The sequence below is a fragment of the Lissotriton helveticus genome, chromosome 1_1 (genome assembly GCF_964261635.1).
Source record: "Lissotriton helveticus chromosome 1_1, aLisHel1.1, whole genome shotgun sequence".
Taxonomy (NCBI): Eukaryota; Metazoa; Chordata; class Amphibia; order Caudata; family Salamandridae; genus Lissotriton; species Lissotriton helveticus.
The window spans coordinates 492,387,598-492,531,776 of NC_136057.1; positions in this window are offsets into that span (position 1 = coordinate 492,387,598).

A 144,179-nucleotide genomic window follows, 5' to 3' on the forward strand; every position below is an offset into this window, starting at 1 on the left:
ATCATTAACTTGACAGGGATCAGGGTGAGGCCTCTCCATTCACAATTAGCTGATAAATGAGACCTAAGAATTAGGGGTTCATTGATTAGAGGGTACACTACAGCTATCACTACAGCTATCTTACTCCATTCACATCGAGAGGGAAGCTGGTCTCAGAACCACTTTGGTGAGGCTAGGTAGGAGGGAACGTGCTTTACTGAGAAGACTCCCTTGGCTAGGTCACCAGCTACCTCCAGGGGCAGAACAGGTATGCCATGTTACATTTCACTGAGAATGGTGCACTCTGTAATACTTTTCCGTAAGCCAAAAACACATTGTACTGAAAAAAGGTAAAAATGTTTGCCCTTAAGAACCTTTTAATCATTGATCAGGGAGTGCCAGGAGTGATCACACCCACTGTACAAAAGTAGCACCATCAGCTCCTCATAGTGCACCTGGATCTACAGAAGGAAAGAGGAGGAAGACTCCTGCTGTTTGTGACCTGTATGGCGATCTTAAAGGCTGAACTTGCTCCCACGTTTACTCAAACCTAGGATGTGGACTTCAAGGAACAGGTGCTGATCTCTTGTGTGGTTTCAGGAGTGGCAGAAAATACAAGAGGCATTGTCCTAGAGTGACCAATTGACGAGTGGCAAGTAGAACCTGCCTGGACTGTGCTGGTGACCTCTGCTGGAGGGGGTCCTGGAGTCTAAGTGCTGTCCCTGAGGTTATGGGAGCTCTAAAAGTGACCAAGAGAAACTTCTCTTAACAGAAGCTAAAGTTCGGACTTGGATTTGGGACCTCCAGAGGATGAGGACTAACCACTGAATTCTACTTAGTTCAATTTAGCACAAGTTGTACTGAGTGGCACTAGTGCCTCACAATACAACTTATTGAGCTGTATTGATCCTTTTTGTCATAGACAACATTGTTTTATTTGATTGTTTCATGTTTAAAGCTGTATAGTGTGACGCGTTTTTATAATATCTTCTCTTTTGTGAGAATGGCAAATTTCATGAAGACACTGGATACACTAACAGATGACCTTTATAACAAAAAAGTTGGTGAGGTCAGAACTATTGGTTCCACCATACAAAGGGGATTACGAAATCTATTCCCTGAACCAGAAAGAATTACCAAGAAAAAGTCCCAATAATGGTGGAAATTGATACATTAAAATGCTATCTAGAATTTGGCAGAATCCCAAGAGTGTTGTGAATTAATATATTTCCAGTCATAGTAGAAATAGATGCTGAACAGGCAGTTAAGTGGGAGGAAAAGTTAATGGCTACTTCCAATGATCTTATGATGATGTTCATAGTGCAAGCTGAAATCAAGATGGATGTTTTAATAAAAGAGGCTTGAAGAGACCATGATAGTTATTGCAGAACAAAATGAATAGGAAGGGAACGAAAACGACAAAATATTAGTTGGCTTATTAGAACAATATCAAGAACAGATTAAATACAAGAAGAAAGTATCGTTTTTGTGTGATGAAATGTATTTATTCATATGACAGAAAATCTGATTCTGGATTCAAAAGAGGGGTTACAACCTAAACTATGTCACAAGATAGTGTTTCCGTTTCGTACTCCTCTAGTGTTGATCATAGAAATTCTAATATTGAGTCTAATCCAAATCTGGATCATAGAGCAAATCGTTTTTTTGACTAACAGAAAATCCTTGGAATACTGAAAGAAAACAGTATCAGGAGAAAGCTCTAAGGTAAGTGGCAGTGGTGGACGGAAACGTACAAGGAGAAGGGCTTCCTAATATATTGGTACAAACCTGATCAATGACTGAGGAAAGTATGAGAACCTCAAACTCTCCCTAGCTGTCAATTTAGCATCTGGGTTGCTTAGCCAAGAAGATATAAGTATTCTAGATAAAGGTCTGTCTTTTCCCCCCACGTGTCATTATTATACTTTTGAATTGAAAACTGACCTCTGCAAATTTGTTAGTTTTGAATTTGAAAAAAGTCTTCAACAATAAGCCCGTGTGACATACATCTGTAGATTGGAACCTAATATGTTCACACTCACGATACAAGAACTTTGTGATACACATCTGCTTATGGGCCTTGATGACTCTGGAACACTAGACATTCAAGATCTAGAGGATGATCTTTTCATTGAGGATCATATCATTCAGGACAGTGGGTTGGCCAGGAAAACCACCTTTACACCTCTATTCCCAAAAGAGAATGTGAATGACATCTTTCATGATTTGGTTGTCAGATACTTTGATTTGATGCAGAAAATGGCCTGTAATAATAAATTGTTAATAAAGAGTTTCTGGCAATGCAAAACGTATGTAATGACTGAAAAAGTCATAATACTTGAAGCTGACAAAGGGGAAAATGTTGTAGTGATGAATTTTGAGAACTATGAAAAGGAAGCTCTCAGACAACTAAATGTAATTACTGATTACATGACATATTCATGTTACTAGTTTACGAGAGCCATACAGAGATGTCATATGCTATTATCCCAATGGCTTGAAGAGGTTTTTTTTTTTTAAGAAGAATAGAGCTATCTGGTGGTGAATAATCCCATCATATCCATCATCTATTTTTTGCCTAAAATGCTCAAAGGGGGAACTAATCTACCATGCATGCCTATAATATCAGAGATTTTTTGTGGAGAACTAAAACATCTTTAAAATTCTATCTAAACATTGGGAGGTTTTAAAACTGGATCAAAAATTTAGCAGGTTGTTGCCTACTATACCATTGATTACATTTAGGAAGGCAGACGCTCTTAAGACTATTTTTAGTCCAAGTGACACTACGTGATACTTAGAAAATACCACTAAAACATGGCTTGATATGAAGCCTACAGGAAGTTTCAAATGTGGGGGCTGCATTTGCTGTAAACTTGTCAATGATAAAGTTGTGGAGTTTTTCAACTACAATAAATCTAAACAGTTTAAGATTAGGGCTTTCGTGAACTGTAATATGAGCTATTGTGTTTATTTGATTACTTGCATATGTGAACGACATTATTTTGGTTTAATTAAGAGAGCTCTGAAAGAAAGTTGGAAAGAACATTTTGGGGCTATTATACACGCAGACCCAAAATCTCCCTTAGCTGTTCTTTTCACAAATACACATCAATCAGGTCAGATCAGTCAGATTTCCTTGATGGGTAATGATCACACACACACAGAGGGGATGATATGGAACATTACAACGCGGGTATTACAACGTGATGACAATGACATCGCATGCCATTACATCGCATACTTTTACCACGAGTATGCTTTTACCACGCATGCCATTACAACGCAAAGGCATGCGTGGTAAAGCTATACTTATGGTAAAAGTATGCAAGGTAAGTTACATCTCTATCCCTACACCTACACAACAAACTACTCCTACCCTTACACTACCCCAACCCAAAAACACTACCACACTACTACACTACCCACACTACTCCCATCCTTACACTACCCTAAACCCTAAAACACTACTACGTTACCCACACTACTCCCACCCCTACAATACCCTAAACACTACTACTACGCTACCCACACTACTCCCACCCTTACACTACCCTAAACCCTAAAACACTACTACGCTACCACACTACTCCCACCCTTACACTACCCTAAACCCTAAAACACTACTACGCTACCCACACTACTCCCACCCCTACACTACCCTAAACCCTAAAACACTACTACGCTATCCACACTACTCCCACCCTTACACTACCCTAAACCCTAAAACACTACTACGTTACCCACACTACTCCCACCCCTACACTACCCTAAACCTTAAAACACTACTACGCTACCCACACTACTCCCACCCTTACACTACCCTAAACCCTAAAACACTACTACGCTACCCACACTACTCCCACCCCTACACTACCCTAAAACACTACTACGCTACCCACACTACTCCCACCCTTACACTACCCTAAACCCTAAAACACTACTACGTTACCCACACTACTCCCACCCCTACACTACCCTAAACCCTAAAACACTACTACGCTACCCACACTACTCCCACCCCTACACTACCCTAAACCCTAAAACACTACTACGCTACCCACGCTACTCCCACCCTTACACTACCCTAAACCCTAAAACACTACTACGCTACCCACACTACTCCCACCCTTACACTACCCTAAACCCTAAAACACTACCACGCTACCCACACTACTCCCACCCCTACACTACCCTAAACCCTAAAACACTACTACGCTACCCACACTACTCCCACCCCTACACTAGCCTAAACCCTAAAACACTACTACGCTACCCACACTACTCCCACCCCTACACTACCCTTAACCCTAATACACTACAATAAACATACACTACACTACCCTAAAACCTAAATCACTACACTACATAAACACTACACTACCCTCCCTAATACACTACACTAAATAAACACAACACCACAACACACACTAAAACGTTTTAAAAAAACACAAACATTACCACACTACTTTAAAACTGCCCTAAACCCTACATAAGTAACCCCCACCCCATGCGCAAAACCCCTTACCTGTCTCCTCTCCAACGTCGCCTACGGATCCTGCTTCCTCCTTCCTGCTGAGTTCACGTCGTTGTGAATAGCCGCCCCCGCCGCCGCCGCCATTACACATTACATCGCATGCGTTGTAAAAGCGCATGCGATGTAATGGTATATATAATATGCGATGTAATGGTATGCGTGGTTTTACCACGCGTTGTAACATCACATGCGTTGTAATACATGCGATGTAAAAGCAACGCGTGGTAAAATCCGCGTTGTAATGGTTGTTCCCCTGCTGTATAGTCTGTCGACATGCTGAAAAGTGTTTTGCATTTACAAAGGACTGTAATCCACTTCGACGTTGTGGCAGTGTAGCCCAATACCACCATTTAGAGGTTATCTTGAGGTTGTACGCGCTGTAGGTGTTATTGTGATCATCTAGTGAGTTTAGCATAACGTCTGAGAGTCTGAGAACGATATGGGGATTCTGTAAAGTGTTCGATACCCGGTTTAGGATGATAGTTCCTTAACTGTGTGTTTATTTTGTGTGGTTCTTTTCTTTTTTTGCTCCTCCCTTAAGCTGTATATGCGATTGCAAGTGTAATTAGTAGCTAGGTTCTCAGACACTGAATTTAATCAGTGGCAGCAGCCACCTACCGAAAGTGATAGGGCGGCCGTGGGTGGAGATGGCGGCAGGTTGAGGAAGGGGGGAAATAAAATATATGTTAAAAAATAAAAAAGACAGCCGCTGCTCCACTCCACTCTCCCCGACGACTGAAAGGGGATGAGCCCTCAGCACAAAGGCTCCACACACAATCCAGACACTGCAGCAGCGCCAGTATTGGTGTGAGCTGGCTCGTCTGCCACTCAGATAGTGAATTGGAGCCTGTGGCTTTTCTCTCACCGACAGTGTAAAACAGCTGGTTGGAGAAACATAAGTGCGCATATGTGTTTGGCCGGCCTAGGACGGCAGGCCAAACACACATGCGCACTTATGAGTGCACACTACTCATCCTCCCTGCCGTGCTGGTCCCCCTGCCATTTACCTATTAAATTAGGGGGCTCAGACAGCATTAATAAAATGATAATAACATTGTGTTATTTTCATTTTATTCATTGTTGCTGGCATGGCCTGTGGGGCGACGCTTCTCCACCATTATGGAGGAGCTCCATAGGGCCGGCCAAGAACGGCCGGCGAAACACACATTTGCACTTTTGAGTGCACACTACTCCTGCTCTCTACAATTCCCGGTTAAAAAAGGGGGTGGTGATGGACAGAGAATCTGAATTAAGCAGAACACTCCTACCCAGTCAAAAGATCAGGGCTTGATCCATCACCGTTTTTTAGCTCACTGCACCATCCCAGTTCAGAACCCGGCTACATGCAAATTAGTCTGACCCTGGCCCAGTGAATCATGGGAGCAGGGCAGACCAAACTACCAAGCCAATTCTCCCCGGTAGCTTGTCTCCTTTCTGGTGAAGAATTGGCTTGGTATGGGGCAGTGAGCTAAATAACGGTGATGGATCAAGCCCTGATCTTTGGACTGGGTAAGAGTGGTCTGCTTAATTCAGACACTCTGTTCATCACCACCCCCTTTTCTGAATCGTTTTTGGCCACTATAGGTGTGGCAGGGTATATTCAGACATGAGTCCCTTGCTCACTGCTTAATTCAGACACTCTGTTCATCACCACCCCCTTTTCTGGATCCATCAGGATTCAAGCAAGCCGGGCCGACGAGGCTGAAATGCCAGAAACCGGTCCCCGGTAGCTTGTCTCCTTTCTGGTGAAGAATTGGCTTGGTAGTTTGGTCTGCCCTGTTCCCATGATGCACTGGGCCAGGGACAGACTAATTTGCATATAGCCGGGTTCTGAGCTGGGATGGGGCAGTGAGCTAAATAACGGTGATGGATCAAGCCCTGATCTTTGGACTGGGTAAGAGTGGTCTGCTTAATTCAGACACTCTGTTCATCACCACCCCCTTTTCTGAATCGTTTTTGGCCACTATAGGTGTGGCAGGGTATACTCAGACATGAGTCCCTTGCTCACTGCTCCATCAGGATTCAAGCAAGCCGGGCCGACGAGGCTGAAATGCCAGAAACCGGTCCCCGGTAGCTTGTCTCCTTTCTGGTGAAGAATTGGCTTGGTAGTTTGGTCTGCCCTGTTCCCATGATGCACTGGGCCAGGGGCAGACTAATTTGCATATAGCCGGGTTTTGAGCTGGGATGGGGCAGTGAGCTAAATAACGGTGATGGATCAAGCCCTGATTTTTGGACTGGGTAAGAGTGGTCTGCTTAATTCAAACACTCTGTTCATCACCACCCCCTTTTCTGAATCGTTTTTGGCCACTATAGGTGTGGCAGGGTATACTCAGACATGAGTCCCTTGCTCATTGCTCCATCAGGATTCAAGCAAGCCGGGCCGACGAGGCTGAAATGCCAGAAACCGGTCCCCGGTAGCTTGTCTCCTTTCTGGTGAAGGATTGGCTTGGTAGTTTGGTCTGCCCTGTTCCCATGATGCACTGGGCCAGGGACAGACTAATTTGCATATAGCCGGGTTCTGAGCTGGGATGGGGCAGTGAGCTAAATAACGGTGATGGATCAAGCCCTGATCTTTGGACTGGGTAAGAGTGGTCTGCTTAATTCAGACACTCTGTTCATCACCACCCCCTTTTCTGAATCATTTTTGGCCACTATAGGTGTGGCAGGGTATACTCAGACATGAGTCCCTTGCTCACTGCTCCATCAGGATTCAAGCAAGCCGGGCCGATGAGGCTGAAATGCCAGAAACCGGTCCCCGGTAGCTTGTCTCCTTTCTGGTGAAGAATTGGCTTGGTAGTTTGGTCTGCCCTGTTCCCATGATGCACTGGGCCAGGGACAGACTAATTTGCATATAGCCGGGTTCTGAGCTGGGATGGGGCAGTGAGCTAGATAACGGTGATGGATCAAGCCCTGATCTTTGGACTGGGTAAGAGTGGTCTGCTTAATTCAGACACTCTGTTCATCACCACCCCCTTTTCTGAATCGTTTTTGGCCACTATAGGTGTGGCAGGGTATACTCAGACATGAGTCCCTTGCTCACTGCTCCATCAGGATTCAAGCAAGCCGGGCCGACGAGGCTGAAATGCCAGAAACCGGTCCCCGGTAGCTTGGCTCCTTTCTGGTGAAGAATTGGCTTGGTAGTTTGGTCTGCCCTGTTCCCATGATGCACTGGGCCAGGGACAGACTAATTTGCATATAGCCGGGTTCTGAGCTGGGATGGGGCAGTGAGCTAAATAACGGTGATGGATCAAGCCCTGATCTTTGGACTGGGTAAGAGTGGTCTGCTTAATTCAGACACTCTGTTCATCACCACCCCCTTTTCTGAATCATTTTTGGCCACTATAGGTGTGGCAGGGTATACTCAGACATGAGTCCCTTGCTCACTGCTCCATCAGGATTCAAGCAAGCCGGGCCGACGAGGCTGAAATGCCAGAAACCGGTCCCCGGTAGCTTGTCTCCTTTCTGGTGAAGAATTGGCTTGGTAGTTTGGTCTGCCCTGTTCCCATGATGCACTGGGCCAGGGACAGACTAATTTGCATATAGCCGGGTTCTGAGCTGGGATGGGGCAGTGAGCTAGATAACGGTGATGGATCAAGCCCTGATCTTTGGACTGGGTAAGAGTGGTCTGCTTAATTCAGACACTCTGTTCATCACCACCCCCTTTTCTGAATCGTTTTTGGCCACTATAGGTGTGGCAGGGTATACTCAGACATGAGTCCCTTGCTCACTGCTCCATCAGGATTCAAGCAAGCCGGGCCGACGAGGCTGAAATGCCAGAAACCGGTCCCCGGTAGCTTGTCTCCTTTCTGGTGAAGAATTGGCTTGGTAGTTTGGTCTGCCCTGTTCCCATGATGCACTGGGCCAGGGACAGACTAATTTGCATATAGCCGGGTTCTGAGCTGGGATGGGGCAGTGAGCTAAATAACGGTGATGGATCAAGCCCTGATCTTTGGACTGGGTAAGAGTGGTCTGCTTAATTCAGACACTCTGTTCATCACCACCCCCTTTTCTGAATCGTTTTTGGCCACTATAGGTGTGGCAGGGTATACTCAGACATGAGTCCCTTGCTCACTGCTCCATCAGGATTCAAGCAAGCCGGGCCGACGAGGCTGAAATGCCAGAAACCGGTCCCCGGTAGCTTGTCTCCTTTCTGGTGAAGAATTGGCTTGGTAGTTTGGTCTGCCCTGTTCCCATGATGCACTGGGCCAGGGACAGACTAATTTGCATATAGCCGGGTTCTGAGCTGGGATGGGGCAGTGAGCTAAATAACGGTGATGGATCAAGCCCTGATCTTTGGACTGGGTAAGAGTGGTCTGCTTAATTCAGACACTCTGTTCATCACCACCCCCTTTTCTGAATCGTTTTTGGCGACTATAGGTGTGGCAGGGTATACTCAGACATGAGTCCCTTGCTCACTGCTCCATCAGGAATCAAGCAAGCCGGGCCGACGAGGCTGAAATGCCAGAAACCGGTCCCCGGTAGCTTGTCTCCTTTCTGGTGAAGAATTGGCTTGGTAGTTTGGTCTGCCCTGTTCCCATGATGCACTGGGCCAGGGACAGACTAATTTGCATATAGCCGGGTTCTGAGCTGGGATGGGGTAGTGAGCTAAATAATGGTGATGGATCAAGCCCTGATCTTTGGACTGGGTAAGAGTGGTCTGCTTAATTCAGACACTCTGTTCATCACCTCCCCCTTTTCTGAATCGTTTTTGGCCACTATAGGTGTGGCAGGGTATACTCAGACATGAGTCCCTTGCTCACTGCTCCATCAGGATTCAAGCAAGCCGGGCCGACGAGGCTGAAATGCCAGAAACCGGTCCCCGGTAGCTTGTCTCCTTTCTGGTGAAGAATTGGCTTGGTAGTTTGGTCTGCCCTGTTCCCATGATGCACTGGGCCAGGGACAGACTAATTTGCATATAGCCGGGTTCTGAGCTGGGATGGGGCAGTGAGCTAAATAACGGTGATGGATCAAGCCCTGATCTTTGGACTGGGTAAGAGTGGTCTGCTTAATTCAGACACTCTGTTCATCACCACCCCCTTTTCTGAATCGTTTTTGGCCACTATAGGTGTGGCAGGATATACTCAGACATGAGTCCCTTGCTCACTGCTCCATCAGGATTCAAGCAAGCCGGGCCGACGAGGCTGAAATGCCAGAAACCGGTCCCCGGTAGCTTGTCTCCTTTCTGGTGAAGAATTGGCTTGGTAGTTTGGTCTGCCCTGTTCCCATGATGCACTGGGCCAGGGACAGACTAATTTGCATATAGCCGGGTACTGAGCTGGGATGGGGCAGTGAGCTAAATAACGGTGATGGATCAAGCCCTGATCTTTGGACTGGGTAAGAGTGGTCTGCTTAATTCAGACACTCTGTTCATCACCACCCCCTTTTCTGAATCCTCTACAATTCCCGGCCCGCCCTATACCTATTATATTGTTGGGCTCGAACAGCAAAAATAAAATGATAAATAATATTGAGTTATTGTCATTTTATTTAATGTCTGCTGGCACGGACTGTGGGGCGACGCTCCTCCGCCATTGCGGAGGAGCCACCCCTGATTTTAATAATATGACAGTGCAGTATAATTTTACCACTTTAACTACCCTTCCGGGTATGTACGATATTGGTACAGTTGTAATCGCAGGTTAGTGCATTGGCTTGGATTGGAAGTGTGATATGTAGGTATGTCCTCGTGCAGATTCAATACCCAACTACGGATTAAAAGCCCTCCAATGGTTTTCCTTTTTCTTTTCTCCTTCCAGCTTGCTCTTGCACTTTCATTTATTTATTCACTGTACATCTTGGTGGAATATTCCCCTTTTTATTTTTAGCTAGATTGGTTCTTTGACATTATGTGCCTTGACTTCTTTTAAAAAGACGTATGTGGGCTCTGTATTTAGTTTGTTTTTTACCTCTAGTCCGGGTTTAATTGCGTGTTTTAGGTCCTGTGCAGATTGGTCCATTTAAATTCATGCTGACGTATACCATGCTGTGCCTTCAGCTGTGAGTACGGAGGAGCATATCATCAAGGCGCCGCGATAAAATAATCGCCGCTTTAGCATCCGTTTTTGGGAGAAAAGCAGCAATAATTTTATCGCACTAAAAGCAAGGACACGCTATCGCGTGTTCCTAGGCCTCTGCGCCAGTTTCCCTAACACTCATCTTTGCAACGCCGATGATATGCAAAGTGGGCCTACCCTGCTGAACTAACGTGGAGAATGTCACTAACAGACAGTTCTCCAATTATCAAGCCAATCGCTAACCTGTGTAGTGACGAGAAAAGTAGCACTAACCGTGCTTATCGCAGGTTTGCTTACACCTGCTTGTAAACTAACTAAGCCATTATAGTCTATGGGTGGTGGATCAAAATGATGAGACCACCCTGCCCTATTATGAAACGTATCGCCTATCGCTGTGCGATTATCACTGGATTTCAAGCGATAATCGCACATTTTGCAGCTATCGCTGGATTTATTATCGCATTGTAGATAAGCGTTGCCGATAGCGCACTATCTCTGCGATAAATCCAGCGATAGCCGGCGATACTTATCCTCGTGCTAAGCGCCCTCATCCATAATTATCGCTGGGTGTTGCTGATATGCCCCTGAATTACAACTGATGGAGCTATATATTAACGCATATTTGGTCTGCCCAATGGGAAGATTGTAGGTGCTAACGTGTCTTTTCAATTGTAAGTTTGCATGTGTGAGATGGAACTTTTTTAGGAACTGTCGTTTTTTAAATGGATTTAAGCAAGATGTAGTCTTTTTTTCTTCTCTCTCTTGTAGCTGGTCAATTGAGTCTGCATAATGACTTGCTGATCCTAGCTGATGTTTCTGGATGTATATAACAAGGAGTTTTGACAAAATACTGGGTGAGAAAGGAGAGTTTGGAACTACGGCTTTGACAGATAGCTTGTGCCTTTTATAATCAGAGATTTCCTTCCCTGCCTGGTAGCACACCTTCACAGGCCTGTACATTATGATTTGTAGCAACATCACCTGTCATTATTGCAGCATAAGTGACGGGACATTTATAAAAGGTTGACATTTCTTGTGTATCAGACCGGCGGAAACACTTGGGAGTATTAGTGGACAGCAAGGGAATGTTTCCCTAGTGTGATTTTCTCTGATGCCACTATGCCTGGCATGTATCTCTTTGTCCTTCACTCCCATTCCATCTACCCCTTTTTTCCTTTTTTTCTTTTAGTTGATTGTATGATTCTTTGCCATTTTACTGTTAGATTTATAGCCACAAGTTTCTTCGATGGAGCCGATGCCGATACTGTAACTCTATGCCCGACAAGTAAGGATCTGTCATTTTAATTGGATAAATGGCTGGTCATGGCTCTCGCTCGAGGCATTTAATAGCACAAAATGTTATGTCTTTGCAGACTTGTAATTCTGTTCCTGAACTGCGATATTTCTACACTGACGCGTGCCCTTGGAGGTGATTTACTTAACGTTGACTCTGTTACTCTAGGTAACCCATGTGGGGATGTGCGTTTCTCACGGATGAACAGTCTAATATGGTTTCGGTTTGAGGTACTAAATTGCGCCCATTATTATGTATTTTTCAGCATTGGATATTTGTGTATACTTTGAAAGAATTCTGTTGCTGTTACAAATTACTTCTAAATCTGTCCTTTATATTTTTCATTGGTGACCGTGATTGCGATCTTTTTTTGTGTGTTTGCTGTATGAGTCAAAGGTACACATGAGACTCTCAACTTGTCTTCAGCTGGGTCTTTTTCTTTATTCTTATCTCTTTCTTAATTCATGTTTTAGAGCGTAGCACCATGCTGCTCATGTTTTTTTTAAATCTTTGTTTACGTTAACCCTATATAATTTTTTTGTTTTTTGGTGCTAATCGCTTTTAGGTTTTTAAGTGATCTTATCCATTTTAAAGTTTCTCAAGAAAATGTACAGCCATCTTCTCCATAGTTCTGCAGGAGGAGCTGCAGTAACTAGCAATACGCTCTCCTCCTCCGTCATATCTTACAGTGTGTGCTAGATCTTAAACGTGCTCTTAAATGTGCCCATGTAAACTTATTTTTTACACTTTTTTGTCGATGTTTAACAGTTCTTCAATAATTTTTTATAAGTCTCCCGATACGCTCTTTATTCTCTTCGTGTGGCTTCTAAGCCATCATTTGTTTTTTATCTTTCCATTTTGTTTTTTTCTTCTTTTCCTCACAGCCCTGAAGAAGCGGGTAGACTATTCCGCAAAACATGTGTTGGCAATTTCAGTGCTCTATATTTGTGTAACCTTGCAGGTTCAATGATTAAATTTGTGAGACCGTGCTGTTAATTTCAGTGTCCGATTCTGTACAATTTTGTTGGCGATTGTGACTATACATACTGTTTTGCACAAATATATGGATTCTTTTCCTTCGTTCTTCTAGATCTTAAAATAAGAGATACATTATATACTTGTGGCCTAATGTCTATTAAAATTATGACTTTTACTCCCCACTATCACCAGTATATTTAGATATACATTTTTTCAGCAGTATAAACTGACACAAGTGGGTGATCGTGCAGGCCCTTTGCTTAGTGTATCCAGTTTAGCACACTTCGGCAAGTTGGTATGTCCCACTCAAAGTTTTTTGATACCCAAAAGAAGATGTCAGTGGGCAGAGGTGGTGAAGGATGGAGCTTCAGTGCATCCTACCTGTATCAAGCTTCTAGGCCTGTCTTCTTGGAGTTTTTTGATCTGAGCTCCAAAAAAAAGACTAAGTCCCAATACAGAAATCTTACCAGGGAATGTTGTGGAAATATCTGGCTGACAAGAAAACTTCAGGGGGGCAAAATTAGTATTTTTATCACTCTGAGTCTGTCCCCCAAACATTCAGTGAGACCTTGGCCAATGGATATCAATTTCGACAGGTCTTTCTTGTATACTCAATGCAATAATAGGTGTCACTGTTTCTAGAGAGGAAGGAAAGGAGGAGTATCTAAGAACTGGGCAGACTGTGAGGGACAGTCAATGAGACAGTTTCATGTTGCCCTCACACATCCCGAAAGATGTCATGCTTCATCATAGGGCAATTGCTTCTCATTGGGACGGGGCTGCACTGCCCTACCGGTCCCCAAAAGAGTCACTTTAGCAGAGATCTTTTGTTTATGCCGTTTGATGAGTACAAGGGAATTCTGGTGGGGTGGTATAACGTGTTGGTGTGGAATGAGCTAAAACTGATTAGAGGATATTGCTTAAACTTTTAAAATATGGATCCCCTGTCAGGTTAAAAAAAAGCTTATAGGTTAGTGCTACTTGACGCATTATGATGTGCCATCCTAGTCTAGTTTGTTACCCTTGTTAGGGTCAAACTTTGGTCACCATGTTTCACGCCCCTGGTGGTCAAAAATGATCCGTGGAGCTTCTTCAAGACCTTAAATATGGGTAACTTTCCTACCCCACACTTGTGTCAAAAGTAGTACCCTAATAGTGGTACCTACTTGTTTTATCATTGAATATCCAACCTAAATTGAGATGCTATAGTGCCCCATAGATTGCGGCAGAGGTGCCTCGTAATGGCATGCTCAAGAGTGTGAGCTGCTTGCCACACCTACCCTGCTCCTTCGCTCGCCAAAGATGGATACTGCCTTCAGCTTTACAGCACTGAAGGATTTCTACAGCCTTAAAAAAGAATAAATGCCTGATTTAGAGTTACCCTGACCTAGTTTAGTCTGATCAGATGGCGGAGGACATTCGCTCTGCTATCCCGAGAGACCTCTGCCTGCCAAATTTAGAGTTTTCCACTGGTCCTTCGGACAACTCTCTACATCAACCGGAACCACCGTCATTGTGGTTCCTATCAATTTAGAGAGAGAGGAGTTTGAAGTCAACAAACCATTAGTAAGAGCACATTTGGTCTTGTCCTCTTCCCCCTCAATGGAACCTTACCTGCAATTTGTTACTAAACCCTTGCATAGATTTTTATTAACCAGATTTAGAATGAACCTGATCCACTACTCACTAGGCTGTTTCCCTGTGTGGGGAAAACCAGAGCATGCACCACCCTGTGAGTGTGACCAGTTTTCTAATCAGGATACTCTCCATTTTATGTTTTTCTGTGGGCTTTACAATTTGGAGAGGGGAAAATATCTAATACCTCTCCTGAAAACTATGGGCTTTATACAAGTGAGACCAGCCTTGTTTTTTCTTCAACGGTTACCAGATGCACATGTCACTTTCTGTGTTGCAAGTTTTCTAACAGCCGCTTATAGAGGAAGAAACAAAAGAATCCCTAGAACTGTATTATTTTAAACTAAAAGTGAATCAATATATCAATTTTAATTCTCTTTTTATACAATATGGTGTTTATTTAAGTGACTTTTTTAAGGACGCTGTGCAAAATAAGTGTATTGTGGGTATTTTTAAAATGTTTTAAATGTATGTATTATTCTTGCCTTTTATGATTTTAACAAAAGTCGAATAAAGTGTATTTTGACTGACTGACTGAATTTAGGAGAAGTTTAATTTATGGTAGCACCAGCCTTGATGGAAAGCAACCAACCTGTTCAAAAGATTGATGTTTTTCTAAAAACAAAATGGGCTTTTTTCTTTTGAAAAACAAACCAATAATGGGCTAGAGGGTTGGTGTCATTTTTGTTTTTTTCCTATTCCATCCCGCCATGTTTCTTCTGGCAGTGACAGACATGAAAAACAACTTTATGTTATCCGCCCTAAGGAGGCCAGATGATATAAAGTCCTTCGTCAGACAGCCCTCACTCTTTCGGGCTGTCGGAGTAAATATTCCGTTGATGGAGCCAACAGGGCATAGGTCAACAGAATGCTGACAGTCTGCCCAGCTCTAAATGAGGAGGGCAAGCCCATGGTTTGGCAGACTCTGTTCAGTTTGTGACAAAATGCCTTTTGTTCCAAGTCAGAATCAGACCCTTAATCAGAAGGTACAAATGCTTAACTGGGTCAACCCACTAGGCTAGCTGCTCGCAAGTGCAGATGTGCAATTTAACCACACCCCCGGTTCCATCGCACCATACGCAATTGCCGGGGACACACAAATCCTTTTTGCCTGTGAGCGCCGGTTCACAATGCGGCCCCCAGGCATTCCCAAATGGGACGCCGGAAAGAACGCACCTGTGGCTGCCCACAATCAATTACGCTTCTCACCTGGCGGCTTCACTTCACACAACCGCCAGGCTGTCCAATTAGCACCATCTCAAGACATACCCCCAGATGCATCAGGCATCCGTTTTGCGATTCCTTATTAGCGAAAAATAAGGATTCGCTAATAAGGAATAGCAAAATGCTATGCATGAAGAAATCGCTAAAACAATTGTGATTTCTTAATATTCCTGAATTGCGACAAGCAAATTGCGACTCGCAATTAAGGAATACCTCCCCATTCATTCCTAAAGGAATGAATGGGAAGACATTCTCAATTTGCGATTAGCAATTAGCGAATCGCAAATTGAGAATGCAATTTCAAGCATGCAGGGGTGTCCAAAGGACACCCTGTTGAACCCCTGAAAGTAATCTGTGCACATATGTTGCACACATACATGCATTTTTCAAAGTTTTTGCAAATTACCATGAAGTTCAACTTCATGGTAATTTGCTACTCCTATTAGCGAAATCGCTAATTTTTTTACTTAGTTGAATTGCATTTAAGGAATCTCAATTTGGGATTCCTTAAATGCAATCGCAATTTCAGGAATCTCAATTTAGAGATTCCTTAAATTGCGATTTTTGCATTTGGAATGATGCATCCCAAATGCAAAAATACTGGTCGCAAAGGGGCCGATTCTGAGAATCTGCCCCTTTGCGACCAAATTTTCCTTTTTATGAATCTGGGCCATAGTCTCCAGGCAGCAGTGCGGACACAGGATCTGAAAAACAATTGAGCACATAAGTGCAAGTAAACTTCTAATGGGCCAATCAAGCAGATGACAATGGCCTATAAAACAAGATGGTCTCAATCCACTCTGCCATCATCAGGGCAGAGGAGTAGACACATCTACGCAGACGGTGAGGGATGCAGATGGTGAGGGACGCACCTTGAGGCAGTAAGGGTGTGACTGGAAGTGTGAATATGAACTTGTGAATAATTCACTTTGGAGTTTGTGCCTTGCTATTAAATGGTTTGCATATGTGATTATTTACCTTCCTTAAATATCATCCTTTTTAGAGTGTGACTACAGGGGTCCCTCATACTCCCTTTCCATGGGTCACGGTGGACCCTCCCTTGGGGTAAGATTTTGAGCTGGTCTTACTAAACCTTTGAAATGCATTGTATTATGTGTTTCACGTTTGGAGTGACACGTGTTTCACATTCACATGCAGCATTTTTTTTTGGAGATATGCATAGTGTGTATGTTTCTTCTCTTATGTGACAGGACATCACTCAGACATCATTCTGACAGAGTCTTACTTTTGTTTAACAGGTTTAAGGAATACCGTTTAGTTGGAGGATGACACAGGTCACCCTACACAGTGCTAACATCTGAGCAGATTTGGCAGGATAGGAGCCCTAGTTTTTTCATACTGATGAATGACACAGACCCTCTGGGCCAACTTGGCAGAAACGTGTTGACAACGTTGACTACGGTGGTGATGGGGTACTAGCTCCCCCAATCCCCACACTTAACTTTTAATACCGAGTAAATACCAAGCGAATAAATGTATTTTGGTTTTTATATTGGTTTTTAAGAATCACTTCTCTCACGGGCCCCCACAAAGATCTTAGAAGTGACTCCCTGACTCCAGGTGTAGGCCCGCTCTCTACCAAACACAGTTTCTAGAGAGCGAGACGGCCAGTGATGAAGCATGTCACATGGTGGTGTGTGAGGACAGTCTTTTACATTGTTTGAGATGCCCAGCACCCCACTAATTGTCTTCAATGTTTGGTCACTTGTCCCAAACGACTATTTCATTCAGGGCAGCTTCTTTATGTGCACTCACAGATGAACCGCACCCATAGACACCATGCTGTTTCCTGGCACATTTTCACCTAAATCAACATTTCTCCTGTTCCCCTTACAGGATGTTAATCTTTTTCTGTGCCATTGTTCTAGTTTCTTTTTTTTCAATTATCTGTATGATTTTTATTGCGTTGTGTATTGACTTTAATTGATTTTGTACTGCTGGATACTTTTCATTTTTCATAAGATAAGCCTGTCTGCTCTGTGCCATAGCTACTAGGGGTTGAGCCAAGGTTTATGTATTGAAACCGTATGTTTGTCCTGACAAGATTATGGACTTATTACTTGGGTATTACGTCCTCTGCAACTAATAACCAATGTGTTTGCCGTATACAATTTTAAATGTCAAACTCATTTTCTTTATTTAACATTAGTTCTGATTCCTAGCTTGAAATGTTTTCTATGCAAGTGTGTTGCAGTATTGGTGGCTGTCTGATGGTATGTGTATTTATAAAGCGCAATATTACCCACAAGAGTATCCTAGTGCTTATTAAACATCGCTGCTCACATCAGAGCATTACAACGAGTGCAGTTCATTGTTTTCTTTTAGACAGTGATGCAATAAGAAGTCTGGGATATTAGATATAGAATTATAAACTTAACCCAGGACACAAGCTCCAGGTGCCAAACAAATGATGTTCATTTATTTAACTTAACAAAAATAATACAAACTAACAAAGACAGAAGGGACATAATAATTAAAGAATAAAAGCAGATTTTGCATATTCTTCCATTCTCTGAAATTGTTTTCATGAACATTTATTGTATTTGAGGACTGTCTGTGGTTTGTAAGGTGTGCAGTTTGCATTTGATCATATTGCTCTAACATTACATATAAAAATCTGTTAAAATAGGACACAGTAATGTTTGTGCACTGCAGTCGACCTTTATATGCATTATAAGTCTATGCTTTGTATTATGCCGCTATCTTACAAATATCAGAAGCCACCCTCCACTGTTCTCTCTCCGGGGACTGAAAGTTTAAGAGAAGGGCTAAGTGACCCGAGTTCAGGAGCTGAGAGCAGATGGGTGAAGCGATAGTGACTCTAGCAGAGGTAGGCATTACAAAGCCCTACGTTTTGGCAGGGGTCTAAAGTGAGAATTTCTTGTTGACCACAAATCATCCTGAGTGAAATGGGTTGATACAATTGGACTGATGTCTGTGAAGGAGATCTGAAAGAGTAATGACCAACTCTGAACCTCATACTAGGACAGAGATAAAGTAAAATAACACAATTGATAATTAATAATCTCCTGCACAACTAAAACATTCCTAGTCCTCAAATCTGTCTCTGAATCAGGATTCCAAGTTGGACTCTAGTTACCCATGCACTCATTACACATTTGCTATTTTTCTGTGTTCAAACCACATGCCCTATTATACTTCCCTATTAGTTTATGGCTTGTGAGAAATCAGGAACTGTTTGCAGTGTTCTTCTACTTTATGCCCCCATTTTGACTACTTGGTGCTGGTTTTCTGACTCCGAATGTGCCATGTAAGTCCCTATTATATAATAAGGCAAGAGGGGTTAAAACTACCAATAGGTTCCTAGTATATACTAAGGCAGGGAGGTTTAAAGACCCAGTAGATTTCCTGCACTGGTGGGTGCACTGATGGATTGCCTGCTGTCGTTTTAAAAGCCAGCTCTGCCTTGCAGGTTATTAAACTTCCTTTTCTGTGAGCCAAAATCCAGCCTTTCAGCTGCTCTTTCCTGACTGGCCAACCTCTGCCAAGGCTGCTCTAATGAGGTGTGAAAAGACCTGCCAGAGAGACAGTGGGCTTCCTGTGTGCAGAGAAGTACAAGCTGCAGACCGACCCTCACATCCTGCCACGCCAGCCACACAGGAGCCCCTGTAATTAGATTAGAAAGAGGGTTGGAAAGGAAGTGTTTAGGAAAATTAGCCACACCAGTAGGTTGGGCTAGTCTGATACAGCTCCATTTATGATTTTGAGAGACTAGTGTTTTCTGGGAATAGAATATGCCACACTTTAGAGAAAGTGGCCATACACCTGTGTGGGAACCTGCATCCCATTATTCAGGGGTGTCCCCCTGCTTAACACCCAGAAACACTGGATACATATGAGCTGCATAGTTCCTCAGAGCTGCTGCTTAAAACTACAAGGAGAAGAAGGACTGCCCTGCTGGAATCTGGATTTGCACCCACAAGACTGCACTCTGAAAGGTCTGCATCTGCTGCACAATCTGGTACTATAGCCCTAAGCACTTTTCCTTGCCTCAGAAGGATTAAGGAGTGGACTCCCTGCAAGGTATTGGTTAAAAAAGCCAACTTTCTTCATCCCCACCAAGAGTTCCCATCCTGGAGTGTGTGCAGTGAACTTTTAAGGATTGGCCATGTGCATTGTGGGAGTTGTAGCTCATACATCCAAAGGACCATCTAGGAGATTCCATACCCTTGGATTTGTGTTTTGGACACTTTGAACCATCAAGAGGAACTTCAGGAAGAAGTTCAAGAAGTTTGAAGCAACTTTTGGAAAAAGCTCCATAAGATGACTGACTGGACGCCAAGAGTCAAGCAGGCTACCTTCAACTGTGATCCGACCTGGATTTCAGGCTTGTCTGGCTAAAAGCTACGGAGCTCCAGACTTCCAGGATTTCGCAGAGAAGCAATCCAAATATAAAGCATTAAAATCGGCCTCTTGGAGGGGACCCCTCGATGTCGAGAGAAAAATCCTCTAGAAATGTTTCCAATTCCAAAGGTAATTGTATGACCCAGTCCTCCCTATAAGTGTATCCAACCGGGGCTCCATTGGAATCGACCTCAAACTATGACTTTGTCTCCGTAAATCACGACCAGATGTCCCAAAGTTGCTCTGTATGTTTCTAAGCACTAGAAAGTGTTTCTTCTATAAAAATTATTATCTACGGTTCCTAACTTTGAATTTTTGTCATTTGGTGTATATTTTTTCATAAAAACATCATCTATTTTTATAAATTGGAGTTGGATTTATATTGTGTGTTGTGTCTTACTTATTTACTGTATTGCTGATTGTTTAAATCTTTTATTAATTTTCAAACATAGTAGAGAAAAACAGGACCTCCTGCTCCTGAAAGACAATGAGATACAGACATCAAATGTCAGCAATGGTAGCATTACTGAGAAACTGCTGGGAGTGGGTCAACAGGGGGAAACTCACAGAGAAAAAAGAAAGGGGGAATCTAACAACAAGCACTTCCCAAAATCCACCCCCTACCCCCTGTTCACAAACCATAAAGATAGGAAGGAAAAGAAAGGGAATAATGCCAGCTGTGCACGAGTTACCGTGGCCTCCGGGGAACGTGCTTCTCAGGTATCTGCGTGTCCGCTAGGCGGAGGAGCCTTAGGTACCGGGGGCAGGTCAGTTCCCTGAACTCCGCTGTAAACAAAGTCAAGAAGGGGCACCACAGCTCCGGAAATTCGGCCCCTCTAACCGCCAGTGTAAGGGATAATTTCTCCATACGAAGCACCATCCATAGACTCTGTAGCCAGCCCGAATGTGGGGGAGCCTGGGGAGAGCGCCAATGTGTGAGTATGATCTAGGTGGCTGCCCCAAGGGCAATGGCGATGGGACAGCCTCTCCGGGATTTCAAAGTGTATTTCAGCGGATTGGCAGCCCTAGGAGGATGTAAGCTGGAACGCGTGGGAGTTGTGTGTCAAGATGAGAGTCTATGTCGTTGAGAATTGTAGCCCAGTAGGGTTGGATTCGACCACAGCTCCACAACAGGTGCTTTAAAGTGCCCACCACCCCACACTCCCTCCAGCACCGGTCGCTAATGTGAGGGTCGAAGCGGTGGAGGCGTTCTGGTGTATAATACCAATAGGTGGCGACTTTGGTCAGTGTCTCCATGAGCCCTGCATGGTATGCTAAATTCCGGGCCCTGTAGTATATGCCACTCCATTCTTTGTGGGATAGAGTCCTACCCAGCTCCCGCTCCCAACGTACCCTACCAGCATTATATGTGTGGGTGGAGGTCGCAAGAAGGTGTTTACACAGATCTGAAATTAGTTTTTTATCCGAAGATTGGGTAATCAGCCACTTCTCATAAGGGTTTACGAGGCGCTGAGCTCTGGGTTTAATTTGTGGTTGAACAGCCCAGTGTCTAAGTTGTAGGTAGTGCATTTTGCCCGTCTCTGGGATGCCATAGTCTGCTCTAATTTGTGGTAACGGGATGATACCCTCCAAGTCAAATAGGTGTCCCAGGGACCAGAAAGGGAGGGGCACCAGTTCATAAAATCTTTAGGGTCCAGTCCTGGAGTAAAGTCAGGGTTATTAAACAATGGAGTCATAGGGGATGGAAACATCGTCAGCTTGTGCGTGATAGCAGTTCGGTCCCAGGACTCCAGTATTGTACTCATGATATGAGATGCGTAGAGGTTGGGCGATCTGTGTTTCTTCAGAAGAAAAGGGACACTCTGTAGGTGTCAAAGCCCAGCCCACCTGAGGTTCTGTTCAGTTCTGATGGAGGTTGAAGACAGTCCGACCCCACCCTGAAACTGCTTGTTCCAGCACACTAGTTATAAACAGTGCACTAAGAACCAGAAGCTTAAGGGAAGGTGGCAAGTGGATAAAATAAAAAAAGAGAGACAACACCGTTCTTGCATTTCCACTGTTGAAGTGCTGCTAAAATCTGCGGCCCTCTCTGACTTCTGTAGAAACTGGTGCCTAATGAAACATAAACAAAGAACAGATAAGTGCAACCTATTCCTAAATGTGTTCCTGACTAACTCTTAATCTATTAGGAAATTCTCTTCTAAAAGTACCTCTTGGATCCTGGTCTCTAGCTTCCAGGTTTGGAATGTGTTACTGTTCTGGGATGTGCTTTCTATTACTGTAAAACTTCTGTAAAATCATACGAATATCATTATCAGAATTACCAACATCTAACATTCACCTTAATATAACTAAAGCCTAAATTCTTATAGCAAACTCACTTTTCACACATTTCCAGACTTTTTATAAAATAAATACTGTACTTTTACATCAAAATACAGCAGGTAATTTGTGCAAGTCCTTGATTTACTGTTTGCCTTGCTGTCAATGGTTTCCTCTGTTCGATTCTTAAAAGTTCCAAGTAAAACAATGTTTATTTCACAAAGTTCCACAAAGTATTCTTGTAACAAAGGGTTTGAATCACAAAGTTCGTGGGAGATATCTTGTTCCAAATTGTCTTTACATGAATCCAGAAATCGCCGTCAAAGTTCTTTCAGGTAATAAAAAGTTTTACACTTACTTGTTGCTGAAAAGGGATACTGATCAGTCTAACCTTGTCCTCTTTCTCTTTTGCAGGTTGATTGCAGTGGACAGAAGAGGGCTGAGGCAAGAAGAAGCCGGAAACCGGAAGAAGGAAGAGCCAGCAGCCGTGCCCGTTGAAGCCAATGAAGGTCTGGAGAGAGCAGGAGTGCCAGCGCCGAAGGATCTGTTCTCAGGTAAGTGGGAGGTAGACGAGCACAAGCACTGGGTGAGGCTCAGGGGCTGCCTTTTATAGACAGGGCTGGGTGTGGTTTGAAGAGCTGGGTGTGGTTTGAAGAACTGGGTGTGGTTCTCACAAGCAGGTGTGCAGAGCTTCAGTTATTATGCTAATGAGTTGAAGTAACACATGGCCTAGGGAGGAGTGCTCTAAATAAGCCTTGGTAAAAGTAAGGTCCAATGTGCAAACAAGACAGCAATGTCCAAACTTGTGAATACATTGAGCAACATACACAGAAGTCTTAGGGAGGGGCTGAGATAACAAGAAATACTTCAATAGTATGTTTAAAGAGAGCTATTACAGAGACCACTAGTGCAATGAGAGGGTATATGCTCTTTGCTGTGCACAAACCCTAACAGTCGCCCCCCTCAAAGGCCCTCCTACTGGACGGGGTTTCCCTGGATTTTTTAGATAAAACTGTCTAATCAACCGTGGGGCATGTACATAGGACGCTGGTTCCCATGAATTCTCAGTTTCTTCATATCCTTTCCATTCTACTAAATAAAACAGACGTCCATGAATTCTTTTTGCGTCTTTTATGCTTTTCACTTCATATTCTACATTTCCCTTAATTGGTATGGGTGGAGGTGGTAGTTCGGGTCGGGTTTTTGGGTTGGATGGCTTAAGCAAGAACACATGGAATGTAGCATGTACTGGGTATTCTTTTGGTAAGTCCAATTTTACTGTTACCGGGTTTACTATGGCAGTTATACTAAAGGGTCCAATGAAACGTGGTTGCAGCTTTCGGGATCCCTCTATATTTAGGTTCTTTGTGGAGAGCCATACTTTGTCACTGATTTTATACATTGGGTCCTCAGATCTGTGTTTGTCTGCTTGTCTTTTCATGCTTTCTTTGTACTTTAATAAATGTTTCCTGGCCTTGTCTTGTATGTCACCTAATCTCGTTAGTCTATCTGTTACTGTAGGCAACAGGGAATCTTCTAACAAAATAGGCATAGCTCTCGGATGATACCCCTGCATGAAAAAGAATGGGGAGCAAAGTAGAGCTGCATGCTCAGTATTATTATAAACAAGCTCCGCTACAGGGAGAGTTTCCAACCATTCACTAGAATAATCAGCCAATAAACAACGTAGCGTTTGAAGTAAGGTTTGGTTCAGTCGTTCAGTTTGTCCATCTGTTTCTGATGGAAAGCAGTGGATAATGCCACATCTATTTTCAGTTTTTCGCATAATTTTTTCCAAAATCTAGAGTTGAACTGGCTACCTCGGTCTGACACTACTTTACTTGGCAAACCATGTAAACGCACAATTTCTCTTATAAAAATATCATCAAATTCTGCCGCAGTTGGCAATTTCCGCAATGGTACAAAATGTGGCATTTTAGACAAAAAATCCACTATCACTAACACTGTTGTGAAGGATTTTATTGGTGGTAAACCTACAATAAAGTCTACACTCACAGTGTGCCAAGGTTGTTTGGGTGATGGCATTGGTATTAACAAACCGTCAGGGGCCTTATGAGAAGATTTATGTCTTGCACAAACTGGACAGGTAGTGACAAATTGCTTAATGTCCTTACTCATATTATCCCACCAAAAGTGTTTTCGCACATTTTCCAGGGTTTTTACCCAGCCAGGATGACCTGCCAACGGTGAGGCGTGATGCCAAATTATCACCTGTGTTTGTAATTCTGTGGTGGGCACTAACAGCATGTTGTCGTGATACAATAAACCTTGTTGTATTGTGTTATGGGAATCCTTTAACCATTCTTGAGGTGCTATTTGCATGTGTGCATTATATAGATCTGTGATGAAATCCTTCTGTTATACTGGTGCCAAATGTTTTTGGGGAGGAATAATGGGTTCTCCTATTTTGTCTTGTTTCATGTCTGAGGTATGTCCATATCTAGATAACACATCAGATTGAATTTGTTGTGCACCTGGTCTATAGGTTATAACGAAGTCAAATGTACTAAAAAAATTTAACCAGCGCATCTGACGTGGAGTTAGTGCTTTTAGTGATTCAAAAAACTGTAGGTTCTTATGGTCAGAAAAGATGATAACAGGGTACTTGGCTCCCATTAAATGGTGCCTCCATTCAGAAAAGGCTACTTTGATAGCTAATAGTTCTCTTTCAGCCACAGTGTAATTTTGTTCAGCTGGTAATAACTTTTTGGAATAGAAGGCTACTGGATGTAATTGGCCATCTACTGCATCCCGTTGAGAGAGAACTCCTCCTAAAGCTACTTGTGAAGCATCTGCTTCAACAAAAAATGGCAAGTCAGGATCAGGATGTTTCAGAATTGGGGCTGAAGTGAACTTTTGTTTCAGGAGTTGAAAGGTGTGTGCCGCCTCATCAGACCAAAGAAATCGTTTCCCTTTCCGCAACAAGGTGGTTATTGGGGCCGCAATGTCTGCAAAATGAGAAATAAACCTCCTATAAAAATTGGCGAAACCCAGAAATTTCTGAACATCCTTCACAGATGATGGTTCTGGCCAATCAGTAATAGCACAAATTTTCTTTTCATCCATAATTATTCCTTGAGGTGACAGGCAGTATCCTAAAAAGTCCACTTTGTTGACATTAAAAGTACATTTTTCTAATTTAGCAAAGAGATGATTTTCTTTTAACTTTGATAATACTGCACGAACATGTTGGGTATGTTCTTCCGGGTTCTTAGAGTAAATGAGGATGTCATCTATGTATACTATGACACAAACGTCCAGGAATTTGTGTAGGACCTCATTTATAAAGAATTGAAAGGCCGCAGGGGCATTACACAACCCAAAGGGCATTACTGTGTACTCAAATAGACCAAACTTTGTCTTGAAAGCTGTCTTCCACTCATCCTCCTCTTTTATTCGAACCAGGTGGTAAGCTCCCCGCAGATCTAGCTTAGTGTATACAGTAGAATGTCTTAATTGATCCAACAACACAGGTATTAGAGGAAGAGGATATTTATTTTTTATTGTAGCCTTATTTAGTCCTCTATAGTCGATACACGCACACAGAGATTTATCCGGCTTCGGGACAAAAAAAAGTGGACATGACACCGGAGATGTGGAATGTCGGATGAACCCAGACTGTAGTAGGTCGTCTAGGTAGGTTCTTAAATATTTGGTCTCTTCGTCAGTCAAAGCATATACTCTGTTATTAGGGATAAGATCTATACGGCAGTCATATGACCGTTGTGGGGGCAACACACTAGCCTTCACTGAATCAAAAACGTCTTTAGACTCAGAATATTCAGGAGGGAGACTTGGTTCGTCTTCTGTAACACTAGCACAGAGTATTACTGTGCTCTGTTCTGTACCTGCTTCTTGATAGCAATTGGTTCTACAGAATGAGGAATCCAAAGTAACTGTTCTGTTCACCCAATCAATTTTTGGGTTATGAGTTGTTAACCAGGGTACCCCGAGAATCAAGCCAAAATTAGGGGTATCTATCAGATCAAAGCTAATCATCTCTGTGTGCCCGTTTTGACAGACCATGACAAGGGGACTTGTTTGTTTTGTGATTAATCCAGAGGTCAATTCTGACCCATCCACTGCACATACTGCTTCTGGACAAGGCTTTAGGCAAATAGGAAGACCTAATGTGTTAGCTAACTTATTATCCACAAAATTTCCTGTTGCTCATGAGTCCAGTAGGACATTAAAAAGATCTGAATTATGAAATGTCTAGGTATGTGCGGTACCATGAAGGCTGCAGAATTAGAGGTTTGATTAAGATGTTTTCTCGAACAAGTAACCTCCCCCCTTGTCGAGCTTAATCGTTTCCCGACTCAGTTGAGGAGATAGAGGAAACAGTACCCTTTTGTGAAGTTTTAGGTTTTACTGGACATTCTCTGGCAAAATGTCCTGCCTTGCCACAATATAAACATAATTGAAGTTTTCTCCTTCTTTCTTTTTCCTCTGACGTGAGTGGACCTCTGAGTGTCCCTATTTGCATAGGCTCAGGTTCAGGGAGTTTATTATCTGTGTCTTTCTTCTCATGTCTAATAAAAGTTAACCGGGATTCCAGTTTGAAATTATCTCCCTTTCTTTCTCCTAGTCTGTGTTCCAATTTCACGACTAAATCTACAAAGTCAGAATAGTCTTCTGGCAAATCAACGATATGAGCCAGCGCGTCTTTTAACTCGTCTCTCAAACCTTTATAAAAAAGGGAGATACGCTTTTCTTCTGGCCAACGTGTCTCTGTGAGTAAACAATTAAAACTAGTGAGATAGGTCAATAAATCCTTGTTACCTTGTTTAAGATTTAAAAGCTCATTATCACTTGCCTGCATAAAAGTGTGCTTTGCAAAAAGGCTGGTCATAGTACGTTTAAATTGATTCCAATAATGGAGGATGGGATCGTCTCTATCTATGAAAGGAATTGACCAATTGGCTGCTGTACCGCCCAAATAAGACAAGACGAATGCCACTTTCGTAGCATCAGTGGGGAACTGTTGTGGTTTACAAACGTAGTGTAATTGACATTGATTGATAAAAACATGGAATTTGTTACTATCTCCATGAAAACGTTCAGGTGCTGCTAAAGGCACAGCATTAGGAACATTAACAGTAACCTCAACTGGGGGAGGGAAAGTTGTATGTTTTGCTCGCGCCCCTGTCTCCGAGGAGGTTTTAAACAAAGGCGTAAAAGCTGTGTTCCACTGAGATTCCCTAGGTTTATACCTACTTAAATCCTGTTTTAAAAAGGTGTTTTCCAACTTTAATTTCTCTATTTCCTCTTGCATATGTTTCAAGATGCCAGACACTGATTCATTATGGGCCAAGCCCTCGTTTAGGGCCTGCGCCATATCCGTGGCGTCAATGCCCTCTATTTCTTCCCCGGCATTCATCGTCCAACAGAACTGAATATTTTAAAGGCTTGTGCTTCTGTCAAAGCCCAGCTCACCTGAGTTTCTGTTCAGTTCTGATGGAGGTTGAAGACAGTCCGACCCCACCCTGAAACTGCTTGTTCCAGCACACTAGTTTTAAACAGTGCACTAATGCCCACATGCATCAAACTGAATTGCATTCGCAAACGGTGCGAATCGCAAATTTCGGCCGTTTGCGAATGCAATTCATTGTTTTGGGATGCATGAACCTTTTTGGCTTTTTCGCAATTTAAGAAATCGCAATTTATTTGCGATTTCTTAAATGCAATGCATCATCTTAAAAAAAGTTGCGAATTCGCACATTAGAAGCGTTAAATTAACATGAAGTCAACCTTCATGCTAATTTTAGAAAAGTTTCACAAATGCACAAAAGTGACTTTTTAACACTTTCATTTTACACTCCCACATGCCATTGGGCATGTATGTGTGAAAAATGGACTGTATATTACATTTCAGGCGTGCAGGGGGGGTCCTTTGGACCCCCCCTGCACCCTAGAAATTGCATTCTCATTTTGCGATTCCTGATTTGCGAATCGCAAAATGAGAATGCCTTCCCATTTTTTCCTATGGGCCTCTACCCATAGGAATCAATGTAAAGTGATTCCTTATTTGCGATTCGCAAAATTGGGATTCGCAAATAAGGAAAAAAAAAGAAATCGCAAAAAAAAAGCGAACTTTTAATGCATAGGTATTTGTGATTTCTAAATTGCGATTCCTTAATTTTCGCAATTTAGGAATCGCAAATACCAACAATGATGCATGTGGCCACAAGAACCAGAAGCTCAAGGGAAGGGGGGAAGTGGATAAAATAAAAAAAAAGAGACAACACCGTTCTTGCGTTTCCACTGTTGAAGTGCTGCTAAAATCTGCGGCCCTCTCTGACTTCTGTAGAAACTGGTGCCTAATGAAACATAAACAAAGAACAGGTAAGTGCAACCTATCCCTAAATGTGTTCCTGACTAACCCTTAATCTATTAGAAATTCTCTTCTAAAAGTACCTCTTGGATCCTGGTCTCTAGCTTCCAGGTTTGGAATGTGTTACTGTTCTGGGATGTGCTTTCTATTACTGTAAAACTTCTGTAAAATCAAACGAATATCATTATCAGAATTAACAACATCTATCATTCACCTTAATATAACTAAAGCCTAAATTCTTAATAGCAAACTCACATTTCACACATTTCCAGACTTTTTATAAAACAAAAACTGTACTTTTACATCAAAATACAGCAGGTAATTTGTGCAAGTCCTTGATTTACTGTTTGCCTTGCTGTCAATGGTTTTCTCTGTTCGATTCTTAAAAGTTCCAAGTAAAACAATGTTTATTTCACAAAGTTCCACAAAGTATTCTTGTAACAAATGGTTTGAACCACAAAGTTAGTGGGAGATATCTTGTTCCAAATTGTCTTTACATGAATCCAGAAATCACCGTCAAAGTTCTTTCAGGTAATAAAAAGTTTTGCACTTACTTGTTGCTGAAAAGGGATACTGATCAGTCTAACCTTGTCCTCTTTCTCTTTTGCAGGTCGATTTCAGTGGACAGAAGAGGGGCTGAGGCAAGAAGGAGCCGGAAACCGGAAGAAGGAAGAGCCAGCAGCCGCGCCCGTTGAAGCCAATGAAGGTCTGGAGAGAGCAGGAGTGCCAGCGCCGAAGGATCTGTTCTCATGTAAGTGGGAGGTAGACGTGCACAAGCACTGGGTGAGGCTCAGGGGCTGCCTTTTATAGACAGGGCTGGGTGTGGTTCGAAGAGCTGGGTGTGGTTCGAAGAACTGGGTGTGGTTCTCACAAGCAGGTGTGCAGAGCTTCAGTTATTATGCTAATGAGTTGAAGTAACACATGGCCTAGGGAGGAGGGTATGCAACGGTTACCACGCATTTTTTACAACGCGGTACCGTTACCACGCTACTTTTACCACGCAAGTCGTTACCACGACTTGCGCTGGGGGGCGCTCCAGGATAGTAAATTGTTTAATTTACTATCCAACTCCTTCCCTAGAGTCCACGGGGACTGGAGTTGGAATAGTAAATTAAAAAATTTACTATCCAGCGCCCCTCCACGCAAGTCGTGGTAACGACTTGCGTGGTAAAAGTAGCGTTGTAACGGTACGCGTTGTAAAAGAACGCGTGGTACCGTCATACATCCAGGGAGGAGTGCTCTAAATAAGCCTTGGTAAAAGTAAGGTCCAATGTGCAAACAAGACAGCAATGTCCAAACTTGTGAATACATTGAGCAACATACACAGAAGTCTTAGGGAGGGGCTGAGATAACAAGAAATACTTCAATAGTATGTTTAAAGAGAGCTATTACAGAGACCACTAGTGCAATGAGAGGGTATATGCTCTTTGCTGTGCACAAACCCTAACAGTCGCCCCCCTCAAAGGCCCTCCTACTGGACGGGGTTTCCCTGGATTTTTTAGATAAAACTGTCTAATCAACCGTGGGGCATGTACATAGGACGCTGGTTCCCATGAATTCTCAGTTTCTTCATATCCTTTCCATTCTACTAAATAAAACAGACGTCCATGAATTCTTTTTGCGTCTTTTATGCTTTTCACTTCATATTCTACATTTCCCTTAATTGGTATGGGTGGAGGTGGTAGTTCGGGTTTGGTTTTTGGGTTGGATGGCTTAAGCAAGGACACATGGAATGTAGCATGTACTGGGTATTCTTTTGGTAAGTCCAATTTTACTGTTACCGGGTTTACTATGGCAGTTATACTAAAGGGTCCAATGAAACGTGGTTGCAGCTTTCGGGATCCCTCTATATTTAGGTTCTTTGTGGAGAGCCATACTTTGTCACCGATTTTATACATTGGGTCCTCAGATCTGTGTTTGTCTGCTTGTCTTTTCATGCTTTCTTTGTACTTTAATAAATGTTTCCTGGCCTTGTCTTGTATGTCACCTAATCTCGTTAGTCTTTCTGTTACTGTAGGCAACAGGGAATCTTCTAACAAAATAGGCATAGCTCTCGGATGATACCCCTGCATGAAATAGAATGGGGAGCAAAGTAGAGCTGCATGCTCAGTATTATTATAAACAAACTCCGCTACAGGGAGAGCTTCCAACCATTCACTAGAATAATCAGCCAATAAACAACGTAGCGTTTGAAGTAAGGTTTGGTTCAGTCATTCAGTTTGTCCATCTGTTTCTGATGGAAAGCAGTGGATAATGCCACATCTATTTTCAGTTTTTCGCATAATTTTTTCCAAAATCTAGAGTTGAACTGGCTACCTTGGTCTGACACCACTTTACTTGGCAAACCATGTAAACGCACAATTTCTCTAATAAAAATATCATCAAATTCTGCCGCACTTGGCAATTTCCGTAATAGTACAAAATGTGCCATTTTAGACAAAAAATCCACTATCACTAACACTGTTGTGAAGGATTTTATTGGTGGTAAACCTACAATAAAGTCTACACTCACAGTGTGCCAAGGTTGTATGGGTGATTGCATTGGTATTAACAAACCGTCAGGGGCCTTATGAGAAGATTTATGTCTTGCACAAACTGGACAGGTAGTGACAAATTGCTTAATGTCCTTACTCATATTATCCCACCAAAAGTGTTTTCGCACATTTTCCAGGGTTTTTACCCAGCCAGGATGACCTGCCAACGGTGAGGCGTGATGCCAAATTATCACCTGTGTTTGTAATTCTGTGGTGGGCACTAACAGCATGTTGTCGTGATACAATAAACCTCGTTGTATTGTGTTATGGGAATCCTTTAACCATTCTTGAGGTGCTATTTGCATGTGTGCATTATATAGATCTGTGATGAAATCCTTCTGTTATACTGGTGCCAAATGTTTTTGGGGAGGAATAATGGGTTCTCCTATTTTGTCTTGTTTCATGTCTGAGGTATGTCCGTATCTAGATAACACATCAGATTGAATTTGTTGTGCACCTGGTCTATAGGTTATAACGAAGTCAAATGTACTAAAAAAATTTAACCAGCGCATCTGACGTGGAGTTAGTGCTTTTAGTGATCCAAAAAACTGTAGGTTCTTATGGTCAGAAAAGATGATAGCAGGGTACTTGGCTCCCATTAAATGGTGCCTCCATTCAGAAAAGGCTACTTTGATAGCTAATAGTTCTCTTTCAGCCACAGTGTAATTTCGTTCAGCTGGTAATAACTTTTTGGAATAGAAGGCTACAGGATGTAATTGGCCATCTACTGCATCCCGTTGAGAGAGAACTCCTCCTAAAGCTACTTGTGAAGCATTTTGCTTCAACAAAAAATGGCAAGTCAGGATCAGGATGTTTCAGAATTGGGGCTGAAGTGAACTTTTGTTTCAACAAGGTGGTTATTGGGGTCGCAATGTCTGCAAAATGAGAAATAAACCTCCTATAAAAATTGGCGAAACCCAGAAATTTCTGAACATCCTTCACAGATGATGGTTCTGGCCAATCAGTAATAGCACAAATTTTCTTTTCATCCATAATTATTCCTTGAGGTGACAGGCAGTATCCTAAAAAGTCCACTTTGCTGACATTAAAAGTACATTTTTCTAATTTAGCAAAGTTATGATTTTCTTTTAACTTTGATAATACTGCACGAACATGTTGGGTATGTTCTTCCGGGTTCTTAGAGTAAATGAGGATGTCATCTATGTATACTATGACACAAACGTCCAGGAATTTGTGTAGGACCTCATTTATAAAGAATTGAAAGGCCGCAGGGGCATTACACAACCCAAAGGGCATTACTGTGTACTCAAATAGACCAAACTTTGTCTTGAAAGCTGTCTTCCACTCATCCTCCTCTTTTATTCGAACCAGGTGGTAAGCTCCCCGCAGATCTAGCTTAGTGTATACAGTAGAATGTCTTAATTGATCCAACAACACAGGTATTAGAGGAAGAGGATATTTATTTTTTATTGTAGCCTTATTTAGTCCTCTATAGTCGATACACGCGCGCAGAGATTTATCCGGCTTCGGGATAAAAAAAGTGGACATGACACCGGAGATGTGGAATGTCGGATGAACCCAGACTGTAGTAGGTCGTCTAGGTAGGTTCTTAAATATTTGGTCTCTTCGTCAGTCAAAGCATATACTCTGTTATTAGCGATAAGATCTATACGGCAGTCATATGACCGTTGTAGGGGCAACACACTAGCCTTCACTGGATCAAAAACGTCTTTTAAGTCAGAATATTCAGGAGGGAGACTTGGTTCGTCTTCTGTAACACTAGCACAGAGAATTACTGTGCTCTGTTCTGTACCTGCTTCTTGATAGCAATTGGTTCTACAGAATGAGGAATCCAAAGTAACTGTTCTGTTCACCCAATCAATTTTTGGGTTATGAGTTGTTAACCAGGGTACCCCGAGAATCAAGCCAAAATTAGGGGTATCTATCAGATCAAAGCTAATCATCTCTGTGTGCCCGTTTTGACAGACCATGACAAGGGGACTTGTTTGTTTTGTGATTAATCCAGAGGTCAATTCTGACCCATCCACTGCACATACTGCTTCTGGACAAGGCTTTAGGCAAATAGGAAGACCTAATGTGTTAGCTAACTTATTATCCACAAAATGTCCTGTTGCTCATGAGTCCAGTAGGACAGGGAGAGAATGTCTAACTTGGGTAGTAACAATTAAAAAGATCTGAATTATGAAATGTCTAGGTATGTGCGGTACCATGAAGGCTGCAGAATTAGAGGTTTGATTAAGATGTTTTCTCGAACAAGTAACCTCCCCCCTTGTCGAGCTTAATCGTTTCCCGACTCAGTTGAGGAGATAGAGGAAACAGTACCCTTTTGTGAAGTTTTAGGTTTTACTGGACATTCTCTGGCAAAATGTCCTGCCTTGCCACAATATAAACATAATTGAATTTTTCTCCTTCTTTCTTTTTCCTCTGACGTGAGTGGACCTCTGAGTGTCCCTATTTGCATAGGCTCAGGTTCAGGGAGTTTATTATCTGTGTCTTTCTTCTCATGTCTAATAAAAGTTAACCGGGATTCCAGTTTGGAATTATCTCCCTTTCTTTCTCCTAGTCTGTGTTCCAATTTCACGACTAAATCTACAAAGTCAGAGTAGTCTTCTGGCAAATAAACGATATGAGCCAGCGCGTCTTTTAACTCGTCTCTCAAACCTTTATAAAAAAGGGAGATACGCTTTTCTTCTGGCCAACGTGTCTCTGTGAGTAAACGATTAAAACTAGTGAGATAGGTCAATAAATCCTTGTTACCTTGTTTAAGATTTAAAAGCTCATTATCACTTGCCTGCATAAAAGTGTGTTTTGCAAAAAGGCTGGTCATAGTACGTTTAAATTGATTCCAATTATGGAGGATGGGATCGTCTCTATACATGAAAGGAATTGACCAATTGGCTGCTGTACCGCCCAAATAAGACAAGACGAATGCCACTTTCGTAGCATCAGTAGGGAACTGTTGTGGTTTACAAACGTATTCTAATTGACATTGATTGATAAAAACATGGAATTTGTTACTATCTCCATGAAAACGTTCAGGTGCTGCTAAAGGCACAGCATTAGGAACATTAACAGTAACCTCAACTGGGGGAGGGAAAGTTGTATGTTTTGCTCGCGCCCCTGTCTCTGAGGAGGTTTTAAACAAAGGCGTAAAAGCTGTGTTCCACAGAGATTCCCTAGGGTTATACCTACTTAAATCCTGTTTTAAAAAGGTGTTTTCCAACTTTAATTTCTCTATTTCCTCTTGCATATGTTGCAAGATGCCAGACACTGATTCATTATGGGCCAAGTCCTCGTTTAGGGCCTGCGCCATATCCGTGGCGTCAATGCCCTCTATTTCTTCCCCGGCATTCATCGTCCAATAGAACTGAATATTTTAAAGGCTTGTGCTTCTGTGAAAGCCCAGCTCACCTGAGTTTCTGTTCAGTTCTGATGGAGGTTGAAGACAGTCCGACCCCACCCTGAAACTGCTTGTTCCAGCACACTAGTTTTAAACAGTGCACTAATGCCCACATGCATCTAACTGAATTGCATTCGCAAACGGTGCGAATCGCAAATTTCGGCCGTTTGCGAATGCAATTCATTGTTTTGGGATGCATGAACCTTTTTGGCTTTTTCGCAATTTAAGAAATCGCAATTTATTTGGGATTTCTTAAATGCAATGCATCATCTTAAAAAAAATTGCGAATTCGCACATTAGAAGCGTTAAATTAACATGAAGTCAACCTTCATGCTAATTTTAGAAAAGTTTCACAAATGCTCAAAAGTGACTTTTTAACACTTTCATTTTACACTCACACATGCCCTTGGGCATGTATGTGTGAAAAATGGACTGTATATTACATTTCAGGGGTGCAGGGGGGGGTCCTTTGGACCCCCCCTGCACCCTAGAAATTGCATTCTCATTTTGCGATTCCTGATTTGCGAATCGCAAAATGAGAATGCCTTCCCATTCATTCCTATGGGCCTCTAGGCCCATAGGAATCAATGTAAAGTGATTCCTTATTTGCCATTCGCAAAATTGGGAATCGCAAATAAGGAAAAAAAAAGACATCGCAAAAAAAAAGCGAACTTTTAATGCATAGGTATTTGTGATTTCTAAATTGCGATTCCTTAATTTTCGCAATTTAGGAATCGCAAATACCAACAATGATGCATGTGGCCACAAGAACCAGAAGCTCAAGGGAAGGGGGGAAGTGGATAAAATAAAAAAAGAGAGACAACACCGTTCTTGCGTTTCCACTGTTGAAGTGCTGCTAAAATCTGCGGCCCTCTCTGACTTCTGTAGAAACTGGTGCCTAATGAAACATAAACAAAGAACAGGTAAGTGCAACCTATCCCTAAATGTGTTCCTGACTAACCCTTAATCTATTAGAAATTCTCTTCTAAAAGTACCTCTTGGATCCTGGTCTCTAGCTTCCAGGTTTGGAATGTGTTACTGTTCTGGGATGTGCTTTCTATTACTGTAAAAATTCTGTAAAATCAAACGAATATCATTATCAGAATTAACAACATCTAACATTTACCTTAATATAACTAAAGCCTAAATTCTTAATAGCAAACTCACTTTTCACACATTTCCAGACTTTTTATAAAACAAATACTATACTTTTACATCAAAATACAGCAGGTAATTTGTGCAAGTCCTTGATTTACTGTTTGCCTTGCTGTCAATGGTTTTCTCTGTTCGATTCTTAAAAGTTCCAAGTAAAACAATGTTTATTTCACAAAGTTCCACAAAGTATTCTTGTAACAAATGGTTTGAACCACAAAGTTCGTGGGAGATATCTTGTTCCAAATTGTCTTTACATGAATCCAGAAATCACTGTCAAAGTTCTTTCAGGTAATAAAAAGTTTTGCACTTACTTGTTGCTGAAAAGGGATACTGATCAGTCTAACCTTGTCCTCTTTCTCTTTTGCAGGTCGATTTCAGTGGACAGAAGAGGGGCTGAGGCAAGAAGGAGCCGGAAACCGGAAGAAGGAAGAGCCAGCAGCCGCGCCCGTTGAAGCCAATGAAGGTCTGGAGAGAGCAGGAGTGCCAGCGCCGAAGGATCTGTTCTCATGTAAGTGAGAGGTAGACGTGCACAAGCACTGGGTGAGGCTCAGGGGCTGCCTTTTATAGACAGGGCTGGGTGTGGTTCGAAGAGCTGGGTGTGGTTCGAAGAACTGGGTGTGGTTCTCACAAGCAGGTGTGCAGAGCTTCAGTTATTATGCTAATGAGTTGAAGTAACACATGGCCTAGGGAGGAGGGTATGCAACGGTTACCACGCATTTTTTACAACGCGGTACCGTTACCACGCTACTTTTACCACGCAAGTCGTTACCACGACTTGCGCTGGGGGGCGCTCCAGGATAGTAAATTGTTTAATTTACTATCCAACTCCTTCCCTAGAGTCCACGGGGACTGGAGTTGGAATAGTAAATTAAAAAATTTACTATCCAGCGCCCCTCCACGCAAGTCGTGGTAACGACTTGCGTGGTAAAAGTAGCGTTGTAACGGTACGCGTTGTAAAAGAACGCGTGGTACCGTCATACATCCAGGGAGGAGTGCTCTAAATAAGCCTTGGTAAAAGTAAGGTCCAATGTGCAAACAAGACAGCAATGTCCAAACTTGTGAATACATTGAGCAACATACACAGAAGTCTTAGGGAGGGGCTGAGATAACAAGAAATACTTCAATAGTATGTTTAAAGAGAGCTATTACAGAGACCACTAGTGCAATGAGAGGGTATATGCTCTTTGCTGTGCACAAACCCTAACAGTCGCCCCCCTCAAAGGCCCTCCTACTGGACGGGGTTTCCCTGGATTTTTTAGATAAAACTGTCTAATCAACCGTGGGGCATGTACATAGGACGCTGGTTCCCATGAATTCTCAGTTTCTTCATATCCTTTCCATTCTACTAAATAAAACAGACGTCCATGAATTCTTTTTGCGTCTTTTATGCTTTTCACTTCATATTCTACATTTCCCTTAATTGGTATGGGTGGAGGTGGTAGTTCGGGTTTGATTTTTGGGTTGGATGGCTTAAGCAAGGACACATGGAATGTAGCATGTACTGGGTATTCTTTTGGTAAGTCCAATTTTACTGTTACCGGGTTTACTATGGCAGTTATACTAAAGGGTCCAATGAAACGTGGTTGCAGCTTTCGGGATCCCTCTATATTTAGGTTCTTTGTGGAGAGCCATACTTTGTCACCGATTTTATACATTGGGTCCTCAGATCTGTGTTTGTCTGCTTGTCTTTTCATGCTTTCTTTGTACTTTAATAAATGTTTCCTGGCCTTGTCTTGTATGTCACCTAATCTCGTTAGTCTATCTGTTACTGTAGGCAACAGGGAATCTTCTAACAAAATAGGCATAGCTCTCGGATGATACCCCTGCATGAAATAGAATGGGGAGCAAAGTAGAGCTGCATGCTCAGTATTATTATAAACAAACTCCGCTACAGGGAGAGCTTCCAACCATTCACTAGAATAATCAGCCAATAAACAACGTAGCGTTTGAAGTAAGGTTTGGTTCAGTCATTCAGTTTGTCCATCTGTTTCTGATGGAAAGCAGTGGATAATGCCACATCTATTTTCAGTTTTTAGCATAATTTTTTCCAAAATCTAGAGTTGAACTGGCTACCTTGGTCTGACACCACTTTACTTGGCAAACCATGTAAACGCACAATTTCTCTAATAAAAATATCATCAAATTCTGCCGCACTTGGCAATTTCCGTAATAGTGCAAAATGTGCCATTTTAGACAAAAAATCCACTATCACTAACACTGTTGTGAAGGATTTTATTGGTGGTAAACCTACAATAAAGTCTACACTCACAGTGTGCCAAGGTTGTATGGGTGATTGCATTGGTATTAACAAACCGTCAGGGGCCTTATGAGAAGATTTATGTCTTGCACAAACTGGACAGGTAGTGAAAATTGCTTAATGTCCTTACTCATATTATCCCACCAAAAGTGTTTTCGCACATTTTCCAGGGTTTTTACCCAGCCAGGATGACCTGCCAACGGTGAGGCGTGATGCCAAATTATCACCTGTGTTTGTAATTCTGTGGTGGGCACTAACAGCATGTTGTCGTGATACAATAAACCTCGTTGTATTGTGTTATGGGAATCCTTTAACCATTCTTGAGGTGCTATTTGCATGTGTGCATTATATAGATCTGTGATGAAATCCTTCTGTTATACTGGTGCCAAATGTTTTTGGGGAGGAATAATGGGTTCTCCTATTTTGTCTTGTTTCATGTCTGAGGTATGTCCGTATCTAGATAACACATCAGATTGAATTTGTTGTGCACCTGGTCTATAGGTTATAACGAAGTCAAATACACTAAAAAAATTTAACCAGCGCATCTGACGTGGAGTTACTGCTTTTAGTGATCCAAAAAACTGTAGGTTCTTATGGTCAGAAAAGATGATAGCAGGGTACTTGGCTCCCATTAAATGGTGCCTCCATTCAGAAAAGGCTACTTTGATAGCTAATAGTTCTCTTTCAGCCACAGTGTAATTTCGTTCAGCTGGTAATAACTTTTTGGAATAGAAGGCTACAGGATGTAATTGGCCATCTACTGCATCCCGTTGAGAGAGAACTCCTCCTAAAGCTACTTGTGAAGCATTTGCTTCAACAAAAAATGGCAAGTCAGGATCAGGATGTTTCAGAATTGGGGCTGAAGTGAACTTTTGTTTCAACAAGGTGGTTATTGGGGTCGCAATGTCTGCAAAATGAGAAATAAACCTCCTATAAAAATTGGCGAAACCCAGAAATTTCTGAACATCCTTCACAGATGATGGTTCTGGCCAATCAGTAATAGCACAAATTTTCTTTTCATCCATAATTATTCCTTGAGGTGACAGGCAGTATCCTAAAAAGTCCACTTTGCTGACATTAAAAGTACATTTTTCTAATTTAGCAAAGTTATGATTTTCTTTTAACTTTGATAATACTGCACGAACATGTTGGGTATGTTCTTCCGGGTTCTTAGAGTAAATGAGGATGTCATCTATGTATACTATGACACAAACGTCCAGGAATTTGTGTAGGACCTCATTTATAAAGAATTGAAAGGCCGCAGGGGCATTACACAACCCAAAGGGCATTACTGTGTACTCAAATAGACCAAACTTTGTCTTGAAAGCTGTCTTCCACTCATCCTCCTCTTTTATTCGAACCAGGTGGTAAGCTCCCCGCAGATCTAGCTTAGTGTATACAGTAGAATGTCTTAATTGATCCAACAACACAGGTATTAGAGGAAGAGGATATTTATTTTTTATTGTAGCCTTATTTAGTCCTCTATAGTCGATACACGCGCGCAGAGATTTATCCGGCTTCGGGATAAAAAAAGTGGACATGACACCGGAGATGTGGAATGTCGGATGAACCCAGACTGTAGTAGGTCGTCTAGGTAGGTTCTTAAATATTTGGTCTCTTCGTCAGTCAAAGCATATACTCTGTTATTAGCGATAAGATCTATACGGCAGTCATATGACCGTTGTAGGGGCAACACACTAGCCTTCACTGGATCAAAAACGTCTTTTAAGTCAGAATATTCAGGAGGGAGACTTGGTTCGTCTTCTGTAACACTAGCACAGAGAATTACTGTGCTCTGTTCTGTACCTGCTTCTTGATAGCAATTGGTTCTACAGAATGAGGAATCCAAAGTAACTGTTCTGTTCACCCAATCAATTTTTGGGTTATGAGTTGTTAACCAGGGTACCCCGAGAATCAAGCCAAAATTAGGGGTATCTATCAGATCAAAGCTAATCATCTCTGTGTGCCCGTTTTGACAGACCATGACAAGGGGACTTGTTTGTTTTGTGATTAATCCAGAGGTCAATTCTGACCCATCCACTGCACATACTGCTTCTGGACAAGGCTTTAGGCAAATAAGAAGACCTAATGTGTTAGCTAACTTATTATCCACAAAATTTCCTGTTGCTCATGAGTCCAGTAGGACAGGGAGAGAATGTCTAACTTGGGTAGTAACAATTAAAAAGATCTGAATTATGAAATGTCTAGGTATGTGCGGTACCATGAAGGCTGCAGAATTAGAGGTTTGATTAAGATGTTTTCTCGAACAAGTAACCTCCCCCCTTGTCGAGCTTAATCGTTTCCCGACTCAGTTGAGGAGATAGAGGAAACAGTACCCTTTTGTGAAGTTTTAGGTTTTACTGGACATTCTCTGGCAAAATGTCCTGCCTTGCCACAATATAAACATAATTGAATTTTTCTCCTTCTTTCTTTTTCCTCTGACGTGAGTGGACCTCTGAGTGTCCCTATTTGCATAGGCTCAGGTTCAGGGAGTTTATTATCTGTGTCTTTCTTCTCATGTCTAATAAAAGTTAACCGGGATTCCAGTTTGGAATTATCTCCCTTTCTTTCTCCTAGTCTGTGTTCCAATTTCACGACTAAATCTACAAAGTCAGAGTAGTCTTCTGGCAAATAAACGATATGAGCCAGCGCGTCTTTTAACTCGTCTCTCAAACCTTTATAAAAAAGGGAGATACGCTTTTCTTCTGGCCAACGTGTCTCTGTGAGTAAACGATTAAACTAGTGAGATAGGTCAATAAATCCTTGTTACCTTGTTTAAGATTTAAAAGCTCATTATCACTTGCCTGCATAAAAGTGTGTTTTGCAAAAAGGCTGGTCATAGTACGTTTAAAATGATTCCAATTATGGAGGATGGGATCGTCTCTATACATGAAAGGAATTGACCAATTGGCTGCTGTACCGCCCAAATAAGACAAGACGAATGCCACTTTCGTAGCATCAGTAGGGAACTGTTGTGGTTTACAAACGTATTCTAATTGACATTGATTGATAAAAACATGGAATTTGTTACTATCTCCATGAAAACGTTCAGGTGCTGCTAAAGGCACAGCATTAGGAACATTAACAGTAACCTCAACTGGGGGAGGGAAAGTTGTATGTTTTGCTCGCGCCCCTGTCTCTGAGGAGGTTTTAAACAAAGGCGTAAAAGCTGTGTTCCACTGAGATTCCCTAGGGTTATACCTACTTAAATCCTGTTTTAAAAAGGTGTTTTCCAACTTCAATTTCTCTATTTCCTCTTGCATATGTTGCAAGATGCCAGACACTGATTCATTATGGGCCAAGTCCTCGTTTAGGGCCTGCGCCATATCCGTGGCGTCAATGCCCTCTATTTCTTCCCCGGCATTCATCGTCCAATAGAACTGAATATTTTAAAGGCTTGTGCTTCTGTGAAAGCCCAGCTCACCTGAGTTTCTGTTCAGTTCTGATGGAGGTTGAAGACAGTCCGACCCCACCCTGAAACTGCTTGTTCCAGCACACTAGTTTTAAACAGTGCACTAATGCCCACATGCATCTAACTGAATTGCATTCGCAAACGGTGCGAATCGCAAATTTCGGCCGTTTGCGAATGCAATTCATTGTTTTGGGATGCATGAACCTATTTGGCTTTTTCGCAATTTAAGAAATCGCAATTTATTTGGGATTTCTTAAATGCAATGCATCATCTTAAAAAAATTGCGAATTCGCACATTAGAAGCGTTAAATTAACATGAAGTCAACCTTCATGCTAATTTTAGAAAAGTTTCACAAATGCTCAAAAGTGACTTTTTAACACTTTCATTTTACACTCACACATGCCCTTGGGCATGTATGTGTGAAAAATGGACTGTATATTACATTTCAGGGGTGCAGGGGAGGGTCCTTTGGACCCCCCCTGCACCCTAGAAATTGCATTCTCATTTTGCGATTCCTGATTTGCGAATCGCAAAATGAGAATGCCTTCCCATTCATTCCTATGGGCCTCTAGGCCCATAGGAATCAATGTAAAGTGATTCCTTATTTGCCATTCGCAAAATTGGGAATCGCAAATAAGGAAAAAAAAAGACATCGCAAAAAAAAATGCAAACTTGTAATGTATAGGTATTTGCGATTTCTAAATTGCGATTCCTTAATTTTCGCAATTTAGGAATCGCAAATACCAACAATGATGCATGTGGCCACAAGAACAAGAAGCTCAAGGGAAGGGGGGAAGTGGATAAAATAAAAAAAGAGAGACAACACCGTTCTTGCGTTTCCACTGTTGAAGTGCTGCTAAAATCTGCGGCCCTCTCTGACTTCTGTAGAAACTGGTGCCTAATGAAACATAAACAAAGAACAGGTAAGTGCAACCTATCCCTAAATGTGTTCCTGACTAACCCTTAATCTATTAGAAATTCTCTTCTAAAAGTACCTCTTGGATCCTGGTCTCTAGCTTCCAGGTTTGGAATGTGTTACTGTTCTGGGATGTGCTTTCTATTACTGTAAAACTTCTGTAAAATCAAACGAATATCATTATCAGAATTAACAACATCTAACATTTACCTTAATATAACTAAAGCCTAAATTCTTAATAGCAAACTCACTTTTCACACATTTCCAGACTTTTTATAAAACAAATACTATACTTTTACATCAAAATACAGCAGGTAATTTGTGCAAGTCCTTGATTTACTGTTTGCCTTGCTGTCAATGGTTTTCTCTGTTCGATTCTTAAAAGTTCCAAGTAAAACAATGTTTATTTCACAAAGTTCCACAAAGTATTCTTGTAACAAATGGTTTGAACCACAAAGTTCGTGGGAGATATCTTGTTCCAAATTGTCTTTACATGAATCCAGAAATCACTGTCAAAGTTCTTTCAGGTAATAAAAAGTTTTGCACTTACTTGTTGCTGAAAAGGGATACTGATCAGTCTAACCTTGTCCTCTTTCTCTTTTGCAGGTCGATTGCAGTGGACAGAAGAGGGGCTGAGGCAAGAAGGAGCCGGAAACCGGAAGAAGGAAGAGCCAGCAGCCGCGCCCGTTGAAGCCAATGAAGGTCTGGAGAGAGCAGGAGTGCCAGCGCCGAAGGATCTGTTCTCATGTAAGTGGGAGGTAGACGAGCACAAGCACTGGGTGAGGCTCAGGGGCTGCCTTTTATAGACAGGGCTGGGTGTGGTTCGAAGAGCTGGGTGTGGTTCGAAGAACTGGGTGTGGTTCTCACAAGCAGGTGTGCAGAGCTTCAGTTATTATGCTAATGAGTTGAAGTAACACATGGCCTAGGGAGGAGTGCTCTAAATAAGCCTTGGTAAAAGTAAGGTCCAATGTGCAAACAAGACAGCAATGTCCAAACTTGTGAATACATTGAGCAACATACACAGAAGTCTTAGGGAGGGGCATAAAAAACAAGAAAGACTTCAATAGTATGTTTAAAGAAAGCTATTACAGAGACCACTAGTGCAATGAGAGGGGACATGCTCTTTGCTATGCACAAACCCTAACAGTAGGGGCATGCCTGCAATCGCCTGATCCTGGAACAGCCAGTATTTTTCGGATTCTAGGCGGTGCCATTCTACCAAATAGCGGAGCAGCACCGCGTAAAAGTAGAGCTGCAGATCTGGTATGCCAACCCCACCCTGTTCTGGGGGGAGGACCGCGACTGCCTGCGTGAACCGTGGCTTGCGACCTTGCCAAATGAAGTGTGCCAACTCTGACTGGGTCTGCTGAATCCAGCCTGCGGTAGGGCGCAAAGGGAGTGTCTGGAAAAGGTAAAGGATCTGGGGGAGAATTGTCATTTTGACAGATGCTATCCTTCCCAACCACAAGAAGGAGTAATGTTTCCATCTGCATAATTCTCTGCGGATTGAGTGCGAAGCCTATCATAGTTAGCTGTGATAGTGGCTGGAAGGGTACCGTAGTGTCGGACCACTGGACAGGATGCTCTTCCTGCAAGTGGGCAAACGTGGTCGCAGATAGTGAGACATTAAGGGCAACCAATTTGTCCGTATTGATCTTAAACCACGAGGCCTGCATGAAATTATGCAGCTCAATAAAGAGAGCCCAAAGAGTCTGGGCAGGGTCAGTGATGGAGAGCAAAATATCGTCCGCGTACAGGCTAATCTGGTGGGCGTCCCCCCGAATGTAATCCTTGTAATGCAGAGATGATGCCAAATTCTCCGCGCGAGTGGCTCCATATAGAGCGCGAAGAGTATGGGGGAGAGAGGGCACCCCTGCCGAGTGCCCCTACCTATGGGGAAGCGGGAGGATGTCTGGCCATTGACCCGATCCGTGGAACGGGGCGAGCGATAACAATTGAGAATGCGAGTGCATAGAACTTCCGCAAAGCAAACCATTGCAGGACCTGTTGTAAGTAGTGCAAGTGAACCCTGTCAAAGGCTTTTTCAGCCTCAATAGCGAACAACATACTTTCCCCCTGTATGCGTGACGCCGTTTCCATGAGTTGTAGTACTCTCTTTGTGTTGTCACTGGTTTGACGCTGGGAGATAAAGCCGCCTGGTCCGCCTCCACCAGTTGGGGCATATAAGGGGCCAGTCGTGTCGCAAGAATACTCGTATATAGGTTAATGTCAATGTTTAAAAGGGAGATTGGCCTATACGCACTGCAGCTAGCTGTGTCTTTCCCGGGCTTCATGATAACTATGATCGAAGCCTCCAGCATTTCCTCCGGGATTGCACCAGGTTGGACAATCGTGTTAAAAAGGTCACGCAGTAAGGGGGCCACTTGGTTACAAAAGGTTTTATAGAAGGCTGCGGAGTAGCCATCCGGGCCAGGGGACTTCCCAAGCCAAAGGCGTGAGATAGCCGCTATGACCTCCTCCAGTCCAATAGCCCTATCCAGGTGGGCAGCCTGAGCAGGGTTTAGAGGAGGAAGCTGCATGCCGTTCAGGTAATCCAAGCTATGTAGCATATCAAGGGAGTCACCCGAGTACAGCTTAGCGTAGAAATCCCGGAAGGTTTCTGCTATAGCTACATCATCGGAGGTGGATGGCTTGCACCCCTTGCCGCTGTCTCATTTCCCGTAACTTATGAGCTAAGAGACGGCCACACCTGTAACCGCCGATGTAGGAGGAGTGGCATAAGCGAAGGGCTGTGTACTCAGCTTTGTCTTGATCCAACGCCGCGAGCTGCTTCTGCTCCGCGCAGAGCCGGAGCCAGGCCCTGGCTGCCCCAGTGCGCTGGTGCATCTGTTCCAGATCCGCAACTTGCTGTGTAAGCTCAGCCCGTTTATGGCCTTGTTCTTTATTAATGGCAGAGGAAATGGCTATGAATTCTCCCCGCAAGACTGCCTTAAGGGCAGTCCACTGTGTCGCCAGTAAGGTGTCCGGGTTAGCATTGAGGGCTAAATAATTCGAGATAGTGGTTTTGATTTGGTCAGTTATAGAAGCCTGATGCAAAAGCGAGTCACGGAGTCACCAGTGCCGCTGCGGTGTCTGCGTGCGTGGGAGTGAGAAAGAGGCCATAACTGGGGAGTGGTCTGATAGAGACGCCGTGAGAACATCGGCGTCAGTAGCTAATGTCAGCAGCGGGCTGGAGCAAAGGAAGTAATCCAGCCTGGCGTAGGTCTTATGGGCTCCTGAATAGTAGGTAAAGGATCTGCTATGTGGTGAAAGTGTAGCCATAGGTCAACAAGACCCAGGTCTTGGATACGTGCCAAACCAGACTGTGAGAGGGCCCCTCCCTGACTAGTGCATTGGTAGGAGCGGTTGGTGAGGTTGTCAAAGACAAGATTCAAGTCTCCCCCCAGCAGCAGGCGCCTTTCGGAGTTGACTGTGGCTTCAGTGAGTGCCCTGTGTAAGAATTTGTCCTGCCCTGCGTTGGGAGCATACACCGAGCCTATTATAAGGGACACTCCCGACACTAGGAATTGATACGTGAGCAGGCGCCTCTTGATCTCAGCCTCTTTCTGAAGTACCTTGCTGTGGAAAGAGCGGGAAACCAGTATTGCTAGTAGAGTGTGAGGAGAATAGCTGTATTGGGAAGGCTCAGGACTTTATCCTGTGTTGATCTTTGTGTAATAAATGGGTCTCCCGTAGGAGGCAAATATCGGCTGTTGAATGTTCTAGAAAATTTAGGACTGCCCACCGTTTGATGGGGTTATTCAGGCCCCGGACATTGAGGGTCAATACCTTAAGCGGACTGTGTGGCATCTAAAGTGTGAAGCAGGGTTAAGCTTAAGTAGGCGCCAAGCAGGCAGGGCGCGGAAGCAGCGTGAGGAGAAGACAGCAGTGTCGTCCCCAGTTCTGGATGTTATGCCGTCGGGATCGGTTTTGGAGATCCTCCATCTGAGTCTGGATGTCAACGTTTTGGTCTTGGAGTCAAATAGCCTCCTGCTGGAGTAAGGTTAAATCCAATATCGTGGCATCGCTTTTCTCCTCCAGGGAGGCCACTCGTTCTCCCGCGCCATCCATGTCTCAGAGTATCTTTCTGATTTCTGTGGCAAATTCAGTTTTTACTGATGGAATGTCCTCCCTGAGAGTGAGGAACAGGGACGCCAGGAAGGCTTTTGTGATTGGTTTGTCTCCGGTAGTCGCTGGGCCACCCACCGCCGCAGCCTCGAGGGTCACGGACGCCATGTTGGGTATGGACTGCGAGCAGCCAAGGATGTCCTTCAGGGGCTTCACTTTGTTTGTTCTGACCTTGGATCAACGAGGGTACCACTAGCAAGATGGCCGACTCCGCTGTTCAGAGAGGCACTCCCCCGCTTTCCAGCCCAAGCGTTAGTGGCCCTTGGTACTTGTCCAGAAGGGGTGTGCTACCTGGCGCGGCTTGCGGTGACCGCCGCCTCCTCAAGTTGATGGGCCCTCTGGGGTGATGCTTCTGCTGTGTCTCGCCCGGGGTGGGATCGATGCGATGCACGCCAGTGTCTCTTTATCCACAAACCCCAGACTCCGACTGCGTCTCCAGGGCTAGGATCCTGTCTCTTCCGAGGCCAGAAGGTCAGTCTCTCAGTGTGTGTCCGTCAGCCCAGGTCTCCACTGCGCCACGCGAGGGGGCAATGCGTTCAGGCCAGCAGAGTCCTGGACCTCAGAACGTGCCTGGGCCCCCCAAACACGCAGATGCTTAAAGCAGACAATGACAGCAGTGGAAGGCCCTGGGGACAGCCATTCTCCCCCAACCAAGTACTCCAGGTGAGACCCAATAACTGCGGCAGGCAAAGCCTTCCATCTTCTGGACATTGCGCCTCTAGGTTGGGCACCAGACAGCGCGTGGCAGCTGTGGGGGCCCCCCAGGTCCACCCCAAATCCACTCCGGCTGGGAAATCTGGCCCCAATGGAGGAAGAGCAGTGACAACCATGTACGGGGGGCGGGGGATCCAGGGGATGAGAACTAGTATTGCCGGATGCAGATGTAGCACCGGACCCCCTCCACACCAGCGGGCCCTCATTGATCGTCACCGGGCTGTTCGCTACCTTGATGGGTTGAAGTCCACCCCAGACCGGAGATCTCCGCGGCCTAGGGTGCCAGGTAGGCCTGAGCCTTGCTCACTCCGGTGCTGCGGCGGGGGCCAGGGGTGGCGCCAATGCCAGGTAGTCTCTCCACCCCCAGCAGGGGTTGCGGCCCGCCTTTCCCGCCAGCTAGTCTCAAGCCTGCTCGCAGTGACGGGCCTGCAATCCTCCAAGACTGGGGACTGCTGCGGCCTATGGCGTCGGAGAGGCCCTTGTCTTGCTCCACTCACCGGGCACCTCGCCGGTCACGGACCTCCTTCGTTCACCTCGCAGCCACGGCAGAGGGGGCCCTGGGTGCCGCCAGCGCTGGGAAGACTCCCCGCCCTCAGTGGGCTGCGGTTAGCCCTTACCGCAAGCTCCCGCCTCAGCGTCCCAGCGAGTGGTCAAGTCGATCGTCCTGATGCTGCCGCCCGAACTGCTTATCTGCCGGGAGGTCAGCAGGCCGATGAGATGGTGGTGGTCGCTGGGAGAGAGGTGGCTGGCGTTGGCAGTACGGACAGAACAAACGCGTTGTCGGGCCGCCCCGGCGTAGGGCGGCCCGGTCTGTCTCCCGGCGCAGCCGCTCCTGCCTTCGAGGCCGTCTCCGCTCATCCAGTTTCGGACTCAGGCCAGGTCCAGTGACTGTAACCAGGGGCTATGCAGCCGGCTCACGCTGTTCGTGTCTCCGGGGAGCCGTGCTGTGCTGTCACGGCGTGGGCAACGTGCAGGAGCAAGAAATTAAGCACCCTTCCTCGCCGCCATCTTGGCCACGCCCCTGGATTGCTGTTTTTAAATGCTTTACACTCCTGTCTCTTAAGTTATGCCTGCCTAGTTGCCAGCTACCAAGAGTTGAGCAAGGGAATAATTTATTGAGACCTTACTTGACCCTTTTATTGTGTGTGTTGCCTTATTGCTATTGGTAAGTCACTATGTATCACTACTAATAATCCACTTTCCAACACAACTGATATAATGCGGCCATAATAGCGATAATGTAATTGGTGAAGGTGAATGTGAGCTCACCAGTGAGTAATGTAATCAGTAATGTTATTTGATATGTCAGCAAGGATGTCATTGAAGATGATAGTTAAGATGTCATCAGTGAAGTCATGTTTGAGGTCATGAGTAATGTAGGAATTATGGTTTGTGTAGCATAACATTCCTAGCGAATTTAAGCTATTTTAGATTTTGTGTTGGAATCATAATGTCAATTTAACTGTGTTTTTCAAAGAATTTACAAGGTTTTATAATCCTACATTAAAGTCCTGTGAGCAAAGTTTACTATAACTTACCTTCAATGTTATTTCAGCAAATCCTTACTTCTACCCCATGCCACCACACCAGCTGCACATCACTTTTAGCCATGAGCAGTAGAGTTTGGGTGGAGGACATTTCTGGACTGTGCCACCACCCATACTACTGTGCTCAGTACACACACATCATTGGAATGTACACACTGGGCCAGGACCTGCTCCAGACCACATGACACCATACATTTAGACATGATCAGCCCCCATGTCATCAAGTAAGTGGTAAATGTATTTGGCTGCAAGCATTCGGCTATGGAAACAGGACCTGCTGCATCCATGTCTTTTCCAAATCCTTCCCCGTGGTGCAGGTGTGCGTGGCCTGTGGTTGTGTAGAGCAGCATTTGAGTGTTTGGAGATCATCAGAGCAGCAAAGCTTTGTCCAAGCACCAGGGTTCAACCAGTATAGTCAACGTCAAATGCTCACAAAGTTACAGTATCAAATAAATTATGTGGAACATCTATAAGCAAACCCTGTGCAGTTCCCTTCCATTCGGTGGAGTGCTGTTTGTTTTATTTAACCATACCTACACCACCACTGATTCTCTAAATCTGCCCACCTGAAACATCTATTTTCCAAGAAGATATTTTCGATTTAGGAGTAGCTCAATTGCTATCTGTACAAAGCTAGGAAAGAAACAACTAATTTTTACTTTTTTAGCAAAGTCCTTAAGCATAGCTTTAGCTTGAGGGCTATCTATACCAGGATGAAAAATGACAAAAACATGATATCATTACTAACACATTTGAGGTGGGTAGATTTAAAGTGTAGGTCTGGTTTTGGATGCACACTGGTAAACGTAGTATCCCTTCACCTAAAGGGAGGTACCATAAAGGGCCCCCTATTACAGACCTAAACTTCAGTTAGTTATGTGAATGATCCACTAAAGCCATCGAAGAGAACAGCTATGCAAATACTACTCCCAAGCCATTCACTGCACATGACCTCATCAAAAACAACATCAAGGACATAATAAGTCGATCACATTGGTGATGAGATTATGTGACATCTCAAATACCGAGATCAAAGACAATAGTAATGTGGATATCGCCTTACAAACCCTGTGATGCCTTTGTCCACCTCTGCACATGTGATGCTGAAGCCTGTGCTGAGCATGCTACTAACAACTGAATGTCATGCGCTGCAGCTCAAAATTACATTGTTCTCATTGTCCTTGTGCCAACGTCATTGGCAGTTGATGCCCCTCTCCATTCACTACTCACTGCTTTAAGCTGCTGTATGATGATTTCAAGGAGTAGACAAAAGACTTTCTAACAGTAGTTCACATCTCTATCTGGTACCGTTTTCACACTCTTTTATAAGGACAAAAGTTGATTTCAGGCACTGTCACTAAACAGACTCAACCCAGAACTGCAGTACACAGGAGACTGGGAACTTGGAAGAGACCGCAAACAGAACAGTGAAAAATAAGTAATATCACTCAAAAGACTCCGGTTCCCAGGCTTACATGTAAAAGTGTCATTTCCTAGAGGACCAGCTCAATCAGGCACACTTCGGTGTCAATAGTGGCAAACCATGTATTTTAACCCCACCTTTGTAGACTTCCCTTGTTTGGCAACAGTTGTTGTTCAACTTTTCTTTTCACTATAGTTCACACTTGACTTATTTAATTCCTTTACCTTTCTTGTTTTTTCTCTTCTTAAGTTCTCTTCAGTAACCTACGCTTGTGGTTCCTGCCTTGTTACCTTCTTTTCAGTTTGTCTTCTTATCAAGGCCTCCTCTCTACAGGTGTAAAAAGAACAGTTGAAAAAAGAACAATTGATGGATGTGATGCAGAACAATGTCATAAATTCACCCCAGTACAGAGATCTGGCCTTAAATCCATCGTTTTTTTGCTCCCCCGACATTCCAGTTTGAACCCAGCCATATGCAAATCAGTCTTGATCCGGCGCCTAATGGGAACAGTCCAGCCCGAACTGCCTGGCCAGGTCCTCCCTGAACTGGAAACAAGCTTCCTAGGACCTCATCAGCCAGGATAGCTTCACTCCAGTGGTGTGGAGAGCACAAGACCCACTTCTGGGCATACCCGGGGTGACAAATGCAAAAAGAACAATTGATGGACAGAATGCAGAACAATGACATACATTCACCCCTGTACAGAAATCTGGGCCTAAATGCATCGTGCCCATGCTCACTTTGGCACTAGTTTCAAGCTAGCCTGGCTGTTGAGGGGTGTTAACCCAAAACCAGTCCCAGGACACTTGCTTCCGGTCCAAGGAATACCTGGCTTGGCAGTTTGGGCTGGACTATTCCCATGAGGAATAGGGTCATGACTGATTTACATATGGCTGGGTAAGTGAGTCAAAGAACGATGATGGATTCAACCCAGGTCTGGTTCTGGGGAGAGTGTCTGAAAAGTTTCAGCGCTCCGTCCATCATCTCCTTGTGATTCCAGTGAAGAGAAAGAAGTTTTGAAGGCCACTACACTTTGAATGCATTTCCTTTTAGATACAGCTGTGCAATCTAGACTCCTCCTCACTCAGTAGTAAACATGTTCTTTTGCTAGTAAGGTGAAACCGGATATTACTTCCCTTCCTTTCTTTAATTCACTTCAGAGTTCTCCTGTTGACAAACACTATAGGCATACATCATCTCTGTACTTTAGTTAGTTTATTTTAATTTTATGTAGCACTATCTGTGTGGGGCTTTGTGTATAATAGTTTCTATAAATGTTGTTGATAGGTCTTTGCCTTTCATTTTGCTGGTTGGTGTTCCACTTTCATACTGTTTTACACAGGGGGTGTCCTATTTTTTTTAGTAACTTCCTGGTCGTCTTTTATTATTGGTCTGCTGTCTGAAAGGCCCAATTTGAGGCACCATAATACTTCTGGCTGCTCCTGGTGTGCTCATCATTTAATTCCCTGGAAAGTATGCCCACACAGCAATAGAATGTTTCAAAGACAAGCGCTCTGAAAATATGTTGATGATGTGTTTTGAGTTTGTAAGTCAACCTTCTCTTGTTGCAGGGATTCTGCACAAATACAGAACTATGCGCAGGGAATGGGACCTTGGTGTTTAGGTACTTATTCTTCCCACCACCTTAGTACCCATGAACCCAGGACCGATTAGCTATAGTGTCACACATGCTCTACTACTCCCTCACAGAGAAACAAATGATTAGACACAGAACACAATACTCCTAGATCTCTCAGGAATCGATGTAACAAGAAACACCTTTTCGCTCACTCTCTTGTACTTATCCACAATAAGATCTGATGGAGACATGAAGCAGTTTAAAATATTTATTTTAACTAACGCGCCCTAACATGCAGTATATGTGCCATCACAAGCAGGAAAATGCAGTACAAATATTGTCAGCATAGTAGTCAGTCCATAAATCATAAAGGGCAATGTAATCATAATTAATCCCAGGCAGAGTTGCTCTACGTGGAGCTCTACAGAGTTGGCCAAAAACTCTGCGGAGCTCCGCTCCGTGCCTCCCACCCGTGCAATAAATATTTGTTAAATAAAATTTACAAGTGAAGAAAAATAAAAGCACACTTACCTTATCGTGGCGTCTTGGGATGCCCCCCTCCTCCTTGTCGTAATCCCGTACGTCATGGTAGGACTGCGCATGCGCGTGCATGCGCAGTCCTACCATAACGTAGTGTGAAGTAGGGGATTATGGTGAGGAGGAGGGCAGCCCGGGACTACGCGATAAGATAAGTTCGCTTTTATTTTATTTTAATTGTACATTTTATTTAAAACATATTTATTGCGGGTGTGGGAGGCGGGAGGTTCTGGGCTGAAATCTGCTTCTCTGCAAAATTCCACAAACTTCGCCAGCGGAGCGTAGTTCGTGCCCAGGGTTAATCATAAAAAGACAATGGAGAAAGGACAATAGTGCCTAACTTCCCTCCCCTTGCTAATAAGAACTATTATTATATAATGGAAGATCTCTGGGCTTTGTCAGCAGACCAGGGGGCATATTGCCAAGCAATAGCGATAATTATCGCTATTGCTTGGTTAGAGACAAAATTTTACAGCTGAGCTGCGGCGATTTTTATCGCAGATAAACCTTGGTATTACCAAGGTTTATTGCAAAGGCGATGAAAAGTCAGCAATATTCATGCATTACCTAGCTAATGCTCTTAACCATGTTATCCACCTCCCATTGGATAACATGGCTAAGAACTGCTCAGGGCAGGTGTTAGCTTTTGGAGATATTCGCGCTTAGCGCGAATATCTCCAAAAGTTGGTAATAGGAGATAGCGATGTTAGCGACTGTTTCCAGTCGCTAACATCTTGGCACGGCCACTTTGCATGTCATTAGTGATAAATATCAAAGTGGGGCCCAAGATGGTCGCTATCTCTTACTAGCTGTCGCTAACTGGTGTTTGCGACAGCTAGGTAATAGGGAGATAATTTTATCTCCGCTTTCTTGGCTTTTAAAGCCAAAAAAGTGGAGATAAACCCCCTTGATAATATGCCCCCACATTCCTTAGCCTATAAATGGTAGATCTACATTATGGGTGTTCTTCTCCCTGGAAAGTTCCCTCTCCAAGTGTATCTCACCTATTTGTGCACCCCATTAAAAACCCAAATGCACTGTCCAAACAACAGCTGCATCAGTATGTTTTGTCTAAGGGCTAAGGACTGGACAGAACAAAATAAAAAGGGGCATTGTTATTCAACCATAATGTTCAGTGAAAATCCCAGGATTATGCAGAGTGAACACATCGATGAGTTCTCATGTGAAAGCAGTCTTTGAATGTTTTGATAAAGACGTGTAGTAACGTGTGCAAAGCAGCAACATGCTCATGCTAAGTTAGTGAAAAACCACTAAGTCCATATGGGCTAAGTGACACCCTCCCCTTTGTCAGGACGTCAGCCATATGCAAAAAACAAAAATCAGAGGTAAGCAGAGGCAAAGCGCCTTTGTCATAAGCCAATTTATGTAATTTTGAAGTCAAATTCTTTTGTACTGCCAGGGTATAATGTTCCAAAATTTTGCGAAGTGGGTGATCAAAAAATGCTAACTATTCACAGTTAGTCTTCAAAGTCAAAAATGTTGTGGGAAAAGTGGAATGCCGTGAACTCCAGAATGTTGTCAGTTCCTTCCATCGAACAAAGGCATGTCATTCAGTTTAGTAGGTCAAACAAGCACACATGCTCCTCATATTTGGAAGCTGATAGGAGCATCTCAGGGCAACCTACGTCAACCTCGATGAAACCGCGATCTATGGGGTGCTGCGCAAGAGCACAGGTACTCAAGTGTGCCGAGTAGAGGATCACCTAACACGTACCCCTGGCACACACCCGGTCATGGGCCTTCAATGGACCCATTAACAGATCGTAATCCAGTGCAGCGTGTGTGGTATTGGACAGGCAGACAATCATAGCCTATTGAAAAGGGCACCGGAGGTAGTGAAACACAGGGGGCACGCAGGTGAAGTAGGCATAACGGAAGGTCAGCGAGTAGTCGATGGCAAAAGACTCCACTGGCATAGAACCAAAGAGCTTCCACATTCAATCATAGTACAGCTGTAACTGAACCGGGTTTGGCAGCTCCACAGATCGAGCCTCCCTTGTGAAGCATTTATAGGAGAACCAGCACTCTGCAAACCAACAGGAGCACCATGCGCTGGAAAAAATAGAATGAATAATGACCGGAATTACTCCAAAAATAGTCTGAAAGGAAGAAACAAGGTCGGATCCCACAAGTTTAAAAGAGTGAGCAAGGTCCTCCGTATCAGACATATTAAATATTTGGTGTATTAATTCTCCAAAGTGGGGTGGGAGATTTGTGTTTAGCAGCGAGTGTATCTCGCTTGCGGTTATTGCCACATGCATTTCGAAGGTCTCTCGAGCCGATGTGAGAGCCACTTCTTGTTGAAACAATAGCGCTTTGAGTCTTCTTCGTTTATTAAAATTTATTTCAAGGTTGGAATGGAAGGCCAAAGCGAACTATGTGCAATCCCATGAGGGGGTGGGAATATGACATTGTTGCAACATGTAACTCATTGAGAACTGTTACTTTATACGAAATGCAAACTCTCAAGCCGCAGAAATCGTGGTTATTCAAAATAAGATAACTACCATTAAAAAGCAAAGTTAATACGGGAGAGTACCTCTCAAAAACAAGTGAGATTAGGTGCCGAAAAGTTACAGGCTCCATGAAGCTGAACTTGTTTACAGACTAGGGACTGTCCGACTGTGGAATCACAGTCCTCCCCTGTAAGGAAACCCTCCTTGTCTGAGCGTTAACATCTGTAAGCAAAAGGCAATGACATTAAGTTGTGATTAAAATTATTGCTGAGGGTTTCATATCTCCAAACAGGATGATGTTTCATACATGCTGTGAACTGAAAAAGTGAGCTAGGCAGTGAAATAACCCCATGTATTAACCACACTGCTGAATCAGTCTTGGCTACTGAAAATGGTAACCATTCTAACTGTTCAATATGTAACAATGTGTATGTGGCATCTTTCATCAACAACATGTTTATCAGTCAAATTAAATGGAGAAAACAGTGCAGAAGCATTCAAATAATCCCATGGCACTTTTCCATTTTTGAGTGTTTGCAACTTTCAAGCAAACTGCATTAAGAATGTAACTGATTTTGACCATGATACAAAACAGACACTTCATGCTGAACAATATCAATGAGAGAAGATAAAATATTATCTAAAGTATATTAGCTAAAGTATATATACGGAAAGATAGTGTAATAATACTGTTATCTACTACTGCGAGGACTTTTTCTAAGTAGCTTGGTCAATTTGGCAGAGACGCACCACAGCTTCCATCTGAGACAGTCTCCAAAATGTATTAAATGTGGAATAAATAAAATATTTTGAAATAAGACAGCTACGTTTTCAATTGTGTAATTAGTGTGCGTTTACCATTTATCATATGGAGCTAATGATGGAATGGAGGGACTATTTAGATTTTTGGTTGTTGCTAAACCCAAACAAGTAGTCTGCTGTACTGTGTCATTTAAAAATAAGATTTGAGACGCTATCAGACATGCACAATGCAAAGCTTCTGTGCCCTGCACCTGCCAATTCTGATTACCCCACATGGATTTTAAATCAATTGTGTCCTTCTAATGCTCATAACCCTTCACGGACAAATCGTTCCTGAAGGACAGGGAGTAAACCAGTTTAGATTGTGTTAACATACATTTTCTTTGGGGCAGCATATTCTATTTATAAAAATAGGACTGTGGGTCAGAGAGGTTGTAACCAGAAAAATAGACATATGTACTTTGTTGGGTCTTCAAACTACCCTTTAACAGTGCTGGGCAATGCTCCTTTTCGGTATGATTAAAAAATGGTCTCTGCGTTTTTATCTTGTGTAAAAAATGATGGCCATAACGTTGATAACAAAATACATCTGTTTAATTAGCCACTTTTAAATACAAATCTTGAGTGTAAAAAGCAGCATAATATTTTAAATTGGAGAATAACAAATAAACGCCATGAACATCCCAGTCATCAGAATGGAATTTGGGCAAAACCATATTTCCCAAGGAAATGCGTAAGACGTGTAGGTCGAACACGCTGTGAAGTCGTGCGGCCAGTCTCACCTGGCATTTGCTACGTGCTATCAAACCCGGATCGAAATATGTTGCCATGAAATTACAACAGTGATGAGCTTTATTGATGACGATCGGCGTACTCAACTCGTACACAGGTGCTACACTCTCTATTCCAAGAGGCCTGTTATTCCATTGGATTCCCTACTCAATTTTGATATTTAATAGCCCTGACAAAGTGCAAGCTACAACTGAATGAAATGCGTTGGCTGGATGATGCTATGAACTTGAATTGATTTAATAAAACTGATGACAAAAAAGATCATATTGCCAGACTCATTATCTTTATAATGATGGATAAGAAACGTTAATGGTGCACCATTCCAAACATCCTTCACAATGATTATCTACGTCAAGGTTTGCTGCAGCCGCCATAACGTCTAGACCATCAAAGTCTGGCACAAACACTTTAATGCCAAAGAACATTTCGTATGGGGTCCGTCCACCCAGAGATCTTCTAGGGAGATTATTTAGCACACGTAGGACTCCATACAAATGAGTCAGCCAACCCCTGCCAGTTCCCAAAACTCTATCTGTCAAAGATTGGTTTAAGTCACGGTTCTTCTGCTCCAAAACCGGCCCTCGGGCCGGTATGGAGACGAAAATTGCACCTGCACCCCCAGAGACTTCATCGTATCCCAGTAAGCCTTAGAGGCAAACACAGGGCCTTGGTCCGAATGGAAGGTGCAACAAGCAAATGTCCCGACAAGGACACGCAAATCTTTATTGACAGTTTGAGCGTCAGCACTACGCTGAGGCCAAACACAAAGAAATCTAGTGCATGAATCCACTGCAACCAAAATATGTTTCAAAGCAGTGTCTGATGTCAAAGGACCACAGTGATCAAGATAAATACAGCCAAATGGCTGATTAGAGATGTAAAACAAAGTATGTGGTGGACGTGCAACAGTAGAAGGTTTAATTTGTTGACAAGTGTCATGAGAAATAACATATTTACGTGCCTGTTGATAAAAACGAAGCTGCAGCAAAAGGGAAACAGTCGCATTCACACCAACATGTGCAGAAGCAACGCCTTCATGTGTGGCAATAATCAAAGAAAGTCTGCGGTCCTTGTTGGGAATCAGCTTATCCTCTACAGACGCAATAGTAACAAATGCAATCTGATCAGACAACAAGTGATATGTATAACATGAAGGGAAACCTTGGGGAAATTCTTCACCCTCCTTTGGCGCTGCAATAGTTGCCAATATTACATCATCAATTTTAGTCATGGACCTTGTGACTGCTGATACAGAACATGTGACTACTGCAGATTTGGCTGCCTCATCAGCCAGAGAATTAAAACAGCGTGTGCTCCCACACGTTATTGGCCCAAAGTATGGATAACATGTGTCAGTGTCAAGTGATCTTTACGAGTGGCCACCCGGACCCAAAGCGGCTTATGCTTAATCGCGCTACCTTTATAATCACAGAAATGATTTTATTTCCAAAAGAATACGTTGTCGTTGAAGGATTGTACACAGTAAAATGAATTGCACCCTATAAGATTAGGAACCTTTGGATCAGCAAATTCAAGAGCCAAAACCAATGTACGTAGCTCCACCAATTGAGCCGTGCAGTCACCAAGAGACTGTGCACCAAGGAGGATTTAAAATTCCCATCAACAATTTTTCTGGCCACAATTGGGCATGCTGCCGAATAAGCATGTTTAGAACCAATGGCTGGTTGCGCAGATCCATCACTGTAAACCACACATTTGTACTGATCAATAGGAAGAAATGACAGAGGAGATGGATGAACATGTACATATTGTAAAAACTCCTGTGTCTGCAAAGACGGGTCAAAGATAAAATTGACATCAGCCAACTTCAAAGAACTAGCCCATTGTATCCTGTGTGGATGCAAGGCTTTAGTGTTGGGGACACTAGCCTTTGTAACGGCTTCCAAAGCAGATACTGGCGAGACCAGGAAAATGCATTTGCCCTAAGCCCGAGAGTGTTCTTTCAAAATCACCATCTGGACGGCCAGCAAACATTTTCTATAGAAGCGAAACGCATCCCAGCCGAAGTGTACAAATATGATTTATATGCAATGGGGATCATGCCCCCCTCATTGAACGTCAAGTATGTGAAACCGATTGCCTCTGGTACAATCCTTATGACCAATTTTTTTGAATTGTCACAGGTTAACAAGAAGTTGGTCGCAAACAGATCAGACTGTAAAGACCGAAGAGTTGCAGTATGTTCTGGAAGCCAACAGGAAGCAGAGAAAGAAGGTTGTATCAAAGAGTAAAGTGTTTTGATATGCTGGGCATAATCAGGAATGTATGACCTCCCGAAATTCAAATAACCCAGCAACAATTTTTATTTTTTAAGAGTAGAAGGAGGTTGCAACTGGGCACATTTCTCCAGAAAGTGATGTGGGCAACCCTCTACCTTCATTGGTGAGTTCATGTCCCAGAAAAAGAACTGCCAAACAGTCAATAAGTGACTTGGCAAAGTTGAATTAGTATCCCAAGTCCATAAAAGACATTATAATGTGGTCCACATGCACAAGATGTGGTATCAATTCATCATCCGTCAAATAAATGTCATCAACGTAAGAGAAAGCATCAGGGTAAATTTCATATAAAACACACACTATGAAGGTACTGGGCTCTAATAGCTACAGGTGATGAGAACTTTCTGATCCCAGAAACAATATGGAAGAATGATATAGTAGAGACAGACCTTCAAGGCTTATGGCAGAGATCATCAGAAAAATGCTGGTCAACCATCAAAACAGCTCGCCTAAAGAGAAATCACCTACTCACAATACATCGGGCATATTGGACCCCCAAAAGGCTATCCAAATTTAAAGGAACCAGTGTAAAGCACTGCCCCAAATGTGGACTCGAAAAGGCGGACGATTTCCACATGTTCCAACTGGATTCCTTCTGGCAAGAAGTGGGTAAGTTGACAAGCCGGGTTATAGGAAGACACCTAGAAGTAAGTACATCTTTAATTATTATTGGGATTTACACCAAAGCGGAGTTAAGTAAAGTGAAATTGACAAGAAAACAGGAAAATTTGTTGTTTGTAATAATATTGCTTGCAAGAAGGGAGATATGTCTAAAATGGGTTAAACCAGTACCACCAACATACGGAGAATGGCTAAACTCTATAATAAAAACACATAAATTAGACAGGAAAGGAAAGCCCTCAAAAAAATCAAATTTTTGGGAAATCTGGGAAAACCACGTTTTATTTAATATACAAGACACGTAATAAATCTATGTAAACATAACAAATCCTATGATTAAAGCAGTGACAATAATTCAGACGGGAATTATTCCCGTCGAGTAGCCAGAAAGGCTAATTCTCTCCCTCGTATCCAAAGAATTATTGAATTTGGTAAAGGAGGCAGGAGTGCTAAGCCTGACTTGATTCCAACGAAGGGAAACTCTCCGTTGTCGATCAGTAAAGATATGAGAGTGAAGGCACAAATTATGGAAGCGCTGGGACTATTCTTGTATCCCATAGGCAAACATGTATACCTTTTGTGATTGCCGAGGGCGATTAATGCTATAAGGTAACGGCTCTCAGGAGCCACATTGTGACTGTAAAACCCATTGGAGATATCAAGAGTGAACACAGCGATGAGTTCTCATGTGAAAAGAGTCTTTGAAATTATTGGAAAAAATAAAGATGTGTAGTAATGTGTGCAAAGCAATAGGCAAGCTACAACGGGCTCATGCTAAGTTAGTGAAAACCAACAATATTCATACGGGACACGTCACTCTCTGTTTATTGTATTTTGGGGGCTCAGACATAATCTCTCAATCTTAATTTGTATTAATTCTGCCAAAATACCTTATTCTTACATTTAGCTTATTATTGATTACTTTGCATTAAACATCACATAAGGAGTGTCCTGAGCTATCTGTGTCTTCTTTTGTAATTTTCAACTAATAGGCATACACAATGTTTTTCATCCTCCTACTTCTCACAGGTTCTTAAACCTCTGTAGTACACCTCTGTTGAAGGCATGCTCAAGACAAACCATCTTCATATGTGCTGTCATGAGGCGCAGCCCTCTGTTCAAATTCCCCTAATATACTAGAAGCTGAAGGATTTTAGCTTTGAGTCACTCATGATGCAGAATAACTGCAAAGGCTCTGCTGGTGAATTAAATATATGCAAAATTGTCATACATTACTGGTTCTCCATATATACCTATTTAAACTAGGTTAATGAGAATTTTAAATTCTGACTGAGCAGCCTTTATTTCTCTCAAATTAATCTGGTGGTAGATTTATTGCATCAATGTTGGCAAATTCACACTTGTGGAAACATCCCCAAGAACTAAAATCTGGTTTATCACAATCATCTTTTAATGATGCCCATCATACAAGGTTGGCTGATGGAGGTTCAGGCCTTTTCATTGTGGAGACAGTGCTCTTATTTGCTGCATCATCATCATCATTTATCAAGCCTTCATCACCTGAAGCTACAGTGTTGAGTATTCCAGCGTGGAAAACTCTTTTTCAGCACCTCACTTCCTGATTTTACCAGTATGGAGTCTCGATTTTATGAAATGGTCCTGGGACAAGGTGTTGAACCCATTCTTGTTTCTGTTAGAAGTTGCTCTAACTTCAAGAAGGTTGAGGATTGATGGCAATGTACAATTCCAGACTACTCTTTTGTGTTCAGGAAATGTCTTAGTATATTTTTGAAAGTTGTGCTTTGGCTTTGCAGGTTCTACACAGTGGCCCCAGCATGTTTCAATACATTTGAGCTCATTCACACCGCAGTGATCCTCGTCTTAGTCTTTTATACTGAAACATGATGTTTGTCAATAATGCACATTTACCTTCAGATTATAATTTCGAACTTTGTCACATGTCATTATTAAAGAGGTTAATTGAATATCAAAGGAAGCTGCTAAATGAATGAATACTTTTCAGTCATTTGATTCTATCAAGAAGTAGTTTCCTACAGTCCCAAATCATATGCACCAGATTCTTGTCTGGATAGTTGCAACTTCAACAGTTTCCCAGAAGACACAGTCTTGATTAATTTATTTGGTGAGCAATACATTTTCAGCAGAACATGTTGGCTGTAAATTTAGATTGCTTTCACAATCCTTCATGGTACTTTCTGATAAAAGAAGGTTGTCATTTGGTATGATTCTGTAAATTGTGGAGGCTCATCGATGTCTTAGTGAATAATTAGTCTTAAATTTGTCATATTCTATAGACATTAATGTAGGGATTGCTTAGGTTTATTGTAGGTTGCGTGCTCACCCAGAGGCTCATGGTAGTTTCCACTTAGAGTGAAGAATTGGATTAAGGTCTGATTGTTACCCACTAGTTGTTTGACAGAGAACACATCAAAGCAGATCCATTTAGATCAGAAAAGCTATTTCAATCAGTAGAGAGTTTGCATATGTTCTTCAAGTATACGATACAGTGAAAAGCAGAGTATCTGCCATAATTGATTTCGATTTAAGTCTGCCCAAAACAGTTATTGTTTCGGGGACCCTAAAAAGTTCCAAAACAATTTCTGGAGGCAGGAAGGGGGTGGCCCTGGGGAAACAGGCCTTTTGGGTTTGCAGCCAGACCATAAGAGGGGAGATTCCCCATGCCCGAAGAAGAAGGTACTCATTAGTTGGCATTCTGCATGGATGGCCAGTGTAGAATTGTGCAGGATGGCAGACAGAGTTAGGTTCTAATGTCCCTTAATTTGAAGATGGATCCAGACAGCAATCCAATGATTCCTGAGGGTGATAGGAATCATTTCCAGAGAGTCACAGTGAGTGGGGTCCCTGTCACTGCTCTGAGGGATACATGTTGCGGCCAGACCAGGGTGGTGGAAATGTTGTTTCCTCAGCACAGTATCTGCAAGGAGAGGTTCTTAGTTTAAAGAATGTTCATGGGGGAGCCTCACTGCACTTTTACCATTGTCTCCTTAGAGTAGTGGGTGGGGGGTAGTTACCCAAAGAAGGGTAGTTATTTGCTCTCTTTCCCCCAGACTGCATCCTTGGCAGTAAACTACCACATACAGGTCAGGAACCAGTGGGTGGAGCACCCAGGTTGGCCCACCACAGATCTGTGTGTATTCTACCTAAAATTAGGGTAAAGATACCCAAGGGGAAACTAAGCAGGAGGGGAAAGTTGCCATTGCATTGGGATGGCCATGGGCTACCTGCCTGACCCGGGAGGGACCAAAAGACTGGCAATGAGGATGACACCTCTGGCATGGACTAGCTGCCTTTACTGTCACAGTGATAGGAGACAGGAGACCTGGACCAGACAGACCCCTGCCTGTCACAAACAGTGTGTCACCCTTGGGGGCGGTGGGTCTGTGAGTCCACCCTAGATGTCCTGGACTGCCAGGCAATTATTCAGTCACCCCTGAGATGGTACACGAAAGAGTGGGAGGAGGGTGTCTGCAGCCTGAGCGTGTAGCCCTCTATAATGAGAAACCTAAGAATTGAGAGAGACCTTTGGAGAAATTGGGAGACCCCTTGCTAACCCGCAGCCTGTGATTAATGCCTATCCAAGGTACTGGAATAAAACATAAACCTGTCTGTGGATAGCCAGTTGCCTGGTTCCTGACCTTGGTAGCTGTCAGTTGCCTCTATTGGCTGCTTGCCGTTTGGACAGAGCTGGTAAAGTGGAGGATTCAAGTCTGACTTAGTGGAGAGGTGTGGCTCACTGGTTAGAGGTGGCAGACCTGTAAGCAGAGAACGGCCCAGGACCAGGGTTCAATTCCCGACGCGGCAGGGTCTTGGACCAGGGTCAACGGACTCGATAATTCTCGCCTCAGTGCCTACTCTAACCAGGGAACACACTCGGTAACTCTGGGCATTAAGCTTGCCTCATCTCTACAACGGCCCCCCACAGACGCCGGGGATGCCTGGTTTCACCCTGGAGATACCCAGAAAGGGACCATCTCACAGGGAAAACCAGGACGGGTTCCCCAGCGATCTACAGCGCCAGGACACCTGGGTAGAGTAACAGTGCGCTTTACAAGTATCCCACATTTACATTTACAGGATGGGCCACATCAAGTTCTTGTCCATGTTGGCACTGTTTACGTGCTGGGATTCATTTTTGTGTAGGCTAGGCATAGTTCTCTTCTAACTGTTGTCTTCAAAGAAGGGGGGTTCCAATGGGTAAGGAGGGCGGCTAGCTGAGCTTAACAGAGTGGCAGTATTTTCAAAGTCAGAAAATGAGAGGTTAAAAACATTTGAAGTTCCTCCCCCTACACTGAGTGGACTTTACAGTAGGACGAGTCTGGAACGGACCATGTCAATGTAGAAGGCTTTTCCACATCCCTTCCACTTGAACAATGGGAACTGCCAAAGGAATTGCTAAGTTGCTGCTTGCCTCTTAGCTGGGAGGCAGTGAAACAAACGCACCTTTGCATGACCACTCCCATTTCCTGCTAACTGATATTTCTGCTTTTTCAGTCTACAATGTATGTGTTCTGATTCCTAAAACATGGTACAATTTGTGAATCCCAAATTGGCATATTTAACTTTTTAGTAGGGTGATAGAATCTGGTGTAGGAAAATACATCACTGGCATGATAAGTTATCTGCGGCCTGTGAAGTGTCACACTAGACTGACAAAGAAAACATTACTTCAGGCTTACATGTGTAAATAAATCACACCTAAATAAGCATTGTGACCCACAAGGTAGGGTGCCTAGTATTTAAAAGCGGCACAGTCAAGAACTTAATGTTTATTGGCATAAATCTACAGTGATTAGTCCGAAAATGCTTTTTTTCATTGCGAAGGGCATTAGCTGTGCTATGAGGAAAACTAAGGGTGGTAGGAATCATAGTGAAACTAAAATACTCTTTTTGCCAACTCTGCTTTGGGATAGAAAGTATCCAGTCACTGTTTTAATATGTTTTAATATGTATCAAAACTCCAATTCAATAATGAAATATGATTTTTAGGTTTAAATCTTTTTTATTGGCACAAACAATATTGCAATAAAACATTACAATGCCATCTGTTTAAATTTGTACGAGGAAGCCAAACAATATGGCATCAGAGAAAACAAACCCTGAACTCCCTCTCCCCCAGTCTCCTCCCGACCCTTCCCCAGCCCCTTACCACTAGTACCACCTCCCTCCCTTCTGCTCTGCGGGTCTCAGAAGATGGTAGAGTTCCGTGATCAGGTGCTTACTTGACTTATTAGTGTGTAACCACTTCTCATATGGGGTGACAAGCCTGTGTGCCCCCTTGCATATGGATGGGTACATAACCCAGTGACGTATCTGCTGAAAATTATATCGCTCTGTCTCCAGGAGCTGAAAATCAAAGCAAAAGTATTCAAAGCTTAGGGGACCCTCTATATCAAAGAAGTGGCCAATAAATCTGTGTCCTTCCCTTGTCCAGTGCTTGAAGGCCACTGGATCCAGACCGGGAGTGAAATCGGGGTTGATAGTTATAGGTACGAGTGGAGACGGAAATGTGGTGAGGCCACAGCAAACGGCGGTCACATCCTAAGCCTTCAAGGTCACCCTGGCGACCGGTGACCCATAGAGCCCTGTTGGTTGTTGGATTTTGCAAAGAAAAGGAATTCTCCATAGAGGCTAGCTTGCCAGGGCAAACTCCATGAAGAGCCAATGCTTCTTAGACTCTTTCTGGTACCATTCCATTAGGACCCGCAGCTAGGTAGCCCGATAATATCGCTCAATATTGGGAATGCCAAGACCGCCTTACCCTGGGGAATCTTAGGTCCCTATTCATCCTGGGATTTTTGCCCGCCCAGACAAAAGAAAGAAACTCATGCTGGAGAGACTCTAGCATACCAGGGGGAGGCTCTGCTGGTAGCGTTTGGAAGAGATATAGTATTTTGGGAAGCACATTCATTTTAAGCCCAGCCATGAAAGGCCCAATGATCGCCAATGTTGTAGGTCTCGGCGGATCTGACAGGAGATGGTTGTAATTCAAGGAGACTGTATCCCGAACCGAAGTTGCCAATGTTATTCCAAGGTATGGTATGCCTCCGTGTCCCAACAAACGGGGCACATCTGGTGAAGGGTGTCTCTAGGGGAAGGCTGTAGAGAGAACCCCAAGGCCTGCTACTTGGATACAATGACCCGGAAGCCAGCGGCTGCTGCAAACGCCTCTAATTCTGCGAGAAAGGCTGGCAACAATGTCCTGGGGGCTCCCGGTGTAGCAATAATGTTGTCCGCATACAGGCTTATTTTGTAACATTCTCCCCCAAATTGGATCCAAATAATCTGGGGATTCTCCCGCACCCTTTGAGCCAAAGGCTCCATGTATAGGGTGAAGAGCAGTGGCGAGAGCGGGCAGCCTTGCCTCATTCCCTGCGTTATCGGAAATGACTCGGAGGTGTATCCATTCACCCGGACCGTGGCGGACAGGTGGCTGTAGCCACTGAACACCCATTTGCAGGATTGGTCTCCCACCCCAAAACCCCGCAGGAGTGGCTAGTGCACCTTGTCGAATACCTTCTCGGCGTCAACAGACAGCATCACTCGCTCGATGGACTGGCGGTGGGCTTTGTCCAGTAGATGGAGTAATCTCCGTGTATTATCACTGCATTGTCTGGTTGTGACATACCCAGCTTGGTCTGGGTCTACCAGACCTGGCATCAGTGGACCCAACCTGGCCATCAAAATCCCTGTGAAGAGTTTTAAGTCGGCATTTAGCAAAGAGATAGGTCGGTAGGAGGCACATAATCAGCCACCAAGGCGAGGAGCATTGTATGAGATATGAGAGGTATCCCCGATGGATTAAAAAGTCATGTTAATATCAGAGCTAAAAGAGTGCAAAAGGACTTATAAAAAAACATAGCGATAAACCCGTCTGGCCTCGGGGATTTTAGGTGTTACCGTCTGGCTATGGCAGAGAACATCACTTCTATATGGATCGGGCTATCCAAAGAGGAGGCCTGATCCGGTGACAGCCAGGAGTGGATTAACCCCTGGAGGTACTCGAGAGTGTCTTGTTCGGGCAGTTGCTGTGTAGTGTACAGGTTAGCGTAAAAGTCCCGAAATGCCCAAGAAATATCCACGTCTCGAGTAAGTTCAATGCCCTTCATGTCACTACTCATCTGTTCTGTAGCCGCCTGACACTGAGTGCGTAGGTTATGGGCCAACAGGCGTCTGCATCTGTCCCCCCTGTATAGAATGAATGCTTTGAACGGAGGCTGGCGTACTCCGCTCTGTCGAGATCAGGGCTATCCAGCTGCGACCTCACTGCCTCCAACTGCAGGCCACACTCGCGGTGCGCCAGTCCGCTTATGAATGCTTTCCAATTTTTACGCCTGCCTGGAGATTTACTCCCTATTTTCCAGGCGGATCCTATTGTCCGCCGAGGACACAGCGATGAGCTACCCTCTTGCCATGAGTTTAAGTGTTTCCCATAAGGTCACTATTGAGGTTTCCGGAGTATGATTAATTACTAAGAATTCCTCCAGGGTCTTGGTGAGGTGCTGCACTACCTCTGTGTGGTGAAGGAGAGTATTGTGCAACTGTCAAGAGTATGGTGGTCTAACTATGGGAGGGAGCACTAACATTAGTGTCAAGGCTGTGTGGTCTGTAAGCGCGCGAGGCTCTATGTCTGAGTAATGCGCCAGCGGGAGCAGAGATTGGGAAACTATGAAGTAATCTAACCTGACATAGGTCTTGTGGGCATGGGAGTAAAATGTAAAATCCATTTTGCCTGGGTATAGAGCACGCCGAATGTCAACCAGACCTATATCCTGTAGACAATTCCTCCCTCTCTCGAACAGTGCCCCAGTTTGGCCATGTCTCTGAATGGAACGGTCAAGCTAGTTCTTAAACACAGTATTGCTCCGACAGAAACGGAAATGGCCAAGAGCTGCCCCCTAATTTCAGAGACCCGTGCCCCTATTTTCCCTGTGAGGTTGCGATAGACAAGGATAGCAAATCCAGCCCTTTTGGAGGGGAGAGAGGGGAAGTTTTGCAATGGGATGGCTTTGGATTGGAGATTGTGAGGGTCCCTAGCCAAAAGGTGTGTCTCTTGGAGTAGACAAAGGTGAGCACCCGAGTTCTCAAGGTAGGATGAGATAGCCCTTCTCTTAGGACTATTGAGCCCTTTCACATTTAGCGATAGGATTTTAATGTTCCCTACCACATGGGTCCGAGTCGAAACGGGCCCATAGAGAAGACATTTGCAGACACTAGGAGTCTCACCACGCGAGCAATCTGGGTGGGTTGAGGGGGCAGGACTGGCCCAGAGGTGTGCTGCTTTTGGTAGGGCCCAGTGCACAAGTAAGCAGGGAAGGAGACCCATAAGAAAAAAGAATCCCCAAATAGAAGAAACCATGAAAAACAAGAAGAATGTCCTGTGGTAAACTAGTGTCTGGACCTATCAACTCCTGGAGAAGAAGATGTGGGGTACCAGCAGCCAGCAAACATCCCGCCCCCTCCTCCCCCAAAGGTTGCTCCAAGCCTACAGCAGTGAGTCCCTGCAGACAGAGGTGAGGAGCATTCCAATGTTCGCCAGTACAGTTCTGCCGTCACTGAGGTCTACTCCAATGAGGCCCTAGCCAAAGATGCTAGGAGCGCCTGCCGTTGCTTGGCCATGGTGTCAAAGTCAGGTCATGATGCAGGGCTCGGGGGTTTGATGGTGGTCCAGCCGTGACCGCTTCCACGTTGCCTGCTTAAAGTGCGTTGTTGTGGCTTGTCGGTTGAGGGTTCGTCGATACCCAGCGGCTTGTAGGCCACTGTGAGGGAGCGTATCTGTCCGTGCTCTCTCTGAAAGGTGAAGACCAAATGAAAAGGATGCCCCCAAGAGTAAAAGATTCCATTTGACCGGAGATGTGAAGTAATGGGACGGAAAGCTTTAGGCTTCACAAGGGTAGACGCAGCCAAGTCCTGATAAAGTGCCGGCTTCTGGACCTTGTGTTTGAAGGTGGGGTTGGTCCTGGCCGCTCGGGGTATGTGGTATTTTAGTTGGTAATCATGCACACATGTCAGAATGCCTGGGAAAGTATCCCGGGGGCCCACACTATGGGTGCGGTCAAAGCTGACTGGAAAATCTTGAGCCTCGCCCAGGAGCAAGCGAAAGAGATGAGCCACCAGAGCTTCGATACCAGAGTCATCTGTTTCGTATGCCATGCCTCGGATGCAGATGTTATTGCACCGGGATATGTTCTCTAAGTCCTCTGTGTAAGCCTGAAGGTCGATATTTTGTTCCTGCAGCCTAGGCATTTCCTGCTGGAGGCTCTCCAGCTCTTTCTTGCGACCCATGTCACGTTCTTCCATAGTGTTAACCCTCTCTTCCAGGGAGTCCACATTTCAACGCACCTCCGGCAAGTCAGCCGAGAGGTCACGCTGCGTGGCAGATAAATCTTCACGAAGGGAGGTGAGGAGGGACTCAAGAAATGAACAGCTAATTTGGACCTGGGCACCATCCGTGCCCTCCAACTCCTCTCCGGCCTTTGGGGCTGCCTGGCCCTCAGGCTGTGTGCTTGATGACTTGAGCAGCAGATCTTTCACTGAGTGGTCTTTCCGGCCTTTTGGGGCCGCCATTGCGACCAGCTGTGCTTTCAGACCTGGATGCTCACTTCTTCTGTGGGGAACGCTATGGCCTCCCACTAATGGGCCTGGGCTCCAGCAAATGGCACCGATCTTCCTGCCTGAGGATTCAGGCCTGTGCTGCTATGAAGAACGTTCTAGGCTCCAGAAGCCCCACCAGGGAACGCCTCCGCGAGGCGTAATCGCTGTTGTTTGGCCCCCAGCCCAAGAGGGACAAGGCACTGACTAGGGTGCCTAAGGGGCATGTACGGGCCTGCCAAAGTCTCTCCCCAGCTCCCCCCACTCCTGTGGACAATTGAACACTAGTGCTGCAAGGTCGCCAGCAAGCCGCACCATAGGGGGGCCGCAGTCCTTCCGTCCCTACACTGTCTTCCAGCCAGCACACACCCCAAGTGCATTAACTGATCGGGGGAACCCCACTTAGTTGGCTGCCTGAGGGAGCAAAATCAATAGAGCTCCCGCACTCCTTGCCGTTGCTTCCACAGACACAGGGAAAGGTCCACACTCTCACAGGTGCAGTAGTGTCGTGGCCCACTACCGCCAGTCTCCCTGCTTCAACAATGGCGCTGCCACTGCCTCTCACCTCATGGTTGGTGTGCTCTCCCTCATTCACCCCACAGCTGGCCCCAGGTTCCATAGAAGCGGCACCACAGAGCGCTGCCACATAGTTCTGGAGGCCACAGCAGTGCTGGGCCTATGTTGTCCTGGACATCCAGTCACCACCGCCGCATGGGGGGAGTTCTTCCCTTCGCCGGCACAATGGCTTTGTAGTCCGCCGCCCCCTGTCTCCTTGCTGTATTGTTGGTGAGATTTCCTTCTCTCACCTCTTGCTGAGGGAGGATGCTGTATGTCTCAGCCTGAATGGTCCTGATTCTCCCTAGGGCTGCCCCTCAGGATGCCGCCACCAACCTTGAAGGCCCCAGCTGTGTTGGGCCTATGCTATTTGGAGCGGCCGGGGCATTGCGTTGTTCAGTAGAGCGGGCTCCGCTACTCCTGGAGCCTTCGTCTGCGGGACTCCGCTGCAGAGTGCCGCTACAAACCACCACAAGTAGTTGTAGCTTGCCTGCTGCGGGAGCCCTAAAGCGTCTCTGAGCTGTGCCTCGTCCACCGGGCACACCCCCTCCGACAGTCTTCTTATCCATCGGGTGGCCTCTAAAGGGGACTCTGCATCACCCATAGCTCTGCAATGGCCGCCTTCCGACTGGATCACTGACATAATATCGAGGGACATAATATCGACTATCAAAAATACCAGCGACAAAATATCGACAGACAGAATATCGACTTTGTATCTACAAACAGGTAAGTACAAAAATATTGAGTAAAAAATATCGTTTACAAAAATATAGTTTATAAAAATATCGACTTTATTAAAAACAATGTTAAATTAAATTAATATTTAAAATTAATTACTAAAATATACCTAAAACACTTAAATTACCTTATAATAAGTAAATAATTAATGAAAGTTATATAAAAAAAAAATTACAATCATATTTATTAAAACATATATATATTGTAACATAATATAATGAAATAATATCCAATATTATTACCGTAGGATAGCGGAAGTGTAAAAATTACTATTCGTACTCCAGAGAGTGCAACAGTAGGGAAAGCGTTGGTTAGCGTAGGGGTAAAAATTACTATTCCCACTCCAGTGGGTGCAACAGTAGGGAAAGCGTTGGATAGCGTAGGAGTAAAAATTACTATTTCCACTCCAAAGAGTGCAAAAGTAAGGAAAGCGTTGGATAGCGTAGAGGTAAAAATTACTATTCCCACTCCAGTGGGTGCAACAGTAGGGAAAGCGTTGGATAGCGTAGGGGTAAAAATTACTATTCCCACTCCAGTGAGTGCAACAGTAGAGAAAGCGTTGGATACCAGCGCCTGGACGCCTCAGGGCAACTGTTCGCGCTTTATAAAACTCCCTTTCATTTCATAGCGTAGGGGTAAAAATTACTATTCCCACTCCAGTGGGTGCAACAGTAGGGAAAGCGTTGGATAGCGTAGGGGTAAAAATTACTATTCCAACTCCAAAGAGTGCAACAGTAGGGAAAGCGTTGGATAGCGTAGGGGTAAAAATTACTATTCCCACTCCAGTGGGTGAAACAGTAGGGAAAGCGTTGGATAGCGTAGGGGGAAAAAATTACTATTCCCACTCCAAAGAGTGCAACAGTAGGGAAAGAGTTGGATAGCGTAGGGGTAAAAATTACTATTCCCACTCCAAAGAGTGCAACAGTAGGGAAAGTGTTGGATAGCGTAGGGGTTAAAATTACTATTCCCACTCCAGTGAGTGCAACAGTAGGGAAAGCGTTGGATAGCGTAGAGGTAAAAATTACTATTCCCACTCAAGTGGGTGCAACAGTAGGGAAAGTGTTGGACAGCGTAGGGGTAAAAATTACTATTCCCACTCCAGTGAGTGCAACAGTAGGGAAAGCGTTGGATAGCGTAGGGGTAAACATTACTATTCCCACTCCAGTGGGTGCAACAGTAGGGAAAGCGTTGGATAGCGTAGGGGTAAAAATTACTATTCCCACTCCAAAGAGTGCAACAGTAGGGAAAGCGTTGGATAGCGTAGAGGTAAAAATTACTATTCCCACTCCAGTGGGTGCAACAGTAGGGAAAGCGTTGGATAGCGTAGGGATAAAAATTACTATTCCCACTCCAAAGAGTGCAACAGTAGGGAAAGCGTTGGATAGCGTAGAGGTAAAAATTACTATTCCCACTCCAGTGGGTGCAACAGTAGGGAAAGCGTTGGATAGCGTAGGGGTAAAAATTACTATTCCCACTCCAGAGAGGGCAACAGTAGGGAAAGCATTGGATAGCGTAGGGGTAAAAATTACTATTCCCACTCCAGTGAGTGCAACAGTAGAGAAAGCGTTGGATACCAGCGCCTGGACGCCTCAGGGCAACTGTTCGCGCTTTATAAAACTCCCTTTCATTTCATAGCGTAGGGGTAAAAATTACTATTCCCACTCCAGTGGGTGCAACAGTAGGGAAAGCGGTGGATAGCGTAGGGGTAAAAATTACTATTCCAACTCCAAAGAGTGCAACAGTAGGGAAAGCGTTGGATAGCGTAGGGGTAAAAATTACTATTCCCACTCCAAAGAGTGCAACAGTAGGGAAAGCGTTGGATAGCGTAGGGGTTAAAATTACTATTCCCACTCCAGTGAGTGCAACAGTAGGGAAAGCGTTGGATAGCGTAGGGGTAAAAATTACTATTCCCACTCAAGTGGGTGCAACAGTAGGGAAAGCGTTGGACAGCGTAAGGGTAAAAATTACTATTCCCACTCCAGTGAGTGCAACAGTAGGGAAAGCGTTGGATAGCGTAGGGGTAAAAATTACTATTCCCACTCCAAAGAGTGCAACAGTAGGGAAAGCGTTGGATAGCGTAGAGGTAAAAATTACTATTCCCACTCCAGTGGGTGCAACAGTAGGGAAAGCGTTGGACAGCGTAGGGGTAAAAAATATTATTCCCACTCCAGAGAGTGCAACAGTAGGGAAAGTAAATACTTCTTATAATTTTTAAAAACAGTATCAATTAATATCTATAAAAAATTGATTAAAAGTAATTACCAATTTAATATAATGTAATGATTTATCAATTAAAATTACAAATTACAATTAATTTTTACTATTAGTTACCTATTCAAATTAATTACAAATTAACAATTATTTAATTAACAATTAAAAATTAATTAACAATTAATTCAAATTAAAAACAATTAAATAAATTGAATTATTTAATTAATTATGAATAAATTACTTCCCACCCTATTCCCCTATAAACTCACAACCCGCTACAGAAAATAAATTAGTAAAATTAACATAATTAGCAATTAATCAATTAAAATAAAGTAATTGGCAATTAAAATTTAATTAATTACCCATAAAAAATTAATTAACAATTAATTCTAAAAAAATAGCAATACATATTTTTACATATTTAATTAATTATAAATAAATTACTTCCCACCCAATTCCCCTATAAACCCACAACCCGCTACAGAAAATAAATTAGTAAAATTAACATAATTAGCAATTAATCAATTAATTAAAATTAATTGCCAATTAAAATTTTATTAATTATCAAATATAAATTAATTAACAATTAATTAAAAATGAATACCAATAAATACATTTACATATTTAATAAATTTTTGTTAAATTACTTCCCTACCTATTTCCCTATAAACCCACAACCCGCTACAGAATTAAATTACGCAAAAATTAGAAAAACAAAATTAATTAATTAAATTTAATTATAACATAAATACACACTTTTCACACATTTAATAACATAACAAACACTAAAAAAATCAATCTTATTAAAAATTCGATAATTTTATTAACCTATATTATATACTTCGATATTTTAACTTTGTATATTTTTAACATTCGATATTACATTACTTACCTTCAAAACTATATTTTTGATGTCTATATTCTGTCCATTCGATATTTTGTCCAGCCTATATTTTGAACTCGATATTATGACCATTCAATATTTTGTAGTCGATATTGTGTCTGTTTACCCTTCCGACTTCGTGCCACCTTACGACAGCCCTGGGAAGTTGCTATTGACTCTGGGCTGACTCTCTCCGATGGCCCCCTCAGCTGCCACACAGCCCCCGGGGGGGTCTCCAACAACAGAGGGGCCCCCTCCGTCACTAATTCAGCGGGGCTGCACCAGGCAGGAGCGGAGAGCCACAGTGATGCACCCTACCAGGTCGCCATCTTGGCCACGCCCCCAGAAAATGATTTTTTAAAATTATTATTATGGAACAGTAACTTTAAAAAGTTAATAGATTTTGTCCATCTGAAGCTTCAGTAGGCTATTTGCCATTAGCCTTCCAGCAGCTGGTCCCCATCAGTGCTTTCTCTTATCTTTATATATAAAAACGAAAGGGCCCTCATATTCTTTCGAATACTGATGTACGCACCAGACGGAAAAACAACAATTCGTGTATCCACAAGCACTCAAATAAATAAATAGAATTAAAACACCATTCATCCTATCGCCATGAAACTTCGGGAAGTTGTTGAGTACACTCCCGTGAAGGTTTCTGGCATAACATTTCTTCTTTAAATATCGGCCCCCAGGGCCCTCGTAATCTTTTGAATACTGATGTACGCACTAGACGGAAAAACAAAAAATCGTGTATCCACAAGCACTCGAATAAGCACTGGACCTGCAGGAGAACAAAAGAGGACTGGCAATGCTGTCTTGTGGCCTGTGTGTAAACTTGGAGGCCTGGATATTCTCCAACTTGTAACCAGGGCTGAGAAGTCAACTACAAGGGTCAGTTGGTTGACATTCTGTGTGTGTACTTGGACACAACAAGTTACAGGAGGCATTTTTCTTGGAGTTAGAAGCTGACCAGTTGCAACTTGGCCTCGAGTGAACCATGCTAGTGTATCCATTGGATTGAGTCCTGACCTCTAAGTGCTGTTCTTGAGGTCCTGGGATCATTAGCAGAGACCAAGAGGAACTTCCCCAGAAAATCTTAAAAGTTGGGAAGTGAAAACAAATTGGAGTGCCGAGACTTCAGGAGCTGCAATAGGGCCTACTGGCACAGATATCAGATTTTGAGAGGACTTTATTGATTACTGCTCCAGGCTTGCCCTGTTAGAAGATTTTGAGCTCCATAAAAAGACTAAGGGACAGATTTTCAATATTTCACACAACACTGCAAGCAACCTTGCTATGCTGTGTGAAATGGAAGACGTATGAAGTTCTTTGTTTTGCGCAGTAGAGCCTGCACCATACTCAATGATGTTTTCAGGTTTCAGGTAGCTAGTTAGTAACCATTATGTTATTACAAGTGAGGTTCTGTACTAGCGTTCTCTCTGTTTTATACACAAGAGTTTCTTGAGCAATGCTCTCACCAGCATCTGAGCGCTCCAAACTTTCGAAGTTTTCGAAACCTTTTCTAGTGTTAGGGTACACAGCTAGCAGCACGCAATGGGGGAAGGTTTTATAGCTATATAATGCCTAGAATTAATTTGTAACTGTCACATTTTTAATATAAGAATCTCATGCTGTTGCCATTAGGTCAGTAATTCGACATCTTTACAGGTGCAGGAAACTGTGAACATTTGGAACTTTATGAAGCAAAGGATTTTATATGATGATATACTCCTGATGCTTGACGTTTCTTGAATTAATGAGAGAAGCTGTCTTATACCCATCGTAAGGACTAGGACTAGAGCCCTCATCTAACCCTTAGATTTTGCATTTGTTTGACATTCCTTACCCAGACAGTCTATATTGTTTCTGATGTCGTTATAGAACTTTTTGCATCTCTATGGATTGGATTGGAGTAAATTGCAGAAGAGTCCGCAGCTCCTAGACGGTGGCATTTAAGGATAAGAGCCACAGTTAGGTTTGAACAATTGTTTTTTCAGGTGCGTAACTCCTATAAAGATACTCCCTCCCATTTATTGTCTTCCCCTTTTCTGTAGTTTTGTCCCTACGATCCACACACTTTGGTGATTGGTAACACTCTGGGCTTGGCCTACTTTCTTTCTCTGATTGTTATAGAACCTCTGATTTTCAGACCATTTGTCTTGGGTGGAACCTTAACGAAAGGCTGATACCACTTTCCATGATATGTCCAATTAGGGCAAGTGTGGGATCTTCAACCTTTTCCTCCCATACATATCTCTGATTTTCTTCACAGTAGATATCTTAGTGGTAATTAGGAACTTTTCTATGCTAAAATACACTGCAGCACCATGTGCCGCTGGTGACATGAGCCGTATTAAAACCTGTTTTATGTTTGGGGTTTAATTCTGGTCACATTCTCATGATGTGACATGACTTGAGCATGTATTTTCCCCCACAGTTAAACATATCAATTAAAATATATATATATACATTTTTTCTTAACTTTACAGATACCCCTGCTCCTAAATGTATAACTTTTTATTATTGTACAATTTAAACACTGGTCCTGATGAAGGTGGTGAAAAGAATCTGTATACCACCGAAACATATGTCAACCATTTATCTTTGGGAATCCGCCTACAGACACATTCAGGAAAAGTAATAGTGATGATGGTCACATATAAATGAAATACTACAGTGATTTTCATACACGCTTGCAATCTAGGAAATGCCTGTCATGAAAAGATTTTCTAAAAAGTCTCTCTTCCCTTTCGGTCCTGTTGGATTCCCACTGTGTTGTTTACATTGTATTTTTAGCTTGCATTTTGTATGTCAGTTGAATGTGTGGTATGGTATGGAGTTAGTATGTTGTGATTCAGTATGCGTGTGCTGGGGTATGTTAGTCACGCAGATTTGATATGTATTAAATATTTTTTTTGTGTATATTTATGTCAAAAATAATTTTGTCATTTATGAACTTAGTGTGTTACTAAATGAATTCTGTGTGTGATTTTTGAAAATGAAAATTAACAAATACACATATACAAAAAAATAAAAAAATAAAGAATAATGTTTGTTTAATCACCATTGTTTTTTCTATGATTGCATTATAGATAGAACATGGTTTTTCCGTGTGGGGCATTTGTAAGCCACAGCCTACTTTGAAAGCAATATAGGTCAGCTAGAGGACTCTTTTTAGTCTTTGCCTGTTCTTTCCCCCTCCCTCTTGGACCTGAAATCAATACTAGGGGGTACCTTCTTTACTTTATAGAGGACAGGAATGCTCCATATTTAACATTATGTGGTGCATTCCTTTCCTTGCCTTGCGATGGTGCACTTTTGCCTGCCTAGTGTTGATGCAGGCACCCTTGTGTTATGGTGCAAGAGTGCCTGCATTGCAGGAAGGATTGTTTTGGTGCAGGAAGCTACACCTTCCTCTGAGGTTTTTTCTATTTCTAAATGTGTACAGAATAAATCACATATAGAAAGAGGTAAAAACAAAGAGGCATAAAGATATTTCTCCTTACTATGCCTCCTCTGGGAAGGCATAGCATTTTGACATATTCTTAGGTTTACCACTCATGGTAAATCTGGGAATGTTTCAATCCCTGGATGGATGTGTGGGCACACCCATGCTCCACCCATGGAACACTTTCTAGGGGCAGAGTAATGCAAGTTAGCAACTTGGGCTGCCTTGCGGTACTCCAGATTTATCAAGCAATACTGGGCCACACAAGGCATCCTTGGGTACCTTGGTAAATCTGACTTTAGTGTTAGGTTGTCCTTGCCTTTCCTTGCGTAGTGCAAAGGCAACAAAACACTTTGATAAATCTGGCCATATGTCCAAAGACAGAAATCTTGACCCGGCAAAGGTGCAAAAGGACCTGATGCAACTACTTCACTGGTCTTGACATTTGATTTTCTCCTACTTAAAGCTTTTCCTGCCAAAATAGCTTCAGTGGGACCTTGTCTAATAGCTGTCCGACTTCAAGAGTACTTCCCCGGATACAGCCTTAAACTTTGCCCCACTGCAGGATTTCAACTTCTATTCCGAGACTAAGTCAGAAGGTAAAATGTTTGACAGGATAACCTGCTTGATGTATCTGACCTCCACTTTATTGTAGTAAGCCTAGAATTGTGCGTTGGCTTTGATAAATCATGAACAATTACTTCTGTTTGGCACTGTTAGTAATAGGTCAGAGAAAGCAAGGTATCCTGAAACACCTTCTTCTTATCTGCTTCAATAACTTTCCTAAAAAAAGATCTGAATAGAAGTTTTGAAACATTGTATTTCTTTCTTTCATTATGCAGTCAATGTTACCCTTTGTAGGATTAACGGAGTGATAAGTTTGGCGTGTTTCCAATGACTTCAGTTTTTATTTAGTTTTCAGAAAAAAACCTCAGATTTTCTTTTAAAAGAATCTTTTGAGATATGATTATTATTAGATATTGAGATTTTGTTTGTATTTTATAATTTCAGTCTCTTTTAAACACTTTATTTAAATTTGCCAATTGTAGATTATACTGTTTATTTTGTAGTGATGACCCCCTTGATAATAAACACTAATAAAAAAAAAATGTGGGTAATTAATTTTATAATTTGGGGCACTCGCCGACTTAATAAACACACATTTTTAGGTCTCAACTCAGTAATCTGCTCAAACCTTGGAAGCTATAGCTGAAACAACAGGCAGTTCCTCAGAGAAGTGTATGTTAAATTCAGCCACCACCAAGAACAAAACATGTTATCCTGCTTACTCAAAAATGAATGGAGAGAAACAAAAAGTTAGCAACAATCACTCAAATCAGGGTTTTTCTCATTTACCAAGATTGAGTAAACAATTTCGTTTTCTTTATCTTATTCTTATTGTTGCTCAGTATTCAAACTTAGGGGCCGATTAGGATGGCTGTTAATCCGCATCCCCCGTGCCGGCGGAAGCCACCGCCGGCCTGAAGGATGCGGATTAACCGCGGCGGCCACAGACAACACCCACCGCCAGATTAGGATGGCGGTGGGGCTGCGGTGGGACCAGCGGCGGACGGCTGGTCCGTCCGCCGCTGATACCCGGGGTGGGGAGGGCTATTTGGTGACGGTGTCTGCAAGACACCGTCAGCCAAATTAGGATTTGGACGGACACATGCTTTTCCGCGGCGGCTTTTCCGCTGTGGAAAAGCATGAGGACTTTGGCATTTGGGGGCCCGTTGCGGGCCCCCCAGGGTGTTGGGGGGTGCACATGGGTGGTACCTATGGTACCCCCCAACATTTACATGCACAAAGTGGCAGGCACCGCACGGTGCCTGCCGCTTTGTGCATGTAAATGTTAAACAAACAGGATGTGACCACCAGGGTGGCGGTCACATCCTAACTTGCACGGAGGGACCACCGCTGCCCTGCGGACGGTCCCTCCACCTCTGGGGTGGCTGACGGACGCAGGTCCGTCCGCCATCCTAATCGGCCCCTTACTTTGGACTTAGGATCAAGGTGAACATTCTCTAAAGTGACTCTTGGGTTAATTCACTAAAAGTAACATAAATTGCTTAGAGGCATTGCACACACTTATGTATCCAAATTCTCTTTCTCCTATTGCTCCACAAGGTAATTATTGTATTTCTCGTATGTAGTACCTATTATTGCTATATTAAAGGTGTCACAACTTTCATTTTGTAAATCTTTTATACAAATCTGTTGAAGTATATACAGTTGTTTATTTGGGGATGCCAGGTACTCTGAATTTTTGTGATACCACCTTGTGAATCACTGCTTCACACTGTCTATTAATTGTGCCAACAGATTCACTAAATTTATATTGCCTTTTTTCTTTACAGGGCTTGAGCACCAATTGCTAAGCCTAGTAGCCAATGCATTCGAAATCCCGCCCCACAAATCTGGTGCCTTCTGTTAAATAAACTATTTCTGAGCCATTATAGTCTAGCAGAGGCAGTTTGCGAACAGGCATTCTTTCCTTTCTTCTCTAGATTGCTATTCCTGCAAGACCTTAGTGTTACTTAATTTTGAGCGAACAACAACACCACCTCCTCAGGGTCCTACCAGTCTGCAGCACCAGCCAGTTAGGGCTGTTCTCATCTGCAGGCATAGCCGCTTAGCTCAGGTAGTTGACCAAGTATTTGATGTTGGCTAAAGTCACTGCAAATTAGTGCTAATTTCCTACAACACTTTCTCACTGCTGCTCTCCACCCCTACTTAACTTGTTTGCCTCTACAGAACCCCCTCCCACCTGTGATGGCGGTGAAGTCAGTCCCTACTTTGGCAGTTGCAACATTTTGTTGCTGGACTCTCGACCTTGCAGTGTCCCAAGGTTTTTCCTTAGGACTCGGTCCCTTTTAGGCTTCAAAATACTCCAGCGGGTCGAGGCTTCTGAGCACTTACGTCTCTCTCCAGCCAGAGCTCATGCTGCATTTAGTCTTCTGTGGTCATCTAGGCCTTGTTGTCAGAGTATGCCTGCTTTTTGTGTCTCTGGAGGAAGGAAATAGGAGATCAACCATCTGAACCTTGTAGCAAGCCAGAGTCAGTAGTTTTTGAGTTCTCTTCTTCCAGGAGGAGTCAGGAGCTTTGGTTCCTTCCAGCAGGCCATTTGTCTTCAAGTATTGTTGTCCCAGGTTCAGGAATATTCTGAGGAGGTGGTGGTGAAGTGTCAGTATTATTCTATGTTCTAACCAATGATTGGATTTTCCCCTACCTAACCCTGTCTATTTTCTCACCTTATGCAGCCGTTTCTCTTTGCTTTACTATTACCAATTCCCCAAATCCCCACATTCAAGATGGCTTAACACTTCATCCACAGGCAGAGCTCAAAGCAGGAGCCTGGAAACTTACTGATGTAGATAAGACCACTTCCTCTCTGTCCGGGTCCCATTTTGTTATCCTTTCTGCTGGGGTTGGAGCCACAGGGTCTTGGAGGAGGAATCGGGGAATGAATTGGAGAAGATAAGGTCAGACCCATTTGGAACCAGCAAGTCAAAAAAAGAATTGTTAAGGCTGTCATTTGTCCTGACACCTACGATATACCCCTCCCAGATGGCCAATCCCTGCTATGTGGCCAGTTGTTAATAACATCTATGCCCTCCTGGGCATAGAGGACAGGTCTTTGTTCTCTTGAGAGCAAGATTTTTAATACTAGCCACAAATATGTATTGGCCTCCGAAGAGTTAAATAATGTTAAGCCAGTTCTAATGCTTCAGCCCAAAGAACATTTTTTTTTAAGTTACTCTTTCACTTAAGTTACCAAAACCTGATTTTGCCATTAAATCAGATTTTGAAAACGAAAAATTAAATGGAGGAGAGCTGTAAAATATTTTGCTAGCATTTCCCTCTGCGGAGATGTGAAATAAATATTCTAATAACACCTAGCCCTACCTATCGAAAATCTAATCCAGCCTGTACAGCAAAAACACCTTTTAGGCTTTAAGGCACCTATTTTAAATGTCTACTGTGCTGTTTTTTAAATTATACTAAGTACCCTGCCATTGTAGACTTAAAAAAACACTTTAAGAGTACCTTATTGCTGTATAAAAATAGGTTTATTAAAAGGACAATGCACTTTTCCTTGCCATGTGTTACTGCAGTACTTTTAAAGTGCAGCACAGCCCTAGCAAACAGGTGCATGTGACAGTGATTCTTTTTTACAGTCATATATATTTTTGTACTTTATGTGGGTGGTGTAAAATATGCACTGCATCAGCACACCACATTGAACTTCCATGTCATTGGTGCATTTTGTGAGCCATTGACCATGGCCTTACAAGAAAGTTAAATAGACCAATTGGATAAAAACTATTTTACCAATAATGTGTAGATCAAGAGCACACACACTGTTGCACTGAATAGTGGTATCCCAGTGCACGAAGTCCTAATACCTATCAACAAATATGGTCCTGAAAAAGGTCAATATAAATCAGGGGTGTCCATACAGAAAACAATGATTTCCCTCACTTTGCTACATCTGCCATTCTTCCTGAGTTTACCTTTAGAAAGAACTAGCAGCCCGTCCCGACGTTGTCCGGGTATGAAATAGAATGTGTGTAATGTGTGTATTCAGATACGGTCATTCGCATGTTCCCCCGCTTGAGGCCCAGCTGCAGCGCTGGTTGATGTTAGCAGGCCGTGTCCCCCCGCTTAAGGCCCAGCTGCAGCCCTGGTTCATCTTAGCAGGCGCATGTAATTAGTGTAGTGATCCGCCGCCTGAGCCCGGCTACAGCTCTGGCTGATGTTAGCAGGCGCGTGTAATTTGGTTTAATGTGATAGTTCAGTAACAGCGCGCATGAGAAGCTGCAGTATTTGTCCCCGCAGACACGCTCAGTCGCGTGTGCCCCCGCTTGTGGGCCAGGGGCGACTGTCTAACAGCTAGAATGGTTTGAGTCTTGAATGATTGTTTCCCGCTGTTCTTATTTTTTTATGACCCACACCGACGCTCTTCGGCCCGAGTGCTTTTTAGTCGCACCCAGGCAAAGCCACACACTGCGTTCGGCCCTTTCAGACGCACCCAGGCCAAGGCACACACTGCATTCGGCACCCCCAGTATGTGTGAGACAACGGGCAGTCCCCCAAGGGAGTCTTGCGAATGGTTACTTACCACGCTTCGAGGTGAACGCCTTTGTGACGGCCCCAGCACACGGCCACAGCAGACGATCTGGTTAATGTACGACCCAGATGGCATGAAGTGCGGAACGTAGCACACGCCCCCAGCGTTTGTCATGCCCCCAGGGTGCTCCTTGATGCGGCGCAATTGCGTAATTGGCACTTCACATGGCATGAAGGGCGGACACACGCCCACAGCGCAGACACTTCGCCCACAGCGTTTGTCACGGCCCCAGCGTGTCATGACCCCAGCGTGCCCCTTGATGTGGTGCAATTACGACTCACATGGCATGAAGGGCGGAACGTACCACACGACACCAGCGTTTGTCATGCCCCCAGCACACGCCCACAGCAGAACGCAGACACGCCCACAAGGGACTACTTTGCTGGCACGGTTCTTTTACCTTTTAAATGTATATGGTGGCCGTCTGCATAGCCTATGTCCTTCTGCTGCAACTGCCCTTTCCAACGCTGTATTGGGTGTTGTGATTGGTGCTGTGGTTACTGAGATTACCCGCCTCAAAGGTTTGGGCCCTCTCTTTATAATATTAGTATGTATATATATATATATATATATATATATATATATATATATATATATATATTACCTACTGGCGGTCGCCAGTAGGTATATATAGTTAGGATTTTTTCTCTATGGGATTTTTGAAAATTCTATGTCTAATAACTTTGCCGTTTGTGGACGGAATTGGCTGAAATTTTCAGGAAAATGGCACATTTTGTTTCTGAGCAGCCTTTGAAAATTTGGGGGGGGTTCGTCAAGGGGGGGCCGAGAAAAAAGGGGGGTCCCAAAACGCGTTTTTCCCATGTTAATTTCCATAGGGCGGTTGGCCTCACTTTTAGCCCGAACGGCTGAATGGATTTGCACGAAACTTGGCAAAATTGTAGGGACTGGTAGCCCGATGTGCCTTTTGTAGGTCTCAATATATGTGCTCCAGTGGATTTTGAGAAATTAACGTTTAAAAAAAGATATATATCTGTAAGCGCGGACCGGGCAGCGGCCTAGGACGCGTACTTTTCGCGCAACGGAGCTTTGTGAAGCGAAGCTGATTGGTTCTCCGGCGTCTGTCAACATTCCAAACAGTCCGTAGTGGCCGCAAACAGTCCGTAGTGGCCGCCATCTTGTCTCTCGGTAGGATCGAGAGACAAGAGGAGGCCAAAGCGAAGGGGCAAATGACCATAAGGGGGAATAGTAGATCCTCGCTGACCCCCTAGGTTTGATGTGGAGGTTTTAAAAGGGCCCCGCGGGGCAAAAAAAAATAATTATAATAATAATCTTACGGCTGAATGGATTTGCACGAAACTTGGCAAAATTGTAGGGACTGGTAGCCCGATGTGCCTTTGCTAGGTCTCAATATATGTGCTTCAGTGGATTTTGAGAAATTAACGTTCAAAAAAAGATATATATCTGTAACAGCGCACCGCTTCGCGTACTTTTCGCGTTACGGAGCTTTGCGAAGCGAAGCTGATTGGCTCTCCGGTGTCTGTAAACATTCCAAACAGTCCGTAGCGGCCGCCATCTTGTCTCTCGGTAGGATCGAGAGACAAGAGGAGGCCAAAGCGAAGGGGCAAATGACCATAAGGGGGCATAGTAGATCCTCGCTGATCCCCTAGGTTTGATGTGGAGGTTTTAAAAGGGCCCCGCGGGGCAAAAAAAATAAATAATAATAATAATCGAACGGCTGAATGGATTTGCACGAAACTTGGTAAAATATTAGGGACTGGTAGCCCGATGTGCCTTTGCTAGGTCTCAATATATGTGCTTCAGTGCATTTTGAGAAATTAACGTTCAAAAACAAGATATATATCTGTAACAGCGCTCCGCTTCGCGGAGATAAAATTATATCTGTATTACCTAGCTGTTGCTAACACCAGTTAGCGACGGCTAGTAGGAGATAGCGACCATCTTGGGCCCCACTTTGCATGTGAGTGATATTTATCACTAATGACATGCAAAGTGGGCATGCCAAGATGTTAGCGACTGGAAACAGTCGCTAACATCGCTATCTCCTATTATCAACTTTTGGAAATATTCGAGATAAGCGCGAATATCTCCAAAAAGTAACAGCTGCCCTGAGCAGTTCTTAGCCATGTTATCCTATGGGAGGTGGATAACATGGCTAAGAGGATTAGCTCGGTAATGCATGAATATCGCTGAGTTTTCAGCGATATTAATGCATTGCGGTCGGTTTTTATCGTATTTGCGATAAACTTTGATAATAGCAAGGTTTATCTGCGATAATTTCTGACGGTAAAAAAATCTTTGCAATGCATCGTTAGGGATAAATATCGCTTAACTTTGGTAATATGCCCCAACGTCTGTTAACGTTCGATTCGAAGGAAATCAGGAAGTGTTGAAAAACATTGTCTGCGCCATCTTGTCTTTTTTCAAATGCCACACTTTTGTCGTGCACGGCAGCCATTTTAGATGCCTTGACCAGACCCACTCTGTGCACGCTGTCGATCCTTAGCATGGCTCCCCACCCTCGCAAGCATCTCCCCCAGGCAGTGGTCACCCCCGCTCTCTGTCTTATGCATGGGTAATAAACCTCCCCCCATCTGCGCTGCTCTTTCCTGAGAATCACACCCTGTGCCCGCCCGACACCTCCCTTTCGCCCTATTCACTACTGCACCCTCTGACACTCCTTTTCCTCTGTGTCCGATTGTCCAGGCTGGTCCTAGGGTATCAGCTAGCCCTGCAGATGTAGTTTATGGCCACAGCTGTAAAGATTCACCCCTCTTCAAAGGAGTTATAGTAGATCAAGGCCCACACTCGATGAGATCCGTCACAGCAGAAGCGTTGCTATTATCTGAAAACCATCCTGTATTGTGATTGGGGAGGGGACCGAGCGTGAAGCGGAAGATTCCAGGGATGACTCTTTGTACATCAAAGTTTTTACAATTATGTGTCACATTAAAAATATATAGCACTCCGACAAAGTAGTAAGATTATAAAACTTTAATAATTTATAAATATATACAAGAAAACAAAAATAGTAATAACATATAAACATTTTTAGGGAAAAACAACGAAGTAGCGGTCGGCTGTGCGAATAGTCCCAACGCAGCACAACGTCCAGATTTCCGGCGTGGGGCGGGTCATCAGTAGCAAACTGTTGTGCGAATAGTTCCAAGGCAGCAGAACGCGCTGAAATCTAGATGACACGAAAGTGATGTCTAGTAAGTTGCCACCCAGCAAATAACGGCGTGGGGCGTCGCGGGGGGTGGGTCATCAGTAGCAAACTGTTGTGCGAATAGTTCCAAGGCAGCAGAACGATGGCACCAAGGTGATGTCCAGTAAGTTGCCGCACTGGTTTTGGTATCCTACAATGCTGCTCCGAATAACGGCGTGGGGCGCCCCGGGGGAGGCGGCGTGAACGGGCCTCTCCAGGTGGAGTGTCATCTGTTGTAGTGGGGCGCCCCTTTACCGTTTCAGTTGCCATTCCGTCCGTTTTTGGTCCACTGTGTCAAAAGCCGCAATTCAGCTGAGTTGCGCCCACTCTTGCGGTGCAGCGATAGGCGGCTGTCACAGGACTCTCAAAATGGCGGCAGGCTCTTTCCTTTTTGGGCCTGGTCCACTGAAATGGCCCTGGGACACCTTGGAAATCGGACGCTTGTCTGCTAGGTCTTGGACCCCATTCTCGAAAGCGTCCCCTCCGCCTTGAGAATTCATCAAAAGTTTTGGGGGCCCCGACTCCTGCAGGCTTCTGGTGGGGAGCGGCTGCCATGATTGCTCGCGGAATGACTACGACGGAGCTACGAGATGGTGGTGCTCTCATGCTGACGCCAGCTTCAGTCTGAAACATCCAGAAACAAGGTGGGGCTTTCATCGTTTGGAAAAAAAAAAAGTTTTCATCCAATGAAAAGTGTTGTTTTTAGGTCATATGATCAAGCCTTCCATCATTAGGAAACCAAAAGTAAAATGAACCAATGAAAAGTTTTATAAACAAGTCACATGACCTGTTATGCGGCATAGGGTATAAAATGCGGAGAAAATACGTTGGCACGTGAGGCGGCGTCAGTAGCGGACCGATGTGCGAATAGGCCGAAGGCAACACAGCGCGCCAAGATCCGGATGGCACCGAGGTGGTGTCCAGCAAGTTGCAGCACTGGTGTGGCCATCCTACAATGTTGAAAGTCGGCGTGGGGCGCCCCGTTGGCCTGTGAGTTTGCGTCAGTAGCGGACCGATGTGCGAATAGGCCGAAGGCAGCACAACGGGCCAAGATCCGGATGGCACCGAGGTGGTGTCTAGTAAGTTGCCGCACTGGTGTGGCCATCCTACAATGCTGAAAGTCGGCGTGGGGCGCCCTGTTGGCCTGTGAGATGGTGTCAGTAGCGGACTGATGTGCGAATGGGGCCAAAGGCAGCGCAACAATATTTTCTGACTGACACCACAAGGCGCTGAGATGCCAAGATCCGGATGGCACCGAGGTGATGTCTAAGTTGCGGACTGATGTGCGAATGGGGCCAAAGGTAGCGTAACAATATTTTCTGTATGGAAGATACCACTAGGCGTTGAGATGCCAAGATTCGGATGGCACCGAGGTGATGTCTAGCAAGTTGCTGCACTGGTGTGGTCATCCTACAATGCTGAAACTCGGCGTGGGTCGCCCCATTAGCCTGTGAGATGGCGTCAGTAGCGGACCGATGTGCGAATAGGCCGAAGGCAGCACAACGCGCCAAGATCCGGATGTCACAGTGGTGGTTTCATAGTTGAGAGGCACTTCATCTGCAGTGGGGCGCCGAGATCCGGATGGCACCGAGGTGATGTCTAGCAAGTTGCTGTACTGGTGTGGTCATCCTACAATGCTGAAAGTCGGCGTGGGGCGCCCCATTAGCCTGTGAGATGGCGTCAGTAGCGGACTGATGTGCGAATGGGGCCAAAGGCAGCACAACGCGCCAAGATCCGGATGGCACCGAGGTGGTGTCCAGCAACTTGCCGCACTGGTGTGGCCATCCTACAATGCTGCGCCGAAAGTCGGCGTGGGGCGCCCCGTTGGCCTGTGAGTTCGCGTCAGTCAGTGGGGGCTGTTTGAGGATCTGACTGCATTGGAAAGCAATGTGATGCTGTGCGTCGCCCCCAAGATGGAGGTTCCTCGGCTGCAGTGGGGCGCCCCTTGGTGTTTCACTCGCTATGCAGCTGAGTTGCGTGCGCACTTGTGGCGAATAGGCCGAAGGCAGCACAACGCGCCGAGATCTGGATGGCACCGAGGTGGTGTCCAGCAATTTGCCGCACTGGTGTGGCCATCCTACAATGCTGCGCCGAAAGTCGGCGTGGGGTGCCCCGTTGGCCTGTGAGGTGGCGTCAGTAGCGGACCGATGTGTGAATAGGCCGGAACCAGCACAAGGCGCCAAGATCCGGATGGCACCGAGGTGGTGTCATAGTTGAGAGTTCTGAGCAGCGCTTGTAACACTGTCTGAAGCTTATTTGCACCTGCTGCAGCTTCACTATTGCCCTGGTGTGGCCTAAGATCGCCCATGACATAGGCGGCCACCTCCCGGGGTCCGGCGGAACTTTTTTCCTTTTCCTTTGTGCATCTTGTCCCACAATCCGTTTGACCTGAAGACACGACCAGGTCCCTGAATGTGTGCAGGGGGACGCTATTGATTGAATCAAAATGGCGGCTTCACACAAAGCTGACTCAAGCGTTGCTGCTGATGCTATACAGAGAAAAACTGGTTTTCAGTTTGTACATTCTTCAGGATTTTTCCATCCAAGGCTGGTTGAGAGTTTGTATAACAATGGCTTCAGATTTTCAACATACTACTCTTCAACATTCTTCCTAAATGTAACAATGTGAGACTCACTAGGAGAACGGTGTAGTGAGGGCCACAAACGGCTGTTTGTCTTTCCTTTCAAAATGCTGCCAACAATATTTTCGGAATGGAAGACAACACAAGGCGCTGAGATTCGGTTGGCACCGAGGTGGTGTCCAGCAAGTTGCCGCACTGGTGTGGCCATCCTACAATGCTGCGCCGAAAGTCGGCGTGGGGTGCCCGAAGGGGGGGGGGGAGGCGGCGCAAACGAGCCTCTCCCGCTTCTCCATGTGGAGGCAGTTCATCTGCAGTGGGGCGCCGAGATCCGGATGGCACCGAGGTGGTGTCTAGCAAGTTGCCGCACTGGTGTGGCCATCCTACAATGCTGCGCCGAAAGACGGCGTGGGGTGCCCGAAGGAAGTGTCCTTATCCAGGGCATTATCGCTGTATCATGTCCTCCACTAAAATGGCCCTGGGACACCTTAGAACTCGGACGCTCGATTTTTTTTTCCTTTCCTGTACATGCAAAAAAAGGTAAATGCCCGGTACGTTACACGCTTCATCTGCCACGATGAACTCTCCAGAGGAACCGAAAAAAAATATAGTTGTGGTAACTATACCATGCATCGTCATATGGAGAGGTGGCACCAATTAATTATAGTGCTGCATAAAAGAGAGATTTGGAGGAGAACCCCTGACCTGCTAGTACATTCATCAAAGAAGTGGCACTGAGAGCTTCAGAGGCAAGGGAAACGGTCCCAAATATTTAGAAGAACTTTGGAAAGATTAAAATGACATGTTTAGATTGTGGCAAATTAATTTCATGTGGACAGATGAGTGTTACTCTAATAAATACAGCATATGAACATCATCATAGTCGATGGTTGGTAGAGACATTTTGACTATATCCTGGACCTGCCCGTCCTCGCCCAAAATGGCGCCGGAATAAATGGGACTCGTAACTCCTTGTTGTGTACTGGTTGCAGAACCTTGAAATCACGAGATACGTATGCAGTTTTGAAGCACATGGCGGGCGGGGACGAGAATTGATTGAATATTTCGACATCCCTATTGATATTAAGTTCTGATGTGTTATTGATTACTGTACTGTTGAAAGTTCGAATTAACGTCACCCATGGTACTTGCCCGCAAATGTATATCTAGATAATTTTATTGTAACTGGCCCTGTCGTATTTTAATTATAAAATGTACGTCCACCGATTCCGTAACTGTTAGACACCTTAGTTCTTGCAACCTAATGGCCCGCCCGTTACGTTCCTCTACAGTGTAAATGTCTACTCATCACATACGATTACAGTTTGCTCCGTGGCCGGCCCACGTGGTTATAGGCTCGTATTTGTATAATGAAATTTTCACAATAAAGGTTTTTAAAAGAAAACATGGTAGTAGTATATACATTGGTAAAGTTTGTAATAATAGTCACTGTTTTAGAATCATTAAAAGGCAAGTGAAATAAAGCAGACCAATTACATGAAGGGTAAAAGGTATAATACGAAGGAACGCAGTAAAGATAAATGGTCAAGGGCTGTTGTGTTTTCTATTCCTGCAACATAAAGTGATCGATAAGAATCTCATATTCAGGCGTATCGGCGACTAAGACAGCAGGTCGACCCTCTTTTGCTCAACGGCTCCATCATGGGACGAAGAAACGCTCTTTTTCTCGAAAAAAGAATATATTTTACTTGCAGGACAGTTGTAAAATTTCCGGGAAAGTACATTAGTCTGGAACATTATAACATATATTTAAGAAAAAATAATGTTCGGAAGTAATGAAAAGCGTAATTTTTAGGTCATATGACCAAGCCTTTCATCATTACAATAAGAAAAGTAAAATGAACCAATGAAAAGTTTTATTAACAAGTCACATGACTTGTTATGCTTACGTTACGCGCTGCGCGCCCTGGATGACTTCCGGATGCGCTAACGCGGCGCGTCATATGACGCATTACGCGACAACGCAGGTCCAGAATATAGTCAAAATGTCTCCACCAACCAGCGGTCGGAACACAACCCCTTTCAGCAGGCTAAATAGTTCTGTTAAATGAGAACAGAAGGGACAGGCAACAAGAACCATCAGTCAAAGAGGGGAGGGCTAGTTCTTCTCTACCGGGTTACATTGGGGCGCTACCGGAACTGATCGAATTGGTAGTCTACAGTGTTTCTGGATGTTTCAGACTGAAGCTGGGGTTAGCATGAGAGCAGCATCATTTCGTAGCTCCGTCGTGGCCATTCCGCAACCAATCATGGCAGCCGCTCTTTATCGTTATTTTGGGCGGGGTGGGTGGCGGAGCCGAGCTGTTTTGCAGCCATCATTGTGTGGAGTTCAGTTCATCTCACTAGTTTTGTATTTGTCATGAGGGGTTGTTCCTAATGTTTCTATTTTAGCGAGGTCAAAAAGAGATCCCATTAGTGGCCTACTGATTTTGCTCGATTCCTTTTCTTGTTTTTTTACACGATTTTTCGTTATCTGCAAAGACTAAACAGAGTATTGCGACTCTGTGTTTGTTTGTAAATAGAGAATGAACCAAAGAGAACTAATTCTAAAACAGTAAATACTTGGATAACAATCAATCAAATGGAGAGAGAAGCAGGCACGACGGATTACAACGGGGGCAAAGGCCTGCGTTAACTACCTTTCACTATCTGCAAAGAGAGAGTACTCCTAATAGAAATGAGGGGGGGGGGCACCATTCAAAGCAGATCAGTGTGCATAAACACGAAAATGTTTTCACTTACCACGTACTTGACATTCGACAGCTTATGATATTTGCTATTAAAAAACCATTGAAATTCACTGAAAAAACCATAGGTTATAGACCATATATAGTTAGGAATTAGCATTTACAAAACCTTGAAAATTCACTGAAAAAACCATAGGTTATAGACCATATATAGTTAGGAATTAGCATTTAAAAAACCTTATTTTACTCACACAAAACCATTGAAATTCCATATATAGTTAGTTGCACTAACTATATATTGCGCACCCGCAATCCACTGCTGATCATGTCACATATTACATCATTCATGACATGGTCAGTGACATCACTGATGACATCACTGATGACATCTCAAATGACATCACTGATGACATCTCACTTGACATCAATGATCACATCACTGATGATATCATTCATGTGATAATACAATGCATCTCCTCACACTCTAATATAACCTCCGTTACACCCAGTGTTAAATACAGAGTATAATTTTTGAAACCATTGACACACCAATACTAGTTACTACATACGCACTCACTGATTCCTATGTCTACACACACATTCACTCATACAATCATTCATACATACAATCACTCATCTTGACAACACTATCATATGCACTCATACACCTATACAGACACTCACACTCTGCCACTCATCCATGGAGTTACTCACACACCTAGTCAGTCCTGAAAAGAATCAATCACACTTCCATTTTCTCATCTATACAGTTAAACACAGAACACCTTACATTTTTTAAACATATACTAACACATACTTACTCTCTTATAGAATCACTGATACAAGTACACATTGATCTGCACAGAGTCACACACCTCCCAGCCAGCCATACACACACTCAGTCTCCCATACAAATACTTGTGCAACCAATCAATAACCCATATAGCTACTTATATAGCTACTGATCAACACATGAAGCAGCTTGCACAACAACAGACATACTGATGCACACTTTCAGACAGTTTAGTCACTAACCCGTGCATTCAGTAAGACGCATTTAATCACTCACTCATACAGTCAATCACGCACCTACTAAAACCTTCATTCAGACACTTATACATCCACTCATTCTTCAATATGTAAAACATATTTAAACTTTACAGAAACACATAATCACTGGATGTTGTCATCAGTGATGTCATCAGTGATGTCACTGACCATGTCATGAATGATGTAATATGTGACATGATCAGCAGTGGATTGCGGGTGCGCAATATATAGTTAGTGCAACTAACTATATATGGAATTTCAATGGTTTTGTGTGAGTAAAATAAGGTTTTTTAAATGCTAATTCCTAACTATATATGGTCTATAACCTATGGTTTTTTCAGTGAATTTTCAAGGTTTTGTAAATGCTAATTCCTAACTATATATGGTCTATAACCTATGGTTTTTTCAGTGAATATATATATATATATATATATTGATACCCCTCGGTTCCTTTTCGCCAGAATTTGCAGTGCTCTCTCGCCGGTTCGTAAATCCCCGCGGCAGAACCAAGCCGCATTTAAATCCACAACCAATTCCCCCAGCTGGGAGAAAAACGGGATGAACTCGCGTTTGTCTTCACTTATGTGCTTTTTTATTTAATCCTCACAGCATGGAGTTTCTCAAGCAGGCAGGCACAAATCTACGCGTTTCGGGATAGCATATCCCTTGTTCACGATCAATTTGGCTCCAGGCTCTCAGTCTCAATATAGTGAGTCACATTATTACATCATTTCCTGTTTAATGTTATTTTGGCCCTCGGCCTTCTGGATGATGTAGTTTTTTGCAATTTTTTGTATACATTTTTTTATCCGTCTGCATAGCCTATATCCTTCTGCTGCAACTGCCCTTTCCAACGCTGTATCGGGTGTTGTGATTGGTGCTGTGGTTACTGAGATTACCGCCTCAAAGGTTTGGGCTCTCTCTTTATAATATTAGTATGTATATATATATATATTGATACCCCTCGGTTCCTTTTCGCCAGAATTTACAGTGCTCTCCCGCCGGTTCGTAAATCCCCGCGGCAGAACCAAGCCGCATTTAAATCCACAACCAATTCCCCCAGCTGGGAGAAAAACGGGATGAACTCGCGTTTGTCTTCACTTATGTGCTTTTTTATTTAATCCTCACAGCATGGAGTTTCTCAAGCAGGCAGGCACAAATCTACGCGTTTCGGGATAGCATATCCCTTGTTCACGATCAATTTGGCTCCAGGCTCTCAGTCTCAATATAGTGAGTCACATTATTACATCATTTCCTGTTTGATGTTATTTTGGCCCTCGGCCTTCTGGATGATGTAGTTTTTTGCAATTTTTTGTATACATTTTTTTATCCGTCTGCATAGCCTATATCCTTCTGCTGCAACTGCCCTTTCCAACGCTGTATTGGGTGTTGTGATTGGTGCTGTGGTTACTGAGATTACCCGCCTCAAAGGTTTGGGCTCTCTCTTTATGTTAATGTTAAAATGTTAAATGAACTTGTAACGCGCATGGCTGCCCCAGCCAAGGGGCGTCCCGGCGCTAGCTGCATGAAGATGTACAGGTAGAAGGTGTTTGTGCTGTCATAATGAGGCAATTGTACATTAACAAAAGAGGTAGGTTTTTATGGCTTTCCGAAGGGTAATAGCTCCTCGATTCTTCGAATTTGAATAGGGAGTCCATTCCAGAGTCTTGCAGCGAGGTATCTAAATGACCGGCCGCCCATTCTTGTTAGTTTGAAGCGGGGCACTACTGCCAAGTTCTGACCTTCTGAACGCAGCGTGCGTCGGGGGACGTACGATGTGAGAAGTGGACATAGCATGGGGGGAGGGCAGTTTTAAGGATTTTAAATGCAAGACAGAGAGTTTTATAGTGGATCCTTTTTTCCACGGGAAGCCAATGGAGTTTCGTAAGAACCGTGGACACTGACTTATAGCGTGGGAGACCAGTTAGCGCTCTGGCAGCAGCGTTCTGAACTCATTGGAATCTAGCTTTCCCTGCTACATTTGTCCCTAACAAGAGGGAACTAGCGTAGTCCAGTCTTGACAGAATTGCTGACTGTACCACAATTTGGCAGGTTTGGTGGTCAAAAAACTTTAAAATCAGTCTAAGATTGCGTAAAATACCAAAGCAGGTAGCTGCCACCTTTTTAGTATGATGGGTAAAGGTCAGGGCGGCGTCCACCCAAACTCCCAGGTTTCTTACATGGCCTTTGCACTCAGGAGGTTGCCCGAGTGTTTCTGGCCACCAGTTGTTTCCCCAGGCAGTTGTTTCTTTGCCCACCAGTAACACCTCCGTTTTACCGGCGTTTAGCTGGAGATAATTCGCCGTCATCCAGCTGGTGATGTCAATATGCGTCAGTTTGAAATTTTGTGCACTAAGACCGCCTTCGTTGTCCAGTGCCACCACCAGCTGGGTATCGTCGGCGTAGGTCACTAGTGAGAGACCATGGCTCCTGGCTATTTCTACCAGGGGTTGAACGTAGACATTGAACAGGGTAGGGCTCAGAGCTGACCCCTGGGGCACACCCTGTTCAATGGGGTACTCTTTAGACAGAAAAGGAGGGGTAGAAACTCTGAAGGATCTGCAAGAAAAGAAAGCTTTGAACCACTTGAGAGCCTGCCCTGTTATTCCTATCCCCTCCAGCCTCGACAGCAAAATCTCATGTGACACCGTATCGAAGGCAGCACTGAGATCTAAAAGAATCAGTGCTGCCGTCCCCCCAGAGTCTAATATGGTACGGAGATGTTCTGTCACACTTAGAAGAGCTGTCTCAGTGCTGTGGCCAGCGCGGAAACCGTGTTGGGACCTATCCAGAATGGAATTGGATATCAAATAGTTGGTCAGGATGGAATTGACATGGGCTTCCGCTACTTTTGCTGGCCAGGGGAGGAGTGATATAGGTCTAAAGTTTTCAGGTAGGGTAGGGTCTGGCGTGGGCTTCTTCATGATGGGAGTCACCCAGGCTTGCTTCCATCTTATGGGTATAATGGCTGTGGAGAAGGACAAGTTTATCATGTCTCTAAGAGGGCCCAGGACCGCCCAGTCTGATTCTCTAAATAGTTCCGGTTTCAGGGGATCTGCAGGAGAACCTGACTTAATTTTATTGCGAAGTTTAAGGAAATTTTCTTGGCTGAGTGCTGGGATATCTAAAAGATTGGGCCTATTCAGGTCAGCTGGAGGAATGAGGTGAGGATTCATTGGGAAGGTACTATAGATTTTCTTAATTTTATCAATGAAAAAAGACGCCATCTTATCACAGAATGGGGAAGATATACTGGAATTGTTTATCGGTTTCTTAGCACTGAGCTCTTTCAGTATCCTAAAGATGGTTTGCGAAGCATTGTCACTATTCTTAATTTCAGTGGTATAAAACTCCGTTCGAGTCCTACAAATATTGCGATTGTAGCTTTTTTGTGCTTGGATATAGAGGGCTTTAAGTGTGGGATCATATTCTCTCCTCCATCTTCGTTCAGCTTTTTTGCATTCTTTTTTTTGCAGGGAGAGCGCTTCATTGAACCAGGGGCTGGATTCATGGGTGCGTGCCTTGATCCATTTAGCTGGTATCAGGGAGTCTAAGGCCTTACTGATCCACTCACAAAACTGATCATAGTTTTGATCAGGATCTTCGCTTGGTTGCGGGGGATTCATTATAAGGAGTGCATGGAAGCCTTCAAGCTGAAGCTTCCTCCAAGGTCTTTTCAGGACTTGCTGGGTGGGTTTTGAATTGGAGTCAATACTAAGAGGAATAGTCATTATCATCAGACAATGGTCAGATCATACTATGGGGATAGGGGGTTCGACACTAACATTGTTTAAGTTCGAGAAGATGGGATCTAAAAGATGCCCACCACTGTGTGTAGGGCCCCTCACAAGTTGGCAGAGCTGGAGGGCATCAAGGTCAGCTAGCAAGGTGTTGATCTTGGTATCAGAAGTGAGATCAAAATGAATGTTCAGGTCTCCTATGATGGTAAAATTAGCGGTTTCGGTGATCAAAGAGCATATATGCTCTAGGAGCGAGCTAGTGAAACTCATGCTTGCTCCCGGGGGCCTATATATCAAGAGACCTACGGGGCTAAGTTGGGAGTTTATCTTGATGTTGAATCGTGCACATTCACTATCCTTGATTCCTAATCTCGATAGCTGGCAAATAAAATCGGATTTAACCATTATTGCTATCCCCCCTCCTCTGGAGTGCCTATTCAGCGTATGTGTGGTATACCCCATGGGGGTGGCAAGATTGATGACTGAATTCATGTCATCTTGGAGCCAAGTCTCTGTCAGAAATAGAATATCTAGGGAGTAGTTGGAAAGTAGCTCATGGATTTCTGAGTAGTGTTTCTGCATAGATCTGACGTTCAGCTGGCCCATTCTGATTTGATGGGGCATGACTTTATTAAGGGACGGTAGTCGTGAAGGACTTGGGAGGGTAAAGCCACAAGGGCATGAGGAATAACCTCTCCTACATGAGGGATTTAATTTGGCACATTCGCTGTCCGAGCCTTTTAGTGATAGTATAAATTGCCTAGAATAAGATATCACCTCTTCTCTTGTGTCGCCATAATTGCTGGCGAGAGGCGACGTACTGGCGCGGACGGGCGCAGACGGGCAGGACTCTGGCGTGACTCCGGCGCAGATCCGGCGCGTCTGCTGCGCGGAGGCATGCCCGTCCCCTTATATGCGCGACTAGAGCGCGTCAGAGCACTCAAGCACACCCAATATGTCTGCCGTGATTTCCTGGCCGGGACCGACTCGACAGCGTCAACGCTCCGCTGCGAGTGGCCCAGGCAGCAGGGAGGTGAGGGAAGGGAAATAAAAGCTTCTCAAATCAAGCCTAAGCCCTTACAGTTACGTTTCTAAAATCGGTTTTAAAATTATGATCGTGGCAAGAACAAACACAACCTCCCGGCTTCCGCCTCAAGAGGAAACAAACAAACAAGCAGCTAATCAGGCGCCTGGCTCAGGGAGACCCTTTATATGCGCGACTAGAGCGCGTCAGAGCACTCAAGCACACCCAATATGTCTGCCGTGATTTCCTGGCCGGTACCGACTCGACAGCGTCAACACTCGGCTGCGAGTGGCCCAGGCAGCAGGGAGGTGAGGGAAGGGAAATAAAAGCATATTAAAAAAAATATAATATTAGTATGGATATAATTTCAGCGATTTAAAACTATTGTAACCGAATTATGTTGCGTTTCATTTCCATTGGTACTCTCTTTTGGTGTCCTGCCAAGGACACATTATGATTTCATACGTCATTGTCAGACACAACAATGTTTTGAATTTTTCATGAAAGATGGGAATTGGACATTATTTTGTCTACAAATATGTGGTCAATTCTACAATACGAGTTGTGAACAGAATAACAAATATTGTATTATTGCTGGGATTCAAACCTTTCATTTAATCATTGTAATTTATACACCGTTGGACAGTTCTGTCAGAAGCACACCAGTCAAAAACTGTTTCGCTTTTAATTACTAGACAATTCGGGTCTAGATTGAAATCACCCTAACAATTACAATGAGGCAATACAGCAAGATTATGCCATTTACAATTCCATGTAAGTTTTACCACAAACATGTATGTTGTGTCTTCAGTTTTTGCTACAAATCATCCCCCATCCTTCTCTTCGGTTACTGCATTTAACACTAAAGCTTCAATGTTTTTCCAAAAAATTATACTTACATCTCCATACGTTTTTCCAGACCAACACTTCCCTTGCTTTCGTACAACTTTTCAACAAACACCGTTGGTCAAATTTATCAAGGCTTTGCACGGGTGCAGTGTCACAAAAAGGTGACGTAAACCAGTGCAATGTCTTTTTTTCCAATAATTTTATTAGTTTTAACCTCATCACTGCGACGCGAATTCTGCCACAGTGCTGAACATTCGGATCGCGGGCGTGGTCATGCCGGCTCCCGGCCGTCATCAGCACACCCTCACCGTGACTTATGATGGCCGGGAGTCGTCAATGCGTCATGAGCATGGAAGAGGTTAAAAAGAAAAATACATACACCATTGATAGAGTGCAATACCACAGGACAAAATAAGCCTTAAGCAATAAAAACTATTGAAGCACAAATATATATTACTATATATTACATATCAAAAAGTAAGCAAAGATTATTTCATATTAGAATGATAACACAAATATTTGTTGTATTGCACAGAATCCCAAAAAGAAAAAATAGACTAAGAAAAAGTAAAACAGTGCAAAGTCTTGAATTGGGATTCACTTTCCAGTGCAAATAATGTTTTTCATTACAGGGTAGCCCTAAAGTAAATTTACTTTGTGCTGCTCTGTGTCAAGGGGGTGCCATATGGGTGGTGCATGGGTGTTCCCATACTACCACCAATAGATGATGACACAAACCGATATCAACTAAAAATGGTTGGCAGCGCTTGGTGACAAACAATTCTCCTCCTTGAGGCAGGTGTAAAGTTAGAGAACCTTTTTCTTTTTCCCCAACCTTTCCACACATTTGCATGTGCGCTGTATTGTGCAACATACATACAGACTTGTAAATGTCCAGGCATAGTATATTGTATTGGAAATGTACTCCTCCAGTACAATACCTACGATTGACATCATGCAAACACCCTTGCACTATGGTGCAGTTGTGTGGTGCATGGCAGCCTAGAGTGTGCCACAGCAAGAGCAGAGAGCAACAGCTTTTCACAGGTGCAGTGTCACAAAAAGTGATGTAAATCAGTGCAAAGTCTGAATTGGGATTTAATTCCCAGTGCAAAAAATGCTTTTCGTTACAAGCTAGCCCTAAAGTAAATTTATTTTGTGCTGCTTTGCGTAAAGGGGATGTCCTATGGGTGGTGCATGGGTGTTACCATACTACCACCCATGAATTATGACACAAACCCATACCTACTAACAATAGTTGGCAGGGCTTGGTGCCAAGCAATTCTCCTCCTTGAGGCAGGTGTAGAGTTAGAAAACGTTTTTAAATTTTTTCCCAACCTTTCCAAATTTGCATGTTTGCTGTATTGTACAGCATACATACAGGCTTGTAAAAGTCCAGGTATAATATATTGTTCTGCAAATGTACTCTTCCAGTACAAAACCTATGATAGACATCATGCAAACACCTTTGCACTATGGTGCAAATGTTTTTCTCAAGTGTGCCACAGCACAGTGAATTTAGTAAGTTTGAGTTAATTGGGGGCTATAAAATAAACTCCAATAAAAAGTTCTGCTTTTAAATGCAGATATGAATTTTCTTCTACTTTGTCTTAGGGTGCAAGCTGTGAAGTCAGACCCAATTGGATATCTGGGGATATTTGTGTCTAATGAGCATCAATAGCTATATAATTTGAATTATGTAAGAATGCTGGTCTTTTAGATCATTGGCTGCTGCCTCCTTTGACTTTAGTGGGTAGAGTTTCCCTTATTAAGATGTCCGTATTACCATTACTTACTTTTTTATTTGTTCATAGAAAGAGGGAGGTGCACTCTAATAAAGTCAGTTGCGCAAGTAGTTTGTGTGAAAGTTCTTCTCTTTATTTATTCTTTTCGTGAAAAATGGCACAGCCAACATGTTTCGTTCCCCCAGTACCACGGGAACTTCGTCAGGGCTGCAATAATCATGGTCTATGGAAACATAAATATACATATCTAAAACATATATATATACACACAATACAAGCAATACAAAAAATCATATTAAATCATCACGTACCTAAGTAGGCTTTACCAAAAGGTAAACCAGTTAAAAAAATTGTTATGAATATATAGAATAAAGTAGAAAAAGGTAGAAAGAAAGTGGAAAATACAGGAGAAGAAGAAAGAAAGAGGGGAAAGTGAAAAACAAATGGCGACCAAGTCCTCATATGTGAATCAGTAAAAGGAGAGATTGGTTCATCCCATGGTCTCTCACCTTACGTGGAGAGCACTTAAGACGTAAGCTTATACTTGAAGAATGATAGTCCTCACTAGGTTTCGTCACCCCGGTTCGGTCGTCCTAAACAACCGAATTTTCAATTCTAGAAAAATATCCAAAAGTTAGCATCTCTAAACTCTCATATAAAAATAGGAAATACTAACTATGCTACCATTTATCTCAAAACAAACAAAAAAAATAGCTTGTTATGAGGATCGGAAAATAAAGAGACATAATTTCGAATAGCTATGGATCAATGAAGTCAGATAAATATATCTCGCACTAGTCACAATGGTCAACAATATTGGTGCTTCTGAAAGTATAAGACACTAAAAGACTATTCTTTCAGACTCCAGGCTTTTTTTTAAATGACGGGCTCTACTGGATTTCAGTTTTTAAAGTTACAAGAATGTAAGAGGCTCAGCCTCCAAATTCAAACAGGTCACTTGAAGCAGTGGGAAGGTTGCGGACTTGGGGCGCTAAGTGACTTTCAATACAGAATAGGATGATCTCTTGGCAGGAGGTGGCATTGAGGGATGGGAGCCAAAGGAAACCCACCTTGTTTGAATACTTACGAATTGTCTATTTTGTTAAAAGTGTGAAAGGAAATTTTGACACTTCGAATAAACTGTTGATAGCGCTCTTTGGGGCCAAATTAAGGCGGGTAGGGAATTGGTATCGGTTATTGAGGAATCAAGGCCAACTTCCATTGATTGAAAACCATCTGGAAAAGTTGGCCCGTGAAACACAATGTACCTTTTCTATCCCCGCATGGGAAGCTATATGCCTTCAGGGAAGTAAGTCTTTAAGAGCAGCCAATTACAAAATGATGGCTTTTTTATCCCGATGGCTGGCCTACTTCTCCCCGAGTGTACTGTAGAAAAGGTATTCAGATGCCAAAGATGGATGTTTTCGGTGTCAGGCAGGTGGAGAAGGGGGTTGGCTCCATATTTTTGTGTCCCAGATTGGGGCCTTTTTGGGAGGCAATTTTCTTGGCTTTAAATCGGGCATTTGAGAAGAGGCTATTGCCGGAGGCTGAAGCCGCCCTGTTTGATGCGTGCAAAGATAGAACACTCTTAACGGAAGCCGAAGCAAACTTTCTTTCCATTCATTTGTTCTGTGGCCCGCTCTTTAATTTTACAAAATTGGAAATCTAGGGTAGCTCCCACTTATGAAAAATGGTTGAACAAAATGAAAAGGACGCAGGCTTTTAAGTAAGGTGGAAAACCCAATAGTGGGACATTGTTAGTAGGGATTTGGAATTGTTTTGATGGTCTATTGGGACTAACGTATTTGGAGGACTTAGTAATGTATGCTGCTACGCATTTTTGCACTTTAAAATTGTGATTGTTTTACATATTTTGCGCTAGCACTTTCTCTCTTGCACTTTAGCACTTTGATATTATAGACGTGTTTTGGATGGCCGTGTCTGTTAAAAGTAAATATAGATAGTTTTTCTAATTTTTTGTGTTATGTACCACAGTTTGATATCCGGAAATGATGAAGTTAATGATTTAGCATGAACGAAGTCTAATATGTTTGCGTATATATCATGTACTGCCCTTGATGCTCTGCTCAATACATTAAAAAAAAAGTGTGCCACCATGCGGTAGAGAGCAACAGCACCATATCTTAGTAGAAATGTTGTTGTCCTCATCTCTCCCTTTCAGATAACACAGCACCGCAAATTTAGCTGCTGTGCTGCTTGTGTGATCTTGTAGTAAATTTGGGCCTCAATTTTCCAAAAGTGAACATTCAGAAAGTCCCACAATGATTGTATCATAAAGCGAAAATAAGTACAGTACATACTGTAATAGCAGTTTCCCAGCCATGCTCTTTCCATTGATGGCAGACTGGCACTTAAAGCACATTCACAATTTCTAATTACCATTCAATTATGGGATTCAGAGACATGAAAGAAAATGAACACACATTTAACATTAAACTAAAAAGACGTCCCTTACAAAAGAAGAAATTAGTTTTCTGTGTAATTAGTTTTCATGTCTAGACATTTTAAACTTGAAAAATAAACACAACCTCCCAGTATAATTTATGTTGCAGGAGCATTAGCAGTTAATTAAATCCCTGCACTCAATATTTTCTAGCTGCATCTTTTTAGATTAGCAAAAGTGAACAAGAGAAAATTACAGTTAAATGAAGCGCTCCAGTTTCAATGTTACCTTGCCCCTTGTCAGGCTATTCTAAAGAACATAAGGTAAGATATATATATTGTCATAAAGGTGTTTGCAGTGTACTAAGTAACTGTGGAGTCTTGCTCTCTTTCTAGTCACTAGACAGCTTATCAGGATATGCACGCAGTGCTGGATTTGTGTTGACTCGGGGTCATAGGTTTCTTAACACCAAAATAATACTACAGGTCTTGATGTAAGCAAAAGGCACGGAAAATTATTTGTGACGCCTAACTATACGGACGCATGCTTCATCTAGGTGCATGTAATAAAGTCGACTTTTAAAAAGTGTGCATTAAAGTTGAGTTGGAATTGACAAGTTAATAAAGTCATATTCTTCATTATTACCTCTGACAATTCCAAAAATGTTGAATTTATAAAGTTGTATTTATTACATACATTATTTAATTTATCGTACTGTAACGTAAAAATAGGTTACTAACCCTTAATGCTACCCTTCCCTAACCCTAAAAACCCTTACTACCCCATACGGCTACCCTTGTCTGAACCCTAAAAGTCCACTGTAACCCTTAATACAGACCATCCTTAAATTATAAAAACCTATTATTAACCCTTAATGCTACTCTTCCCTGAAATCTAAAACCTCTTCCCACCTCTTAACACTACCCATCCTTGAATCCTAAGAACCCATACTACCCCTTATCTCTACCCTTCCCATGACATGTAAAATTAATGCTGCCCATCCCAAAACCCTAAAGATCCAGTACTATGTCTTAATGCTACCATTCCCTGCGCCCTAAAATCCCTGTACTACCTCTTAACGCTAAAAAAACTACTTATTGCTCCTTAATGGTACCTATCCCTGAAAGCTAAAAATCCAATACTGCTCCTTAACACTACCTTTCCCTAAAACTGTAAAAATGCTTGCTACCTTTTAACTCTACCCTTCGTTGAACCCTAAAAACCCTCCTGTACTACCCCTGCTACTGTTACTTGAATCCTAAAAACTCTCTAATACCCCATAATACTATCCTCCTTTTCAACCCTAAAAGCCCCATAACTGCCCCTTAACACTACGCTTCCCTGAGCACAAAAAATCTGTATCTACCTCTTAATGCTACCCATCCATGTGCCCTAAAAAAACCTTGCTACTTCTTAACATTACTCTTCCCTTTCACTAACTCACTGTCAATGCTCCTCTCTACTTTAGCGGGCGGTCCCCCAACCCTGCTTACAGTGCACTTCCCTTTGCCATGTAAAGCACAACCTTTTTCAAGTTCATGTAGTCACAACTTTTTTTTCATTCTTTTTTTTCAGTCGCCAACATTTTAAATGCAACTTTTTTTAAAGTCTTTTTATTCCCTGAATTATTTGACTGCAACACCTTAATATATGGATATGCAGTAAATTATGCAATGGAGAGCAGATGTAATTGAGAAAGCTTTCTGAAGATAACTATAGTATTAGAATGTCTGATACATGGCAGATTTTCAATACACTAAACAACAACACAATGGCTTCCTCAGAGTGTTTCTGAAAAGAGACTATTTTAAAAGTTTGAGGCTACAAAATCACCCACAGTGTGTCAAATTTGCCACCAAGATTGTCAACAAGTTCTCTTCAGCTGTGTTGGACACAAATGTATCTTTTGCGGATATTCTGAAATTTTTTAATTTTTCTGGCCCTCCTCAGTTGTATTTTAGGGTCTTCTTGCCACCACCTACCACATTGCAGAAATAATAGAACTCTGACCTGATTCACAAACTGCATTGTGTAGTATGTTATAGCACTACATAAGTACTATAAAATGCAATTCAAAATCCTATTAGAGTAAGAACCTGCTTACGAATCTGGAAATCCGAGGTCTAGCCATCACCACATCATTGGTCCGACCACCCTAGTACAACTAGGGCAATCAGACTGCCATTGCACCGCTGCAATCCCCAGGGTTCAGAGATCCCTGGCAGTGGTGCTGTAGTCTTGAGGCCGCAATATGCTTCGCAGGACCACCATGGTCCTGACAAGCATTTTACGAATTTCTCCTCTGCCGCGGTTTTCATTGTGGTTCCTACTCCATGAAAACCATGGTGGAGAGAAAGCAAAGGGAGCTGTTGCCTCAGGGCCATTGGTGTGCAGACAGGGCGGCAGATGTTGTGCCCACCTGTGTGCATGCACCCCAGGACCTGCACGGCATGGACTGCACCAGTACAGGTACTGGCTTTGACATTCCCATTACAGTGCCTAGTCTTTAGGCACCTCCGTGAGACTTCCAAAGGACCGCCCGCCAGTGACAAAGAAAGTTGTAATTTGGAGGGCGGTGTGCACACGGGTTTGGCGTGGTACCACACCACCAAACTTGCAATCAGGCGCTAAATCTCCACCTCTCTTATCTTTTGTATGGAGAGATCCTTACCCATGGGAATTTTACTACTTAAGGGTTGATTCCATCTCGCTCAGTATCCCCCAAAGAGCCTCTCGTGGGCTTACCTTGCAAACGACATGTTCCGGCAGACGGTTCATCCGGGCGAGGAAGTACGATTCGCAAATTTGTTCAAAACCCGAACGAGCCGAATGTTCCCATTCCAGCCACAGTTCCCGTATGAGCCGGATCTGGAAATGCTGCAACGAGTTGCACAGAGTCAAAACATCAGTAGTTTCTGGGAGGGCAAGTACGATTTGTACTTCCTACGCACCGAATGCGTCTCCACCCACAGCACGTCTCGGCATCCGGAAGAACAGTATTTCAGGTCCGATTCGCATCACAACACAATCCACGGCTACCAGATGGAACAACTCACAACGCCAACGAGACGAACCAACGATACACGCCTACGAGACAAACCAACCATGAATCCTATCGCGCAGGTCATCCCTGTACTGTACATCTGTGACCGGATCAACAACAGGAATCGACGCATACGTCGCAGAAGGTAAGTCAGGCACCCACTACACAAACAAATGTCACGAACCAGCAAAATGCAACACAAACATAGGGGGTGGATAGCCCTCTCCACCAGCATTGCCCAAGCCATAGGGTTTGGATGTCTATCACTACTAGCAGTCCCTAATCATGGGGGGGATGCCCATCACTATCAGTACCACCTACTCATAGGGGGGATACTTACCACTACCAACAGTCACCACTCATAGGGGGGATACCTATCCCTACCAGCAAACCCTACTCATAGGGGGGATATCTATCACTACCAGCAGTCACCACTCATAGGTGGTAGATACCTACCACTACCAGCAGTCCCTACTCATAGGGGGATACCTACCACTACCAGCAGTCACCACCCATAGGGGGGGATACCTACCACTACCAGCAGTCACTACTCATAGGGATATACCTACCACTACCAACAGTCCCTACTCATAGGGGGGATACCTACCACTACCAGCAGTCCCTACTCATAGGGGGGATGCCCATCACTACCATTACTCCCTAATCATAGGGGGGATACCTACCACTACCAGCAGTCCCTACTCATGGGGGTGGGGTGCCTTCCACTACCAGCAGTCCCTACTCATAGGGGGATACCTAGCACTACCAGCAGTCCCTACTTATAGAGGGGATGCCCATCACTACCAGTAATCCCTACTCATAGGGTGGATACCCACCACTAACAGCAGTCCCTACTCATAGGGGGGGCATGCCTCCCACTACCAGCAGTCCCTACTCATAGGGGGATACCTACCACTACCTGCAGCCCATACGCATAGGGGGATGCCTACCACTACCAGCAGTCCCTACTCACAGGGGGATACCTACCACTACCAGCAGTTCCTACTCATAGGTGGGATACATACCACTACCAGCAGTGCCTACTCATAGGGGGATACCCATCACTACCAGTCCCCCCTACTCATAGGGGGATGCCCATCACTACCAGTATCCCTACTCAAATGGGGGATGCCCATCACTACCAGTAATCCCCACACATAGGCATTGCTAGGCACACATACCACCCCTACCATCATGTCAAGATTGTATATTGTGTGTCAACTGCCTGCAACTGTGACACTTAAAGGGAACACACAGTTGTCACCGTAACAGTGTTGCAATGGGGTCTAAAAAGCCCCTCACTATAGTGACCCAAAGGTGTTTGTGGTGTTCAATAATCAAGCACATCAGGAACATCATGGTAATGGGGTCTAAACACACCATCACTACAGTGTCCAAAAGGTGAGTGTGGTCACAAATTCTGCTACAACTTCAATACACCAAGTATCATACCTGGCCCATACACAACAAGCAATGTAGTGGCAAACATAGATCTGTTGATGGAAAGATTGTTGTGTCTTACAAATATACACTCAGCCATTTGCAGACAAGCATTGCCCAAGGGGGCTGACAATGCTCCTGTGGGCAATCAGACTATGTAAGAAGTGAGCATCAGAATACACACACATATATCTGCAGGGACAGACACACAACTGTAGATGTGAGGTGACACAGGCACATACCATGGTAGCAATGGGACATACTAACCAGGATGAATATGCTGACTGATGATGTAGGAGACACAGGGATAGCAGTGGAGAACCTCAAAACAAGAACCAGTCTATAGCACACAAAAGCCATACCAATGCATTGGTGCAGATGCACAAACACAAACAGGTTGACTCACATTACATCTCAAACACAATATGTATGCGTGTGTGTCAGTGTACCCAGGCTCATATGCAACACATGATGGTGTGCTGCGCTCAAATTACACATTTGTGTACACAGTGCCATACAAAAGTAAATCATGAATTGGCTACCCCTCTGTGGGCAAGAAGGCATCGTTAGATGAGTTGGATCCTAACAGACTCAGGTGATACAAGCTGGATGGAACAGCAACCAACACAGCAAGAGACAGACCCACTCCATCTGTAACCTCAAGGACCCTACATTGAGGTGACAGTAGCCTGCATGATAACCACTCTGTGAAGACAAATTGGGATGTTGCCCCTACTGTAGACCTCAGTCACCTGTGCACCCTGGGTCATGTGTCTTGACACACCAACTACATTCACACTTACACAAACACAAAACACAGGTCATGGCCTGTAATCCAAGGTCAAAATGTAGGTAGGGAAATAGCCATGCCACAACTCACATAAGGACACTCCCAACACCACACACCGTGTACTGCGCCAAAATGCATCTGCAAATGCCACATGGCCTGTGGACATTGCACCATGACAATACCAAGGGTGGTAGGGGGGATCCAAGGTGCACCAACTCGTCACACATGGCCAGTCAAAAACCCTTGTGAATGTCTGCCACCCTGCACAGTATGCGGTACATGCGCCTGACATGAAATGTATCTGAATAATTGGGATCCCTGCCACAGTCCCAGAACAATGAGGAAAACAAGGAGACCCACAAAGAACACATGTTGAAACCTTAAAAACGTGCACCTTTGAATATGAGTAGTAGGAGCAGTCACACACACATACAAGTGACCCAGTCACAGAAAGATACCACATAGGGAAATCCATGTGATGTTGGAAACACTAAACTGCCTTTGCAAATCCTTAATACGTCACACTTGTTTTTGCCCACCTCCCAGGCCCTAACAACAAACATACTGCGGAATGACACGCTAATGGCCAGTAGTTTCTCATGCACCTACAACCCAGAAAATACAGGGCAAAAATCTTGGATGAACACAGGCCAACTCATCAAGTATCACAGACAGGGACATCTGTAGGGGTTACAGGCTGTGTACAAAAATAGAATGTAACACACAAAGACACGCTCACAGAACATACCCCATGGGCTCAGGCAATTTCACGGAATGAAACACTGCCATGAGGTGACTCCACTCCTGTGGAAGGTCAGGTGTGCATAAAGTAGTCTGTGCAGGGCCCTGTCATGTCTTCCTAAATTGTGGTTAGTAATAGTGAGCCAACAATTACAATCAGTCTGTGTGCAGGAGGGTATTTAGGTCATCTGCACATTCTCGATTAACATGTATGACAAGCTGCACTAACACCACAGATGACTTGGTCACCATTTTTGCTAAAACCTGCATGTCCAGTGTCCACGGTTCTAAGAATGACTTTGTGCACAAGTGTAAGTACAACATAAGTGCATCAGTGCAAGCCACAGATGTGAAACATCAAAGGAATTATGATGCTCCCTGTGCCAAATTGTATGGGTCATGACACACTCTAATTTCAGCAAAGGATGACATGGATACATACTGAAATAGTACTCAGATACCAGGGACCACATGGAGTCCATCTAAATCGAAAAACAATCAATAGCTACATTACAAGTATTACAACTGCAACTCAGGATACACATTAACAACATCATGTACAGCATATGCAAAACATTTCAATGAACATTAGCTTTATTCAGCTTCAAATTAGTGATGTGGTGAAACCAGAGAGACCATAAAGGCCTATGGCCAGTCCATTAATTTTGTCCATTAGGTGTACTACGGAAATGAGTGCCACACATTGCTTGCCTGCACTGCTACAGCCAGGGAACATCTCCCCTTAAAGGGGCATACATAGGGTCAGGCCAGGCACCGCAGGGACCGGATCAGAAGATAGCAGTATGGGGCAGGAGAGGGGTGATGGGTGCAGGAGTGTCAGTGGCAACTGCAGTGGGGGTGTCTGATACAGTGGGCACTGTCACCACATCAGTGCCAAAGTCAGATGGGGTGGAGGGGGTCTCCACTGCAGTGCCAATGTTAAAAGTAGTGTCTTGGGGCAAAGGTGATGTGGGTAGGACAGATGGAGACATGGACTCTACAGCAGTTGCAGGAACAGGCTGAGGGTGTGAAGTGGGGGGTGAAGTGCATGTGGTAGGGGGGAGGGCCTAATCATTTTGGGGATGGTGTATCTGTGTGTGGGGAACGTGGGGCATGGTGTGGTGGGGGAACTGTAGAAGTGTTGGGCTTAGGGCTGGAGGACGGAGACTGTGAGGTGGGGGTGCGTGAATGGGGAGGAGTCTTGCTCCTCCTGTTCCTGGGCCTCAGTGTCCCGGCCCCTGGGGGAGGGTGTCCGTGTGGAAGGGCAACTCCCCTCTGTGCGTGGTGACCGGCTCTTCCCCTTGTGAGTGGGATCAGATGGAGAGCTGGGGAAGAGGCCAAGATCACAGTAGAAGAGTTGCTGGTAAGTGGGTGTTGCAAGTGAAGCAAGGGAAGGGGTTTTGGAGGGAGAGGTATCTGAGGACTGCCGAGTGGTTGTGGATGCTTGTCGGTGTGTCTGTCCCTTATCCCTGTGTCTCCTGTCAATCCCCAAAGTGTGCGTGCTTGCGCATCTAGACTTTGTCTTGCTTTGCTCTGTGCTGCTTGGGTCTGATGATGTGCGTGCCTGTGCCTGTGTGAGTGTACATTGGGTAGGTAGGGTAGTGGGCATTGTGGATGGGGCCGAGGTGGGAGGGGTGAGGAACTATTAGAGGAGGGACACTGCTGCCGTCAGCCAGGAGGCCATGGACTGAATGGCCCGCTGTTGGGCAGACATGTTTGATGGGATGCCCTTCATGAAGGACACCAATTGTGTCAACAGACTGGTGTGAGCATGGAGGACATTCAGCATCGATGTCTGCCCCACATGGATCTTTTTAAGCAGGTCCACAGACTCCACACTCAGGGCAGCAGGGGAGCCCGCGGCAGGGGGTGCGTTGCCTGGACTGAAGAAGACATGCTCTTTAACACTGGAGCCTCCACAGACATCAGGGATGGGAGCAGCTAGGCAGGTGGAGACGGTGGTGGTGGCGGGGACAGACATGCCAGCTGTTGTTTTAGGGCTGCAGACAACTGCCTCCATAAGGGAGTCATCACTGGAACTGGATATGTCCCCAGCTGAAGTGGGGGAGGTTGAGTGATCTTCAGTGTGGCTCCCCTCAACCTCTGTGCCACTGGGTCCCTCCAGCTCCTCCGCGGAAGACACAGTCTGGCTCTGCCGCTCCACTTGGTCCATGAAGCTGTCTCCTCCTGTAGTCGTTGATGCTGCTGCAAACAATGAAGAAAAACATATTCACATTGGTCACCTGTCCTGAGATGACACATGACTGTAATCGCAGCACCTCACAGAGCAGGTCTTGGCATCAACTGATAAGCACAGCAAAAATGACTGACACATATGTGAACCAGCCTCTTGTCATCCTGCCAGTCAACCATGCCCCAAGTACCCATCCCGGGGATAATATTAATAAAAATAATCCTGTATTTGTAAAGCGCACAGCTACCCGTAGGTTTCCCTGCACTGGGGACCGTCGGGAAGATTAAGCAAGCTATTGCCCAGAGTCACATGGTGCTGGGCGGACCCCTGCCGCCGGTGCCGGGGATCAAACTGTGATTCCCAGCGTCCGGCGTCAGTCGCCCTGGCTGCTGGCTGCTGCGACACATCTGCCTGGTGCATGTATGATGTCAGTAAGTATATGTGCAAACATGCCCCACAAAGGGCTAGGTGTCAGATCTGCACTGATTGTGAGTGTAATGTGTCATTACGCACATATCACATCGCTCTCCAGTAACTCTGTACATGTGTCCAAAAATGGGATGGCCAAAGTCACTGTTAACATGATGGAAAGTCAATGCTACAACAGGGTGCATGCAGGACAACTGACAATACTGCAGTACCCTGATTTGCCTGTGGCCAATTATTCTGTACTGTCTCCTGTCACAGAGGCAGTGCATACAGAAACCAACTGTGTGCAGTGTGTCACACCAATGCATTAGCTGGCAATGCAAACTCTGTAGTTCTCAGGTACACATGTACAGCCCCTGCTACCCACCTCACCAAGAATCATATGATCACACGGTATCCAAATTAGACATTTGAGTTTGTGCTAACACAAATCAGTAAAAATGAACACATCACAGCCTGTCGGGAAGAAAGTGAAGCAGCTTGCACTTTAATTTTCCATCCACCATTAGGCACACTCAAGTAATTACACACCTATGTTTTGCCCCAGGCGCTGATACAACAGCCACATATCATACGGTAAGCCGTTACGAACATTGTAACACTCTTAAAGTAAAAAAAGCCATTCCAGTCCACAAGGAAACAGAGGCAGACACCCCATTGCACATGTCAGAATGCTCACATTGTTGGCTGACAGCCAGGATTGGAGGTACGAGTGTCTCATCTGTGCGGAGTTGGCATACCTGTCCTGGTCCATGTGCAACAGGTGATGATCAGAAACAGTAGGAAGGTGGATATGCATGTGTCACAACCATGGTATTCATTCACCAGAGGCACCAACATTTATATCACATTATGTATGTGTCTGCTAAATACCTCCGACACTTATGGTGCCCCAGATCAGCAATTATAACACCTTTGTATTGCAAACACAGAGTCCATGTCAGACATCTGTCTATGTGCAGACACATGTCAAGCAATTGCCACACTCATGAAGCACAGAACGAGGCACCTATAGCAGATGCCAGCCCCAACATTATCCTTGGACAACAGCAAGGACACACAACACTAGTGACACTACTCAGAGGTCAAAAGGCCCACACCTGGTCAACAGATGAGAATGGGGATTCACCAACTGTGTCCACATTAGTGTTGTCTCAGTAGATACACAAACTGTGGGAGTGTTAGGAGGCTGAGGGAGTGCAAATAGCATGTTAGCCATAGTTCACCAAAGAGGAATGAACTTACCCACTCCTTGCTGCTGTCTGGCCTTCTACTGCCCATCCAAGTCAGGGAAGGCCACTGGCAAAATCCTCAGCATGTGGGGGGGTCAGTGTCCGGCGTGGAGGCAACCATTCAGCTGGACACTGGCGATCCTCCTGGTCCAGCCATCAACCTGTAAGGGCGACAATGTAAGACGCCATTACTACATATGCAACATGTTTGTACATCACTCATTTGACCATACATGTTGTCATCACAAGGGAATAGGATGTATACAGGTAGAGAAACTATGGTCATGGGCATTTGTCCTGTGTGCAAGCCTGCATCAACAAACTGGAACCTGAGCATGAACATTCAGACAAGAAATAAATTGTACACATTGGCATCACTGCACCTGTACAGTAATTGTATACACAAAGTTTGAGAGTTACAAATACTCAGTGAGCATGCTTGGCATTGCTGAACACAATGCTGGTAGTGCTAGTCAGACTCTGTGCACAACTAGAAAGACAGTGGACTGCCTACTCACCTGCTCCCCTGGTTTCCCATACAGTTTGCTGTACTGTGGAAGGAGGCTGTCCAGCAGGGCCTGGTTCTCCTCGGTGAAGGCTGGGGCTCTCGCCACAGTACGTGCCATTCTTGAAGTCAGAGGATGCAGATAAAGCAGCAGTGGTAGCGGAGATGTAATGCTGCAGCAGTTGGTGTAGGCAAGTGAAGTCTCTGGGGAACAGACAGTCTTATATCTGTGCTGCAGAGCTTAATCAGTCCCAGGCGACCTATGTGATAGGTCCGACATGTTTGCATGTTATGAAAATGGCCAATAAATTGCATGGTACGCTTCGTACGTGCCTCCAGCATCATTCAAAAAATCAACTACATCACCCCATTGCTGTTCATACATTGTTGTAGGGAGCCAACTGAATTTTATTTGGACACTATTCTCCATTACATCAAGAAGCCAAAGCGTGTGCACGGCTCAGGCCGTGAGTGTGCGATGCGTCTTTTAAAAAATCCCCTGTTTTTGTCTCCATGATAGTCAATAGCATATGCATCCGCACGTCTCGCTCGGTCAGTGTACGACGCGTCTCCTGAGAACTCGCACACATCGGTCACCATTGCAGGCTTTAGCATAGGCGTGCACACAGATTGGTCCCTAGGTGGACAACGCTTCTCCTGAGACCTCGCACGCATCAGTCACCATTGCAGGCAATTGCTAAGTGATGACACACACAAAATACCTTACCATGGACTCAGTTGCTCAACATCATATGAACAGCCTGTCACACAGTGTATGATGTGACATCTCAGGATGTATTACCTGTGTGAGTATGTGGGTCCACATGGGATATTGTATGTTGTACTTAGTGGCACACACTCCCAGGCTTTGCAAAGTGTGACGGGGACGGACACCATTGTGTGTAATGCACATCACCACTGTTATTTACAACTGTGCAGATCACACCCGTGGCATGTACACAGTTTTAGGTGCCCATTGAGTGTTGACATGTTACATACACCCTGACTCATAGGTGAAAAGGACTATGTGTCACTGGGTGTCCCACAGCTGACATTGTGGTGTTGATACAGAGTATGTGCTTATTGTGCTACACACATGTCTATTTGTGGTAGTTGGCAATTGTCATCACCATCCATGTGATTTTGACATGTGAGTCGCTGTTGTGCCTGTCTATCACAGGCATTCATTTTTTGACTGTGCAACAATGTTGTAGGACACGATGTGGGTTTTGTGGGTGTGTTGTTACATGTACATCAGATGCTACATAATGTCAGTGCCCTTGTGCCAAGACAAGATAGTTGTGTGTGTGACAGACAAACACCGGTCATGTGGGCAACACATCTGTCCGTCCCAGTCACTGAGGTGTGTTTTGGGTACATGACATGTGTGATGATGTACTTGGAGAGACTACATTGATTGTTCACAGCACAGCTTAGCACTTGTACTGCAGGAGACCAGCTGTCCATAGGCACTCACAGACCTTGCAACCATGTCTGAACGTGACTGCGTCCGGCGGTACCGCCTCACCAAGCCACTCATTGAGGATTTGGCGGAGCGATTGGCACCACATTTGCAAGCTGGCCGGACATATCCATCAGCGCTGACCCCCAAGGTGAAGGTGATAGCAGCCCTAGACTTCTTTGCCACCGGTACCTTCCAGTACACTGTGGCTAGTGCTGGTGGGATGTCAAAGACCATGTTCAGTCGTGTGCTTCGCAATGTATTGGAGGCAATATTGTTATTCCTGAACTGGTACATCCAATTCCTAACCCCAGGACAATTCACTGCGATTAAGAGTGACTTTTATGCCTTGGGACGAATGCCACATGTCATAGGCTCCATAGATGGCACACATGTTGCTTTGTTCCCCCGACAGGCACATGAGCTGACATACCAGAACAAAAAACATTTCCACTCTATTAATGCTCTGGTAGTATGTCTGCCAGACATGACCATCTCACATGTGTATGCATGTTTCCAGGGTGCCTGGCTTGTTGGTGTGTAATATCTGTTGCCCTTGTGTGTTCTGGCAACTTTAGAGATTCACCCACTTCTCCAACCCATTGAATGTTTGTTTGTTTGTATGTAGGTGACTCTGGATACCCAAACATGACGTGGTGGCTGACCCCCCACCCCCCTCAGGAACCCTGTTACACCTGCGGAGATCCGTTATAATGAGGCACATGGGCGGACCAGGAGAGTGATAGAGCGGACATTTGGCCTACTGAAAACCAGATCCCGCTGCCTGGACAAGACCGGAGGTGCCCTCCAATATGGCCCTGACAAGGTGTGCAAAATCGTTATTGTGTGCTGCATGCTACACAGCCTGGCAGTGAGGAAGGAGTTGCCTCTCATCCGGGATTATGATGACCAACAGCCGCCTGCCATGGAGAATCCTACTCTGGGTCATGTTGCCAGTGATGATGAGGGTGAGGGGGATGTACGAACACAGCTCATCAACATCTTCTTCACATGATAGTGAGTATACAGTGATATGTTGTCTATGTTTTGTCATTGGCTGCTTTGTGTAGGCTTTGCAATGTTGCTGCTTAAGTGTGTCTGTGTGCTCATTGACAGGCTGCTTGCTGTGATGTGTCCTACTATTGAGTATGTACTACCAAACAGTGCTGGGATTGTAAGTGTGTTGTGTCCAGGTATTTCGAGCTTAGTGTCAGGCATGTGTATTGCAGATGTAGGCTGTCATTCTGTGATTCTAATTGTGTTGTATGTCTGTGCTCCACAGTGTCCTATGGCTGTTGTTTGGTCACGTGTGAGCCCCCAAATCACATATTCATGTTGCAGACTGCAGGCTGCCGTTGTCCTAACCATGATGTGCCACACACCCCTGGACTTTTATGTTTTACCAGTGGCTGACTTTGTGCTCACTGTCACGTGAGGTTACCTCCCATCTGTTGAGGACTTATGACTTGTGCTGGTGTAATAAACCTATGCCAAGGCAAAACAAGGTTACCTGCCCGGGACGATAAAAAAAAGCCTCACAGGAGGTCCTTATATGTTAAATCTCAAACCACACATGAGAGTCGCACAATGTATTTACAAAGCTATAAAGATGTTATTAAATATGACAGTAATTGCTTCAATACATGTTTATAATCTAGATCATTACATTAAATATGAATCATATTAATTCAATATAAGAAATATGCATAAAAACCCACAATCACATCCCCATAGGGACCCACATGCCAATCCACGCTTTCATACCAACACTCATCCAATTCTAGTCACAAACAAAACACCACTCCGCAGCAAAATCATAACTACTGATTGGTTCGGTCTTGATAACAACAAAGTCCAAGATCACTTGGTTGATCCCCAGATTGTAAAAAACACCAACGGGCATTTCGGTGTATAGCCCCAGCCGGGGCTACACCTTCATCAGTGCGTAAATATACAGAGGCATGGTGGGCGTGAGATATCTATTCTCTGGATATAGAAGGTACAATAAAGTTTTCAGCTGAGGCTCAAAATCTCAGCAGGTGCAATCCATATTGAGGCTGGCTTCCGTAAGAATTCGGGGCACGATATTAGATCGGCAAGGATTAAGAATCCTATCCAATGGACTTCCACGGCGTGAAGAATTCTACAACACCTGAGTCGGCTTAAAGGCACACTCCCACAGTCAAATTAGAGGCTCATTAGGCATAATAGGAATTCACGGTGATCCCAAGAGTTTCACTCGGGCGGATATCGGCGGATACGCGTCCGTTCCCGAACCATTCGCCATGCGTATCCTCCTGGGATCACCGTGAATTCCGATTATGCCTAATGAGCCTCTAATTTGACTGGTATGCATCTATGATGTGTCCCAACTGTTGACCTTCCTACAGTTCAGCCCCATCTGCAGGCTGTGGCCTTGCCCTGACCACCCTCACACCACCCATACCCACAAGGGCAGGACCAGCCCTGGCAGGCATAGGTGACACAGGGCCCCTGTCTGTGTTGGCACTGGTGTTGTTGTCCGTCAGCTCCTGGGTGCCCTGTGTACCTGTGCTGTCGTTGTCCTGTTGCATTGGTCTGTGTGTGTTGGCAGGGGTGATTGAAGTGTTTGCAGATGGTCCACGAGTGGTGGCAGGGTGTACTGATGATGCATCTGCTGGGGCTGGAAGCGGAGCCACACCGGAGGTGCCAAGTCGTTCATCCTCGTCCAAAGAGGACATGGAGGCATTCACACTGGGGAGCTCTGGCTCATCTAGAGTCTGGGACTGGTATTCCTCTTCTGTTCTTGCTGTTTCCCCAGCATACCCTGTGGGTGGAAGAGACACACAATGTATATAATGTTTCTACACACATCAACAGTTCACACATTTTACAGTTGCCACTGCACATCATGATGAGTGTATGTACATTGCATTGTCCTACATTGTCAGAGACAGGTGTCTATTTTGGTCTAGCACAATTTCATTTGATGCCTGAATCTCATTTCATGATTGCTTGACTGTACATGGGCATTGCTACTCATGTGCCCTCATGTGCCTGACACAGGTGTGTCCCTCCTCTCAACATTAGTACTTCAACAATGACATACATACACTTCCACTTCCGATGTGTAGCACATTTGGATGATGTGTGCTGGCATTTGTGCTTGTATTTGTGAGTAACATTGTTGTGTCTGAACAACATGGTCACAGTACGGTATGGCTGCATTCACTGTGGAAATACAATTTTGTTGTGTGTGTCCCTGGTTCACATATCATTTCACACATTGGATGGTGTTATCCATAGCTAATGATGTTGGGGCAGATTCTGGGCGTGATGATGTCATTTATATGGTCAATGTTATCAATGACAAGGGGTATTAAACACGGCAGATCGCAGACGTTCCCATGCTCATGAGAGTGAGGGCCAAGGGTTTGTGTGTTTGACTTATGCTGCTGTGAGTTGTATGCCTACTCCTACCCAGGCCAGGTTACTCCTTGTGTTGCAAGTGACAATGACAGTAAGGGGAGTGTTGTGTGAGTGATGCAACCAACGCTGCACAATGTAGGAGTGGAATGCAGATCACCACAGTGCCTTGTGTAAATGACACCATGCTACGGTGTCAGCTATGTTGTTGTGGCCTTTCCATTCACGGTCATGTGCCACCTGTAAATGGTGTGTATGTGGTTTGGGGTTTAGGTTTTGGTATGTGGTCTGTCTGCACCTCCCTAAATGTCATAGAGGGCACACACCTTCACAGCTAGGCCAGGGGGCACCCCTGCCACACTGCAGGCCCAGACAGTGAGAGGATACATACAGTTATGATGGCTGTCAGTGTGAAAGGGTTTGAGGGAGCAAGTGCATAGGTGGGACTTGCAGCCAATAATACATCTGGCCCATGTGTCAGGCATCTTGCCAGGGCATTTACTTTTTGTGTGAGTGGTCCCAAGGGGTGTACTTGTTCCTGCTGTGCAGGTTTGTGTAATAGCGGGATTGCTGGTATTTGGTGTACTTGCAGGTCTACCTTCTCCCACAGAGCCCAGCTTATCCCCCCTGTAGGATGCTTCTATTGCAGGGAGTCCAAGTTAAAGTTCTGGATGTCAGGCAGTGGTGTCCTGGAGTATAATGGAGCACAACCCCCACCAGGCCCTTGTGCTCCCCATAGCAGGGGCCAGTGTTGCCCATATTGCCAAGACTTTTCGACTCCCTTTGAGGTGAACATGGTTCAGGGTGGGCTTGATAGACTATGTGGGAGGGGTTCTGGTGTCTGTGACTATAACTCCCATCAAGTTTTTAGCTACCCCCACCCTTCCTTCCTGTGACTCAGCTTCCCTGTGAGGGGGTGTGACAGGTTTGGCAAGATAGCTGACAGTGTTTGTTGGTGTTTAGTACCAATGCCTTGCTGTATTTGTTGTTAGGTTTTTACATGTTATGACCTCATTCTATATTACTCGGAGTTAGTAGCTATTGCGTTTGTGTAACTGGCATACACATCACAGAATAACTTTTTTTCGGGCTTACTTTGGCTTTGATAACACTACTTGTTTTCAATGTCTCCTTCGCAGTGATGTTTGCATGTTGCCACACAATATTGACTCGATTGGTTGTGCTCTCACCAGGCTCTGGTATTCCTGTCAATCCATGGATGCCCTCAGGTCGGAGTATGGCCCGTACTTTCTCCTCCCAGGACGTGAAGTATGTTGGTTTTACAGGAGGGCCACTGCCAGTACAATGGCTCAAGGCATGCTCTCTGGCTATGAGCTTCTTAACCCTCCTTCTCACATCGAAGTACCTGTTCTGGATGTCATCCTTTGTGCGCAGGCAAGCGGCTTGTGCGTTCACCTTGTCGACGATCCTCTCCCACATCTTTGTTTCCAGTGACATGGGGGTCTGTTGGACCAAGGTTCCAAATAAATGTGTCTCTACTCTGAGTATTTCATCAACCAAGACTATCAACTCACTATCTGTGTACTTTGGATTCTTCTTTGGGGACATGGTGCTGGGTGGTTGTGGAGATTGATGTGAGTGTGAGGGTGTAAGTGAGGGTGAGTGGGTGACAGTTTCTCTTGCTTGTTTTGAGTGTGTTTAGGAGGTGATAATGGTGTGGATGTTGTGTGGTGAGTGAGTTTTGAGTGCGGCTCAGAGAGCAGTGGAGTTGTCTTCTCTGCTGTGATGAGTTTGGAAATGGCAAAGGATCATGGTAGTGGATTTGGGCCTTAGGTGGAGTTGTGGGTGTGTCTTTGTTCCTGATTTTTTTTCTTATTTCTTTATTGATTTGGACATTGCTTTTTTGATTCTTTTCTCAGGATTTAAACGTAGTTTTTGTTGTGCATGATGGACTCGTTCAGTTGACTGGGAATGGCGCTGACAGGGGCAATTGAGAGGTGCTCCGAGTCTGGCTGACTCACAATGTGCTCTGTTGGAGCATTTGCGTGCGCGTCAATCGCGACGGGCTGTTTTCAATGGTAGTCACTGTTTCCCGTACGTCTCGTTCTTCCAGATTGTGCTCCTTGCGAGTCGTTTTTCTTTTGCACGCATTGCATCGTACTTGTATGCTTGTACAGTATCAGTATCGTTCGGGTCCAGTACAGGTCCGTGTGGGTCGATACGTTTCGCATTCCCTTTACGGGCGAGTCACTCTTTACCGTGCAGCTCGGGCGTGCAGATTGCGCTCTGTGAGACTCATTTGGAAATCACACTCATGGCATCGTACTCGTACGGTCGTATGGACCGTGTACGTGTGGGTCGGACTCCAGACATCCTGGATCGAAATCGAGCCCTTAGTTGTACATATGGGAGGGACCAGGGGAGCGGCTGGAAAAGGGGGACACTTACTACTGAATGGGATGACTTCGGGAGGAATAAGGAGGGAGTTAGGGAGAGGGTTTTGGAGGAACATTTTCATACACAAAAGAGTACGTCCTTTGCTATTCATAAACTGTACTTCTAAAGTTACTACAGGAAACAAGTATTAGGAAACCCAATATGTCTTGCCAAATGTTTTAAGCCATGCTGCACAAAATCACAGATGTTGTGCAGTATGCGTAAAGAATAAAAAAGAAGCCTTTGATGCAGACACCACACATATGCACACCATATTGGGGTAGAGATCTGCCTAAGCTTTCGTGTAGGGAAAAGTAGCAAACTTTATTAAACTTAAAAAAAGTGTAAGAATATATTATGCTAAATGTTAGTGTCAATTAATGATTAAATGTAAAACAATGCTACAGCACTATTAACTTAACTTTTAAGTAAATATGTAGTTTATTTAAATATATTGAATGAAATTAACAATTATTTAAGATTAATGAAAAATAAATATCCCTCTTGAAGTTAAATGTTTATATTCATCTTTTTGTTTATTACCCATTCAGCCTCTCATTCACCAACTCATTAATATAGCCACTTACATATCCACTCAATCACCCGTACGGCCACTCACACACTGTCAGTCACCCATAGAGCTACACACACATCTACTCATTCACCCATACAGTCAATCACAGCCACTTACTCACCCATATACTTACACACACTCACTTACTCATGCAGATACTAACACATACTCACTCATCTTAACAACTACTGACACAAGATCACACACACATACAGCCACTCTCACAACCACTCACTCACCCATACAGTCACTCATACACCCAAACACTCACCTATGCTGCCTTTCACATATGCAGTTGTTCACCTTATACCACTGACACATCCACTCACTCACAGACACAGCCATACACTAACTTATTCTCCCATACAAGCCTTCTCACATGCTCTCACTAACCCATAGAGCCACTGACTCACCCCCTCACTCATCCATACAGGTAGTCACACGCCCTGTCACCCTCCAGCACAGACACTCAGACACCCATACAGTTACTCAGATAACCAATCACTCACCCGTACAGCCACTTAGACACCAACTGACACACTGATACAGACAATGAGACAACCAGTCACTCACCCATACATTCACTGAGACACATAATCACTCACTTATACACTCAGTCATGTAACCATTGAATCATCCATACAGACACTCATACACTCACTGATTCACCAATGCACAATATATATTTTACACTCATGAACCTGTTAAAGACACTCACTCACTGGATGAGGTCATTAGTGATGTCATTTGATGTGTCATCAGTGATGTCATCAGTGATATCACTGACCATGTCATAAGTGATGTAATATGTGAGGTCATAAGCAGTGCATTGCGGGAGTACGAGTTATAGTTAGGTCAGCCTACTATAACTGCTGAATTTCTCTGGTTTTGTACGAGTGAATCCTGAGTCTAACTATAACATCTCTGAAACCTTTGTGTTTCTTCAGTGAAAAAAATATAATATATAGTGAAATGAAATTATTATGTAATTCCTTGACACCATTATTTTCGAAGAGAGGTTGCTGCAGTATCAATGAGTGGCCATGTATAGTGCTGGATTTACAATTGCTCCTTTTTGGCAGCAGTAACAACTTACACTTGTAAATTTGTCTCCATCCCCTGTTTCATTGGCTGGAGACATTTAAATCTCCACTTTTCGATAACTTACACTGATAAATGGTGAATAGACAAAAGTATTAAAGTTAATTATAAGTGTACAACTGAACTTACATGTGTAACTTACTCACACGTGTAAGATACGTTTGTGAATAGCCCATATATAGTTTAAATAGTACTAAGACAACATAAAATTGTGATTATACAACACTTTTTCAAATCCACCTCTCAGTATTGTTAGTGGAGCTACTCATAGCTAGCCCTGTCTTACACAGCCATCTGATGTGGGCGCTTCATTTACTCTCTTTCTCCATCACATTTGCATTCTTATAGAAATCATATTTTAAAAGTTTCCTGAAGTAATTTGATCTTTGAAACAAATACCCATTGTATTTTCCAAATACATTTATTGTGCAAATTGGCGTTACTCAACCTATTTTTTTTATTTATATGTTTGTTAGTTTTAGTCATATACATATTTGTAGAATATGCATTTCTTTTTATCACCATGAACACAAAGATTATGTGACACAGTTACCACTGTAGATAACCATAAAACAAAAGCTCTGAACAATACAACAAAAAACGTGAAAGCGCCCTTCCTCAATATCATGAATAGCAATGGCTCACTGTTCCTGTTAGTCATCCTATTTGGGTATTTCATACTACTGGTAGAGTGAACATTGACTTGTATGTGAAACAAATATCATATGTAATTCCTATTCTGTTTTAGGTTACATGCTCTAATGGGGATTTCTCATTGGCTTTCAGTTCAAGTTTGAACAAAATTAAGGGTATGATTTTGGGTTTTACGGACAAAGCAGTGTTTGTTGGAATGGCAGAGAACATTACCTCTGCCGTTTCAATAGTACTCTGCCTGCAAAATGTAGAGATCACCCACTGCTCAGAGGTCTGTAAATTAAAAGGTACTGCCATCATTGCATTTTGGTGGACAACCCCCATTGATTTGGACGGCCTTCTACCACAGTTTTTAGATTTATTTGTTTTAAAAAATAATAATAATAATAATTATAACCACACCCTGGGAGCTCCCTCCCAGAGTGGGGTTCATAATAATGTTCTCCTGTCCTGCACAGCCAGGTGTTTCTGGTGGTGACGCACAGGAGATAAAAGTCCACCCTAAATAGGGCAAGCAGTGTAATATTCTTCCTTCGAATGCTTCTACTCTATCAAGATGTTAGGAGAAGTATTCCATCGATGCAGCCAACTTTGGCTTTTAAGATGAATAACCCTGTCTGCCAAACTCTAAAGTCCCAATCAGATATCTCTGCTGCTCTACCTTCTTTTGAACTCAGGTGTCTACATACACTTTCTTTAGGCAAAGCCCATCTGCGCATGTCTAGTTGCCATTTCTTTTTATCTGGGACAAGTGCTGATTGCAATGATATGGTGAAGGCTCTCTCTGCCATTAATATCGCCAGGTCAACAAATGTACAAGTTGTTTTATCAACCTTTGGTCTAGACATTAAGCTCAGTAGGCATATTTTAAGCATATGCAGGTTTAGAAAAGAGTAATATTTTCAGCTCTTATCTTTTAAAAATCTGGTTGAGTACATGTCCAAGCTAATTAAGAGGCATGAACTTTAATCTCACTCTAAAATTGTATTTTGCGAATGTTTTCACCTAAAGTGAATTGTTGTTACCTCCTGTTAGTGAAAAACCCCCAAGACCATCAACATTTAGGGGTTGATAATGATGACAGTGGGACCACCAACGACAGCCCGTCGGTGGCGGTCCCACCACCATCGGAACTATACTATCCACCCGCCATATCACCATGGTGGGTGGATAGGTGATGGTTGGAAAGACTGACCGCCACGTATCTGACCATGCATGGCCGTAGGGATCATAATGTCCCTTTCCGGCCGCCTTTTCATGGTGGTTAACCCGCCATGAGAAGGCAGGCTGAAAGGGACTTTGGGGGCCCGAATCAGTCCCCCTTTGCCCCTGGCCCTAAGCTGTGGGTTCTGCGGTGCCCCACTACATATCTCTGCACCTTGTGGCAGGCACTGCATAGTGCCTGCCACGTAGTGCAGGGATATATGACGGGTCCCCATTTTGCATTGCCGCCGGTGCTGTAACCAGCAGCAATGCAAAACATAGGCATTGCCACCACTGTAGTGGAGGTTGCAACATAATGCCTCTGTCAGGACCGCCGATAGCCTGTCAGGCGGGTAGTGAGACAAAATATCGAAATTAAAATATCGATATACAATAATATCAATGTTTTAATTTCGATAGTAAAGAATATCGATGTCCAAAATATCGACAGACAGAATATCGTTTTTTAAGGTATGTATCTTACTAATATCGAATTTTACTAATAGCGAAATTTTGTTTAGTGTTATGTATTTTATTATGTTGTTTATATGTTTGTTAAACATGTTTTGTAATGTATGTTTGAAAATTTGTAAATTTGTTTACATTTTGCGTTTTAGTATCAGAGCGGGTTGTGGGTTTATAGGGGAATAGGGTGGGAAGTAATTTAATAATAATTAATTAATTAATATATGTTCGTAAATATTTTTTATTAATAATTAATTGGCAATTAATTAATATTAATTAGTTAATTAATTAATATAATTTTGTACTTATTTTTAATTATTAATTAATTGGTAATTAATTAATATTAATTAGTTAATTAATTAATATAATTTTGTACATATGTTTAATTATTAATTAATTGGTAATTAATTAATATTAATTAGTTAATTACATTAATTACAGTAATTTTTTAATATATATAATTTTTTGTTATTGTTAATTAATTATTTGGGTAAAATTCATATTAATTAGTAAATTAAATTAATTATAGCTAATGTGCTAATATATTTACTTTATTGTTATTGTTAATTAATAATTAATTGGTAATTAAATAATGTTAATTAATTTTGGGTAAAGGAGTATTTTTAGGGTTCAGGGTCAGTTTTCAGTTCTTGGGTAAAGGGGTATTTTTGGGGTTCAGGGTCAGTTTTCAGTTTTTGGGTAAAGGGGTATTTTTAGGGTTCAGGGTCAGTTTTCAGTTCTTGGGTAAAGGGGTATTTTTGGGGTTCAGGGTCAGTTTTCAGTTTTTGGGTAAAGGGGTATTTTTAGGGTTCAGGGTCAGTTTTCAGTTTTTGGGTAAAGGGGTATTTTTAGGGTTCAGGGTCAGTTTTCAGTTTTTGGGTAAAGGGGTATTTTTAGGGTTCAGGGTCAGTTTTCAGTTTTTGGGTAAAGGGGTATTTTTAGGGTTGAGGGTCAGTTTTCAGTTTTTGGGTAAAGGGGTATTTTTAGGGTTCAGGGTCAGTTTTCAGTTTTTGGGTAAAGGGGTATTTTTAGGGTTCAGGGTCAGTTTTCAGTTTTTGGGTAAAGGGGTATTTTTAGGGTTCAGGGTCAGTTTTCAGTTTTTGGGTAAAGGGGTATTTTTAGGGTTCTGGCTCAGTTTTCAGTTTTTGGGTAAAGGGGTATTTTTAGGGTTCAGGCTCAGTTTTCAGTTTTTGGGTAAAGGGGTATTTTTAGGGTTCAGGGTCAGTTTTGGGATTTTGGTATTTTTACGGTTCAGGGTCAGTTTTCAGTTTTTGGGAAAAGGGGTATTTTTAGGGTTCAGGGTCAGTTTTGGGTTTTTGGGTAAATGGTTTTTTTTAGGGTTCAGGGTCAGTTTTCAGTTTTTGGGTAAAGGGAAATTTTTAGGGTTCAGGGTCAGCTTTGGGTTAAGGGGTATTTTTAGGGTTCAGGGTGAGTTTTGGGTTTTTGGGTAAAGGGGTATTTTTAGGGTTCAGGGTCAGTTTTGGGGTTTTGGGTAAAAGGGTATTTTTAGGGTTCAGGGTCAGTTTTGGGTTTTTGGGTAAAGGGGTATTTTTAGGGTTTAGGGTCAGTTTTGGGTTCTTGGGGTACAGGGGTATTTTTAGGGTTCAGGGTCAGTTTTGGGTTTTTGGGGTACAGCGGTACAGGGTAAAAATCAAATAAAATTAAATTTAAATTAAATCAATTAAATAAAATTAAAAAAATAATTACATTAAATTATATTAAATTAAATTATATTATTTTCAATTTTTTAAATTAAAATAAGAAATATATTCTTACCAATACTTACGTTGTAATGGTATGCGTTGTAAAGGTACCTGCGTTGTAAAAACATGAATTGTAAATACATGCGTTTTTATAGTTTTTGTGTTAATTTATATGTAGAGTTTTTAATTTATTTTAAATGTATATGTATTAGTTTTAATTTTTTAATTATGTTTTAATGTTTTTATTTAATATTTGTAAATGTATATGTATTTTAAAATTATTTTTACATTATTATTAATACATTTAAAAAAACGATATTTTTAATTGCGATATTTTTGTACTACGATATTAATTTTTCGATATTTTTGTACTTACCTTTATGAAGATATGACTCCGATATTTTTGATTTCGATATTTTTGTGTCGATATTTTTGTATGTAGATATTCTGTCTGTCGATATTATGTCATAGATTCGTCAGGCGGTCCCGTTTTCTGACGTCCGCCCGCCATCCTAATCAGCCCCTTAGTAATGTCTTTAATTCTACTAGCAAGCACAAGGAGATGATGGAGGGAGCACTGACATTTTTCAGACACTCACCCCCAGTCCCAAGTCTGGGTTGAATCTATCATCATTATTTAGCTCACTTCACCACCCCAGTTCAGACCCAGTTATATGCAAATTAGTCTTGACCCTGTGCCTCATGGGAACAGTACGGCCCGAACTGCCATTTCAGGTCTTCCCTGGACCAGAAACAAGCATCCTGGGACCGCTTTCTGGGTACCACCCCTCATCAGCCAGGGTAGCTTGAATCCAGTGGCAAAGTGAACAAGGGACCCACGTCTGCACATACGCTGCCAAAGTAGGGCAAAAAAAGCAAACACAAGGAGTAATTCTACTAGCACCACCATTTTGCAAAGAGGTTTTTGAAATTCTGAGCAGTCAGACACCATTCCTTTGTGTCAACTCTACTATTTAAGGAGCAGCAGAGCATGGACGATTGCAGCAAGTGCACCACTAGTGCACCGAAGGAAAGCCAAAGGCTGATCATCTGCACCCTGATACACCTGGCCATGTTGCCCACCAGTCTACAGAGCAACTTTCTGATGGTAGGCGGTTAACTTGTCCTGACAAACTTCACGAACTAGCTAGCAGCACAACACTGCCTAATTCGAAGATTGTTGTTACTCCAACAATAGAATGATCCAACCCAGTAAACAATGCAATCAGGCAAAGATCACAAAGTACTGTTAACTGATGCGGTGTAATGCTAGATCAGCCATTGCTTACAGACACAAGATCTGTGACATTCTAGACCAGAGGTCTTCAAACTTTTTTGGTCGGAGCCCCTCCTAAGCAAAATGTTTTGAGGTTGGGCCCCCCTCCAACACTTCATGTCAAGAATTTAGAGAGCAGGAGGGACATGGCTGCATGCATTTGGCAGGGCTTAGGAGATGTAGAATCGGAGTTATGCAAATTCAAAGATATAGGTAAGTATAACACCTAAAACTAGAAAGTGCCACTCATGATGAGCTGGTCATGCCAGACCAGGGGAAAGTCATAGGATCAAGCTGACAGTGATGTAAAAAGTTACCTTCTCATGGTTTAGTGTGAAGAGTACTGTTCACGGTTCGCAGTGGAGGAAGTTGCGAGGAGCAGGAATAGAGTCACAGATGATCATTGCAAAGAGTGCGAAGAGCAGGCCTTGCAACAACGACCGTTGCTGCAGTGGCATGAATATCCGGTCGGGCGTCACCGACGGTCATTGTTGAAGCTTCACGTTTGAGTTAAATGTGGGCTGTCATTGCTGTCATTGTTGTAGCATGAACTGCAGACCTTGCTTTGCTGGTCACTGCTAAGGGTCACTGTATCTCAAAGACTTGGGTTCACCGGAGTTTCGCATTGGTGATCACCCTGGGCGGCAGTCCCAAGGCACTAAACAGGCCTGTTCGTGGTCATCAATAGCCCAAAACTTCAGGATTTCTATTTTCTTCATAGAGGAGTGTACTCTAATGCTAGTCAAGGGTCCAGGACTTTGGGATCACTCTTGGGGATCAGGGACTCACTCTAGCACAGGCCAACAGGGCTCAGGCAGCTTCAGATGCAGATCCAAGCAGGACCAGTTGCAGCAGCCTCTGGAACTTGCTGCGTCCCTGTAGCTCAGAACAGGAGGTTAGCCCACTGACCCTTGGAGTCATTGATATTAGCCGGGGATGAAGAGAACAGAATCAGACTTCCTTTTCAGGGAGCAGGGACGGCCTCAAGCAGCAAGGCAGTCCTCTTGAGAAAAAGGCAGTCCTCACGCTGCAGGGCAGTCCTCTGGTAGCAGCAGGACAGTCCTCTGATGAACAAGGCAGGCCTTAAGCAGCAGAACAAGGCACAAGGGGAACAAGGCAGTCTTTCTTCTGTTGTCCACAGGTTGAGGAGTATTCTGACAGCATGGTTCATGAGTTACAATATTCAAACCTGGTGCCAGCCTGATAGCAGCAGGGCAGTCCTCTGGGCAGCAAGGTAATTCAATGTTCTGTAGTTCACAGATCCAAAAGTGTGCTGAAGAAGTGGTTTAGGAGGTCTAATATTTATACCTCGAAGCCAGCGATTGAGAACAACAGGGCTATTAGCTGCTTGCTACTGAATGTTAGGTCTATGGTTAGACATAAGTACCAACTTGAATGTCTCATCCAGACTGAAGATCCGGATGTACTGTTTCTTACCGAGACCTGGGCCAACGACAGTAGCGACCCCGATTGGAATATCGCTGTACCTCTGGGCTACGCAGTTGCTAATATCAATAGAACTGAAGGAAGGGGGGGTGGCTTAGCCATCATTTACAAGTCCTTTCGTTGCAGGTCGCGCCCGAAAGACTTGAGGGTGCGGAAGCTATGAGTTACACATTGAAACTTGACAATACTTATCTTCAGACCCCCGGGCCCAAGAACTCAGTTCTTAGCAGCAATCCAAACATATCTTGAAAATTCTTTGGAGCATGATCACTATACCATCTTGGGTGATCTGAATTTTCATATGGAGGACACAAATAACTTAGATACGATCAAGGTTCTTGACATACTCTCCTGCCACACTATGGAACAGATTGTCAATGAACCCACCCATAAGGCAGGTCACACCCTAGATGCCATCTGTACCAGCATGCCTCATGTTGCTAAAAACAAGATAATTCCTATGGCATGGTCTGACCACTATGCGATCTTCTTTACTGCCCTGCATCAAATTGCCCCCCATAGAAGACGACTTAGGTCTCCCACTAGGAAATACCGAGCCTGGAAGTCAGTCACAAGGTCTGACCTACTAGGTGCCCTCGGGGAAAGAGTAGGAGCTTGCCCAGATGTTAATGAGGCGGCTCTGGCTCTTCATGCCAGCCTTCTTAAAACCGCCAACCTGGTAGCACCGGAGAAATCACTTAAAGTGCAGCAAAAACGGGTGTCCGCGCCTCTTTAACCAGAGTTAAAATCCGCTAAAATTATCTGCAGGCAGAAAGAGCGGACCTGGAGATTGAACTATGATCCAGGTCATAGAAAAAATTATTGCGCCGCACTTGAGGATTATAAGAGCCTAATTATACAGGCAAAATCCTCCTACTATTCCAGGAAGATACAGGACGCCGCCCATTCAAGTAGAGAGTTATTCTCCACAGTCAATACTTTATTGAGTTGCCCCCGAAGTGAGAGTTTTCAACCGCATTCATTGACAAAATGGCGACCTACTTTCAGAATAAGGTGCTAGCTGTTTATAATGATCTGTCCACATCAGCAGATAAGATACTGCTTGAGCAAAGCAGGGGCAACAGTGTATGTAAAGCACAAGGTGCTCTCTCAACGTTTTCCCTGTTGGATGCCAACATGGTGGTCGACTCACTGATGAACACCAAGTCAGGCTCTCCAATGGATCCCTGTCCACCTTTTGTGCTCCACTTGACACCGGCAGAATCAAGTGCTCTATTACTGCCGGTTCTGAATCAGGTCCTGAGCTCTGGAGTTTTTCCACTAACCTGGAAAAAGGCCTGTATTCGGCCTTTGTTGAAGAACCCCAAGCTTCGACCCCTCAGATGAGAAGAGCTACTGTCCCATTTCCTGCCTGCCGCTGCCAGCCAAGCTAGTGGAAAAAGCCATGAACGGTGAATTATCCTCATTTCTAGAGACATGGCATATTCTTGATAGCACCCAACATGGCTTCAGGGCAAATCATTCCACGGAAACTGCCCTGCTGAGGGCAGCGGAAGAAATCCGGATGGGAATGGATGAGGGAGGCAGGGTCACGTTGATTCTATTGGATCTAACGGCGGCCTTTGACACCGTAAACCATGAGGTACTTATCCAACGGCTGCAGGATATCGGTGTCAAAGGACTAGCGTTGGATCTCCTCTCCTCTTTTCTGTCGGACAGGGAGCAAGTTGTTTCCTGGAATGGCCATCGGTCAGACATCTTTACTTTACCGGGAGGAGTTCCTCAGGGCTCTGCGTTATCTCCTACCTTGTTTAATATTTATGTCTCCCATTTGGCCAAGATAACAAAGAACCTGGGCTTTAAGCTGGTGTCATACGCTGATGACACTCTGCTGATTGTCTCCATGTCCCACTCTGTAGACGCCAAGCCCGCTGATTTCGCCTGCTGTATGTCGGCTGTCATGCAGTGGATGAACTCTAATTTTTTTAAACTGAATACAGAGAAGACAGAAGTCCTGGAATTTGGACAGGAAGCCTCCATCTGGAACCAAAACTGGTGGCCTACGACGGCCGGAGCCTGTCCGGTACCAGTGGTGAAAGCAAGGAAGCTTGGGTTCATTTTTGACAAAGATCTGGCTTGGAAGTCCCAGGTGAACCAGGTAGTGTCTGCATGTTTCTTTGTGCTTAAAGGGTTGAGAAAGATCTTGCCGTTTATCCCTTACCATCTTAGGATAACGGTTTTAATCGCCACTATCTTCTCAAGAATAGATTATGGCAATGCCCTTTATCTGATAGCAGGGTGTGCACAACTGGCCAAACTCCAGTCTATTCAGAATGCCTCTGCCAGATTGCTACTCGGTCTGCCCAAATACCATTCTACTTCACAGGCCATCAGGCAGCTACACTGGCTTCCAGTCCAGAGTAGGATTGATTTCAAAGCGCTGTGTTTAGTGCACAAAGCATTGGCGGGAGGGGGGCCTCCGATCTCCAACATCTGTTTTCAAGGTACACGCCGACCCGTCCGCTGAGGTCTGCCTCTCGCGGGCTGGTGGTGGTGTCTAAGATTAACAGACAACGTTGGGGAGGGAAGAGCTTCTCACATCTGGCCTCGAAGCTTTGGAATGCATTACCTCAACAGCTAAGGCAAATCCCCAATCATTTGCGGTTCAGGAAGAAAATTAAAACATGGCTCTTTACTAAATAGAATGGTGGCAAGTTCTTCAGCATGTTACCCTACACAGCGCCAAGACGCCTCTGCATTAGTGCGCTTTACAAATACCAGCACTCACTCACTCCCTCACCTGGTGCCTGCTTTTACGTAGGGGGATACAACGCTCACATCTGATTCTGAAAAATGTAGTCCTTCCCCTATCAAGGCTTTAAGAAGTCTAGGGTGTTCTAGAGGCAGGCCTTTGAAATGTAAGTGCTGCAGTGAACAGATGCATCCCGCACTACCCATCCTGGCAGGATGACCGGTCCTCGGAAGCTTGTTTCCAGGTCCAGGGAAGGCATGGCTTGGCAGTTCGGGCTGGACTGTTCCCATGAGGCACAGGGTCAGACTGATTTGCATATAGCCATGTCTGAACTGGGGTGGCAGAATGGGCTAAAGAACGGTGATGGATCAAACCCAGATCTTTTGACTGGGTGTGAGTGTTTGATTGGTTCAGATGTTCCGTCCATCACCACCCCCTCTTGTACCGCTTTGGCCACCATAAGGGTATGCTCAGACGTGAGTCCCTTGCTCACTTTGCCGCTGGATTCAAGCAAGCCGGGCTGAAGACGGCTGGAATGCCAGAAACCGGTCCTCGGAAGCTTGTTTCCGGTCCAGGGAAGGCATGGCTTGGCAGTTCGGGCTGGACTGTTCCCATGAGGCACAGGGTCAGACTGACTTGCATATAGCCATGTCTGAACTGGGGTGGCTGAGTGAACTAAAGAATGGTGATGGATTAAACCCAGATCAGTTGACTGGGGGTGAGTGTTTGATTTGTTCAAACGCTCCGTCCATCATCCCCTTTTGTATCGCTTTGTTCGCCCTAAGTGTGGCAGGGTATGCTCAGACGTGAGTCCCTTGTTCACTTGGCCACTGGATTCAAGATAGCCTGGCTGAGGAGGATTATGAATCCGAAACCGGTCCCAGGATGCTTGTTTCCGGTCCAGGGAAGACATGGCTTGGCAGTTCGGGCTGGACTGTTCCCATGAGGCACAGGGTCAGACTGATTTGCTTATAGCCATGTCTGAACTGGGGTGGCTGAGTGAACTAAAGAATGGTGATGGATTAAACCCAGATCAGTTGACTGGGGGTGAGTGTTTGATTTGTTCAAACGCTCCGTCCATCATCCCCTTTTGTATCACTTTGTTCGCCCTAAGTTTGGCAGGGTATGCTCAGACGTGAGTCCCTTGTTTACTTGGCCACTGGATTCAAGATAGCCTGGCTGATGAGGATTAAAAAACCGAAACCGGTCCCAGGATGCTTGTTTCCGGTCCAGGGAAGACATGGCTTGGCAGTTCGGGCTGGACTGTTCCCATGAGGCACAGGGTCAGACTGATTTGCATATAGCCATGTCTGAACTGGGGTGGCTGAGTGAACTAAAGAATGGTGATGGATTAAACCCAGATCAGTTGACTGGGGTGAGTGTTTGATTTGTTCAAACGCTCCGTCCATCATCCCCTTTTGTATCGCTTTGTTCGCCCTAAGTGTGGCAGGGTATGCTCAGACGTGAGTCCCTTGTTCACTTGGCCACTGGATTCAAGATAACCTGGCTGATGAGGATTATGAATCCGAAACCGGTCCCAGGATGCTTCTTTCCGGTCCAGGGAAGACATGGCTTGGCAGTTCGGGCTGGACTGTTCCCATGAGGCACAGGGTCATACTGATTTGCATATAGCCATGTCTGAACTGGGGTGGATGAGTGAACTAAAGAATGGTGATGGGATAAACCCAGATCAGTTGACTGGGGGTGAGTTTTTGATTTGTTCAAACGCTCCGTCCATCATCCCCTTTTGTATAGTTTTGTTCGTCCTAAGTGTGGCAGGGTATGCTCAGACGTGAGTCCCTTGTTCACTTGGCCACTGGATTCAAGATAGCCTGGCTGATGAGGGATATGAATCCGAAACCGGTCAAGGATGCTTGTTTCTGGTCCAGGGAAGACATGGCTTGGCAGTTCGGGCTGGACTGTTCCCATGAGGCACAGGGTCAGACTGATTTGCATATAGCCATGTCTGAACTGGGGTGGCTGAGTGAACTAAAGAATGGTGATGGATTAAACCCAGATCAGTTGACTGGGGGTGAGTGTTGTATTTGTTCAAACGCTCCGTCCATCATCCCCTTTTGTATCGCTTTGTTCGCCCTAAGTGTGGCAGGGTATGCGCAGACGTGAGTCCCTTGTTCACTTGGCCACTGTATTCAAGATAGCCTGGCTGATGAGGATTATGAATCCGAAACCGGTCCCAGGATGCTTGTTTCCGGTCCAGGGAAGACATGGCTTGGCAGTTCGGGCTGGACTGTTCCCATGAGGCACAGGGTCAGACTGATTTGCATATAGCCATGTCTGAACTGGGGTGGCTGAGTGAACTAAAGAATGGTGATGGATTAAACCCAGATCAGTTGACTGGGGGTGAGTGTTTGATTTGTTCAAACGCTCCGTCCATCATCCCCTTTTGTATCGCTTTGTTCGCCCTAAGTGTGGCAGGGTATGCTCAGACGTGAGTCCCTTGTTCACTTGGCCACTGGATTCAAGATAGCCTGGCTGATGAGGATTATGAATCCGAAACCGGTCCCAGGATGCTTGTTTCCGGTCCAGGGAAGACATGGCTTGGCAGTTCGGGCTGGACTGTTCCCATGAGGCACAGGGTCAGACTGATTTGCATATAGCCATGTCTGAACTGGGGTGGCTGAGTGAACTAAAGAATGGTGATGGATTAAACCCAGATTAGTTGACTGGGGGTGAGTGTTTGATTTGTTCAAACGCTCCGTCCATCATCCCCTTTTGTATCGCTTTGTTCGCCCTAAGTGTGGCAGGGTATGCTCAGACGTGAGTCCCTTGTTCACTTGGCCACTGGATTCAAGATAGCCTGGCTGATGAGGATTATGATTCCGAAACCGGTCCCAGGATGCTTGTTTCCGGCCCAGGGAAGACATGGCTTGGCAGTTCGGGCTGGACTGTTCCCATGAGGCACAGGGTCAGACTGATTTGCATATAGCCATGTCTGAACTGGGGTGGCTGAGTGAACTAAAGAATGGTGATGGATTAAACCCAGATCAGTTGACTGGGGGTGAGTGTTTGATTTGTTCAAACGCTCCGTCCATCATCCCCTTTTGTATCGCTTTGTTCGCCCTAAGTGTGGCAGGGTATGCTCAGACGTGAGTCCCTTGTTCACTTGGCCACTGGATTCAAGATAGCCTGGCTGATGAGGATTATGAATCCGAAACCGGTCCCAGGATGCTTGTTTCTGGTCCAGGGAAGACATGGCTTGGCAGTTCGGGCTGGACTGTTCCCATGGGGCACAGGGTCAGACTGATTTGCATATAGCCATGTCTGAACTGGGGTGGCTGAGTAAACTAAAGAATGGTGATGGATTAAACCCAGATCAGTTGACTGGGGGTGAGTGTTTGATTTGTTCAAACGCTCCGTTCATCATCCCCTTTTGTATCGCTTTGTTCGCCCTAAGTGTGGCAGGGTATGCTCAGACGTGAGTCCCTTGTTCACTTGGCCACTGGATTCAAGATAGCCTGGCTGATGAGGATTATGAATCCGAAACCGGTCCCAGGATCCTTGTTTCCGGTCCAGGGAAGACATGGCTTGGCAGTTCGGGCTGGACTGTTCCCATGAGGCACAGGGTCAGACTGACTTGCATATAGCCATGTCTGAACTGGGGTGGCTGAGTGAACTAAAGAATGGTGATGGATTAAAGCCAGATCAGTTGACTGGGGGTGAGTGTTTGATTTGTTCAAACGCTCCGTCCATCATCCCCTTTTGTATCGCTTTGTTCGCCCTAATTGTGGCAGGGTATGCTCAGACGTGAGTCCCTTGTTCACTTGGCCACTGGATTCAAGATAACCTGGCTGATGAGGATTATGAATCCGAAACCGGTCCCCGGATGCTTGTTTCCGGTCCAGGGAAGACATGGCTTGGCAGTTCGGGCTGGACTGTTCCCATGAGGTACAGGGTCAGACTGATTTGCATATAGCCATGTCTGAACTGGGGTGGCTGAGTGAACTAAAGAATGGTGATGGATTAAACCCAGATCAGTTGACTGGGGTGAGTGTTTGATTTGTTCAAACGCTCCGTCCATCATCCCCTTTTGTATCGCTTTGTTCGCCCTAAGTGTGGCAGGGTATGCTCAGACGTGAGTCCCTTGTTCACTTGGCCACTGGATTCAAGATAACCTGGCTGATGAGGATTATGAATCCGAAACCGGTCCCAGGATGCTTGTTTCCGGTCCAGGGAAGACATGGCTTGGCAGTTCGGGCTGGACTGTTCCCATGAGGCACAGGGTCATACTGATTTGCATATAGCCATGTCTGAACTGGGGTGGATGAGTGAACTAAAGAATGGTGATGGGATAAACCCAGATCAGTTGACTGGGGGTGAGTTTTTGATTTGTTCAAACGCTCCGTCCATCATCCCCTTTTGTATAGTTTTGTTCGTCCTAAGTGTGGCAGGGTATGCTCAGACGTGAGTCCCTTGTTCACTTGGCCACTGGATTCAAGATAGCCTGGCTGATGAGGGATATGAATCCGAAACCGGTCAAGGATGCTTGTTTCTGGTCCAGGGAAGACATGGCTTGGCAGTTCGGGCTGGACTGTTCCCATGAGGCACAGGGTCAGACTGATTTGCATATAGCCATGTCTGAACTGGGGTGGCTGAGTGAACTAAAGAATGGTGATGGATTAAACCCAGATCAGTTGACTGGGGGTGAGTGTTGTATTTGTTCAAACGCTCCGTCCATCATCCCCTTTTGTATCGCTTTGTTCGCCCTAAGTGTGGCAGGGTATGCGCAGACGTGAGTCCCTTGTTCACTTGGCCACTGTATTCAAGATAGCCTGGCTGATGAGGATTATGAATCCGAAACCGGTCCCAGGATGCTTGTTTCCGGTCCAGGGAAGACATGGCTTGGCAGTTCGGGCTGGACTGTTCCCATGAGGCACAGGGTCAGACTGATTTGCATATAGCCATGTCTGAACTGGGGTGGCTGAGTGAACTAAAGAATGGTGATGGATTAAACCCAGATCAGTTGACTGGGGGTGAGTGTTTGATTTGTTCAAACGCTCCGTCCATCATCCCCTTTTGTATCGCTTTGTTCGCCCTAAGTGTGGCAGGGTATGCTCAGACGTGAGTCCCTTGTTCACTTGGCCACTGGATTCAAGATAGCCTGGCTGATGAGGATTATGAATCCGAAACCGGTCCCAGGATGCTTGTTTCCGGTCCAGGGAAGACATGGCTTGGCAGTTCGGGCTGGACTGTTCCCATGAGGCACAGGGTCAGACTGATTTGCATATAGCCATGTCTGAACTGGGGTGGCTGAGTGAACTAAAGAATGGTGATGGATTAAACCCAGATTAGTTGACTGGGGGTGAGTGTTTGATTTGTTCAAACGCTCCGTCCATCATCCCCTTTTGTATCGCTTTGTTCGCCCTAAGTGTGGCAGGGTATGCTCAGACGTGAGTCCCTTGTTCACTTGGCCACTGGATTCAAGATAGCCTGGCTGATGAGGATTATGATTCCGAAACCGGTCCCAGGATGCTTGTTTCCGGCCCAGGGAAGACATGGCTTGGCAGTTCGGGCTGGACTGTTCCCATGAGGCACAGGGTCAGACTGATTTGCATATAGCCATGTCTGAACTGGGGTGGCTGAGTGAACTAAAGAATGGTGATGGATTAAACCCAGATCAGTTGACTGGGGGTGAGTGTTTGATTTGTTCAAACGCTCCGTCCATCATCCCCTTTTGTATCGCTTTGTTCGCCCTAAGTGTGGCAGGGTATGCTCAGACGTGAGTCCCTTGTTCACTTGGCCACTGGATTCAAGATAGCCTGGCTGATGAGGATTATGAATCCGAAACCGGTCCCAGGATGCTTGTTTCTGGTCCAGGGAAGACATGGCTTGGCAGTTCGGGCTGGACTGTTCCCATGGGGCACAGGGTCAGACTGATTTGCATATAGCCATGTCTGAACTGGGGTGGCTGAGTAAACTAAAGAATGGTGATGGATTAAACCCAGATCAGTTGACTGGGGGTGAGTGTTTGATTTGTTCAAACGCTCCGTTCATCATCCCCTTTTGTATCGCTTTGTTCGCCCTAAGTGTGGCAGGGTATGCTCAGACGTGAGTCCCTTGTTCACTTGGCCACTGGATTCAAGATAGCCTGGCTGATGAGGATTATGAATCCGAAACCGGTCCCAGGATCCTTGTTTCCGGTCCAGGGAAGACATGGCTTGGCAGTTCGGGCTGGACTGTTCCCATGAGGCACAGGGTCAGACTGACTTGCATATAGCCATGTCTGAACTGGGGTGGCTGAGTGAACTAAAGAATGGTGATGGATTAAAGCCAGATCAGTTGACTGGGGGTGAGTGTTTGATTTGTTCAAACGCTCCGTCCATCATCCCCTTTTGTATCGCTTTGTTCGCCCTAATTGTGGCAGGGTATGCTCAGACGTGAGTCCCTTGTTCACTTGGCCACTGGATTCAAGATAACCTGGCTGATGAGGATTATGAATCCGAAACCGGTCCCAGGATGCTTGTTTCCGGTCCAGGGAAGACATGGCTTGGCAGTTCGGGCTGGACTGTTCCCATGAGGTACAGGGTCAGACTGATTTGCATATAGCCATGTCTGAACTGGGGTGGCTGAGTGAACTAAAGAATGGTGATGGATTAAACCCAGATCAGTTGACTGGGGGTGAGTGTTTGATTTGTTCAAACGCTACGTCCATCATCCCCTTTTGTATCGCTTTGTTTGCCCTAAGTGTGGCAGGGTATGCTCAGACGTGAGTCCCTTGTTCACTTGGCCACTGGATTCAAGATAGCCTGGCTGAGGAGGATTATGAATCCGAAACCGGTCCCAGGATGCTTTTTTCCGGTCCAGGGAAGACATGGCTTGGCAGTTCGGGCTGGACTGTTCCCATGAGGCACAGGGTCAGACTGATTTGCTTATAGCCATGTCTGAACTGGGGTGGCTGAGTGAACTAAAGAATGGTGATTGATTAAACCCAGATCAGTTGACTGGGGGTGAGTGTTTGATTTGTTCAAACGCTCCGTCCATCATCCCCTTTTGTATCGCTTTGTTCGCCCTAAGTGTGGCAGGGTATGCTCAGACGTGAGTCCCTTGTTTACTTGGCCACTGGATTCAAGATAGCCTGGCTGATGAGGATTAAAAATTCGAAACCGGTCCCAGGATGCTTGTTTTCGGTCCAGGGAAGACATGGCTTGGCAGTTCGGGCTGGACTGTTACCATGAGGCACAGGGTCAGACTGATTTGCATATAGCCATGTCTGAACTGGGGTGGCTGAGTGAACTAAAGAATGGTGATGGATTAAACCCAGATCAGTTGACTGGGGGTGAGTGTTTGATTTGTTCAAACGCTCCGTCCATCATCCCCTTTTGTATCGCTTTGTTCGCCCTAAGTGTGGCAGGGTATGCTCAGACGTGAGTCCCTTGTTCACTTGGCCACTGGATTCAAGATAGCCTGGCTGATGAGGATTATGAATCCGAAACCGGTCCCAGGATGCTTGTTTCCGGTCCAGGGAAGACATGGCTTGGCAGTTCGGGCTGGACTGTTCCCATGAGGCACAGGGTCAGACTGATTTGCACATAGCCATGTCTGAACTGGGGTGGCTGAGTGAACTAAAGAATGGTGATGGATTAAACCCAGATCAGTTGACTCGGGTGAGTGTTTGATTTGTTCAAACGCTCCGTCCATCATCCCCTTTTGTATCGCAAAGTGAGCAAGGGACTCACGTCTGAGCATTCCCTGCCACACTTATGGCGGCCAAAAGCGGTACAAAAGGGGGTGGTGATGGACGGAGCATCTGAATCAATCAAACATTCACACCCAGTCAAAAGATCTGGGTTTAATCCATGACCGTTCTTTAGCCCACTCTGCCACCCCAGTTCAGACATGGCTATATGCAAATCAGTCTGACCCTGTGCCTCATGGGAACAGTCTAGCCCGAACTGCCAAGCCATGTCTTCCCTGGACCGGAAACAAGCTTCCGAGGACCAGTTTCTGGCATTCCAGCCGTCTTCAGCCCGACTGGGTGTGAGTGTTTGATTGGTTCAGATGCTCCATCCATCACCACCCCCTTTTTACCGCTTTGGCCGCCATAAGTGTGGCAGGGTATGCTCAGACGTGAGTCCCTTGCTCACTTTGCCACTGGATTCAAGCAAGCCGGGCTGAAGACGGCTGGAATGCCAGAAACCAGTCCTCGGAAGCTTGTTTCCGGTCCAGGGAAGACATGGCTTGGCAGTTCGGGCGGGACTGTTCCCATGAGGCACAGGGTCAGACTGATTTGCATATAGCCATGTCTGAACTGGTGTGGCAGAGTGGGCTAAAGAACGGTGATGGATCAAACCCAGATCTTTTGACTGGGTGTGAGTGTTTGATTGGTTCAGATGCTCCGTCCTTCACCACCCCCTTTTGTACCGCTTTGGCCGCCATAAGTGTGGCAGGGTATGCTCAGACGTGAGTCCCTTGCTCACTTTGCCACTGGATTCAAGCAAGCCGGGCTGAAGACAGCTGGAATGCCAGTAACCGGTCCTCGGAAGCTTGTTTCCGCTCCAGGGAAGGCATGGCCTTGCAGTTCGGGCTGGACTGTTCCCATGAGGCACAGGGTCAGACTGATTTGCATATAGCCATGTCTGAACTGGGGTGGCAGAGTGGGCTGAAGAACGGTGATGGATTAAACCCAGATCTTTTGACTGGGTGTGAGTGTTTGATTGGTTCAGATGCTCCGTCCATCACCACTCCCTTTTTTTCCGGTGTAGAAGGCATTACCATAGTCCAGTCTGCTGGTTATGAGTGTGTGGGTGATGGTCTTTCAGTATTTGGGTGGTCTTGAAGGTCTTGCGGAGGATGCGGAGGGTGTTGAAGCAGGTGGAGGTGACAGCGTTGATCTGGTGGGTCAGGGTGAGGGAGGAGTCTAGAATGATGTAAAGGTTCCGGGCGTGGTTGGGTTTCCGAGGGCGGGGGGCCACCAGGTGCTGCCCCACGCAGTGGGAGAGGGTCCCAGCAGGAGGACCTCTACCTTCTCCGAGTTCAGTTTTAGGCAGCTGTTGCTCATTCAGGCTGTGAATCTTTCATTCCTTCTTGGAAGCTAAGTCTGGTGTCTTTGGGGTTCTTCGTGAGAGAGAGGATGAGCTGGGTGTCATCGGTGTAAGATACTATGCTGAGCCTATGCTGTCTGACGATGGTGGCGAAGGGGGCCATGTAGATGTTGAAGAGCGTGGGGCTAAGCGAGGAACCTTGGGGTACCCCACAGTTGATCTCTGTAGGTTTGGAGAGTATGAGAGGGAGTCTGATCCTTTGGGTTCTGCCAGAGGGAAGGGAACGGATCCAGGAGAGGGTGGTTCCTCGTATACCAGCGTTGTTGAGTCTGGCTGCGAGAGTGCGGTGTGACCCTGGTCGAGTAGCATGCGGATGTCATCGGTGGCAGGGAGGAGGGCGGTCTCGGTGCTGTGGTTGCTGCCAAATCCGGACTGGAAGGAGTCAAGGATGGCGTTCTCTTTGATGAAGGTGGTCAGCTAGGCATTAATGAATCTTTCAGTGACTTTGGCTGATAAGGGAAGGAGAGAGATGGGCCAGTAGTTTTTCAGGTCGGTCGGGTCGGCTGAGGTTTTCTTGAGGAGGGGCTTGACCTCAGCCTGCTTCCAGTCGTTGGGGAAGATGCTGGCTTGGAGGGAGGTTTTGATGGTCTAGCTGTGTTCGGGTGCTATGGCGGCGGTGGCTCTGTGGAAGATGTGCGGCAGGTAGTGGTCCGTGTGAGCTCCTGAGTGGGTGTTCTTCATGGCCGTGGCGGTGTCTTCAGTGGTGGCTTGTGACTTAAAATCCGACTTTCCCATTAAAGAGGATTTTAAATTTCAATTCATTTGAGGCCTGACTTTTCTATCTGTTCCCAATCAAACCTATTGAATGTAATAAAATCCAATGTTATCCAATGGGAGATATAGGCCTTATATTCGTGAAAAATTAGTTTAGGAATTTTTCACTATCAGGACATGTAAAACTTAAAAAACACATGCCCTATGTTTTACAAACGAACTATATGAATGCGAATACTGCTACCTTGCTCCTACTCATTCTTTCGAGAGGCCATATTGAAATTACAACAACATGTACCAAAGACTTCTTTTTCTATCTGAAACAAATCTTTTTCTTTTATTTGTTTTTCACATATCGAAATTTAACATTTTATGCAAATCCTTCAATCTTTTAACATTACACCTACACAAAACTCTTAATTAATAAAATATTCAACATCCATCCGCCATTCTACCATTTATACCGTGTCATATTCTCTTCATACTGTGTTCTCATTCATTCGCCACACACACACAACAATCGTCCTAAATCTTTTACACTTTCTTCCTTTTGCAACTTTTTCTTTTTCAATTGCAAGCCATAGGACTCTCTTCTACAACATCTATATATATAAAAACCAAAGTATATCCATTTGTCCTTTATGCATTACTACACCAATTATCCGATCGGCATGACACTTTGGGAAGTTGTTGAGCACACTCCCGCAAAGGTTTCTGGCTAAAAAAAACCATAAATAAATTTAAAAAAACACAAATAAACCCAAATGTGTTAAAAGTTGTTGAGTACACTCCCGCAAAGGTTTCTGGCAAAAAAAAAGAAAAATTTGTTAAATATCGCACCCCGCACCCCCGGCACCCCAGGGCCCTCATAATCTTTCAAATAGTGAACGTTTCTGGTCGTGTTATCATGCGGACCGTCATGCTCGTTCCTAGCCCTTAGACAATTTTGCCACTCGGCCATTCAAGTATTGACTTCAAAACATGTGCTCACCTATACCATTCTATTACCTGTGATTGGTGTTTTATCTATATATCGGAGTTTATACTACAAATATTTTCTTGCTATCTATCATATATCGTTTACTAAGACTTTGTTACGTGTCATGTCTGTGGATCACGATCATTCTACAAAGACAGCTTAGTTCCTTTACATTGGATGGGTTGGAACCAGCTTCTGTCAAGATAGATTTATTATTTACTTTTCATTATCATCTTGAAGACAGCTTTCCAGTGCTCATCACCAATATATGTAATATAGGTTCAAGACAAGATTCTTCGAATTCTGATCAACAAGCCAGGCCCCGTTTTGTCATGGTTTTATTAATCTATTTAGCCTTGAGAAAGTCGTGGTATGGATTTGTTGTACCGACGAAACACGTGTTGGCTGTTTCTGTTGATGCTTTGGCTATTTTCTATGTTGCTTCTTGAATAAACGGAATAACAAACATATAAGGACTTTTTGCTTCTGTATCCTGTCCAAGAAGGAAGATTTATTGATGCTATGATCTGGACTTGTGTCATCCTTGCTATACAAACTTTTGTGATTAATAAGTCACTTGTTTTCTATTTGCATATTGGATTGTGCTCTTTTGACCTTTCTGTTTAAATACTGAACGTTTACAGTTTCCGGTGAGACTCGCTTTTGCAATGACCATCAACAAAGCACAAGGACAATCGCTGCAAGTTTGTGGACTAGATTTGGAGAATCCGTGCTTCTCACATGGACAACTGTATGTGGCCAGCTCGCGCATCGGAAAACCTTCTGATTTATTCGTCTACGCACCAGACGGAAAAACAAAACATAACGTGTATCCACAAGCACTCGAATAAATAAACAGAATTAAACCAACACTTTCAAATGTTTTCCATATTAAAATGAATAACTTTCAATAAAAATGACACAATGTAAATTGAATGTTATCATAACAAGTTTCCTTAAATTTCCTTTCTTCTGAGATCGCAGCAACGCGTGACGGGTAAGCTAGTATATATATATATATACAAAAGTCACACAGTTTAGACTTTGTTTGCTACTCTTATGGCTAAGAAAACAAACTGGTCTAAGCGTTTCGAACTCTTTCCAATTTGTAGAGTTCTCATCAGGACCATGCAGCTTGACTTAGTCTAGCTGTTCCAAAATGACAAAAAACAATGTTGGTGACTATATATTCCTGTCTCCTCACAATGCGCATCTCTCTTGGACAGTTATTTGTCCTGGTCGAGGTTCTTGACTGGAGACTTCACTTTCTTATTAGCGTGTGTTCATATTTGTGAATGCGTGTATGTTCGCGTTTTAAATTCTCAAGGCGAACTGACCTTTTTCTCCTTTGTTTTTCCAAATGATGCCGGGACGCGTAGTGACTTCCGCATTTCCCCGAATTGGTGCACGTGGTGGCCCCGGGCCCTCATAGTCCGCAGGATGGGAAGGGATGAGTAACCCCCTGTTGGCACTTCCACCCTTGAACATCCTACTCCATGGACGTCATCTTGCCACCAATGAATCTATGAGTCTATGAATCCTCCTTTGGCCTATCTGCGTTGATCACTTTAGAGATCAGGAATGATTAACTTTGATGCCTGCCCCCTGCTGCCAGGATGGCAGTGTGTATCTGATGCTCTGCCAGCTGTACCTTTCACCCATCTGTATTTCTATCATGTCTATTGCTTACCCATGAAGACCTTTATAACATTTTTTAAAGTGGCCAACAAAAAAGCAGTGCGCATACTCATTTTTATTAGTGTTTGATGATTCCACTTAAACAGCTCAGCCCTTCCAACGTGAAGCGAGTGCATGACTGCACAAACACCCACAGAAGTGCCCTATGTAAACTTGCAGGTTGCAAAGAAAAAACAAGACTTCAACAAGCCCAATCGCCTTAAAAGGAAGCCCAAATCCAAACGAATATCCTACCAAAAAATACCAACTGACGGTCGACATCAAAAAGGCCGAAAAAGATACAACCAAGGGAGTGGGAGACACAGCAGTAGGGAACACTAACACAAATGTGGCATTAAGAGGAAGTGGGAGGGAGAAATGCTGTAGTTAAATCTAAGGAGTCATGGTGCCAAAGCTGAACACAGGCAAACAGTAACTGAGCAGAAAACCAAGAAAAAACAATCCCCCAAAGAACAGATAAAGAACCGTAGCATAATGAGACAATTCTCAGTCCCTGCTTTGTGGGAGGAATGGAAGAGACAAAGGAGGGACAACGAGGCAGGGCTGGCAACTAGCAAGCAAGGATTTTTAAAGGATGCTTACATAGACAAATGAAAAGCAAAGGCTAGCAATTTGTAGAGTTGGAACTGCACAAAGCATCTTCAACAGGTCACTAAGCGACAAGATTCAGGAAAAGCGCTGTCTGCTTGACCTAAGAACTAGCACCTAAAAGATCAAAGCATCAACCGAGTACATCTAGTCATGCAAGACCGGGTCAAAATCTAAAACTATGGCAGGTCTCAATAGAGTGCGGCTTGGATACACAAAGGGGAATGGGCCAGGTCAGCACTTACTTTCGGGCTTAGAAGAAATTCTGAGAAAAAATATCTGAGAAGGTAAAGTTCAGTGAGGCAAAGCTGAAGGAGTTGTCCAAACAGGGAGATTCATTATCGGAAAGCCGTGGCCATGGTGAAGATTGCTACATTTGGACTTCGTTTCTGAAATGGAATTTAAAAATCTCCAGCAAGATTAGGCATAGGGCTGTAGCCGAAGACAGTTCCACAAAGCTGGATACCCCTTTGCTGAAGGACTGGTGAAAAGGAATTGCTGCCATGTGAAGAATGTAGTTGGAGAAGCCCTAAAGCCAATTCGGCTGGCGAAGCACCTCAGGCAGATAGAAAAGCAGGTTGGTCCCAGTCTCCTCCTGGTTATCAGAGCACTTATTAGCCAACAATATTCTAAGTTTAGCACCACCTCCAATGGTCCAGGACTGAAGGGCACCACTTGGAGGATCAAGATTCACTCTGGCTGGGTCCAGGTGCAGGTTCAAGATGGAAGAATCCCTTTGAGTCCCTGTGGCTCTGAACAGAAGGCCAGCAAACTAGCCCTTGTAAATCACATTACATGTGTTGGCAACAATCCTTTGGAGCACAGTCCAGCAGAGTGGCAGTCCTTCCAGCAGCACAGCCTTTCTTTTTACCCTGCAGAATGCTGAAGAGTTGGTATCAGAGGTCCTATTATAGTCTGTGGCCCTCCTTCTGGAAGGTGTGAGAAGCTTCTAGACAGCGGCTTTGAAGTGTATGCAATTTCCTGCCTCCCCTGCCCCTGCTCTAAGCTGGCTGCAGTGACAATGTAGGGTCCTTATTCCCTTTGTGTGGAGGCAAAGCACAGGCTATTCAGTTGCAAGTGGGGCTATGCTGTGCTCCGACCCCCCTATTCTGCCAGCAGATTGCCCATCCAGGCACCCATAATCCCTCTATTGTGTGACTGTCTGGAAGAAATTCACAAAGTCTAACTGTCAGTTACACCCAGTCATGTGGCCCAGGCCGGGCTGAAGGTACAAAGGGTCAAAGACAGAAAATGCCAACTTTTCTAAAAGTGAATTTTTTAAAATTGTAATAAAACA